Genomic DNA, 144179 nt, shown 5'->3' with positions numbered 1-144179 from the left:
AGGAAAAATGACAAAAAGTTTTGCTTGAGTAAAATTGCTTATCGCGTTTTTAGTGAAATCATCAACTCGAGTAGAACTGTTTAGTTCTAGAAAGAGAACATTGCGAATTCACAGGAGAGGGTCATCGCTGGGCAAGAGAGAACCTTGTTTGGGCAGAAAGACAAGCGAAGCTGCCCAATCGTCAAAACGATAAAATTACTATGAGTCAAAACTAATTACTTAAAACATCCAGAGTTATTTTAGTTACATTATTTACGTGAGTCTATGGTGTTGTCAACATGTGAGTTTTGAATTTAATTTCTTGAGTGTATTTTACACATTTATGTTGAGACAAGGCGGGGTTTAGGTTGATCCATCTGAAATGGAACGAAGGTCTACTGTGCAATAAAAACTAATGGTATAGTTGAGTTTCCAACCCTGTTTTTAACGGCGTTCTCGTGTTTAAGGTATTAAAAGCCCTAGCCATGGGGACGTTCTCCTTTTTAGAGTGGGGGTATTTTGGTAGTGTTCTTTAAGCTGTAACACGATTTTGTAGTCCCATATCCTAAGCGAACCGAATTGGCTCCGAGAAGATGAGGTACAGAAACACAAGATATAGTGTCCTTGACCGTTGCACCAGTGGTTTTGGGCCTACTCGTCTTAACTTCATATGTGACATAAGCGAACCACTGTAAATTAGTGTTTTTTTGGCACTCCTGGGTGTTTTACGACATCAAGACTACCGTATCGAATCCCCTTGACGCAGCTCTGGGTTACATGCCTATTCAAGGGTACCGGTGGTACGGTTCAACTGGAATATGTCCAGCTTCTGGTTGTACCGTGATAGTTTTTTAAGTAAAGTTGTAAAAATTTCTCGGTGCGCTTTTGGATACAAAGCATAGCTAAGCAAGTGTGGGGGCCAAAAGAAGATCAAAAAATGGGTAAAAGACAAAAAAAAAGAAACAAAAACAAAAAAAGTTAAGGAAAAAATTATAAAAAAAACTAAAAATGGACTGTGCATTTGATTTTCGGATCAAGTGGATCAGACCTTTACAATAATTGATAATTTACGTATGCTGTTATAAGAACGATCGTTTTGATCAAGATAGCAAGTATTTAACAGATTCCCGAATTCGGGGTGTTGAAAGGGTTTTCAGATAGTTTTGCAACCTTGGAGAAACACTGAAAGACTTCACTGGAAGAGGTGACCATTCGAATAGCAAATTGGTGTCGAGGACAGAGATCTGGGAATCAAGAGAGGAAGCTACTGGGATGAGACTACCAGTAGTGTGACCAGTGCAGTGTGACAACTAGATGGGATCATCAGAGTGGGCTGTTTGGCCAAGCGGGTATCGTTAAAATCCATTTTGAACTATAAAAGTTAGGTTTAAAAGTGAATTAACGGCACCGCACAGTTTTGAGCAAAAGTTTTTACTAGAGAAGAGCTTGGAAAGAGGATCTACGGGTTCTCTTGAGTGATTTCGCATCCATGTCGGTTAAAATGATTTTCGGCTGAAGTGGAGGGCTAGATAGGGGCGCGGTTAGACAGGGGGGTTGATTAAGATGAAGGGTTGTTGTTAGAAATTGTAAAGCGGGGGGCCTTATTACTGTTACCATACAATCGGCATCGTCGATTTGGTTACCTTATTTTAACCAGAGTCAAGACTGACCACAATAAAGCCTGAAAACAAGAGTTGGAACGCGAAGGTACTCAATAGTAAACTCGAGACAAGGTAGGTGGTCTGACTGGATCAGGTGGTGGGATTGGAAATAGATGGTTTTATTAGAAACCAATAAAGTAAATAGCCCAGATTAACGTTAGTGGGGGAATATTGCGTGACAAAAAGGTACCAGAAAATTTTTTTGAGCGACGGTTTCATTAAGTTCGAATCAAAAGAATTATGTATTTTTCTACGAGAATTTATAACGTATTTTCAGTTTTAACTGGAAGTTTTCAAAAAAATTGGCACTCTTTCGAGACAGTTAGACTAAATTTTATGCGATTTACAATCATAACCTGATGTAGGAAACCCAATCAGACTATTCAGTTGAAATTGATTGAGGGAAGGCAGGACATTTTAATGACACTCAGACAAACTTACAAAGGAATTTTGGAGGGTGAGAGCACTTTACACGAGTTCCTGAGACAGTCCTGTAAACTAAATCAACTTCCCAGCACTACTTGAGTCCTGGGAAGGAAAATCAACTGCCCAACTTTGGTTTGGTGGGGTATTGTTAAGCTGAATCAACTGCCCAACACTATATCTACTTGAGTCCTGAGAAAGCAAACTAAATGCTCAACGCTGGTTTTGCTGGAGTATTGAGAAGGCAAATCAACAGCCCAACACTTGAGTCCTGGGAATGCAAATCACCTGCCCAACACCAAAGTCCTGGGAAGGCAATCAACTGCTCAACACTTGAGTCCTGGGAAGGAAAATCAACTGCCCAACCTTGGTTTGGTGGGGTATTGTTAAGCTGAATCAACTGCCCAACACTATATCTACTTGAGTCCTGAGAAAGCAAACTAACTGCTCAACGCTGGTTTTGCTGGAGTATTGAGAAGGCAAATCAACAGCCCAACACTTGAGTCCTGGGAATGCAAATCACCTGCCCAACACCAAAGTCCTGGGAAGGCAAATCAACTGCTCAACACTTGAGTCCTGGGAAGGCAAATCAACTGCTCACCATCTAAGTCCTGGGAAGGCAAATCAACTGCCCGACACTTGAGTCCTGGGAAGGCAAATCAACTGCCCAACACCTAAGTCCTGCGAACGCAAGCCAACGGCCCAACACTTGAGTCCTAGGAAGGCAAATGAACTGCACAACACATGAGTTCTGGGAAGGCAAATCATTTGCCCAAAAATTTAGTCCTTCGAAGGCAAATCAACTGCCCAACACTTGAGTCCTGGAATGGCAAATCAACTGCCCAACACCTGAGTCCTGAGAACGCTAATCAACTGCCCAACACTTGAGTCCTGGGAAGGCAAATCAACTGCCCAACACCTAAGTCCTGCGAACGCAAGCCAACGGCCCAACACTTGAGTCCTGGGAAGGCAAATCAACTGCCCAACACCTAAGTCCTGCGAACGCAAGCCAACAGCCCAACACTTGAGTCCTAGGAAGGCAAATGAACTGCACAACACATGAGTTCTGGGAAGGCAAATCATTTGCCCAAAAATTTAGTCCTTCGATGGCAAATCAACTGCCCAGCACTTGAGTCCTGGGAAGGCAAATCAACTGCTCAAAAAATTAGTCCTGGGAAGGCAAATCAACTACCCAATTCCTAAGTCCTCGGAAGGCATTTTGACTTCCAACACAGGAGTCCTGGGAAGGCAAATCAACAGCTCAACACTTGAGTCCTGGGAAGGCAAATCAACTGCTCACCATCTAAGTCCTGGGAAGGCAAATCAACTGCCCGACACTTGAGTCCTGGGAAGGCAAATCAACTGCCCAACACCTAAGTCCTGCGAACGCAAGCCAACGGCCCAACACTTGAGTCCTAGGAAGGCAAATGAACTGCACAACACATGAGTTCTGGGAAGGCAAATCATTTGCCCAAAAATTTAGTCCTTCGAAGGCAAATCAACTGCCCAGCACTTGAGTCCTGGGAAGGCAAATCAACTGCTCAAAAAATTAGTCCTGGGAAGGCAAATCAACTGCGCAATACCTAAGTCCTCGGAAGGCAATTTAACTGTCCAAAGTTTGATTCCTGGGAAGCCAAATCAACTGCCCAACACCTAAGTCCTAGGAAGGCGAATCAACTGCCCAACATTTGGGTCCTGGGATGGCAAATCAACTGCCCAACACCTAATTCCTGGGAAGGCAAATCAACTGCTCACCATCTAACTCCTGGGAAGGCAAATCAATTGCCCAACACCTAAGTCCTAGGAAGGCAAATCAACTGCCCAACATTTGGGTCCTGGAATGGCAAATCAGCTGCCCAACAACTAAGTCCTGGGAAGGCAAATCAACTGCCCGACACTTGAGTCCTGAGAAGGCAATTCAATCACCCAACACCTAATTCATGGGAAGGCGAATCAACTGCACAACAGTGGTTTGCTGGAAAATTGGGAGGTAAATCAACTTCCCAACATTACATCTACTTGAGTCCTGGGAAGGAAAATCAACTGCCCAACACCTAAGTCCTGCGAACGCTAACCAACTGCCCAAAATTTGAGTCCTGGGAAGGTAAATCAACTGCCCAACACATTAGTTCTGGGAAGGCAAATCAATTGCCCAAAACTTTAGTCCTGCGAAGGCAAATCAACTGCCCAACATTTGAGTCCTGGGAAGGCAAATCAACTGCTCAAAAAATTAATCCTGGGAAGGCAAAACAAGTGCCCAATACCTAAGTCCTTGGAAGGCAATTCAACTGTCCAGCGTTTGAGTCCTGGGAAGACAAATCAACAGCCCAACACCTAGGTCCTAGGAAGGCAAATCAACTGCCCAAAATTTGGGTCCTGGGATGGCAAATCAACTGCCCAACACCTAAGTCCTGGAAAGGCCAATCAACTGCCCAACACTTGAGTCCTGGGAAGGCATATCAACTCTTCACCCTCTAACTCCTGGGAAGGCAAATCAACTGCCCGACACTACTTGAGTCCTGGGAAGGCAAATCAACTGCCCAACACTGGTTTGCTGGAGTATTGTCAAGCTGAATCAACTGCCCAACACTACATCTATTGGAGTCCTGAGGAGGCAAATTAACTGCCCAACACTGGTTTCGCTGGAGTAATGAGAAGGCAAACCAACAGCCTAACACTTGAGTCCTGGGAATGCAAATCAACTGCCCAACACCTAAGTCCTGGGAAGGCAAATCAACTGCTCACCATCTAACTCCTGGGAAGGCAAATCAATTGCCCAACACCTAAGTCCTAGGAAGGCAAATCAACTGCCCAACATTTGGGTCCTGGAATGGCAAATCAGCTGCCCAACAACTAAGTCCTGGGAAGGCAAATCAACTGCCCGACACTTGAGTCCTGAGAAGGCAATTCAATCGCTCAACACCTAATTCCTGGGAAAGCGAATCAACTGCCCAACAGTGGTTTGCTGGAAAATTGGGAGGTAAATCAACTTCCCAACATTACATCTACTTAAGTCCTGGGAAGGCAAATCAACTGCCCAACACCTAAGTCCTGCAAACGCTAACCAACTGCCCAAAATTTGAGTCCTGCGAAGGCAAATCAACTGCCCAACACTTGAGTTCTGGGAAGGCAAATCAACTGCTCAAAAAATTAATCCTGGAAAGGCAAAACAAGTGCCCAATACCTAAGTCCTCGGAAGGCAATTCAACTGTCCAACGTTTGAGTCCTGGGAAGACAAATCAACAGCCCAACACCTAAGTCCTAGGAAGGCAAATCAACTGCCCAAAATTTGGGTCCTCGGATGGCAAATCAACTGCCAAACACCTAAGTCCTGGAAAGGCCAGTCAACTGCCCAACACTTGAGTCTTGGGAAGGCAAAATAACTGCTCACCCTCTAACTCCTGGTAAGGCAAATCAACTGCCCGACACTACTTGAGTCCTGGGAAGGCAAATCAACTGCCCAACACTGGTTTGCTGGAGTATTGTCAAGCTGAATCAACTGCCCAACACTACATCTATTGGAGTCCTGAGGAGGCAAATTAACTGCCCAACACTGGTTTTGCTGGAATAATGAGAAGGCAAACCAACAGCCGAACACTTGAGTCCTGGGAATGCAAATCAACTGCCCAACACCTAAGTCCAGAGAAAGCAAATCAACTGCTCACCATCTAACTCCTGGGAAGGCAAATCAATTGCCCAACACCTAAGTCCTAGGAAGGCAAATCAACTGCCCAACATTTGGGTCCTGGAATGGCAAATCAGCTGCCCAACAACTAAGTCCTGGGAAGGCAAATCAACTGCCCGACACTTGAGTCCTGAGAAGGCAATTCAATCGCCCAACACCTAATTCCTGGGAAAGCGAATCAACTGCCCAACAGTGGTTTGCTTGAAAATTGGGAGGTAAATCAACTTCCCAACATTACATCTACTTAAGTCCTGGGAAGGCAAATCAACTGCCCAACACCTAAGTCCTGCGAACGCTAACCAACTGCCCAAAATTTGAGTCCTGGGAAGGTAAATCAACTGCCCAACACATGAGTTCTGGGAAGGCAAATCAATTGCCCAAAACTTTAGTTTTGCGAAGGCAAATCAACTGCCCAACACTTGAGTCCTCGGAAGGCAAATCAACTGCTCAAAAAATTAATCCTGGGAAGGCAAAACAAGTGCCCAATACCTAAGTCCTCGGAAGGCAATTCAACTGTCCAACGTTTGAGTCCTGGGAAGACAAATCAACAGCCCAACACCTAAGTCCTAGGAAGGCAAATCAACTGCCCAAAATTTGGGTCCTGGGATGGCAAATCAACTGCCAAACACCTAAGTCCTGGAAAGGCCAGTCAACTGCCCAACACTTGAGTCTTGGGAAGGCAAAACAACTGCTCACCCTCTAACTCCTGGGAAGGCAAATCAACTGCCCGACACTACTTGAGTCCTGGGAAGGCAAATCAACTGCCCAACACTGGTTTGCTGGAGTATTGTCAAGCTGAATCAACTGCCCAACACTACATCTATTGGAGTCCTGAGGAGGCAAATTAACTGCCCAACACTGGTTTTGCTGGAGTAATGAGAAGGCAAACCAACAGCCGAACACTTGAGTCCTGGGAATGCAAATCAACTGCCCAACACCTAGGTCCAGAGAAAGCAAATCAACTGCTCACCATCCAAGTCCTGGGAAGGCAAATCAACTGCCCGACACTTGAGTCCTGGGAAGGCAAATCAACAGCCCAACACATAAGTCCTAGGAAGGCAAATCAACTGCCCAAAATTTGGGTCCTGGGATGGCAAATCAACTGCCCAACACCTAAGTCCTGGAAAAGCCAATCAACTGCCGCACACTTGAGTCCTGGGAAGGCAAATCAACTGCTCACCCTCTAAGTCCTGGGAAGACAAATCAACTGCTCAACACCACTTGAGTCCTGGGAAGGCAAATCAACTGCCGAACACTGGTTTGCTGGAGTGTTGTCAAGCTGAATCAACTGCCCAACACTACATCTACTTGAGTCCTGAGAATGCAAATTAACTGCCCAACACTGGTTTGCTGGAGTATTGTCAAGCTGAATCAACTGCCCAACACTACATCTATTGGAGTCCTGAGGAGGCAAATTAACTGCCCAACACTGGTTTCGCTGGAGTAATGAGAAGGCAAACCAACAGCCTAACACTTGAGTCCTGGGAATGCAAATCAACTGCCCAACACCTAAGTCCTGGGAAGGCAAATCAACTGCTCGCCATCTAACTCCTGGGAAGGCAAATCAATTGCCCAACACCTAAGTCCTAGGAAGGCAAATCAACTGCCCAACATTTGGGTCCTGGAATGGCAAATCAGCTGCCCAACAACTAAGTCCTGGGAAGGCAAGTCAACTGCCCGACACTTGAGTCCTGAGAAGGCAATTCAATCGCTCAACACCTAATTCCTGGGAAAGCGAATCAACTGCCCAACAGTGGTTTGCTGGAAAATTGGGACGTAAATCAACTTCCCAACATTACATCTACTTAAGTCCTGGGAAGGCAAATCAACTGCCCAACACCTAAGTCCTGCGAACGCTAACCAACTGCCCAAAATTTGAGTCCTGCGAAGGCAAATCAACTGCCCAACACTTGAGTTCTGGGAAGGCAAATCAACTGCTCAAAAAATTAATCCTGGAAAGGCAAAACAAGTGCCCAATACCTAAGTCCTCGGAAGGCAATTCAACTGTCCAACGTTTGAGTCCTGGGAAGACAAATCAACAGCCCAACACCTAAGTCCTAGGAAGGCAAATCAACTGCCCAAAATTTGGGTCCTCGGATGGCAAATCAACTGCCAAACACCTAAATCCTGGAAAGGCCAGTCAACTGCCCAACACTTGAGTCTTGGGAAGGCAAAACAACTGCTCACCCTCTAACTCCTGGTAAGGCAAATCAACTGCCCGACACTACTTGAGTCCTGGGAAGGCAAATCAACTGCCCAACACTGGTTTGCTGGAGTATTGTCAAGCTGAATCAACTGCCCAACACTACATCTATTGGAGTCCTGAGGAGGCAAATTAACTGCCCAACACTGGTTTTGCTGGAATAATGAGAAGGCAAACCAACAGCCGAACACTTGAGTCCTGGGAATGCAAATCAACTGCCCAACACCTAAGTCCAGAGAAAGCAAATCAACTGCTCACCATCTAACTCCTGGGAAGGCAAATCAATTGCCCAACACCTAAGTCCTAGGAAGGCAAATCAACTGCCCAACATTTGGGTCCTGGAATGGCAAATCAGCTGCCCAACAACTAAGTCCTGGGAAGGCAAATCAACTGCCTGACACTTGAGTCCTGAGAAGGCAATTCAATCGCCCAACACCTAATTCCTGGGAAAGCGAATCAACTGCCCAACAGTGGTTTGCTGGAAAATTGGGAGGTAAATCAACTTCCCAACATTACATCTACTTAAGTCCTGGGAAGGCAAATCAACTGCCCAACACCTAAGTCCTGCGAACGCTAACCAACTGCCCAAAATTTGAGTCCTGGGAAGGTAAATCAACTGCCCAACACATGAGTTCTGGGAAGGCAAATCAATTGCCCAAAACTTTAGTTTTGCGAAGGCAAATCAACTGCCCAACACTTGAGTCCTCGGAAGGCAAATCAACTGCTCAAAAAATTAATCCTGGGAAGGCAAAACAAGTGCCCAATACCTAAGTCCTCGGAAGGCAATTCAACTGTCCAACGTTTGAGTCCTGGGAAGACAAATCAACAGCCCAACACCTAAGTCCTAGGAAGGCAAATCAACTGCCCAAAATTTGGGTCCTGGGATGGCAAATCAACTGCCAAACACCTAAGTCCTGGAAAGGCCAGTCAACTGCCCAACACTTGAGTCTTGGGAAGGCAAAACAACTGCTCACCCTCTAACTCCTGGGAAGGCAAATCAACTGCCCGACACTACTTGAGTCCTGGGAAGGCAAATCAACTGCCCAACACTGGTTTGCTGGAGTATTGTCAAGCTGAATCAACTGCCCAACACTACATCTATTGGAGTCCTGAGGAGGCAAATTAACTGCCCAACACTGGTTTTGCTGGAGTAATGAGAAGGCAAACCAACAGCCGAACACTTGAGTCCTGGGAATGCAAATCAACTGCCCAACACCTAGGTCCAGAGAAAGCAAATCAACTGCTCACCATCCAAGTCCTGGGAAGGCAAATCAACTGCCCGACACTTGAGTCCTGGGAAGGCAAATCAACAGCCCAACACATAAGTCCTAGGAAGGCAAATCAACTAGCCAAAATTTGGGTCCTGGGATGGCAAATCAACTGCCCAACACCTAAGTCCTGGAAAAGCCAATCAACTGCCGAACACTTGAGTCCTGGGAAGGCAAATCAACTGCTCACCCTCTAAGTCCTGGGAAGACAAATCAACTGCTCAACACCACTTGAGTCCTGGGAAGGCAAATCAACTGCCGAACACTGGTTTGCTGGAGTGTTGTCAAGCTGAATCAACTGCCCAACACTACATCTACTTGAGTCCTGAGAATGCAAATTAACTTGAGAAGGTAAACCAACAGCCTAACACTTGAATCCTGAGAAGGCAAATCAACTGCCCGACACTTGAGTCCAGAGAAGGCAAATCAACTGCTCACCATCTAAATCCTGGGAAAGCAAATCAACTGCCCGACACTTGAGTCCTGGGAAGGCAAATCAACTGCCCAAAACCTAAGTCCTGGGAAGGCAAATCAACTGCCCGACACTTGAGTCCTGGGAAGGCCAATCAATCACCCAACACATGAGTTCTGGGAAGGCAAATCATTTGCCCAAAATTTTAGTCCTGCGAAGGCAAATCAACTGCCCAGCATTTGAGTCCTGGGAAGGCAAATCAACTGCTCAACAAATTAGTCCTAGGAAGGCAAATCAACTGCCCAATACCTAAGTCCTCGGAAGGCAATTCAACTGTCCAAAGTTTGAGTCCTGGGAAGGCAAATCAACTGCCCAACACCTAAGTCCTAGGAAGACAAATCAACTGCCCAAAATTTGGGTCCTGGGATGACAAATCAACTGCTCAACACCTAAGTCCTGGGAAGGCCAATCAACTGCCCAACACTTGAGTCCTGGGAAGGCAAATCAACTGCCCAACACCTAAGTCCTAGGAAGGCAAATCAACTGCCCAACATTTGAGTCCTGGAATGGCAAATCAGCTGCCCAACAACTAAGTCCTGGGAAGGCAAATCAACTGCCCGACACTTGAGTCCTGGGAAGGCAACTCAATCACCCAACACCTAAGTCCTGGGAAGGCGAATCAACTGCCCAACAGTGGTTTGCTGGAAAATTGGGAGGTAAATCAACTGCCCATCATTACATCTACTTGAGTCCTGGGATTGCAAATCAAGTGCCCAACACCTAAGTCCTGCAAACGCTAACCAACTGCCCAAAACTTGAGTCCTGGGAAGGCAAATCAACTGCCCAATACATGAGTTCTGGGAAGGCAGATCAATTGCCCAAAACTTTAGTCCTGCGAAGGCAAATCAACTGCCCAACACTTGAGTCCTGGGAAGGCAAATCAACTGCTCAACAAATTAGTCCTGGGAAGGCAAATCAACTGCCCAATACCTATATCCTCGGAAGGCAATTCAACTGTTCAACGTTTAAGTCCTGGGAAGGTAAATCAACTGCCCAACATCTAAGTCCTAGGAATTCAAATCAACTGCCCAACATTTGTATCCTGGGATGGCAAATCAACTGGCCAACACCTAAGTCCTGGAAAAGCCAATCAACTGCCCAACACTTGAGTCCTGGGAAGGCAAATCAACTGCTCACCCTCTAACTCCTGGGAAGGCAAATCAACTGCCCAACACTACTGGAGTCCTGGGAAGGCAAATCAACTGCCCAACACTGGTTTGCTGGAGTATTATCAAGCTGAATCAACTGCCCAACACTACATCTACTTGAGTCCTGAGAAGGCAAACTAACTGCCCAACACTGGTTTTGCTGGAGTATTGAGAAGGCAAACCAACAGACTAACACTTATGTCCTGGGAATGCAAATCAACTGCCCAACACCTAAGTCCAGAGAAGGCAAATCAACTGCTAACCATCTAAGTCCTGGGAAGGCAATTCAACTGCCCGACACTTGAGTCCTGGTAAGGCAAATCAACTGGACAACACAAAAGTCCTGGGAAGGCAAATCAACTGCCCAAAACTTGAGACCTGGGAAGGCAAATCAAGTGCTCACCATCTAAGTCCTGGGAAGGTAAATCAACAGCCCAACACTACTTGAGTCCTGGGAAGGCAAATCAACTGCCCAACACTGGTTTGCTGGAGTATTGTCAAGCTGAATCACTTGCCCAACACTACATCTAATTGATTCCTGAGAATGCAAATTAACTGCCCAACACTGGTTTTGCTGAAGTATTGAGAAGGCAAACCAACAGCCTAACACTTGAGTCCTGGGAAGGCAAATCAACTGCCCGACACTTGAGTCCGGAGAAGGCAAATCAACTGCTCACCATCTAAGTCCTGGGAAGGCAAATCAACTGCTCGACACTTTAGTTCTGGGAAGGCAAATCAACTGCCCAACACCTAAGTCCTGGGAAGGCAAATGAACTGCCAAAACTTAAGTCCTGGGAAGGCAAATCAAGTGATCACCTCCTAAGTCCTGGGAAGGCAAATCAACTGCCCGACACTTGAGTCGTGGGAAGGCAAATCAATTGCCCAGCACTTTAGTCCTGCGGTGTCAAATCAACTGCCCAACATTTGAGTCCTGGGAAGGCAAATCAACTACTTAACAATTTAGTCTTGGGAAGGCAAATCAACTGCCCAACAGTGGTTTGATGGAAAATTGGGAGGTAAATCAACTGCCCAATATCACATCTATTTGAGTCCTGGGAGGGCAAATCAACTGCCCAACACCTAAGTCCTGCGAACGCAAACCAAATGCCGAAAACTTGAGTCGTGGGAAGGCAAATCAATTGCCAAACACTTTACTCCTGCGATGGCAAATCAACTGCCCAACATTTGAGTCCTGGGAAGGCAAATCAACAGCTCAACAATTTAGTCTTGGGATGGCAAATGAACTGCGCAACAGTGGTTTGCTGGAAAATTTGGAGGTAAATCAACTGCCCAATATCACATCTACTTGAGTCCTGGGAAGGCAAATCGACTGCCCAACACCTAAGTCCTGCGAACGCAAACCAAATGCCCAAAACTTGAGTCCTGGGAAGGCAAATCAATTGCCCAACACTTTAGTCCTGCGATGGAAAGTCAACTGCCCAACATTTGAGTCCTGAGAAGGCAAATCAACTGCTCAACAATTTAGTCCTGGGAAGGCAAATCAACTGCCCAATACATATGTCCTCGGAAGGGAATTCAACTGTCCATTACTTGATTCCTAGGAACGCTAATCAACTGCCCAACACTTGAGAACTGGGAAGGCAAACCAACTGCCCAACTCTTGAAACCTGGGAAGGCAAATCAACTGCTCATCACCTAAGTACTGGGAAGGTCAATCAACTGCCCAACACGTGAGTTTTGCGAAGGCCAATCATCTGCTTAACACTTTAGTCCTGTGAATGCAAATCAACTGCCCAACACTTGAATGCTGGGAAGGCAAATCAACTGCCCAGCACCTTAGTCCTGGGAAGGCAAATCATCTGCCCAACACTTGAGTCCTGGGAAGGCAAATCAACTGCTCACCAACTAAGTCCTGGGAAGGCAAATCAACTGCCCGACACTTGAGTCCTGGGAATGCAAATCAACTGCCTAACACCTAAGACCTGGGAAGGCAAATCAACTGCCCAACACTTGAGTCCTGAGAAGGCAAATCAACTGCTCACCATCTAAGTCCTGGGAAGGCAAATCAACTGCCCGACACTTGAGTCCTGGAAAGGCAAATCAGCTGGCCAACCTTGGTTTGCTGGACATTTGGGAGGTAAATCAACTGCCCAACATTGCTTCTACTTGAGTCCTGGGAAGGAAAATCAGTTGCCGAACACCTAAGTCCTGCGAACGCAAACCAACTGCCCCACACATGAGTTCTGGGAAGGCAAATCAATTGCCCAACACTTTAGTCCTGCGATGGCAAATCAACTGCCCAACATTTGAGTCCTGGGAAGGCAAATCAACTGCTCAACAATTTAATCCTGGGAAAGCAAATCAACTGCCCAATACATTTGTCCTCGGAAGGGAATTCAACTGTCCATTACTTGAGTCCTGGGAAGGCAAATCAACTGCCCAACACCTAAGTCCTGGGGAGGCGAATCAACTGCCCAACATCTGAGTCCTAGGAACGCTAATCAACTGCCCAACACTTGAGCACTGGGACGGCAAACCAACTGCCCAGCACCTAGAGCCTGGGAAGGCAAATCAACTGCCCAACTTTTGAATCCTGGGAAGGCAAACCAACTGCCCCACATATGAGTTCTGGGAAGGCAAATCAATTGCTCAACACTTTAGTCCTGCGATGGCAAATCACTTGCCCAACATTTGAGTCCTGGGAAGGCAAATCAACTGCTCAACAATTTAATCCTGGAAGGCAAATCAACTGCCCAATACATATGTCCTCGGAATCGAATTCAACTGTCCATTACTTGAGTCCTGGGAAGGCAAATCAACTGCCCAACACCTAAGTCCTGGGAGGCGAATCAACTGCCCATTATCTGAGTCCTAGGAACGCTAATCAACTGCCCAACACTTGAGCACTGGGACGGCAAACCAACTGCCCAGCACCTAGAGCCTGGGAAGGCAAATCAACTACCCCACTTTTGAATCCTGGGAAGGCAAATCAACTGCTCATCACCTAAGTACTGGGAAGGCCAATCAACTGCCCAACACGTGAGTTTTGCGAAGGCCAATCATCTGCTTAACACTTTAGTCCTGTGAATGCAAATCGACTGCCCAACACTTGAGTCCTGAGAAGGAAAATCAACTGCCGAACACCTAAGTCCTGCGAACGCAAACCAACTGCCCCACACATGAGTTCTGGGAAGGCAAATCAATTGCCCAACACTTTAGTCCTGCGATGGCAAATCAACTGCCCAACATTTGAGTCCTGGGAAGGCAAATCAACTGCTCAACAATTTAATCCTGGGAAAGCAAATCAACTGCCCAATACATTTGTCCTCGGAAGGGAATTCAACTGTCCATTACTTGAGTCCTGGGAAGGCAAATCAACTGCCCAACACCTAAGTCCTGGGGAGGCGAATCAACTGCCCAACATCTGAGTCCTAGGAACGCTAATCAACTGCCCAACACTTGAGCACTGGGACGGCAAACCAACTGCCCAGCACCTAGAGCCTGGGAAGGCAAATCAACTGCCCAACTTTTGAATCCTGGGAAGGCAAACCAACTGCCCCACATATGAGTTCTGGGAAGGCAAATCAATTGCTCAACACTTTAGTCCTGCGATGGCAAATCACTTGCCCAACATTTGAGTCCTGGGAAGGCAAATCAACTGCTCAACAATTTAATCCTGGAAGGCAAATCAACTGCCCAATACATATGTCCTCGGAATCAAATTCAACTGTCCATTACTTGAGTCCTGGGAAGGCAAATCAACTGCCCAACACCTAAGTCCTGGGAGGCGAATCAACTGCCCATTATCTGAGTCCTAGGAACGCTAATCAACTGCCCAACACTTGAGCACTGGGACGGCAAACCAACTGCCCAGCACCTAGATCCTGGGAAGGCAAATCAACTGCCCCACTTTTGAATCCTGGGAAGGCAAATCAACTGCTCATCACCTAAGTACTGGGAAGGCCAATCATCTGCTTAACACTTTAGTCCTGTGAATGCAAATCGACTGCCCAACACTTGAGTCCTGAGAAGGAAAATCAACTGCCGAACACCTAAGTCCTGCGAACGCAAACCAACTGCCCCACACATGAGTTCTAGGAAGGCAAATCAATTGCCCAACACTTAAGTCCTGCGATGGCAAATCAACTGCCCAACATTTGAGTCCTGGGAAGGCAAATCAACTGCTCAACAATTTAATATTGGGAAAGCAAATCAACTGCCCAATACATTTGTCCTCGGAAGCGAATTCAACTGTCCATTACTTGAGTCCTGGGAAGGCAAATCAACTGCCCAACACCTAAGTATTGGGGAGGCGAATCAACTGCCCAACATCTGAGTCCTAGGAACGCTAATCAACTGCCCAACACTTGAGCACTGGGACGGCAAACCAACTGCCCCACTTTTGAATCCTGGGAAGGCAAATCAACTGCCCAGCACCTTAGTCCTGGGAAGGCAAATCAACTGCCCAACACTTGAGTCCTGAGAAGGAAAATCAACTGCCGAACACCTAAGTCCTGCGAACGCAAACCAACTGCCCCACACATGAGTTCTGGGAAGGCAAATCAACTGCCCCACTTTTGAATCCTGGGAAGGCAAATCAACTGCCCAGCACCTTAGTCCTGGGAAGGCAAATCAACTGCCCAACACTTGAGTCCTGAGAAGGAAAATCAACTGCCGAACACCTAAGTCCTGCGAACGCAAACCAACTGCCCCACACATGAGTTCTGGGAAGGCAAATCAATTGCCCAACACTTTAGTCCTGCGATGGAAAATCAACTGCCCAACATTTGAGTCCTGGGAAGGCAAATCAACTGCTCAACAATTTAATCCTGGGAAAGCAAATCAACTGCCCAATACATTTGTCCTCGGAAGCGAATTCAACTGTCCATTACTTGAGTCCTGGGAAGGCAAATCAACTGCCCAACACCTAAGTCCTGGGGAGGCGAATCAACTGCCCAACATCTGAGTCCTAGGAACGCTTATCAACTGCCCAACACTTGAGCACTGGGACGGCAAACCAACTGCCCAGCACCTAGAGCCTGGGAAGGCAAATCAACTGCCCAACTTTTAAATCCTGGGAAGGCAAACCAACTGCCCCACATATGAGTTCTGGGAAGGCAAATCAACTGCCCCACTTTTGAATCCTGGGAAGGCAAATCAACTGCCCAGCACCTTAGTCCTGGGAAGGCAAATCAACTGCCCAACACTTGAGTCCTGAGAAGGAAAATCAACTGCCGAACACCTAAGTCCTGCGAACGCAAACCAACTGCCCCACACATGAGTTCTGGGAAGGCAAATCAATTGCCCAACACTTTAGTCCTGCGATGGCAAATCAACTGCCCCACATTTGAGTCCTGGGAAGGCAAATCAACTGCTCAACAATTTAATCCTGGGAAAGCAAATCAACAGCCCAATACATTTGTCCTCGGAAGCGAATTCAACTGTCCATTACTTGAGTCCTGGGAAGGCAAATCAACTGGTCAACACCTAAGTCCTGGGGAGGCGAATCAACTGCCCAACATCTGAGTCCTAGGAACGCTAATCAACTGCCCAACACTTGAGCACTGGGACGGCAAACCAACTGCCCAGCACCTAGAGCCTGGGAAGGCAAATCAACTGCCCAACTTTTGAATCCTGGGAAGGCAAACCAACTGCCCCACATATGAGTTCTGGGAAGGCAAATCAATTGCTCAACACTTTAGTCCTGCGATGGCAAATCACTTGCCCAACATTTGAGTCCTGGGAAGGCAAATCAACTGCTCAACAATTTAACCCTGGGAAGGCAAATCAACTGCCCAATACATATGACCTCGGAAGTGAATTCAACTGTCCATTACTTGAGTCCTGGGAAGGCAAATCAACTGCCCAACACCTAAGTCCTGGGAGGCGAATCAACTGCCCATTATCTGAGTCCTAGGAACGCTAATCAACTGCCCAACACTTGAGCACTGGGACGGCAGACCAACTGCCCAGCACCTAGAGCCTGGGAAGGCAAATCAACTGCCCCACTTTTGAATCCTGGGAAGGCAAATCAACTGCTCATCACCTAAGTACTGGGAAGGCCAATCAACTGCCCAACACGTGAGTTTTGCGAAGGCCAATCATCTGCTTAACACTTTAGTCCTGTGAATGCAAATCGACTGCCCAACACTTGAGTCCTGGGAAGGCAAATCAACTGCCCAGCACCTTAGTCCTGGGAAGGCAAATCAACTGCCCAACACTTGAGTCCTGGGAAGGCAAATCAACTGCTCACCAACTAAGTCCTGGGAAGGCAAATCAACTGCCCGACACTTGAGTCCTGGGAATGCAAATCAACTGCCCAACACCTAAGACCTGGGAAGGCAAATCAACTGCCCAACACTTGAGTCCTGAGAAGGCAAATCAACTGCTCACCATCTAAGTCCTGGGAAGGCAAATCAACTGCCCGACACTTGAGTCCTGGGAAGGCAAATCAACTGGCCAACCTTGGTTTGCTGGACATTTGGGAGGTAAATCAACTGCCCAACATTGCTTCTACTTGAGTCCTGGGAAGGAAAATCAACTGCCGAACACCTAAGTCCTGCGAACGCAAACAAACTGCCCCACACATGAGTTCTGGGAAGGCAAATCAATTGCCCAACACTTTAGTCCTGCGATGGCAAATCAACTGCCCAACATTTGAGTCCTGGAATAGCAAATCAACTGCCCAACACCTAAGACCTGGGAAGGCAAATCAACTGCCCAACACTTGAGTCCTGAGAAGGCAAATCAACTGCTCACCATCTAAGTCCTGGGAAGGCAAATCAACTGCCCGACACTTGAGTCCTGGGAAGGCAAATCAACTGGCCAACCTTGGTTTGCTTGACATTTGGGAGGTAAATCAACTGCCCAACATTGCTTCTACTTGAGTCTTGGGAAGGAAAATCAACTGCCGAACACCTAAGTCCTGCGAAGGCAAACCAACTGCCCCACACATGAGTTCTGGGAAGGCAAATCAATTACCTAACACTTTAATCCTGCGATGGCAAATCAACTGCCCAACATTTGAGTCCTGGGAAGGCAAATCAACTGCTAAACAATTTAATCCTGGGAAGGCAGGAAGGAAAATCAACTGCCCAATACAATTGTCCTCGGAAGGGAATTCAACTGTCCATTACTTGAGTCCTGGGAAGGCAAATCAACTGCCCAACACCTAAGTCCTGGGGAGGCGAATCAACTGCCCAACATCTGAGTCCTAGGAACGCTAATCAACTGCCCACCACCTAGAGCCTGGGAAGGCAAATCAAAAGCCTAACTTTTGAATCCTGGGAAGGCAAACCAACTGCCCCACATATGAGTTCTGGGAAGGAAAATCAATTGCCCAACACTTTAGTCCTGCGATGGCTAATCAACTGCCCAACACTTGAGCACTGGGGCGGCAAACCAACTGCCCAGCACCTAGAGCCTGGGAAGGCAAATCAAAAGCCCAACTTTTGAATCCTGGGAAGGCAAACCAACTGCCCCACATATGAGTTCTGGGAAGGCCAATCAACTGCCCAACACGTGAGTTTTGCGAAGGCCAATCATCTGCTTAACACTTTAGTCCTGTGAATGCAAATCAACTGCCCAACACTTGAATGCTGGGAAGGCAAATCAACTGCCCAGCACCTTAGTCCTGGGAAGGCAAATCAACTGCCCAACACTTGAGTCCTGGGAAGGCAAATCAACTGCTCACCAACTAAGTCCTGGGAAGGCAAATCAACTGCCCGACACTTGAGTCCTGGGAATGCAAATCAACTGCCCAATACATATGTCCTCGGAAGTGAATTCAACTGTCCATTACTTGAGTCCTGGGAAGGCAAATCAACTGCCAGACACCTAAGTCCTGAGGAGGCAAATCAACTGCCCATTATCTGAGTCCTAGGAACGCTAATCAACTGCCCAACACTTGAGCACTGGGACGGCAAACCAACTGCCCAGCACCTAGAGCCTGGGAAGGCAAATCAACTGCCCAACTTTTGAATCCAGGGAAGGCAAATCAACTGCTCGTCACCTAAGTACTGGGAAGGCCAATCAACTGCCCAACACGTGAGTTTTGCGAAGGCCAATCATCTGCTTAACACTTTAGTCCTGGGAATGCAAATCAACTGCCCAACACCTAAGTCCTCGGAAGGCAACTCAACTTTCCAACACTTGAGTGCTGGGAAGGCAAATCAACCGCCCAGCACCTTAGTCCTGGGAAGGCAAATCAACTGCTCAACACTTTAGTCCTGGGAAGTCAAATCAACTGCCCAATACCTAAGTCCTCGGGAGGCAATTCAATTGCCCAAAACTTTAGTCCTGGGAAGGCAAATCAACTGCCCAACACCTAAGTCCTCGGAATGCAACTCAACTGACCAACACTTGAGTCCTGGGAAGGCAAATCAACTGGCCAGCGCTTAAGTCCTGGGAAGGCAAATCAACTGCCCAACACTTGAGTCCTGGGAAGGGAAATCAACTGCTCAACACTTTAGTCCTGGGAAGGCAAATCAACTACCCAATTCCTAAGTCCTCGGAAGGCATTTTGACTTCCAACACAGGAGTCCTGGGGAGGCAAACCAACTGCCCAACACTTGAGTCCTGGAATGGCAAATCAACTGCCCAACACCTGAGTCCTGAGAACGCTAATCAACTGCCCAACACTTGAGTCCTGGGAAGGCAAACCAACTGCCCAGCACCTAAAGCCTGAGAAGGCAAATCAACTGCCCAACTCTTGAATCCTGGAAAGGCAAATCAACTGCTCATCACCTAAGTACTGAGAAGGCCAATCAACTGTCCAACACGTGAGTTTTGCGAAGGCCAATCAATTGCTTGACACTTTAGTCCTGGGAAGGCAAATCAACTGCCCGGCACCTAAGTCCTCGGAAAGCAACTCAACTGTCCAACACTTGAATGCTGGCAAGGCAAATCATCTGCTCAGCACCTTAGTCCTGGGAAGGCAAATCAACTGCTCAACACTTTAGTCTGGGAAGGTAAATCAACTGCCCAATACCTAAGTCCTCGGAAGGCAATTCAACTGCCCGAAACTTTAGTCCTGGGAAGGCAAATCAACTGCCCAACACCTAAGTCTTCGGATTGCAACTCAACTGACCAACACTTGAGTCCTGGCAAGGGAAATCAACTGCTCAACACTTTAGTCCTGGGAAGGCGAAACAACTACCCAATACCTAAGTCCTGGGAAGGCAAATCAACTGCCCAACACATGAGTCCTGGGATGGCAAATCAACTGCCCAACACGTAAGTCCTGAGAAGGCAAATCAACTGCCCAACACCTAAGTCCTGGGAACGTAAATGAACTGCCCAACACTTGAGTCCTAGGAAGGCGAATCAACTGCCCAACACTTTAGTTTGGGATGGCAAATCAACTGCCCAACACCTAAGTCCTGGGAAGGGAAATCAACTGCCCAATACCTAAGTCCTGGGAACGTAAATCAACTGCCCAACACTTGAGTCCTGGGAAGGCGAATCAACTGCCCAACACTTAAGTCCTGGGAAGGCAAATCAAGTGCCCAACATTTTAGTCCTGGGAAGGCAAATCAACTGCCCAACACCTAAGTCCTCGGAAGGCGACTCAACTGTCCAACAATCATGTCCTGGGAAAGTAAATCAACTGCCCAACACTTGAGTCCTGGGAAGGGAAATCAACTGCAAAACAATTGAGTCCTGGGAAGGCAAGTCAACTGCCCAAGACTTAAGACCTGGGAAGGCAAATCAACTTCCCAACACATGAGTTCTGGGAAGGCAAATCAAGTGCCCAACATTTTAGTCCTGGGAAGGCAAATCAACTGCCCAACACCTAAGTCCTCGGAAGTCGACTCAACTGTCCAACAATCATGTCCTGGGAAAGTAAATCAACTGCCCAACACTTGAGTCCTGGGAAGGGAAAGCAACTGCCCAAGACTTGAGACCTGGGAAGGCAAATCAACTGCCCAACACATGAGTTCTGGGAAGGCAAATCAATTGCCCAACACTTGAGTCCTGGGAAGCAAATCAACTGCTCAACAGTTTAGTCCTGGGAAGGCAAATCAACTGCCCAATAGCTAAGTCCTCGGAAGGCGATTCAATTGTCCAACACTTGAGTCCCGGGAAGGCAAATCAACTGACCAACACCTAAATCCTGGGAAGGCAAATCAACTGCCCAACACTTGAGTCCTGGGATGACAATTCAACTGCTCAATACCTAAGTCCTCGGAATGCAACTCAACTGACCAACACTTGAGTCCTGGGAAGGCAAATCAACTGGCCAGCGCTTAAGTCCTGGGAAGGCAAATCAACTGCCCAACATTTGAGTCCTGGAAAGGGAAATCAGCTGCTTAACACTTTAGTCCTGGGAAGGCAAATCAACTACCCAATACTTAAGTCCTCGGAAGACATTGCGACTTCCAACACAGGAGTCCTGGGGAAGAAAAACCAACTGCCCAACACTTGAATCCTGGAATGGCAAATCAACTGCCCAACACGTGAGTCCTGTGAACGCTAATCAGCTGCCCAACACTTGACTCCTGGGAAGTCAAACCAACTGCCCAGCACCTAAAGCCTGAGAGGGCGAATCAATTGCCCAACTCTTGAATCCTGGAAAGGCAAACCAACTGCTCATCACCTAAGCACTGAGAGGGCCAATCAACTGCCCAACACGTGAATTTTGCGAAGGCCAATCAACTGCTTAACACTTTAGTCCTGGGAAGGCAAATCAACTGCCCAACACCTAAATCCTCGGAAGGCAACTCAACTGTCCAACACTTGATTGCTGGGAAGGCAAATCAACTGCTCAGCACCTTAGTCCTGGGAAGGCAAATCAACTGCTCAACACCTTAGTCCTGGAAAGGCAAATCAACTGCCCAATACCTAAGTCCTCGGAAGGCAATTCAACTGCCCGAAACTTTAGTCCTGGGATTGCAAATCAACTGCCCAACACCTAGTTCCTCGGATTGCAACTCAACTGATCAACACTTGAGTCCTGGCAAGGGAAATCAACTGCTCAACACTTTAGTCCTGGGAAGGCAAAACACCTACCCAATACCTAAGTCCTGGGAAGGCAAATCAACTGCCCAACACTTGAGTCCTGGGATGGCAAATCAACTGCCCAACACCTAAATCCTGGGAAGGCAAATCAACTGCCCAACACCTAAGTCCTGGGAAGGCAAATCAACTGCTCACCCTCTAACTCCTGGGAAGGCAAATCAACTGCCCGACACTACTTGAGTCCTGAGAAGGCGAATCAACTGCCCAACACTTAAGTCCTGGGAAGGCCACTCAACTGCCCAACATTTTAGTCCTGGGAAGGCAAATCAACTGCCCAACACCTAAGTCCTCGGAAGGCAACTCAACTGTCCAACAATCAAGTCCTAGGAAAGCAAATCAACTGCCCAACACTTGAGTCTTGGGAAGGGAAATCAACTGCTCAGCACTTGAGTCCTGGGGAAGAAAAACCAACTGCCCAACACTTGAATCCTGGAATGGCAAATCAACTGCCCAACACGTGAGTCCTGTGAACGCTAATCAGCTGCCCAACACTTGACTCCTGGGAAGTCAAACCAACTGCCCAGCACCTAAAGCCTGAGAGGGCGAATCAATTGCCCAACTCTTGAATCCTGGAAAAGCAAATCAACTGCTCAACACCTGAGCACTGAGAGGGCCAATCAACTGCCCAACACGTGAATTTTGCGAAGGCCAATCAACTGCTTAACACTTTAGTCCTGGGAAGGCAAATCAACTGCCCAACACCTAAGTCCTCGGAAGGCAACTCAACTGTCCAACACTTGATTGCTGGGAAGGCAAATCAACTGCTCAGCACCTTAGTCCTGGAAAGGCAAATCAACTGCCCAATACCTAAGTCCTCGGAAGGCAATTCAACTGCCCGAAACTTTAGTCCTGGGATTGCAAATCAACTGCCCAACACCTAGTTCCTCGGATTGCAACTCAACTGATCAACACTTGAGTCCTGGCAAGGGAAATCAACTGCTCAACACTTTAGTCCTGGGAAGGCAAAACACCTACCCAATACCTAAGTCCTGGGAAGGCAAATCAACTGCCCAACACTTGAGTCCTGGGATGGCAAATCAACTGCCCAACACCTAAATCCTGGGAAGGCAAATCAACTGCCCAACACCTAAGTCCTGGGAAGGCAAATCAACTGCTCACCCTCTAACTCCTGGGAAGGCAAATCAACTGCCCGACACTACTTGAGTCCTGAGAAGGCGAATCAACTGCCCAACACTTAAGTCCTGGGAAGGCCACTCAACTGCCCAACATTTTAGTCCTGGGAAGGCAAATCAACTGCCCAACACCTAAGTCCTCGGAAGGCAACTCAACTGTCCAACAATCAAGTCCTAGGAAAGCAAATCAACTGCCCAACACTTGAGTCCTGGGAAGGGAAATCAACTGCTCAGCACTTGAGTCCTGGGGAAGAAAAACCAACTGCCCAACACTTGAATCCTGGAATGGCATATCAACTGCCCAACATGTGAGTCCTGTGAACGCTAATCAGCTGCCCAACACTTGACTCCTGGGAAGTCAAACCAACTGCCCAGCACCTAAAGCCTGAGAGGGCGAATCAATTGCCCAACTCTTGAATCCTGGAAAAGCAAATCAACTGCTCAACACCTGAGCACTGAGAGGGCCAATCAACTGCCCAACACGTGAATTTTGCGAAGGCCAATCAACTGCTTAACACTTTAGTCCTGGGAAGGCAAATCAACTGCCCAACACCTAAGTCCTCGGAAGGCAACTCAACTGTCCAACACTTGATTGCTGGGAAGGCAAATCAACTGCTCAGCACCTTAGTCCTGGAAAGGCAAATCAACTGCCCAATACCTAAGTCCTCGGAAGGCAATTCAACTGCCCGAAACTTTAGTCCTGGGATTGCAAATCAACTGCCCAACACCTAATTCCTCGGATTGCAACTCAACTGATCAACACTTGAGTCCTGGCAAGGGAAATCAACTGCTCAACACTTTAGTCCTGGGAAGGCAAAACACCTACCCAATACCTAAGTCCTGGGAAGGCAAATCAACTGCCCAACACTTGAGTCCTGGGATGGCAATTCAACTGCCCAACACCTAAGTCCTGGGAAGGCAAATCAACTGCCCAACACCTAAGTCCTGGCAAGGCAAATCAACTGCTCACCCTCTAACTCCTGGGAAGGCAAATCAACTGCCCGACACTACTTGAGTCCTGAGAAGGCGAATCAACTGCCCAACACTTAAGTCCTGGGAAGGCAACTCAACTGCCCAACATTTTAGTCCTGGGAAGGCAAATCAACTGCCCAACACCTAAGTCCTCGGAAGGCAACTTAACTGTCCAACAATCAAGTCCTAGGAAAGCAAATCAACTGCCCAACACTTGAGTCCTGGGAAGGGAAATCAACTGCTCAACACTTGAGTCTTGGGAAGGCAAATCAACTGCCCAACACGTGAGTCCTGCGAACGCAAAGCAACTGCCAACTGCCCAAGACTTGAGTCCTGGGAAGGCAAATCAATTGCCCAACTCTTGAATCCTGGAAAGGCAAATCAACTGCTCATCACCTAAGCACTGAGAGGGCCAATCAACTGCCCAACACGTGAGTTTTGCGAAGGCCAATCAACTGCCCAACACCTAAGTCCTCGGAAGGCAACTCAACTGTCCAACACTTGATTGCTGGGAAGGCAAATCAACTGCTCAGCACCTTAGTCCTGGGAAGGCAAATCAACTGCTCAACACTTTAGTCCTGGAAAGGCAAATCAACTGCCCAATACCTAAGTCCTCGGAAAGCAATTCAACTGCCCGAAACTTTAGTCCTGGGATTGCAAATCAACTGCCCAACACCTAATTCCTCGGATTGCAACTCAACTGATCAACACTTGAGTCCTGGCAAGGGAAATCAACTGCTCAACACTTTAGTCCTGGGAAGGCAAAACACCTACCCAATACCTAAGTCCTGGGAAGGCAAATCAACTGCCCAACACTTGAGTCCTGGGATGGCAATTCAACTGCCCAACACCTAAGCCCTGGGAAGGCAAATCAACTGCCCAACACCTAAGTCCTGGGAAGGCAAATCAACTGCTCACCCTCTAACTCCTGGGAAGGCAAATCAACTGCCCGACACTACTTGAGTCCTGAGAAGGCGAATCAACTGCCCAACACTTAAGTCCTGGGAAGGCAACTCAACTGCCCAACATTTTAGTCCTGGGAAGGCAAATCAACTGCCCAACACCTAAGTCCTCGGAAGGCAACTCAACTGTCCAACAATCAAGTCCTAGGAAAGCAAATCAACTGCCCAACACTTGAGTCCTGGGAAGGGAAATCAACTGCTCAACACTTGAGTCTTGAGAAGGCAAATCAACTGCCCAACACGTGAGTCCTGCGAACGCAAAGCAACTGCCAACTGCCCAAGACTTGAGTCCTGGGAAGGCAAATCAATTGCCCAACTCTTGAATCCTGGAAAGGCAAATCAACTGCTCATCACCTAAGCACTGAGAGGGCCAATCAACTGCCCAACACGTGAGTTTTGCGAAGGCCAATCAACTGCCCAACACCTAAGTCCTCGGAAGGCAACTCAACTGTCCAACACTTGATTGCTGGGAAGGCAAATCAACTGCTCAGCACCTTAGTCCTGGGAAGGCAAATCAACTGCTCAACACTTTAGTCCTGGAAAGGCAAATCAACTGCCCAATACCTAAGTCCTCGGAAAGCAATTCAACTGCCCGAAACTTTAGTCCTGGGATTGCAAATCAACTGCCCAACACCTAATTCCTCGGATTGCAACTCAACTGATCAACACTTGAGTCCTGGCAAGGGAAATCAACTGCTCAACACTTTAGTCCTGGGAAGGCAAAACACCTACACAATACCTAAGTCCTGGGAAGGCAAATCAACTGCCCAACACTTGAGTCCTGGGATGGCAATTCAACTGCCCAACACCTAAGCCCTGGGAAGGCAAATCAACTGCCCAACACCTAAGTCCTGGGAAGGCAAATCAACTGCTCACCCTCTAACTCCTGGGAAAGCAAATCAACTGCCCGACACTACTTGAGTCCTGAGAAGGCGAATCAACTGCCCAACACTTAAGTCCTGGGAAGGCAACTCAACTGCCCAACATTTTAGTCCTGGGAAGGCAAATCAACTGCCCAACACCTAAGTCCTCGGAAGGCAACTCAACTGTCCAACAATCAAGTCCTAGGAAAGCAAATCAACTGCCCAACACTTGAGTCCTGGGAAGGGAAATCAACTGCTCAGCACTTGAGTCCTGGGGAAGAAAAACCAACTGCTCAACACTTGAATCCTGGAATGGCAAATCAACTGCCCAACACGTTAGTCCTGTGAACGCTAATCAGCTGCCCAACACTTGACTCCTGGGAAGTCAAACCAACTGCCCAGCACCTAAAGCCTGAGAGGGCGAATCAATTGCCCAACTCTTGAATCTCGGAAAGGCAAATCAACTGCTCATCATCTAAGCACTGAGAGGGCCAATCAACTGCCCAACACGTGAATTTTGCGAAGGCCAATCAACTGCTTAACACTTTAGTCCTGGGAAGGCAAATCAACTGCCCAACACCTAAGTCCTCGTAAGGCAACTCAACTGTCCAACACTTGATTGCTGGGAAGGCAAATCAACTGCTCAGCACCTTAGTCCTGGGAAGGCAAATCAACTGCTCAACACTTTAGTCCTGGAAAGGCAAATCAACTGCCCAATACCTAAGTCCTCGGAAGGCAATTCAACTGCCCGAAACTTTAGTCCTGGGATTGCAAATCAACTGCCCAACACCTAATTCCTCGGATTGCAACTCAACTGATCAACACTTGAGTCCTGGCAAGGGAAATCAACTGCTCAACACTTTAGTCCTGGGAAGGCAAAACACCTACCCAATACCTAAGTCCTGGGAAGGCAAATCAACTGCCCAACATTTGAGTCCTGGGATGGCAAATCAACTGCCCAACATTTAAGTCCTGGGAAGGCAAATCAACTGCCCAACACCTAAGTCCTGGGAAGGCAAATTAACTGCTCACCCGCTAACTCCTGGGAAGGCAAATCAACTGCCCGACACTACTTGAGTCCTGAGAAGGCGAATCAACTGCCCAACACTTAAGTCCTGGGAAGGCAACTCAACTGCCCAACATTTTAGTCTTGGGAAGGCAAATCAACTGCCCAACACCTAAGTCCTCGGAAGGCAACTCAACTGTCCAACAATCAAGTCCTAGGAAAGCAAATCAACTGCCCAACACTTGAGTCCTTGGAAGGGAAATCAACTGCTCAACACTTGAGTCTTGGGAAGGCAAATCAACTGCCCAACACGTGAGTCCTGCGAACGCAAAGCAACTGCCCAAGACTTGATTCCTGGGAAGGCAAATCAACTGCTTAACACATGAGTTCTGGGAAGGCAAATCAATTGCCCAACACTTTAGTCCTGCGAAGGCAAATCAACTGCCCAACACTTGAGTCCTGGGAAGCAAATCAACTGCTCAACAGTTTAGTCCTGGAATGGCAAATCAACTGCCCAACACGTTAGTCCTGTGAACGCTAATCAGCTGCCCAACACTTGACTCCTGGGAAGTCAAACCAACTGCCCAGCACCTAAAGCCTGAGAGGGCGAATCAATTGCCCAACTCTTGAATCCCGGAAAGGCAAATCAACTGCTCATCATCTAAGCACTGAGAGGGCCAATCAACTGCCCAACACGTGAATTTTGCGAAGGCCAATCAACTGCTTAACACTTTAGTCCTGGGAAGGCAAATCAACTGCCCAACACCTAAGTCCTCGTAAGGCAACTCAACTGTCCAACACTTGATTGCTGGGAAGGCAAATCAACTGCTCAGCACCTTAGTCCTGGGAAGGCAAATCAACTGCTCAACACTTTAGTCCTGGAAAGGCAAATCAACTGCCCAATACCTAAGTCCTCGGAAGGCAATTCAACTGCCCGAAACTTTAGTCCTGGGATTGCAAATCAACTGCCCAACACCTAATTCCTCGGATTGCAACTCAACTGATCAACACTTGAGTCCTGGCAAGGGAAATCAACTGCTCAACACTTTAGTCCTGGGAAGGCAAAACACCTACCCAATACCTAAGTCCTGGGAAGGCAAATCAACTGCCCAACATTTGAGTCCTGGGATGGCAAATCAACTGCCCAACATTTAAGTCCTGGGAAGGCAAATCAACTGCCCAACACCTAAGTCCTGGGAAGGCAAATTAACTGCTCACCCGCTAACTCCTGGGAAGGCAAATCAACTGCCCGACACTACTTGAGTCCTGAGAAGGCGAATCAACTGCCCAACACTTAAGTCCTGGGAAGGCAACTCAACTGCCCAACATTTTAGTCTTGGGAAGGCAAATCAACTGCCCAACACCTAAGTCCTCGGAAGGCAACTCAACTGTCCAACAATCAAGTCCTAGGAAAGTAAATCAACTGCCCAACACTTGAGTCCTTGGAAGGGAAATCAACTGCTCAACACTTGAGTCTTGGGAAGGCAAATCAACTGCCCAACACGTGAGTCCTGCGAACGCAAAGCAACTGCCCAAGACTTGAGTCCTGGGAAGGCAAATCAACTGCTTAACACATGAGTTCTGGGAAGGCAAATCAATTGCCCAACACTTTAGTCCTGCGAAGGCAAATCAACTGCCCAACACTTGAGTCCTGGGAAGCAAATCAACTGCTCAACAGTTTAGTCCTGGAATGGCAAATCAACTGCCCAACACGTTAGTCCTGTGAACGCTAATCAGCTGCCCAACACTTGACTCCTGGGAAGTCAAACCAACTGCCCAGCACCTAAAGCCTGAGAGGGCGAATCAATTGCCCAACTCTTGAATCCCGGAAAGGCAAATCAACTGCTCATCATCTAAGCACTGAGAGGGCCAATCAACTGCCCAACACGTTAATTTTGCGAAGGCCAATCAACTGCTTAACACTTTAGTCCTGGGAAGGCAAATCAACTGCCCAACACCTAAGTCCTCGTAAGGCAACTCAACTGTCCAACACTTGATTGCTGGGAAGGCAAATCAACTGCTCAGCACCTTAGTCCTGGGAAGGCAAATCAACTGCTCAACACTTTAGTCCTGGAAAGGCAAATCAACTGCCCAATACCTAAGTCCTCGGAAGGCAATTCAACTGCCCGAAACTTTAGTCCTGGGATTGCAAATCAACTGCCCAACACCTAATTCCTCGGATTGCAACTCAACTGATCAACACTTGAGTCCTGGCAAGGGAAATCAACTGCTCAACACTTTAGTCCTGGGAAGGCAAAACACCTACCCAATACCTAAGTCCTGGGAAGGCAAATCAACTGCCCAACATTTGAGTCCTGGGATGGCAAATCAACTGCCCAACATTTAAGTCCTGGGAAGGCAAATCAACTGCCCAACACCTAAGTCCTGGGAAGGCAAATTAACTGCTCACCCGCTAACTCCTGGGAAGGGAAATCAACTGCCCGACACTACTTGAGTCCTGAGAAGGCGAATCAACTGCCCAACAATTAAGTCCTGGGAAGGCAACTCAACTGCCCAACATTTTAGTCTTGGGAAGGCAAATCAACTGCCCAACACCTAATCCTCGGAAGGCAACTCAACTGTCCAACAATCAAGTCCTAGGAAAGCAAATCAACTGCCCAACACTTGAGTCCTTGGAAGGGAAATCAACTGCTCAACACTTGAGTCTTGGGAAGGCAAATCAACTGCCCAACACGTGAGTCCTGCGAACGCAAAGCAACTGCCCAAGACTTGAGTCCTGGGAAGGCAAATCAACTGCTTAACACATGAGTTCTGGGAAGGCAAATCAATTGCCCAACACTTTAGTCCTGCGAAGGCAAAACACCTACCCAATACCTAAGTCCTGGGAAGGCAAATCAACTGCCCAACATTTGAGTCCTGGGATGGCAAATCAACTGCCCAACATTTAAGTCCTGGGAAGGCAAATCAACTGCCCAACACCTAAGTCCTGGGAAGGCAAATTAACTGCTCACCCGCTAACTCCTGGGAAGGGAAATCAACTGCCCGACACTACTTGAGTCCTGAGAAGGCGAATCAACTGCCCAACAATTAAGTCCTGGGAAGGCAACTCAACTGCCCAACATTTTAGTCTTGGGAAGGCAAATCAACTGCCCAACACCTAATCCTCGGAAGGCAACTCAACTGTCCAACAATCAAGTCCTAGGAAAGCAAATCAACTGCCCAACACTTGAGTCCTTGGAAGGGAAATCAACTGCTCAACACTTGAGTCTTGGGAAGGCAAATCAACTGCCCAACACGTGAGTCCTGCGAACGCAAAGCAACTGCCCAAGACTTGAGTCCTGGGAAGGCAAATCAACTGCTTAACACATGAGTTCTGGGAAGGCAAATCAATTGCCCAACACTTTAGTCCTGCGAAGGCAAATCAACTGCCCAACACTTGAGTCCTGGGAAGCAAATCAACTGCTCAACAGTTTAGTCCTGGGAAGGCAAATCAACTGCCCAATACCTAAGTCCTCGGAAGGCAATTCAACTGTCCAACGCTTGAGTCCTGGGAAGGCAAATCAACTGCCCAACACCTAAATCCTGGGAAGGCAAATCAACTGCCCAACACTTGAGTCCTTGGATGGCAATTCAACTGCTCAATACCTAAGTCCTCGGAATGCAACTCAACTGACCAACACTTGAGTCCTGGGATGGCAAATCAATTGGCCAGCGCTTAAGTCTTGGGAAGGCAAATCAACTGCCCAACACTTGAGTCCTGGGAAGGGAAATCAGCTGCTTAACCCTTTATTCCAGGGAAGGCAAATCAACTACCCAATACCTAAGTCCTCGGAAGGCATTGCGACTTCCAACACAGGAGTCCTGGGGAGGCAAACCAACTGCCCAACGCTTGAGTCCTGGAATGGCAAATCAACTGCCCAACACCTGAGCCCTGTAACGCTAATCAACTGCCCAACACTTGAGTCCTGGGAAGTCAAACCAACTGCCCAGCACCTAAATCCTGAGAAGGCAAATCAACTGCCCAAATCTTGAATCCTGGAAAGACAAATCAACTGCTCATCACCTAAGCACTGAGAGGGCCAATCAACTGCCCAACACGTGAGTTTTGCAAAGGCCAATTAATTGCTTAACACTTTAGTCCTGGGATGGCAAATCAACTGCCCAACACCTAAGTCCTGGGAACGTGAATCAACTGCCCAACACTTGACTCCTGGGAAGGGAAATCAACGGGCCAGCACTTTAGTTTGGGATGGCAATTCAACTGCCCAACACCTAAGTCCTGGGAAGGCAAATCAACTGCCCAACCCCTAAGTCCTCGGAAGGCAACTCAACTGTCCAACAATCAAGTCCTGGGAAAGCAAATCAACTGCCCAACACTTGAGTCCTGGGAAGGGAAATCAACTGCTCAACACTTGAGTCTTGGGATGGCAAATCAACTGCCCAACACGTGAGTCCTGCGAACGCAAAGCAACTGCCCAAGACTTGAGTCCTGGGAAGGCAAATCAACTGCTCAACAAATGAGTTCTGGGAAGGCAAATCAATTGCCCAACACTTTAGTCCTGCGAAGGCAAATCAACTGCCCAACACTTGAGTCCTGGGAAGCAAATCAACTGCTCAACAGTTTAGTCCTGGAAAGGCAAATCAACTGCCCAATACCTAAGTTCTCGGAAGGCAATTCAACTGCCCGAAACTTTATTCTTGGGAATGCAAATCAACTGCCCAACACCTAATTCCTCGGATTGCAACTCAACTGATCAACACTTGAGTCCTGGCAAGGGAAATCAACTGCTCAACACTTTAGTCCTGGGAAGGCAAAACAACTACCCAATACCTAAGTCCTGGGAAGGCAAATCAACTGCCCAACACTTGAACCCTGGGAAGGCAAATCAACTTCCCAACACCTAAGTCCTGGGAAGGCAAATCAACTGCCCAACACCTAAGTCCTGGGAAGGCAAATCAACTGCTCACCCTCTAACTCCTGGGAAGGCAAATCAACTGCCCGACACTACTTGAGTCCTGAGAAGGCGAATCAACTGCCCACCACTTAAGTCCTGGGAAGGCAACTCAACTGCCCATCATTTTAGTCCTGGGAAGGCAAACCAACTGCCCAACACCTAAGTCCTCGGAAGGCAACTCAACTGTCCAACAATCAAGTCCTGGGAAAATAAATCAACTGCCCAACACTTGAGTCCTGGGAAGGGAAATCAACTGCTCAACACTTGAGTCTTGGGAAGGCAAATCAACTGCCCAACACGTGAGTCCTGCGAACGCAAAGCAACTGCCCAAGACTTGAGTCCTGGGAAGGCAAATCAACTGCTCAACACATGAGTTCTGGGAAGGCAAATCAATTGCCCAACACTTTAGTCCTGCGAAGGCAAATCAACTGCCCAACACTTGAGTCCTGGGAAGCAAATCAACTGCTCAACAGTTTAGTCCTGGAAAGGCAAATCAACTGCCCAATACCTAAGTTCTCGGAAGGCAATTCAACTGCCCGAAACTTTATTCTTGGGAATGCAAATCAACTGCCCAACACCTAATTCCTCGGATTGCAACTCAACTGATCAACACTTGAGTCCTGGCAAGGGAAATCAACTGCTCAACACTTTAGTCCTGGGAAGGCAAAACAACTACCCAATACCTAAGTCCTGGGAAGGCAAATCAACTGCCCAACACTTGAGTCCTGGGAAGGCAAATCAACTTCCCAACACCTAAGTCCTGGGAAGGCAAATCAACTGCCCAACACCTAAGTCCTGGGAAGGCAAATCAACTGCTCACCCTCTAACTCCTGGGAAGGCAAATCAACTGCCCGACACTACTTGAGTCCTGAGAAGGCGAATCAACTGCCCACCACTTAAGTCCTGGGAAGGCAACTCAACTGCCCATCATTTTAGTCCTGGGAAGGCAAACCAACTGCCCAACACCTAAGTTTCGGAAGGCAACTCAACTGTCCAACAATCAAGTCCTGGGAAAACAAATCAACTGCCCAACACTTGAGTCCTGGGAAGGGAAATCAACTGCTCAACACTTGAGTCTTGGGAAGGCAAATCAACTGCCCAACACGTGAGTCCTGCGAACGCAAAGCAACTGCCCAAGACTTGAGTCCTGGGAAGGCAAATCAACTGCTCAACACATGAGTTCTGGGAAGGCAAATCAATTGCCCAACACTTTAGTCCTGCAAAGGCAAATCAACTGCCAACACTTGAGTCCTGGGAAGGCAAATCAACCGCCAAAAACCTAAGTCCTCGGAAGGCAATTCAACTGTCCAACACTTGAGTCCTGGGAAGCAAATCAACTGCTCAACAGTTTAGTCCTGGAAAGGAAAATCAACTGCCCAATACCTAAGTTCTCGGAAGGCAATTCAACTGCCCGAAACTTTAGTCCTGGGAATGCAAATCAACTGCCCAACACCTAATTCCTCGGATTGCAACTCAACTGATCAACACTTGAGTCCTGGCAAGGGAAATCAACTGCTCAACACTTTAGTCCTGGGAAGGCAAAACAACTACCCAATACCTAAGTCCTGGGAAGGCAAATCAACTGCCCAACACTTGAGTCCTGGGAAGGCAAATCAACTGCCCAACACCTATGTCCTGGGAAGGCAAATCAACTGCCCAACACCTAAGTCCTGGGAAGGCAAATCAACTGCTCACCCTCTAACTCCTGGGAAGGCAAATCAATTGCCCGACACTACTTGAGTCCTGAGAAGGCTAATCAACTGCCCAACACTTAAGTCCTGGGAAGGCAACTCAACTGCCCATCATTTTAGTCCTGGGAAGGCAAACCAACTGCCCAACACCTAAGTCCTCGGAAGGCAACTCAACTGTCCAACAATCAAGTCCTGGGAAAGCAAATCAACTGCCCAACACTTGAGTCCTGGGAAGGGAAATCAACTGCTCAACACTTGAGTCTTGGGAAGGCAAATCAACTGCCCAACACGTGAGTCCTGCGAACGCAAAGCAACTGCCCAAGACTTGAGTCCTGGGAAGGCAAATCAACTGCTCAACACATGAGTTCTGGGAAGGCAAATCAATTGCCCAACACTTTAGTCCTGCAAAGGCAAATCAACTGCCAACACTTGAGTCCTGGGAAGGCAAATCAACTGCCCAATACCTAAGTCCTCGGAAGGCAATTCAACTGTCCAACACTTGAGTCCTGGGAAGGCAAATCAACTGCCCAACAACTAAATCCTGGGAAGGCAAATCAACTGCCCAACACTTGAGTCCTGGGATGGCAATTCAACTGCTCAATACCTAAGTCCTCGGAATGCAACTCAACTGACCAACACTTGAGTCCTGGGATGGCAAATCAAATGGCTAGCGCTTAAGTCTTGGGAAGGCAAATCAACTGCCCAACACTTGAGTCCTGGGAAGGGAAATCAGCTGCTTAACACTTTAGTCCTGGGAAGGCAAATCAACTACCCAATACCTAAGTCCTCGGAAGGCATTGCGACTTCCAACACAGGAGTCCTGGGGAGGCAAACCAACTGCCCAACACTTGAGTTCTGGGAAGGCAAATCAACTGCTCAACACATGAGTTCTGGGAAGGCAAATCAATTGCCCAACACTTTAGTCCTGCAAAGGCAAATCAACTGCCAACACTTGAGTCCTGGGAAGGCAAATCAACCGCCAAAAACCTAAGTCCTCGGAAGGCAATTCAACTGTCCAACACTTGAGTCCTGGGAAGCAAATCAACTGCTCAACAGTTTAGTCCTGGAAAGGAAAATCAACTGCCCAATACCTAAGTTCTCGGAAGGCAATTCAACTGCCCGAAACTTTAGTCCTGGGAATGCAAATCAACTGCCCAACACCTAATTCCTCGGATTGCAACTCAACTGATCAACACTTGAGTCCTGGCAAGGGAAATCAACTGCTCAACACTTTAGTCCTGGGAAGGCAAAACAACTACCCAATACCTAAGTCCTGGGAAGGCAAATCAACTGCCCAACACTTGAGTCCTGGGAAGGCAAATCAACTGCCCAACACCTATGTCCTGGGAAGGCAAATCAACTGCCCAACACCTAAGTCCTGGGAAGGCAAATCAACTGCTCACCCTCTAACTCCTGGGAAGGCAAATCAATTGCCCGACACTACTTGAGTCCTGAGAAGGCTAATCAACTGCCCAACACTTAAGTCCTGGGAAGGCAACTCAACTGCCCATCATTTTAGTCCTGGGAAGGCAAACCAACTGCCCAACACCTAAGTCCTCGGAAGGCAACTCAACTGTCCAACAATCAAGTCCTGGGAAAGCAAATCAACTGCCCAACACTTGAGTCCTGGGAAGGGAAATCAACTGCTCAACACTTGAGTCTTGGGAAGGCAAATCAACTGCCCAACACGTGAGTCCTGCGAACGCAAAGCAACTGCCCAAGACTTGAGTCCTGGGAAGGCAAATCAACTGCTCAACACATGAGTTCTGGGAAGGCAAATCAATTGCCCAACACTTTAGTCCTGCAAAGGCAAATCAACTGCCAACACTTGAGTCCTGGGAAGGCAAATCAACTGCCCAATACCTAAGTCCTCGGAAGGCAATTCAACTGTCCAACACTTGAGTCCTGGGAAGGCAAATCAACTGCCCAACACCTAAATCCTGGGAAGGCAAATCAACTGCCCAACACTTGAGTCCTGGGATGGCAATTCAACTGCTCAATACCTAAGTCCTCGGAATGCAACTCAACTGACCAACACTTGAGTCCTGGGATGGCAAATCAAATGGCTAGCGCTTAAGTCTTGGGAAGGCAAATCAACTGCCCAACACTTGAGTCCTGGGAAGGGAAATCAGCTGCTTAACACTTTAGTCCTGGGAAGGCAAATCAACTACCCAATACCTAAGTCCTCGGAAGGCATTGCGACTTCCAACACAGGAGTCCTGGGGAGGCAAACCAACTGCCCAACACTTGAGTCCTGGGAAGGCAAATCAACTGCTCACCCTCTAACTCCTGGGAAGGCAAATCAACTGCCCGACACTACTTGAGTCCTGAGAAGGCTAATCAACTGCCCAACACTTAAGTCCTGGGAAGGCAACTCAACTGCCCATCATTTTAGTCCTGGGAAGGCAAACCAACTGCCCAACACCTAAGTCCTCGGAAGGCAACTCAACTGTCCAACAATCAAGTCCTGGGAAAGCAAATCAACTGCCCAACACTTGAGTCCTGGGAAGGGAAATCAACTGCTCAACACTTGAGTCTTGGGAAGGCAAATCAACTGCCCAACACGTGAGTCCTGCGAACGCAAAGCAACTGCCCAAGACTTGAGTCCTGGGAAGGCAAATCAACTGCTCAACACATGAGTTCTGGGAAGGCAAATCAATTGCCCAACACTTTAGTCCTGCAAAGGCAAATCAACTGCCAACACTTGAGTCCTGGGAAGGAAAATCAACTGCCCAATACCTAAGTCCTCGGAAGGCAATTCAACTGTCCAACACTTGAGTCCTGTGAAGGCAAATCAACTGCCCAACACCTAAATCCTGGGAAGGCAAATCAACTGCCCAACACTTGAGTCCTGGGATGGCAATTCAACTGCTCAATACCTAAGTCCTCGGAATGCAACTCAACTGACCAACACTTGAGTCCTGGGATGGCAAATCAAATGGCTAGCGCTTAAGTCTTGGGAAGGCAAATCAACTGCCCAACACTTGAGTCCTGGGAAGGCAAATCAACTGCTCACCCTCTAACTCCTGGGAAGGCAAATCAACTGCCCGACACTACTTGAGTCCTGAGAAGGCTAATCAACTGCCCAACACTTAAGTCCTGGGAAGGCAACTCAACTGCCCATCATTTTAGTCCTGGGAAGGCAAACCAACTGCCCAACACCTAAGTCCTCGGAAGGCAACTCAACTGTCCAACAATCAAGTCCTGGGAAAGCAAATCAACTGCCCAACACTTGAGTCCTGGGAAGGGAAATCAACTGCTCAACACTTGAGTCTTGGGAAGGCAAATCAACTGCCCAACACGTGAGTCCTGCGAACGCAAAGCAACTGCCCAAGACTTGAGTCCTGGGAAGGCAAATCAACTGCTCAACACATGAGTTCTGGGAAGGCAAATCAATTGCCCAACACTTTAGTCCTGCAAAGGCAAATCAACTGCCAACACTTGAGTCCTGGGAAGGAAAATCAACTGCCCAATACCTAAGTCCTCGGAAGGCAATTCAACTGTCCAACACTTGAGTCCTGTGAAGGCAAATCAACTGCCCAACACCTAAATCCTGGGAAGGCAAATCAACTGCCCAACACTTGAGTCCTGGGATGGCAATTCAACTGCTCAATACCTAAGTCCTCGGAATGCAACTCAACTGACCAACACTTGAGTCCTGGGATGGCAAATCAAATGGCTAGCGCTTAAGTCTTGGGAAGGCAAATCAACTGCCCAACACTTGAGTCCTGGGAAGGGAAATCAGCTGCTTAACACTTTAGTCCTGGGAAGGCAAATCAACTACCCAATACCTAAGTCCTCGGAAGGCATTGCGACTTCCAACACAGGAGTCCTGGGGAGGCAAACCAACTGCCCAACACTTGAGTCCTGGAATGGCAAATCAACTGCCCAACACCTGAGCCCTGTAACGCTAATCAACTGCCCAACACTTGAGTCCTGGTAAGTCAAACCAACTGCCCAGCACCTAAATCCTGGAAAGGCAAATCAACTGCTCATCACCTAAGCACTGAGAGGGCCAATCAACTGCCCAACACGTGAGTTTTGCGAAGGCCAATCAATTGCTAACACTTTAGTCCTGGGATGGCAAATCAACTGCCCAACACCTAAGTCCTGGGAACGTGAATCAACTGCCCAACACTTGACTCCTGCGAACGCAAAGCAACTGCCCAAGACTTGAGTCCTGGGAAGGCAAATCAACTGCTCAACACATGAGTTGTGGGAAGGCAAATCAATTGCACAACACTTTAGTCCTGCAAAGGCAAATCAACTGCCAACACTTGAGTCCTGGGAAGGCAAATCAACTGCCCAATACCTAAGTCCTCGGAAGGCAATTCAACTGTCCAACACTTGAGTCCTGGGAAGGCAAATCAACTGCCCAACACCTAAATCCTGGGAAGGCAAATCAACTGCCCAACACTTGAGTCCTGGGATGGCAATTCAACTGCTCAATACCTAAGTCCTCGGAATGCAACTCAACTGACCAACACTTGAGTCCTGGGATGGCAAATCAAATGGCTAGCGCTTAAGTCTTGGGAAGGCAAATCAACTGCCCAACACTTGAGTCCTGGGAAGGGAAATCAGCTGCTTAACACTTTAGTCCTGGGAAGGCAAATCAACTACCCAATACCTAAGTCCTCGGAAGGCATTGCGACTTCCAACACAGGAGTCCTGGGGAGGCAAACCAACTGCCCAACACTTGAGTCCTGGAATGGCAAATCAACTGCCCAACACCTGAGCCCTGTAACGCTAATCAACTGCCCAACACTTGAGTCCTGGTAAGTCAAACCAACTGCCCAGCACCTAAATCCTGGAAAGGCAAATCAACTGCTCATCACCTAAGCACTGAGAGGGCCAATCAACTGACCAACACGTGAGTTTTGCGAAGGCCAATCAATTGCTAACACTTTAGTCCTGGGATGGCAAATCAACTGCCAAACACCTAAGTCCTGGGAACGTGAATCAACTGCCCAACACTTGACTCCTGGGAAGGGAAATCAACTGCCCAACACTTTAGTTTGGGATGGCAATTCAACTGCCCAACACCTAAGTCCTGGGAAGGCAAATCAACTGCCCAACACCTAAGTCCTCGGAAGGCAACTCAACTGTCCAACAATCAAGTCCTGGGAAAGCAAATCAACTGCCCAACACTTGAGTCCTGGGAAGGGAAATCAACTGCTCAACACTTGAGTCTTGGGAAGGCAAATCAACTGCCCAACACGTGAGTCCTGCGAACGCAAAGCAACTGCCCAAGACTTGAGTCCTGGGAAGGCAAATCAACTGCTCAACAATGAGTTCTGGGAAGGCAAATCAATTGCCCAACACTTTAATCCTGCGAAGGCAAATCAACTGCCCAACACTTGAGTCCTGGGAAGCAAATCAACTGCTCAACAGTTTAGTCCTGGGAAGGCAAATCGACTGCCCAATACCTAAGTCCTCGGAAGGCAATTCAACTGTCCAACACTTGAGTCCTGGGAAGGCAAATCAACTGCCCAACACCTAAATCCTGGGAAAACAAATCAACTGCCCAACACTTGAGTCCTGGGATGGCAATTCAACTGCTCAATACCTAAGTCCTCGGAATGCAACTCAACTGACCAACACTTGAGTCCTGGGATGGCAAATCAACTGGCCAGCGCTTAAGTCTTGGGAAGGCAAATCAACTGCCCAACACTTGAGTCCAGGGAAGGGAAATCAGCTGCTTAACACTTTAGTCCTGGGAAGGCAAATCAACTACCCAAAACCTAAGTCCTCGGAAGGCATTGCGACTTCCAATACAGGAGTCCTGGGGAGGCAAACCAACTGCCCAACACTTGTGTCCTGGGAAGTCAAACCAACTGCCCAGCACCTAAATCCTGGAAAGGCAAATCAACTGCTCATCACCTAAGCACTGAGAGGAACAATCAACTGCCCAACACGTGAGTTTTGCGAAGGCCAATCAATTGCTTAAAACTTTACTCCTGGGATGGAAAATCAACTGCCCAACACCTAAGTCCTGGGAACGTCAATCAACTGCCCAACACTTGACTCCTGGGAAGGGAAATCAACTGCCCAACACTTTAGTTTGGGATGGCAATTCAACTGCCCAACACCTAAGTCCTGGGAAGGCAAATCAACTGCCCAACACCTAAGTCCTGGGAAAGCAAATCAACTGCCCAACACTTGAGTCCTGGGAAGGGAAATCAACTGATCAACACTTGAGTCTTGGGAAGGCAAATCAACTGCCCAACACGTGAGTCCTGCGAACGCAAAGCAACTGCCCAAGACTTGAGTCCTGGGAAGGCAAATCAACTGCTCAACACATGAGTTCTGGGAAGGCAAATCAATTGCCCAACACTTTAATCCTGCGAAGGCAAATCAACTGCCCAACACTTGAGTCCTGGGAAGCAAATCAACTGCTCAACAGTTTAGTCCTGGGAAGGCAAATCAACTGCCCAATACCTAAGTCCTCGGAAGGCAATTCAACTGTCCAACACTTGAGTCCTGGGAAGGCAAATCAACTGCCCAACACCTAAATCCTGGGAAAACAAATCAACTGCCCAAAACTTGAGTCCTGGGATGGCAATTCAACTGCTCAATACCTAAGTCCTCGGAATGCAACTCAACTGACCAACACTTGAGTCCTGGGATGGCAAATCAACTGGCCAGCGCTTAAGTCTTGGGAAGGCAAATCAACTGCCCAACACTTGAGTCCTGGGAAGGGAACTCAGCTGCTTAACACTTTAGTCCTGGGAAGGCAAATCAACTACCCAATACCTAAGTCCTCGGAAGGCATTGCGACTTCCAACACAGGAGTCCTGGGGAGGCAAACCAACTGCCCAACACTTGAGTCCTGGAATGGCAAATCAACTGCCCAACACCTGATTCCTGTAACGCTAATCAACTGCCCAACACTTGAGTCCTGGGAAGTCAAACCAACTGCCTAGCACCTAAATCCTGAGAAGGCAAATCAACTTCCCAACTCTTGAATCCTGGAAAGGCAAATCAACTGCTCATCACCTAAGCACTGAGAGGGCCAATCAACTGCCCAACACGTGAGTTTTGCGAAGGCCAATCAATTCCTTAACACTTTAGTCCTGGGATGGCAAATCAACTGCCCAACACCTAAGTCCTCGGAAGGCAACTCAACTGTCCAGCACTTGATTGCTGGGAAGGCAAATCAACTGCTCAGCACCTTAGTCCTGGGAAGGCAAATCAACTGCTCAACACTTTAGTCCTGGGAAGGCAAATCAACTGCCTAACACCTAAGTCCTGGGAACATAAATCAACTGCCCAACACTTGAGTCCTGGGAAGGCAAATCAACTGCCTAACACTTTAGTCTTGGGAAGGCAAATCAACTGCCCAACATTTTAGTCCTGGGAAGGCAAATCAACTGGCCAACACCTAAGTCCTCGGAAGGCAACTCAACTGTCCAACAATCAAGTCCTGGGAAAGCAAATCAACTGCCCAACACCTAAGTCCAGGGAACGTAAATCAACTGCCCAACACTTGAGTCCTGGGAAGGCGAATCAACTGCCTAACACTTTAGTATTGGGAAGGCAAATCAACTGCCCAACAATTAAGTCCTGGGAAGGCAAATCAACTGTCCAACACCTAAGTCCTGGGAACGTAAATCAACTGCCCAACACTTGAGTCCTGGGAAGGCGAATCAACTGCCTAACACTTTAGTCTTGGGAAGGCAAATCAACTGCCCAACATTTTAGTCCTGGGAAGGCAAATCAACTGCCCAACACCTAAGTCCACGGAAGGCAACTCAACTGTCCAACAATCAAGTCCTGGGAAAGCAAATCAACTGCCCAACACTTGAGTCCTGGGAAGGGAAATCAACTGCTCAACACTTGAGTCCTGGGAGGGCAAATCAACTGCCTAACACCTAAGTCCTGCGAACGCAAAGCTCCTGCCTAAGACTTGAGTCCTGGGAAGGCATATCAACTGCCCAACACATGAGTTCTGGGAAGGCAAATCAATTGCCAACACATTAGTCCTGCGAAGGCAAATCAACTGCCCAACACTTGAGTCCTGGGAAGCAAATCAACTGCTCAACAGTTTAGTCCTGGGAAGGCAAATCAACTGCCCAATACCTAAGTCCTCGGAAGGCAATTCAACTGTCCAACTCTTGAGGCCTGGAAAGACAAATCAACTGCCCAACACCTAAGTCCTGGGAAGGCAAATCAACTGCCCAACACTTGAGTCCTGGGATGGCAATTCAACTGTTCAACACCTAATCCCTGAGAAGGCCAATCAACTGCCCAACACTTGAGTCCTGGGAAGGCAAATGACCTGCTCACTATCTAAGTCCTGGGAAGGCAACTCAAATGCCCAACACTGGTTTGCTGGAATTTTGTCAAAGTAAATCAACTGCCCAACATTACATCTAATTGAGTCCTGAGAAGGCAAATTAACTGCCATCACTGGTTTTCCTGGAGTATTGAGAAGCCATATCAACAACCTAAAACATGAGTCCTGGGAATGCAAATCAACTGCCCAACATCTAAGTTCTGGGAAGGCAAGTCAACTGCCCAACACTTGAGTCCTGGGAAGGCAAACCAACTGCTCACCAACTAAGTCCTGGGAAGGCAAATCAACGGCCCGACACTTGAGCCCTGGGAAGGCAAATCCACTGCCCAACACCTAACTCCTGGGAAGGCAAATCAACTGCCCAACACTTGAGTCCTGGGAAGGCAAATCAACTGCTCACCACCTAATTCCTGGGAAGGCAAACTAACTGCCCGGCACTTGAGTCCTGGGAAGGCAAATCAACTGCCCAACAGTGGTTTGCTGGGAAATTGGGAGGTAAATCAACTGCCCAACATTACTTCTACTTGAGTCCTGGGAAGGCAAATCAACTGCCCAACACCTAAGTCCTGCGAACGCAAACCAACTGCCCAACACTTGAGTCCTGGGAAGGCATACCAACTGCCCAGAACATGAGTTCTGGGAAGGCAAATCAATTGCCCAACACTTTAGTCCTGCGAAGGCAAATCAACTGCCCAACACTTGAGTCCTGGGAAGGCAAATCAACTGCTCAACAATTTAGTCCGGGGAAGGCAAATCAACTGCCCAACACTACTTGAGTCCTGGGAAGGCAAATCAACTGCCCAACACTGGTTTGCTGGAGTATTGTCAAGCTGAATCAACTGCCCAACACTACATCTACTTGAGTCCTGAGAAGGCAAATTAACTGCCCATCACTGGTTTTGCTGGAGTATTGAGAAGGCAAATAAACAGCCTAACAATTGAGTCCTGGGAATGCAAATCAACTGCCCAACACCTATGTCCTCGGAGGGCAAATCAATTGCCCAACACGTGAGTCCTGGGAAGCCAAATCAACTGCCCGACACTTGAGTCCTGGGAAGGCAAATCAACTGCCCAACACCTAAGTGCTGGGAAGGCAAATCAACTGCCAAACACTTGTGTCCTGGGAAGGCAAATCAACTGCTCACCATCTAAGTCCTGGGAAGGCAAATCAACTGCCCGACACTTGAGTCCTGGGAAGGCAAATCAACTGCCTAACACTGGTTTGCTGGAGTATTGTCAAGCTAAATCAATTGCCCAACACCACATCTACTTGAGTATTGAGAAGGCAAATTAACTGCCCATCACTGGTTTTGCTGGATTATTGAGAAGCCAAATCAACAGCCTAACACTTGAGTCCTGGGAAGGCAAATCAACTGCCCAACACCTAATTGCTGGGAAGGCAAATCAACTGCCAAACACTTGTGTCCTGGGAAGGCAAATCAACTGCTCACCATCTAAGTCCTGGGAAGGCAAATCAACTGCCCGACACTTGAGTCCTGGGAAGGCAAATCAACTGCCTAACACTGGTTTGCTGGAGTATTGTCAAGCTAAATCAATTGCCCAACACCACATCTACTTGAGTCCTGGGAAGGCAAATCAACTGCCCAACACTGGTTTGCTGGAAAATTGTCAAGCTGAATCAACTGACCAAGAGGTTGAGACAGGAAATAGACAAACAGCGAAGAGATGAGACACTTTCAGCAGCAAGAACCGAACCTGAGATAAGCGACAATATGAAGATCAGAGGCAACTGCAATGCCTTGAAAATGGAGGCTGGAAAACCTTTCGGGATCACGAGGATAGGAGTGAGAATAATGTCGATAATCACTGTAGGTGGTCACGAGGTAATGAGGAATCTGAGCGAACGAAGTGACCAAACACTGATGAACATAGACCTATATGCGGACTATTTGTGAACCATCAGTCTGCAAACTCCTTTTAGAGCGATGAAAGCATTACTGACGGCGAAAATTCGATAAGAATAGACAGCAGATACACCGAGGCGTATGGTCCACACGAAATCATGCTATATATAGATGGAATCAACATTTATACAACAAAGAGGGCGTTAATGACCCGGCCGGCCAAGTCTTCGTGGGTCGAGAGGAACTCAAAGTTAGATCGACTAGACATTGCGCATTGCTTGAGGAAGACGCCATTCATTTGGGAACAGAAGCAGTTGTCTCCGCACAAGTACTGGATATAAATGGTAAAAAGACGCCTTTAAAGGGACTACCAGACACGTGAGCTGTCTTGGGCGCGATACCGATAGAAACTTGGAGACGTATGGGATGTGACAAAGATGACATAATAGATTCCAGAATCCGACTGTCAGCGGCAAACAAAAGGGCGCTAAAACACCAATAATAGCATTAAATTTGGAGGAACGCAATCTGTGGATGAGCTTCCTTGTAGTAAAAAATCTAGATGAGTCGGATCAATTCATTTTAGGCGAGGATTTTATCAGGAACTTCGATCTAACGATTGATCTGCACAATGGGACGATCAGAACTCCGGAAAGGCAGTATGTAATAAAACCGGTAAACTTGATAAGGACAGAGGAGTGCTAACCTCCAAATTTATTGAAAAGGAGGGTGAGGTTGAAAGCTAATGAGGCTGCAGTTATAAGCTTGAGAATGAAGAAATACAGTGAACTCAGTGATATTGAACAGGTAAGTGTAGTACCAAATCCATATAGCCAAAATGCTGCTATTTTGGGAAGATCATTCTCGATCACAAAGAGTGGCCTCCGTGTCAGTGTCTTGTTGAATAATCTTGATATACCAATCACAATCCAGATACTGGGATACGCGTTGCCGGTGAAAACTAGAGATGAAATGACTGAAAATGTTAGAAAACATGAATTTCTTGATTGTCCAAATCATATGGACAAAATTTGTGTCTTAAGTAGATTGAAGCGAATAAATATTTCAACGGGTGTCATCAGTTCACTTAAGTCAGAGACAGACGATGGACTGTCGAGCTGTTCGAATTTTCCAGAAACACCCACAACAGAGAAATTGGAAATGGATAAACCGGTATTACCAGAAAATATCGGACAAGCAATCAAAAAGCAACAAGAGTTGAATGAAATATGTAGACGTAACACAGCTCAAGCACAAATGAGACAACGCAAAACACGATAAAAAATTTCACAAGCAAAACCGTACACTGTGGAGCACTATGTCTGGATGTTTCATAATATCATGACTCCAAATGGAGCGAAGAAATTATTGACGAAATGGAGAGGACCGTCATGATAACAGAGGAATACCAGCAGGGTCCGTTCTACCGCCTGAAACACTATGTCCCATCACCGGAGAATTGGTGCGTGAATCAAAACATGGAAGGGCTGGAGTATCTGATAGTAGAACGATGGCAACGAGAACACAAGCCTGGGTGAAAATGAAAAGATAGAAGTCCACTCGGATGAAGGTTCTTTTGCATAAGAGGATTGGAAAGAACAGAATGAGATGTCAGGGTGAGTAGAACAAGACAAGCCTTTGACAATAGTTATAAAAAGAGGCGGGCACAAAAAGACCAGTATGAGATACAACAGATGTGGTGATGACTTCTTGATTTACAAGATAAAACCGGATGAGGTAGGGGCAGACTTGGTGATCATGGTTGACTTACTCCTGGACAAGGAGTGGCAGATCTATGATGGTGATGAATATTTCTGGCAGGAGGACCACAGTATATCAGAACGACAGATGGGCCTGGAGCAGAGTGAAGCAGAAAAGAGGGAGCAGAAAAACGCGAGGATCCTAGAGTGGATATATGACCTGCCATCGGGCGAAAATGACGGGCAAAGCAAGCAACAAGCAAAACAGTACCCTGAAAATTGCTACGCAAAGGTGGCAGCAGACGCTTTGTGCAAAGTATCGAGAGTAAGTGCAAGCCCCTGGATAGTGAGAGGAGTTCGTCAACTCATGCTGATGGTGCAAGCAGGTTAAGAAATTTAATCAGCGTTCAAATGGCTTTTCAAGAAGAAAACTAGAGTCATGTTCACAACCTTTGAAGTCAGCATTTTATTATTCACAAGTCAAGAATAAGTTATAAACTGTCATGTAGTGAATTCAGTTCCACCTATGTCGGACAAATTGTTCGACGTTTGACCACAAGAATTGAGGAACATAAGATAGCAGCAGACTCATCCGTAGGCCTTCACCTTCAGCAATGAAGTATTGAGGGAAAAAGGGCAGATCTCAATTGGGGACTTATAGATAGGTCAAACAACCAAACAACACTAGAGGCACTAAATAACAGGAAAGAGAAACCGGACTTGAACACGGGCGATAAGTTTAGGACCAGAGAGTTAACACTGAACATTTAGTCTTAAAACATTTTTGGTTCCTTATTTAAAACGTACATAACTTAATCGAAATTATAAAAAAGTGACAACTGTGACACATGGTTACACAGTGATTGTGTTGGAGTGAGCAAAAAAGCAGCCCCCAACATCGATTTTATATGTGATAACTGCAAAACTGAACTCAACCGAAGCCGCAGACAAATATGCCCTGACTGCAACCGACTCGTCACGGTAAAGGCAAACAAGCAGTTTTACACACATGGTCCCATAAACAACCGGATAGAACACTACTCGCGATACAGACAAACGACATGAGTTAGATTTTGAAAAATTTCAAACAACTGATTTTAACTAAGTTTCAACGTCCTACTGATAAATTTGTCCCTAAATTCGCACGTGTCAACTTTGCCTCCACGTTTGCTGAATGCATCAAAGAGGTGGTTACTAACCCGGAAAGCAAGGGAGCATGGGGTCGCTATCTGATCATGCCCTCTTTCTACCTCCGCAAACCTACACGCGCAGGTAAGAAGGTCAGAACCTCCCTTGGAAGCACCATACAGCAACAGATAAATGCTTTCAAAAATGCTAGCAACAGATAAATGATTGATGGCTTTTGAAAGCCATCAATGAACACGCCCCGGAGATCCTCAGCTTTGTGAAACTCTGCTACGAAGACAGCAGTTTCTTGATATATGGTGCCTCCACCATCAAATCAACAGAAGGGTTTCAGCAAGGCTATCCCTTGGCTACCTTTGGCTTTTGTCTTGTCCTACACTTGGCCTTCTCCAGTCTCGCAGAAACCAGCAAGCTCTGGGAACAACGACAACTCCAAACTGATTGCTGCCAAACTTGACGAAGGAGTTATCAAGGGAGCTGTCAGGTTGGCAGCCAGCGACGATACTTTCTTGCCACCGACTCTTGAGAACAAAACACTGCTCGACGCGAAACACCCTCCTGCACCCGCAGACAAAGCTACACCCCCATCTAACGACTGTGTTCAACTTCAAGTTAGTCAGTCTGAAGTCAGGAGAGCGGTCATGTCTTTTAACGCAGGTAGTGCTGGTGGACCGACGGGCCTCAGACCACAACACGTGAAAGACGCACTTTCACCATCTGCTAACGAAGCTGGCAACAACCTGCTCTCGCATCTGACAGACTACACAAATTTATTGTTGACAGGCAACAACCCTGCGTTCATCAAGCCTGTCGTCTCCAGTGCTACACTCATCACTTTGGCCAAAAAATGTGGAGGAATACGCCCGATCGCAATTGGAGACACTTTGCGAAGACTCACTTCCAAATGCTTTTCACGGCGCATGCTGGAAAAATTCAAAGATTATTTTTGGCCTTTTCAGCTAGGAGCTGGTTTTAAACACGGGAGTGAGGCGGCGGCCCATGTAGCGCGCGATTTCATTGAATGCGCAGAACGTGATCGAGCCTTTGTCAAAATTGACTTTGCCAACTCCTTCAACAGTGTAAGACGTGATGTCATTTTGAAAGCCATCAATGAACACGCCCCGGAGATCCTCAGCTTTAAGAAACTCTGCTACGAAGACAGCAGTTTCTTGATTTATGGTGCCTCCACCATCAAATCAACAGAAGGGTTTCAGCAAGGCTATCCCTTGGCTACCTTTGGCTTTTGTCTTGTCCTACATCCTGCTTTGCAGAACCACTTGAGCAAGCTGAAAACTGGATAGCTGGATGACGTTGCTTTTGCTGATGAATGGCGCACCACTCTCCATGATCTTCTGAGTATCAAACAAGCATGTCAGAAACTTGGTCTTCTTTTGAATGAGAAGAAGTGCGAAATGACAGCTTTTGGGAGCAGTAAAAAGGAGATAGAAAGAGCTTTTTGTGAGACATTTCCCACTATTGAATGCGTTGATGCCGAAGACAGCACACTTCTTGGGGCTGGCTTACGCACTAGGTCGATTCGAGCAGAGTTAGTGGACAAACTTGCGAAATTCAAGACACTCCTGCAGCGAACAGCTTCTTTACCATGTCAAACCGCTTTCTTTCTCATTAAAAATTGTTTCTTTGTCCCTAAACTTATGTATGTCCTCCGCGCTAGTCCTGCCTTTATACACACAGATTTACTCGACGAAATCGACACACTTGTATTCCTTGAATTCGAGAGAATCTTCAACTGCATCATTTCCGATGTCTCTTTCAGTCAAATTTGCTTGCCCACGAAACAAAGAGGGTTTGGTCTTTCAAAAACCAGCACTCTCAGCTCATCAGCATTTATTGCTTCTTTTGTTTCCACTGAAAATTTACGGCACCGCCTTGCTCCTGAGATAAGCAATCCTGGTCTTTTTAACGAAGCCGTCGACCACTGGGAGTCTCTCAGCAACCACCGATTTGAAGACTTAACCCCCCAGTGCGCTCAAAAATTTTGGACAAAACCTATCTACGAACAACAATCCGCAAACATTTTGAGCAATTGTACCGACAAAAACTCACTTGCTCGTTATCACGGCTGTCGCGCGGTAGGTTCAGGCGCTTGGCTGGACGTCCTTCCTTTTCGTCCGCTGGGTCTGACGTTGTCCGATGATGAGTTCCGTATTTCAGCTGGTCTGCGTCTAGGAGCCCCAGTAACCGCACAACACACCTGCAAATGTGGCTATGTCGCAGCAACAGATGGAAGACACGCATTTGTCTGCCCGAAGATCAAGCACAGGTTCATCAGACACTCGAATGGCAACATGATCATTAAAGATTCTATAAAATCACTCGGCATCAGTTCCACACTAGAACCTATCGGGCTGCTACGCAAAGATGGACGCAGACCAGATGGACACACACTAACGCCATGGCAGCGAGGACGGACCTTGGCATGGGATTTCACATGTATAAGTCGTTTGGCAAACTCTAATCTGCGAATGGGAGTTCTTCCGGGTGCCAATGCAGCTTGCGAGGCCCAAGTCCGCAAAAGAAATCACTATTCAGACCTCACTTCTACTGTAATTTTCAAACCCGTTGCCATGGAAACACTGGGTGGCGCTGGTAGGTCTACTGCAGTTTTCTTGAAAGAACTTGCAAGGCGAATAACAGTCTTAACGGGTGAGAAACTAGCTTTTAAATTTCTCAAACAAAAGCTAGACCTAGCGATTCAGCGCGGGAACGCTGGATGCATCCTTGAGGCAACTAGTTGACAAACAACCTTCGCTTTACTACTTCAACTGTAAACTGTGCGGTATATACGCTCTTTTTATTTCTTGTTCAGTTTAATTGAATTCTTTGAAAAGATTTTAGAGGTTAAAAGTTTTTTTAATCTAAATTGTAATTTTAGGAGTCAACTGTGGTTGTCTAATTTTTCAACATGATGGTTCAGAACCAAAATTTAATCGAATTATTGTAAATAAAATTTGTAAATTGATGCTCTATCTTGATTCATATAAGTTTAGTGTAAAAATCCTGATGATGCACATAGTTGCGAAAACGTTTGAAATTCACTTTTTATCAACACTTGTTTAATTAATTTTAGAGGTTAAAAGTATTTTAATCTAAATAGTAATTTTAGAAGTCAACTGTGGTTGTCTAATTTTTCAACATGTGTAACAGTCGCCTACTTCGGTCACATATGAGGCTTAAGAAAAATAGGCCCTATAACCATTGGCTCAAGAGTCAGGGACACTATCTCTTGTGTTTTCTACCTCAAGAACGGTCGGAGCCAATTCGGTTCGCTTGCGACATGAGACTAGAACCCGTTACAGCTTAAAGGCTACTACCAAAATATCCCCCCACTCTAGAAAATAAGAACGTCCCCATACTTAGGTCTCAAAATACCCAAAATACGCGAACGCCGTTAAAAAAAGGGTCGGAACAATCCGTTAAGTTACTCTTTATTGGACAGTGGAACTTTGATCCATTTCAGATGGATCAACCTAAAACTCGCCTTATTTCAACATAACAATCATAAAACTCACTCGAGAAATTTAAATTGGGGACTCACATGTTGATGTACTCGAGTACAGGGAGTAATTAAATTGGTAAGCAACTCCAGAATTAGGTAATATAACTAAAAAAGTTCAATGTTTGTCAGTTTGAATAGTAAAGGTAAGTTTGAACTCTAGAATGTAGTTTTATTGTGAACCCTTGGGACACTCAAGCTGTCCACCTTTCCATCGAAGGTTCACTCTAGTCCAGTTCGAATAATCGTCCAGTCGAACAATAGTCCAGTTCTCGGGAATACTCTGTCTCCTATTTCAGATAGGACAGCTCTACTCTAGTTTATTATGACGGAAATTGCGAGTAGCAATTTCCTACTGTTTTATCTGGCAACTTTTCTCGCGATTGTTACTCGATCGTTCTGATTTTTCACTTTGTGTTTTCAGTTGGTACGAGAAAACTGAGCATGACAGGCTCCATTCGAAATTTTGAAAATTAAAATTTCACGAAAATTACGTATTTTCGTGTCTCTCAAGGTCAAACTTCCAGACATGACCGACTGGCACAATGATTGTTAAGAAACAAAATTTATTTGAATTATTGTCAGTTAAATTTGTAAATCGATGTTCTAACGTGATTCAGATAATTTTTTTTTTTCAAATGCAATAATAAATAAGTTATTCCAATGGAACTATGTACAAATTGCATATATAATTATTTACAGGAAAAACATAAAAACATTAAATCATCATGGTAGTACCACGACCCTTAAGAACCACTGTAAGAAGGCCGGATATGGACAACATAGACGATAGTGAAATGAACAGAAAGCGAGGTATGTACAAAATGTGAGTTTATGTACAAAATATAAACAGATATTTAAAGGTAAACTGGCCTATTTGAGAAATAATAAACTTCTGAGAGCGCGTCGCTATCTCCCAATGTCCCTAAGACAGACGCCGCGTTTCCAACTTGAATCGCAATGGAGATGGTTTGTTTCATGTAAAATGACGACTTTGGTTCTTGAGTAGTTTCGTTGAGTTTTCTACCCAGGGTCTTGAGAAATTTGAGCTTTTGTGGACCGCATCCGCCTTGGATCTCGAAAGCAACTGGGGCGAAAATGTATCCTCGATTTATTAAGTCAGCGTATTTCGAGGTTTTATGGTTTTCGGATTCAGAGGCAGCAGAGAATTGAGATGCAGTGCCAGAGGACAGACGGCTTGGTGCCAGGGCGTCGACAACAGTGGCATCCCATATGAGTGACTGACCTCTCTCCCAAGGCACCAACGTGAGTCCATTCAGATAAGTTAATTGTAAAAATCCTGAAGATGCACATAGTTGCGAAAACGTTTTAAATTCACTTTTCATCAAAAGTTTCTTCAGTAATGACTTTGTCGACCCGATGTTAATGGACCACACATTGAACTGGCTCTGGGTGAGACGATTAAAAGCATGTGAAGCTGTGTTCAGACGCTAGCCAGTCGTTTCAGAACCTAGCTTTATTTTCCGTCGGTATGTACTTGCGGGCGAACGTTACATCTATTCGCGACAATCGTGTCTGGTTTTCCGGTTATCAGTTTTCGCGAATTTCAAGGTCGTCACGTGTTTTTATTTTTTAATGAATATTTTAAAAACAGTCATGACAGTTCAAACTGACCCTTACTAAATCCGTTCTTTTTAGCAAAAAAGAACGTGAATCATCAAAATCAGCAGATCGTACCATTGAACTTCTTTGAAATAAAATTCGATTTGTCGTGTGTTTTTATGGTTAATGTGGTGGAATGGCACATCAAGATGTTGCTGTATTTTTTTTGACCTGCTCTTGTCTCTTCTGATAACCGGTGGTTGATATTTTTTTTGTTACTTTCAGATCAATGATGTGACTGCTACTTGAATTATTATTATGTGATTGATATCTGGCTATGCTAGAAACGATTCTTACACGGTAGTATAAAAGTGGTAATTAAAAGTGATGCTTTGATAATGCAGTTCTCAATCCCTAAATGGGAGAATGTATCGTCCTATAATTCGACGACGGGACACCAAGTGTTTCACATCCACTTGAATGGATTCCTGCATTCTAAGACAAGATTTAGCAATCTGCATGACCTTCACACCAAGTTGAAAACATACTACCCGGAAATTCTCGATGAAATGGGAATCAAATTTCCTCCGAGACATCTGATGGTTCTAAATTCAAGTGAACTTGAACTCAGAAGAGACAAATTGGAAACATATTTACAAACACTCTCTCAATGCGTAGATATAACAACGGGACCAGAATTTACGGCATTCCTTATCAAACAACAAGTTTATACCTTTCCTTTCTCTAAGGATAAACAGAAGCAGCCTTTTCCGCTTACTCTTCCAGATTTTTCTACTATGATGTTAGATGTCGAGCCATCGGCTTCTTCGGTCAGCGTTTTACTAAATGCATCCGAAGTTCTGTTACTCCCCAAGCAGTTTCTTTTTGCTTTTAAACTTGTACTGGTGGAGCTGCAAGACAAAGTGCTTATCTATCACAAGTTACTCTTAGCGTGTGAGTGCCCAGCACTAGTTCTTGTAGGTGCCAAACAGGAAATGCCTTCATCGAAATTTGCGATTTTGCTTCGAAAAATGCTGTCTTCCAATGAAATTGAGGAGCAGTTGCTCCGCAACCCAGTTGTGGCTAAATTAGTTGCGGATGAAATCAGGCAGGACTTGAAGTTCAGTTTCTGTCTACCTAAAGATACTAAGAACAACCCGAAAACAAAACTGATAGAAAAATCAAATGAAGATTTGCTGAACAGTTTAAGCAAAATGCGATATTGCAGTTATATAAGGTTTCAGCTCTGCGTCGCAAATTTTCCTGAAGAAAAGACTTATGTTGTACCACGATTCGGTAAATATGAAGTTTGCTTAGAATATAATCAGAGCGAAGGATCTAGAGTCTGCGCTAAGCTGAAGGTTTGTCGAATCAAATGCTGGAGTGTTGGCGAGCTAACAGAACCCAATATTTATAAGCAGTTTAATTATAAATATGAGCTTTGTTTCGAGTACTACCTCGCTCACGACAAAGCCTGTGTAGTTAAAATTTTAACCAATGAGGCAGTAATGATGAGTTTGTGTATCCAGCAAATGATCGATGAAATGTCGCTGATTAATGCCCAGAAAGGCATCGAAACCATCATGCTACCCGATGATTACGAAATACAGATCGATCAAATTAAATCGGACGAGACTTCGTCCCTCACAACCTTATCGTCGCTTGAAAACGAGCCCTCTGTCTTAGATTCAAACTGCATCGAATGTCGCAATATGACCTCAACAAGTTCTGCGTCAGTGGATCGAACAGCCCATACAGCTGAGAGCCCTTCGCCGCTACATTCCAATGTGCAATACACTGCAAATGAGGGCGCTTGGCTAGAGAAACACAGATCTAAGTACCCAATGTTGTCTAGGTTGAAAGAATCATACTTCAGCAAGCAGAATATAACATTTACAGACGCTAATACGGACTTCGACCTCTAATTCGTTATTTGCAATTTTTAGATTTAATCACTCATTTTTATGGTCACGAATTTCATTTTTAGGATCTCTTTGACTATTTCCCCACTTTTGCAAGGGGGGGATTCGTTAATATGTCAAAATTCTCATATGCGTAAGCGCTGATTTATTTCTTTATAGGGGTGGTTCGTTTCTAGGTACTCTAGGGGGCATAGTTAAAGAGATCCTATTTGTGTTTGCCATGGTTTATCATTGGTTTGGAAATACGCTTAATCGTGTTGTTAGTTTTAGTAGATTAAGAAACCTATTTTTAGATTATTTATTTCGTAGTTTGTAAATAGTAGATGTACATAGTACTGTACTGGACATCAAGTTTAGTTGTGTTTGCTTTGTGCACTTCATGTAGAAGATTGAATTTTAATTCAGTCTTCAATTCAATCTGAGTTTCTTTGAAAACTAATTCCACCATTTCTATTGCTCTTTATGCAAGTTGAATGGATCATTCGATCTTTTTACCAAATTGGTGAATTTAGGTTTCGTATTCTTTCAGATATACTAGTTGTCAAATTAGCCAAAGCCGCTGTTCACACGAACGAGCAACTTTTCCACTCACGTGGAACTGAATATTGTATCAAATTTTTTTCAACTCCAAAAGCCCTCAGTGCATAAAATGTCGGGGGCAAGTGATGTCCTAGCATCAACGACAGCAGCATCCAGCTCCCCCCGGTTTATTGAAGAGCCATTGAACGATGAGCAACCGACGAGGAGTCGGTTGTCGAACGGGACCACCTCCAGAGGTGCACTTAGTAGTAGTCCTGCTACTTTAAGGCGCAATCAGTCAATCCAGAGGTTCAACACCCTGAATCCGAACGCTTATTGGATGAACAGCAAAGGTGAACCGATCACAGAATTCCTTTAAGTGTCTTCCAAAAGGTTTTGATTGGAAAAATATTGACACCTGCGTCTTTCTTTCGGAGTATTATACACGAACTCTTCAACAGTCGTTTCAGCTTCATCTGTTTGTATAGGTGCTTGGGTGACATACGTGTGCCTGATAATCATGGTGCACTTGAGTCTGCTAGCGATGCCCTGGTTCGGAACAGACATGGCCTGGACTCTGACCAATGTGATCCATGGGGTGGCCATGTATGTATACTTCCACCATGTCAAGGGACTCCCGTTCGATTCCACCAACTTCGACCCCGACTGCTCATTTAGACTGACTCTCTGGGAACAGCTGGATGACGGCAAACAGTACACAGACACGCGCAAGTTCCTCATATGCGTACCCATTGTCCTCTTCATTGGTCAGTCTCAGTTCTAATGTCTGCTCAAATTTTGTGGGCTTAACTGCCACATCACAGGTTTTGCGTGTTATTTAAGCAACCAACTCTCATTTTTCCTGCAACTGCAAAAAAATGAAGTTTAGACTTTTCTCAAAATATTTTTTTAAGCGTATTTTTTTTGAAAAAAAAAACACTCGCTTCTTTTTTCTTTGCAGTGTCTTGACACGTTTTTATTTCCTCTTTCTAAATTTTTTTGTCGGCTCAACTGGTGTCTGCTTAAAGATTGTTAGCTTAGTTGCCACATCACGGGTTTTTCTTGTGCGGTAAGCAATTTTGATTAAGAGTAATGAACGTAGTTAAGACTATTATATAGGTCTGGTTGATTTTATAGGTCTGGTTGAGTAGTCTTGAAATGCTCTAATAACTACAGATGTGCATTCATACATATTTATCCATTTATGAATTCACTTAGGTACATATGCACTTGAGTTCAATTGAAATTCATCTGCTGAAAGTGACGTAAATAGCACTCTCCAAATACGGACGTGGAAATGGCGCGAACGTGAAAGATTTCTAGGTTCAAAAGTTGAATTTAATTTTAAGATTTCCAGCGGAATAAAAAATTTACCTATTGATTCAGTTTTCTTCAGTTGGGTTAATGTTATCAAAAAAAGCGCCATTCATAAATTGTTCTAGCAATTCAAAGAGCTTAAAGGGCATCTATTTTTTCAGTTGAGATTTTTTCAACAAAATCAGCGTTTTTTAATGTTTACTTGCGTTCATTACTTTTTCCAATCTTCGATTGGCTATGTATATAGTTACTAGTACAAGTGTCGTTGATTGTGGTTTCAAAGGGACAGAAATTTTCCTAAAAAATATAAACATATTATTTGTTTCGCTTCAACCTGTCAGCTCAAAGATTGTCGACTTTATTTCCTCTTTCTAAGTTTTGTTTCGTTGTTAGTTTATCATTCAAATGTCTGTCAAGTTTGTCTAGAATGAAAATCTACCGAGACATACAAAAAATTATTTTGAGCTGTACCTAGTCGTTTCAACACATTTCATTTGTTCTCGACTTATGTTTTTTATGCGTTTAGTGTTGTATCGCAAGTGATGCGAAGCTCCGCTTCGCCTCTGTATCAATATCTTGTAATGCTATGTTTTAATTATATTGCAATTGAATTTAGATTGCGCAGTCACCAGGGCGAATTGTTTTAAATGCTTCTGCCTGTTTCAGGAAGGATAGGTCGTAAATTATTTACTTGAAAACTTTCTTAGCTTGAATATTTTTTATGTCTACCGTTTCGTTTTGGGCTTAACGAGGGTCGACCTGCATGTTTTCGCCTTAGTTGTCGCTCAGTCATTGATTCTCATTGATTGCTAAGGCTGTTTTTGATCATCGTCATAAACAAAGGAATGAAGTTTTTGTAGATCGTTTTTTAGACTGTTCTCAAAGTATTTTTTAAGTTTTTTTTAAAGAAAAAACACTTGCTCCTTTATTTTCTTTCCCATGTCTTGACACGTTATGTTTTAATTGTTTCGGAAGTGTTGCGAAACATTTTTTCAAGAGAAATTTCTGAAAAAAAATCTTGTTATCTCAAATTAAGTATCCCAGTCATTGATCGCTGTTTTTCTATTTCAGACTCTGTCTACAGTGCTTTTTTTGATGTGAAGCTTTTAAATAGAAATGACAATTTACAAGTTTAAAAGTTGCTGTTTGATAAAAATAGGTATAATGAAAATGTATGGGATTGATCATTTTTGTTATTATTTTTCGAGACGCTTTGGTAAAGTTTTTCATTTGTTTAAATAAAAATTTAGTTTTTCTCGAAAACTACTCTACCGCTTTCCTAAAAATTGTTACCAATGGGAGTTCCGCTGACTCCTCTGTGTGCCTGCATAATCTCCCATTCTCTTTTTACCTTACCCCACTTTCTACAGCCTTCGAAAAAATGTGTGGGGGATGACTTTTGACCCAATTTTTTTAAAAACATTTTCTTGAAAACTACCCGCCCAAATCTGAGATTTGGGGTTCAACGGATAGAACGGGTTGGGGAAGCTGCCCTGCGTAAGTGTCTATGCCCATTTTTTATATAAAAAATAATGACTCTCGGAAAAGTAAATTTTTCGATTTTTGAAGGCTTTTTGAAACTTTTTGACTTTTCTCGAAAGCTACCCTCCTAAATCTGAGATTTTGGTTTTAATGAGTAGAATTGGTTGTAGGAAATTCTCCTGAATAAGCTTCGGTCCATATTTTTTGTTACAACAAGTTCTGACCCTCGAAAAGACAAGTTTTTGATTTTGACAGTTTTTTTGAATTTTTTTGACTTTTATCAAAAACTACTCTTCCAAATCTGAGGTTTTGGCTTCAATGGTTAGAACGAGTTGAAAAAGACCTGCATAAGCGGTCACATGGTTGACGCTCCATTACTTTTCAATTGTATTGTGCTGGCTTGACGGGGTGAAAAATTTAATGTATTCGTTAATGTTACTCATCTTATTAATTCTTTGCATTGTTTCGTTTTGGCTTGGGACTGTTTTCCGTTGCCACCTGTCTTTTAACGGCAAGTTTTTTTGATGAGTTTCAATTTCTAAATTCAGAAAATTAGTCCAAAAAAATCGAAGAAAAAAAGTAATTTATACCATCTTTTCCCAAATTTTTCCCTGACAATTTTTTTGTGGTCGAAAATTGCCCTTTTTTGAAATTTATTGATTTTTCGGAGGTTATCTTGCCAAATCGAACTCAAAAAAATAACTCTTAGTTATTTTATAAGAAAACGAACTAAGGCTTTGGGTGACGCCCAGTTTTTGAAATAACCCTTTTCCTTCCGGATCAGTACTAAAAATTCAAAAATTTTCAAACAGGTATTTCCAGCTTTAGCTGGCCTCTTATTTGACTTGAAAAAGTATCTGGGAAAGTACGCTTTCTGATTAGGGTCCAATTAAATTTTTTTCAATCAACTGTTGGTGTCCTTCACAAAAACTAATTGAACTCAGGTCGTTTTTTTTAGTTGTGAGCTTCTACACGAAACACGAGATGGCATTCTTCCTGGTAAATTTTATCGTGCTTATGTTCAATCTGATTCCCAAACTGCCCTATTTGCACAAGAAGCGTCTCTTTGGAATCAACAAGTACTGATCGGTCCAAGTCACCCAACAATCTTCCCTCAGTCCCACAAATGATGTGGATTTACACGGAGCCATCTTGCCCAAAACCTATCCTAACCCATTAACTCAATTACCGCGCAATTTCTTATCACATCGCAGTTAGCCAATCACGTGTAGTTGATGTCTAAAGCGACGGATGGCTTGCAATCTACTGCGTTGTTCGGATATAGTCCTGCTGTTGTTGCCGTTGATGATGATATTGAATGTGAAATTACAGTAGGATGGTGGTCATTAGATGTTGTAGTAAATAGTACTTCGGTTGTTCTCTTTTAGAACTGTTCATGTTACGTAGGTCATGTATATTTTTCTGTAAAGATACGGTAGTGTACTACATCAGATTGAAATTCAGTGTAGCTTAATTTTGAATTCAATTTATCATATCTTAAAGCTTTTATGAGCAGGCAATCATAAATGTTCTGAGTCCCAAAACATTATCGAAGTGAAAATCAGTCTCAAAACCAGAGAAGCAAGACCAAAATTGATGTGTTAGATGTGACTTCAGTGGCAACGCGAATTTGAATTGCTTAACTAACAGGTTGCAATATACATGGTACAGTGCTGATTTAAATTAACCGGACAAAACGAGCTAAACTTGGAATTTAAAACGCGTTTTTCTCAAATTGGGTTGGGTTTAGCTGAAAACTTATGAAGACAAAACTTGCTTAAAATTTTAGCAGAATTAATATAGTGCAATTTGTTTTGCGAATTTCGGGCCCAAAATTTTACCCCAAAAATGGGTCATTTTGGCTTTTCTTAGTTAAACAAAAATTACGCCAAAAATACCCTGTCGATCACAGACTTAATTATATCAAAGTGAGCTCCTTACGTAGCCCAACAAACTTTAATAAGGGTATATTCTCCAAAACATTGTATAAGTTAATTTATTTTGTTTGATAGACAAAAAAGGTCGTTTTTACTATATAAAATACCAACTTTTTATTTAAAAACAATTTTTAAACGGTTTGCAATTTTTTTTGGAGAATATACCCTTTATAAAGTTTGTTGGGCTACGTAAGGGGCTTACTTTTATATAAATAAGTCTGTGATCGACTGGATATTTTTGGCGTAATTTTTGTTTAACTAAGAAAAGCCAAAATGACCCATTTTTGGGGTAAAATTTTGGGCCCGAAATTCGCAAAACAAATTACTCCATATTAATTCTGCTAAAATTTTGAGCAAGTTTTGTCTTCATGAGTTTTCAGCTAAACTCAACGCAATTTGAGAAAAACGGATTTTAAATTTCAAGTTAAACGGGTTTTGTCCGGTTAATTTAAATCAGCACTGTATAAATGAGCCAATACTTCGGTCAGCTATTGTCCATTTCATTGATTGTGACAAGATCAAACAGTTTAAGGTCACGTACAAATTAAAGTCGTAAGTAAGATCACGCTATCAATTATATGCTATTATCATATATCTTCTGATGGTAATTTACACAATTTCTGTCGATAGTTTGAGCCACTATTTCGAAAGATAACGAGATAAAAAAAAATTATAGCTGTATCATTAACCTGAAGAACTTAAGCACTGTCAGTTCGTAGCGGATGTCATTAACTGATGAACTTATGTAGCGTTCCGAGCGGGTCGCCCCTTCAATTGTGGCTGAAAGTTTTTTTGCAAAAGGTAATATTTAATGATCTCCATTTCTGACCGGCAAATCCTTAAATGCTGATTTTAAGGGAGAGAGAACCTCCCAAAAATGCTCAAAACGGAATATTCGGCTTTGATATGAATCATTTTTATGAAGTTCCTTAGTTGGAAAAAAATGGAAATCGGTTGTTTTCAGTTTCTTTGAGGTCATGGGGCGGATAAGTGAAAGGCTTAATTGCTCTCATCAGCTTACTTAAAAACTTGATTGAATTCAAATAAGTAACTAATTTCAAAAAAAGAAAAAGGATAGCCGGTTACTGTTCAAGTAGATCAGAACGTTCTGACCATAGTCCTAAAAACACAACAAAGGTTTCATCTAGAATTTACACATAATCGACAGTCTTAAAAAAAGGCAAATTGGAAAACAATTTTTCCAGAGAAATGAAAAAAAAAACGAAAAAAATTTTCGCAGAAAATTTTTGAATTAAAAAACTTTTCAATATTTTTGATTTCCAAAATGGCGCTAACAAACAAAAAATTGACTTAACTAAGTTTTGCTAAAGTTAAGTTTTCACGGCTTAAATTAAGCATAAAGAACCTATTTTAAGCCTGCTGTTTTCAAACTTTTTCCTCATTCAAATCACAACTGAAGGGGCTTTAGTTTATATCACACATCACTTACCGATGATTAATTGAGGTACCTGATTTTGCGAGGTCAACAAAAAGAACTAAAACACACCCGAATGCAAATTTTTTTTATGTGCGTGGGTGTTTTGAGGGCGAGGAGGAGTTTTATAAGTCTAACTTATGATGATTTTTTGGCTTAAAGGGTTTCTGCTAAGGTGTTTTCGGCTTTGTTACCGCTTGGTTACTTTTTTCGATGCTAATTCCACATTCTATTGTCTTGGACTTTTTTTTACAAGAAGCCTTCTTCTTTTTGATAGAGTTAGTTTTTTCGACATTTTTAATTTTCCAACGTAGCGTCTTTCTTGTTTTATATCGCAAGTGTTGCGAAGCTCAGCTTTGCCTCTGTGTTTAAATTGCAATTGAAAGTAGTATCAGTTATTAACGACGCGGGAAACGGTGGACAAAACCAGCACCATAATGACAATATTTACACTATAGCACCATAATGAGAATAGGGGATCACCCGACAAAATCAGTAGTCAAATAAGGTGCAATATGACTGACAACTGTTATTACTGACAACTGCAAAGTTTTTGAATCTGTTATTGCAAAAACGAAATTTCGTCAATTGGTATAAATTCCACATATGAATACCCAGAAACCAATTCTTTTTAGGGATTTAAAAGATCTTTTTTTTCTTTAGGCTGATATCTCTGCACAACCGAACAACGATTTTTGTTGTTGGTCTGTTGATATCATCTCAGCAATGGTCTGGTTTGGGCTCAATGGTTAAAATTACTCATCGATACCACATGTTTGAAAATAAGTCAAAACAACCACGCGTATACAAAACAAGACTGTTCTTAACAGGGTAAAGATCCTAATGCTCTGAATGCCTCCTAACTTGTCTCCAATTTTTTTCTTTTCTGCACACCAGAAAATGGTCATCCTATTTTGTATAAATTGAGTTTAATTGAGAATTATTAAAACCAATTAGCTTGCCTGCTGTTCTTTCAACTTCAATCAAAGTGAAATCGATGTTGCTACCTCTAAAAGTATCTGGATATACACATAAATCAAAAAGTAATGTTTGTGTGTCACTTCGAAGGTATTACGAAAATATCTGAATATTCCGGTTCGATTTTTAGGATTCGACGTTCTTCTCGACTATCTTCAGGATTCGAAACTCATTTTCAGTCGTGACTCATTTCCATTATTAAGTGTGGCAAAATTTTAAAGAATGTACAAACAAAAATTGTTGAGAAAATATTTTAAAATTCAAATAAGCTTAGTTTGTACGATAATAATCATAAAACGATTTGAATCGTAACATTTCGGAACGATTGATTATAAATTAACATCAGTTTGTTAGTTATCCATTATATAATTTATTCAAAGCAGAGGAAACAACGAATGTGAATTATCAGTAATAATTACACTTGCCAAAGCAATTGCGTAATTGTGAACAAGATTTTTTTAAAACAATTTACGAATTTTCAACTTACTTTTTTATTGATTCTCAACAATTCAGTTTACTTCGCACTTGAACTACAGGTAACGTAGTGATTTTTGCACCCTAAGGTCTGGGGTTCAAATCCGGCCGGAACCTTTTGTAGTATGTCTGCAATTTAAAAATTTTTCCGGTAAAAATTGAATTTTTTTTTGGTTAAAATTAATTTTTCAGGCCTTGGTTCATTTGCTCAAGTTTTGTCGGCCTTTTATAAAATCGTATTTTTTTGGCTCAACTGATGGATGTAAATGGTTTTCGACTTGATTGCCGCTTCGTAAGTTTTGGTTCCGTTGATAATTCAAAGATTAAATGTCTTGCTGGGCATGTTTGCCATGAATTTATGTTTGAGAAAAGCAGATATTATGAAAAAAAGAGCATTGGGTTTAATTTAATTTTTTTGAGAGGCTTTGGAAATTTTTTTCACTTTTTCAAAAAGTTTTCTGTTTTTCTCAAAAAATATCCCGATTTTAAAAAAAAAGGGTATCAAGGTAGGACCGCATATTCCCTTCTGTGCCTGCTTCTCTTCTAGTCTCTTTTACTCAACCCCTCTGTCTACAGCTTTCGAAATATCTGAGAGTTTTCAGGTTCAATTGAAATAACAGGTTGCGTTTTTTTCTTTTGCGCCAAAAGCTACCCTTAATTTTTTGCACCAAAAGCTATGATTTCGGAAATATCAAACTTTTGATTTGTTGACCATTTTTGGGACTTTTCTCGAAAACTATCAGGCCAAATCTAATATCATAGGTTTAATCAAAGAGCAGGTTTGTGAAATCCTATCTTTGCCCTTGGGTCTGCCCATGTTTTGCTTAAAAAAAGTTATGGCCATCAAGCAAGTCAATGTTTTGAAACTTGGACTGTTTTTTGGAAATTTCTTACTTTACTTGAAAACTACCGTGCCAATTCTCAGGTTTAGTATTCAATCGAGAAACTGGGTTATGAGTAACTTTTCTGTTCTAGCGATCACGACATGCTTTTGCAGATGAACTAATGAATTTCGGAAAAACAAGTTTTTTTTACTTTTGACCGTTTTTTTAGAAACTGAGTTTTAAAAACTTCAGTATCAAGTCGTTGGAAAGTACCTCCATCTTAAGCTGGGCGCCTAGTCCACAGTCCACTGACTTTTATCGAGACATACGAAAATTTCATTTAGCCAAATTTTCGTAAACATTTTAAATTTTTTCTAATGTTTTTTTTATGATTGTCTTGTATCGCAAGTAGTGCTTCGCTTCTCTGCCTGAACTTGACTTTTTCACTAATTACAAAAAATTCCATTTTGCTTAGTTGCTTCCAACTTATTTTTGTTCGCTTGCTGTGTCTCCTAAGTGATGAAAAGCGCCGCTGTGCCTCTAAGTTATTTTGCTTCATGATTTTGCCGAATATCTGAATACAAAGTTCTCACCAACTGTCAGTGGTGTGAACAATTGTTAGGAAAAATTAATTTTCTTTCTTTTTCAATTTGTAAGAAAACTTGTGACAAAAGAAAGACTCGAAAACAAAGTTCTTCTCTTTCAGGGGTCGGAACAAAAAGCGTTTGAATGTAATTGTGGAGTGATTAATAGCAATACTTGAGCAAGGCATAAACGAAAGGTTCATGACTGCTAGTATCTTCAGATATCGAAATTCATGTGAGATTCAGTCAAACTGACGCTTGAAGTATGCCATTTTGATCAAACTTTTCTGCAAAAAATCCGAATTTAGATTGGTACAAAGCATAACATTTTGAATGTGTAATGTACATTTGCGTTATAATGGTTAATCATTTCCGCTCTCGGTACTAATTATCTCATTTTCGAAATGTAAATATCCCCGAAATCTAGTCGAATTTAGGTTGATTGTTGGAGTGTTAGTGCGTGAAGGATGAACAATTTTATCTTAAGCTTCAAAATTATGAGTTGAAGAAATTGAATTACTTGTTTTTGTATGTAGTTATTACACTTGCGAAAGCAAGTGTTTTGTAATCGGGGCTAGACTTTTCCGTAAACAACTTTTCTTAGCATTTTCAACTTTCTTTTTTTTTGAGTCTTAGCAATTTGCAGGTTCCTGGCACATGATCTAGAGGTAACGCCGACGCCAAGGTTTTTAAGTTCTGGGTTCTGAACTTCGTTTTTTTTCATTATCTATGCAATAGAAAAAAAATTTTCTGGTAAATTTGATTTGTCGGATTTTCGTGTCTGCTCAAGTTTTGTCCGCTTAGTTGCCGCATCACGGAATTTTCTTGTGCTGTCATCAAATATCAGGGTAGCTTCCATTGTTTTTCCTTGTAGTTTTAGGGTGGACTTGAAACTTTCTATTTTTCGGGGTAAACTAACAACCTTACAAACTAAGCGATGGTTGTATCTATACATTGACGTTATTTGTTGCTACCATTGCTACCCTAAATAATCTTCGAAATGGATCGAGTGATATTTCATTTTAAAGCCATTTCAGTCAAGATTTGAACGACATTTAAATATTTGTAAAAAGTTTTCCCTGTCTCGCCTAAAACTGGTTTAAACTTTTTGAGTTATAGTCTAATTTCGGACAAATAAAGGAAGAAATTACGTCTTGTAACAAGCTTAATAGTCTAATTCTTATGCTGAAAGTTAAGCCTTGATAACTTAATTGGGCCATAATCAAATTAGTAGTCGAAGTTGCTTTTAGCGCCTTCAAAAGATATTTTTTTTCTAAAATTAAAATTGTCTTATATTCTAGATTTACTTTTAACTTTTTGTTCATATTTCGAGTTTAACTGTTGTCGAGTATCCCTAATTTTTTATTATTATCATTTCTATATGAGTTCCAGGCTTTAATTCTGATGTTTTCATTGCACCTTGAGCAAAAACCACGACACAAACCAGTTGGGCGGGATATGTTGATTTTTTTGAAGCTCAATCGCTCAAAAGCTCTATTTCTCGGGTTCGAGTCCCGAGGGTATCGTTTTTCAGTATGTATGAAATTGATGTTTTTTTTTATAAAATCAAGTTGTCGGATTTTTTTGTCTTCTTTTTTGCCGACTTAGTGTACAAAAGATGGATTTTTTTCGATAAAAACTATCCTTACTATAATTGACAATCGTTTTTTTTTAATTCGCAAGTTTATCAATTCCAATTTCGACATAAAAAAACTCGATTGTTTTTTGAATGTAGCGTGACTTCAATTTCTTTGGCTTAGACTACTTATTTCATGTTGTTTGAATAAATCAGGACGGTTGTGTTAAAAAGTCTCAAAATTACACCGCTCAATTTTTTTTTTCGTTGTAGAATTTTTTGTTTGCTACTTGGCAGGCGTCTACACAAGTATTGTCTGCCATGTAGTCGCTCGGTAATTGCACGTTTTTTTTGCTGATGGTGTTTTTTGCACTTGCAATACCATGAGTAATGCAATCGGGTACTAGCCTTTCCCCCGTAACTAACTTTATTCACAGAATGTTCCAAATTAGAAATGCTAAATTTAGGTTCAGCTAATAATTTATTTGAGTTTCGTTGCGTCTCTGGCACACTTTATCTGGGGATAACGAATACGCCTGGGACGTCAAAGGACCTGGCTTTGAATCTGACAGAACATATATTTTTCAAACGGGAAATATAACGTTTCAAAAAATTTTGTCGGCTTATTACCCTTGCGATAAGCAAGGGTGTTGCAATCGGTACTAGACTTTTTTTCCCGTAAATAACTCTGTTCACAGAATAGTCAGTTTTAGTAGGACTCGCAAATTTTTACGACTGCCGATATGCTCAATTTCTTGAAAATTTAAATATGACCATCATGTAGGTAGTAATTAGGGGAAGTTCGTTTCAGGCATTTTTTTTTCATAATCGTGGTTTTCGTCCTAATTTCCGTCGGCTCATTTTCTTTTTTTTTCAAATGCGTTTGTTTTATCTGGTACGTTTTTTGGGGCTGACTTACCAAGGCATAGGTTTTTTTATTGATTTAAACAGATTTTACTATTATTGAAAGTTCTGTAATTTGTAATTTTTTCTTGTTTTTTTTTCGATTAAACGGTTTTGGCTTATGTTATTTCAGCTAGGTCAAATTTGTTGCGTAGTTTTTTGTTTATTTTTTTTGGTTGTTTGTTTTTCGTAGTTTTGAGGATAAATTGTATTTTTTATGCTTAAATATTTTTCATAAATTGGTTTAAAACTTCATAGCTGAATTTTTTTATGACACGAGTTTTTTTCTCAAATTTTTATTTGCCTTACTCTGTTCTTTTACCAACTTTTTCTATTATATTGAACCCTAACATCTATTGCATCTAACGCCCTTGCAGCCTTTGGGATGGGATTCGCGTCTGGCCAGACCTTGGTTTTTTCAGCTTGTATGCAATTGAAAACAAAATTCTGTTGAAATTGAATTATCGAACTTAAGTTTGTCTGCTCGAGTTTTGTCGGCAAGTTTTTCACATCACGGAATTAGTTTTTGCTGTAAGCAACTTTCATTGCAGATGCAAGTGCAAATATTGCTTATTCTAGTATCACGGGGAACTTAAAAAGTTTTAATTTTTTTTCATAAAATTTTTTTTCCGGCTCAACTGGTGTCTGCTCAAATGTTGTTGACTTAGTTGCCTCATTACTGCTTATTTTTCTTGTGCTGTAACTAACTTTCCTTCTAGTTGCAATTGCAAGTGTTGTTCATTGCAGTTTCGGGTGGGACTTGAAGCTTAAAGGTTTTTTCTATATAGTCATATTTTGTTTCGGATCAACTTGCATCTGCTCAAAGATTGTTGCCTCTTCGTAAGTTTTGTTCCGTTGCTAATTTGATGTTTAATTTTCCAGAAATTTTGCCTGGAATGAAAACTATCAGTACACCAAAAATTTTCCTACGTTTCTAAAATGTATGTGTTGCATCGAAAGTGGTGCGAAGCTCCGCATCGCCTCTGTTTGACTGCTTAGGTTTTGTCGGCCTAGTCGCCACACCTTAGAATTGGTTTGTTTTTGCTGAGCACATTGTATTTGCTTTCTTGTGTTTTGATTTACTTTTGCTGTTTGTAATTTTACCACCCTTGGCTTGGTATATTTTCTCTTTTGTTTGTTTGTGTTTCGCTTAAATCTTTATTCTGCCCAAATGATTTCGGCAGATATTTTATCGGCTTAGTGGCCTTACCTTAGATCGTTTCAAGCAAAACATTTTGAATGCTCCCCTCCTGATCGCACAATTTGCTAAAAGTTGCACAAATTGCTTAGAATTGAGTTTACATTTTTTCATTTCATTTATTTTTTTTCGGCTGAAATGGTTTCTGCTCACGTACTTTTGGCTTTTTTATTGCTCATACTTTTGGCTTTCTGTCTCATTCCGCCGCATCATAGCTTGTAATGATGCACTTGCGTTGTATCGCAACTGCTGCGAAGCTTAATTTCGCTTCTGTTTTTATTTCGTAGTTGCTTCCTCGATCGTTTTACCAATGTCGTCTTTTAAACGGAAATCTTGCCTTCTTTTTCACATGAGCTGATTTACGGCTCGTTCCAGTTGGTTTCGTTATTTGCTATTGCTTGTGTTAGCGCATACCAGATATTTCGAAGTTCTTTTCAGTACCTTCAATCTTATATATTAAATGAAAGTCTTTATGCGCTATGGACGCAACGTTTTAACTTTTCTATCGAGCACAATGTTAAACAATCATTCAAAGCAACCATCAGAGAAAAATGAACTCGATCCAACTTCAAGGCTAGACAGTACTTGCCTATTTTTGTCAAAAATTTTGTGTTTACAGATTCATTTCAGTCTGACACGAATAAACTGAAAACAGCAACCTTCATGCTGAGAAATTTTTTTTTTCGAAAACCGAATCGGTCCATGAAATAAATGTAAATATTTCAGAGTTTTATAGCTTTATCATTCAAAGTTTTATAGCTATAAAGATTGCTTAGAAAAACTGAAACTTTTCGTGTACCGATTCGGTCCACGAAATAATTTGAGAAATTTCAAAATTTCATAGCTTGAATAGCTTGCTTAGAAAGCTTTAAGGTTTTCGCAAACTGATTCGGTTTATAGATAACTTGAATTATATAAAAATTTCTAGCTGAAAAAGCTTGCTTAGAAGAACTTAATTGTTTCACGAACTGATTTAGTCTATGAATTAAATTGAAATATTTCGAAGTTTCGTAGCTTTAAAAGCTTGCTTAGAAAAACTTAAAGTTTTCGCGAACCGATTTGGTCTACACAATAACTTGAAAAAGTTCAAAGTTTCATAGCTGTAATAGCTTGCTTAGAAAACTTTAACTTTTGGTAAAATGATTCGGTGTACGAAGCGCTTGGGTTTTTTTCGAAGTTCATGGCTTGATTAGTTCGCGCAGAAAAATTTACTTTCGCAAAACGTTTCCTAATAAATAACTTGTAAATATTTCATTTTTTTAATAGCTACAATAGCTTGATTCAGTGAATTTTGAATTTTTTTCGAACTGATTTGCTCTGTTAGCTCGCTCAATTAGCTCGCTTAAAAAAAAAATTTTCGCAAAATGTTTTGATCTAAACAACTCGAAATTTTTCAATTGTTTATTGCTTCATTAACTTGCTTCAGTAAAACGTAAGTGTTTTTGCCAACCAATTCGCTCCATGAAATTACTTGAAATATTGAAATTTATTAGCTTGAACAGCTTGCTTAGAAAAACTTTTTGCACTCCGATTCGCTTCACGAAATTAACTAAATTGTTTAAGGTTTCGTAGCTTGAATAGCTTGCTCAGATTAAGTTTCATTTTTTCGAGAACTGATTCGTTCTATGATACGCAAAGTTTTCAAACCGATTTACGATCTGGCTCAGCTTGAGATTTCGAAGTTTTATAGCTTAATCAGAACAGCAACTATTTTTTGCGAGCTGATTGATTACTGGAGAAAGGCTTGCTAGTGGTATTGGAATGACTCACGTTTGTTTCATCTTTGAAACTATTTAATCAAAACAAATTAGGCTAAGCATTGGGCAACAGTTAGCCGAATTATGGAGTGGATTACGATCTATTTTTCTGCCATCTTTAAAAGGTTTTTAGGTACTTCTCACCTAATTGTTCAATTTTTTTTTACAATACTCACGCACTACCCAAAAAGCGGCAAAATTACATGAAACATTGAAAAACAGTTTTTTTTTTAAAAAATGTTTTGATCTTTTGTTTGTTTAAAATGAGTTCTATGGTTGGGGCCTTCTGCTGTTGCGTTTGCGACCAGCAAGCGTAATTGGATCAGAAGTTGATGGCCAGAACTTTTTCCTGATTTTTGAGTTGTCCGACAAAATAGTGGAACATATGGCAACTGTAGTTCGTGTATCGATTAGTAATGCTTTTATTTTTTTACTCTTACGTGAGTGTGACTTGATTGTGACGAGAATATATTTTTTGAAAACTTAAGTTATGATTTTCTTATGTTATTGGACAAATTTTCGAAATTTACCGTTGGACTTTTTAATGAAATCCATACCAGATGATTGAGATTCTTGCTGTTCCGATTTTCGGAGAAAATGAGTAATATATACGCTTGGGGTGCTTTTGACTGTCTGTGCAAGCTGAAACGATTCTATCTAAACTGCTCATTAAATAGTTTGATGCTGAAAGTAACGCAAATTGTTTACGCATGATGAATTATCCCGCACTGCACAATCGTTTCAAATTGAATTAGTTTCATGTCCCACTCCTTTGATCTAAGAAAAATGAAAAGAAATCAATTATAATTATGATTTGTATTCTAAAATTTCAACAATATAGTGGATTCCCATGTTGCCCTCAGTCAACAGAATTTATTAATAAATGATTTTAAAATAAGGCTCTTTTCCAGTTTCTCGCCCCCTCGTAAATTACAAAAAAAAGTTGAGAAAGTGTTCATACGGCAATTTGAATGAAAAGAATGTTGTAACAATAACTTAACTTTTTCTCACTCTTGTTTTTTTTTACAGTTTAGAACCTCCAAAAATTTTTCATACAGATTTTTTGTCAAATGATTTTCTGCTAAGCTCAAAGTGAAGGGGAACCGCTGTTCGGCTTACTCGAATCCAAACATATATATTTTTTTCAAGTTGACAAAATTTTTCATTACAAACCAAAAGTAAAAAATTGAAAAAAAATTTTCTCGAATTTTTTCTTGGTTTTTTCTATTTTTTTTTGTTTTTGAAGACCATTGTACTATTTTATGTCTATTTTTATAAGTTTCTACATTTCGTACAGCTGTATTAAAAAAACTGACTTGAAAAAAAATGAAAAAAAGTAGTCGGAACATTCTGAAATTGTGGTCGGAACATTTTGTGCTACTTACATAGCAACCGGCTCTCCTTGTTTTCATTTTGTTTGTTTTTCAGAATTAGCCGGCATTTGAAAATTTTTTGATTCTTGCAGGTAAACAAATTTTTCTTAATAGGTTTGCTAGTGTCGCAATGGTCGTATTTTCTTAGTTTGACATGAGTCTTTGCATTTCTTCAATTTCTGTCATCTTCTGCTCGAAGACCTTGTTGCTTTCTTCTTGAGCTATTTTTTAAATTGACTTTTTTCTGATGTTAAAGAGCAATTTTTACTCAAGATTTCCGATAAATGGCCGAAAGTAATCTCATAGCTGAATGCAGTGATCTAATTATTACACTTGCAAAAGAAAGTGTTTTATATTTGGGTACTTGGTTTTTCCGGTTAACATAGTTTTGTTCGCAGTCCTTCTGCATTGGGTATCCTAAGTATCTACAATCGCTGAATGTTCATTATTTATATTTTCTGTTTTTAATTGATTTTTTTTTGCTTAAATGATTACTTTAATTTGTTTTTTCTTCATTGTAGACATTATTTTCTAAGTAACTGTGCTGAGAATTGTTTGTTGATTCCATTTAAAAATTTTAAATAGTTGATCACAGACTGGCATTAGTTGATTTTTTGTTTCGCGGCAGTTCCCATTTGAAGGTTCATTATAATTTTCAAATTTCAAATATATATTGCTAGTGGTTCGAAGCTCCGCTTTGTTTTTTTTTCTATTCATTTTGGATCAAATCAATAAGAAAGACTGGGTTTTGGATGTATTCGTTTGAAAATATAAGGGGTAGTAATAGTTTATTAAATGCAAATTAGAGTCCTATAATTTTAATTTACTGTTAGTAAATGAAGCACTTTCCACTCTTCGAACCATCAACCAAAGCAATCAGTCCGTCGGATGTAACGGCCACTGAATTTAACTCATCGTCCACTCTGAAATCATGCATGACATTCAAGTCTTTGTTGTAAATTTTCACTCGTCTGCTTTCGCTGAAGAGAACGACGACGTTGTTTTCTCGATCTAGATCTACACATGTAGGTCGTAATGCAGAGTAGGTTCCATAAATGGAACTGATGTTCTGAATGTGTTCGCCGTCCTTGGTCAGGTACTGGATGCGGTTGTTGTTGCAGTCACACACCACCAGTTTGCCCTCTGTTGTCATCTTCATCCCGGCAGGCCACAGGAACTCCCCGTCGGCTGACCCGGGACCGCCGAGGGTGCGCAGGTGCTTCCCTTGCATGTCAAACACCTGAAAACAAATCCAAAACTTGTTGTGAAGCATAGTAAGTTACTGAATATAGTGTGCAATTTGAATAAAACAAAAAGAACATACCAGAAAATGATGGCACTATCAGAGAATTTTCGTTATTTAACTAAATTATATAGTTTGTTGTAGCATGCAAGACAAAATTAGATAGTGCTGGAGCTTCCTGAAGTGTTTTTTTTTTGTGTAAAAGTCAGGTGTACTATGTGATTTTTTTCTGTATTTTAGATTTTGGTTCAGACAATTTATCCAGCATGAAAAGGGCCAAAATACGAGCTGCTTAGCTTAGAATGGCGAACTGCTGTTGTGCCCCTTATTAAGAATAGCATGCATTTTGTGGTTTCTTTTCTACGCTGCCTAACCCTCACATGCAACAAACGTGATCATGGTTGCGTCGAACTGCTTGCGTTTCGACTGAGAGCCGGAAACCTTGCCCCAGGACAACGTTAAGAGCTTAAGTTCGCGATATTAGACCATTCATTCAGCGAACTCATACGACTAAGCTTACCTGTATGCAGCTGGCACCCGAGTCAGTGACGAATATCTCGACATCATCGGTACAGACATCTTTGGGTCTCTGGAACAGGTCCTTGCCTATCTCCCGGATAAAGGAACCTGCAAATACATTGATAACTTCCGAAATTAAATTCCTTGAAAGAGTGGCTGCGAAAATATATGTCTCAAGCATTGTTTAACTTTGTCTGTGATAGCTCACATGATTGACAAGACTTAACATCAAACAGATATTGATGATGATAATATGTACATGAAACATTGGACAAATGTAATTTACCTTTCCTGTCGAACACGCGCACGTATTTGTTCTTGCTGTCCACTAAGAGGAATATCTTGTCGGAGGTGGCCGCTATGCCCGAGATGAAGGGCACGTCCTCCTCCCCCAGTCGGAAGGAGAAGTGAGCTGACAAGTGGTAGTTGGAGTTGAATGCCCGTATTTGGTACTCGTTGTTGTCGGCAACCACAAACCCACTAGACCGGTATCTTGCAACCACATCTAGCACGTGACCTAATCAAACGAGAAAGTAGCGTCATATGAATTGAAATCAATGACGTCATATGAATTGAAATACCAAAAAATGAAGTGGCTGTCGAATTGCTGACGAAACCTTTTTCGAAATTACAATTTTATTTATAATGGTTTGCTATTAAGAAATCAAGAACCCTATCAACAGAACACGAGCAGACAAAAATAGATGCATCACAAAACTAGCTATCGTCATAATATCCGTTTTTTATGTTTTGGGTGGCATTTTGGGCAGCGTATTTAGCTTTGGTCTTGATCATTCATACTTTTGCGTACCTTTTGATGGGCTGTCTCTGTAAATGAGGCTGCTGACTGGGCCCCTGATTGCCTCGTACTTGTCCCTCAAAGTGGCATAGTTCTGCACTGGGGGAGTGTTGTGCTGCTCTATCAGAGAACCACCCCCTGAGACACTGTTCTTGCGACTGACATCACTGAAATCGACCACTCAAATCAAACATAATTACACTTGCGATGCTGATTGTATCGCTGATTGAGGAAATTAGGTTACACTGGAATGATCATTCCATCTTAACACAGTGTATATTCATTGACCTGAAAAAAGCTTTTGAGACAGTTGTCCATGGTATTTTGCTGGGAAAACGCGAGACTTAGAGGGCTCGCATGGACTTAGAGAGTATTTTTTAATTTATTGAAATCGTATTTAGCAAACAAAACAATTTGTGTATATCTCGAGAAAAAAAATCAAAAAATGAAGGAATTAATTTTGGTGTCCCACAGGGATCATTATTGGGCACACTCTTATTCATCCTATATATAAATGATACAGAAAAAAAAACAAAAGTCCTGAACAAGGTAGTAAGATATTACTATATGCTGAGGATACAGTCATAAAAACAACTTCTTCATTAAATAGTCTAAAAGCAGATCACCAAGAAGTTTTAAAGGAAATCAATTTTTGGACAGCAAGCAATTAACTAACACTTAGCTCACAAAAAACTAAAACTATGGTTTTTGGCAAAAATCAGCTGCTAAACTCTCTACAGGTACAACAATAAATAGCCAAATAATAGAAAAACTCAAAAGTTTCAATTATCTTGGATTAGTTATAGATGAGAAATTAACGTTCGAAAACTACATAATTTTCTCAGAAAAAGTAGTAAGCCAGTATTGTGGCCTCTTTTATAGACTGAGAAAAGTTCTTATCAAAAAACAGCTTCCTTTGGCATACAAAACTTTTGTTCAGCCAATTTTGCAATAATGAGTCCTCGTTTACACATCAACTGATAAAACCAAATTTAGAACACCTAAAAATGGTGCTGAAGCGTCTTTTAAAAACCATATGTCACAAAAAGAAATTTGAATCAACCAAAGACATAAGACAACAGTATGAAATTTCAACTCGTGTTCTCTTCGAAAGTTTGATTTTTGGTTTCTTTATTTTACAGGAATGATAAAAAATTTTATAACCGGGAACTAAACAGTTTCAACCATCAATTTTTAGATGGCTATATTCAAACTTATAGTGACCTGATAAATAAGCTGTTTTGTAGTTCAACTATAATTAATCTGAATTTGCCTCCTTCATTGTTTTTCGACAACGTTTTTTTCCTAATTTTTTTGGTTCTGATAAACCGCTTATCTCTATTCCTACCAAACGGTAAGACTTATCCCCTTTTAGTTTTTGTGAGCACGTTAGGCTCTCATTTTAAGATTTTCCTTCCGCTATCTACAAGAGTATCAATAAACTGTTTCCAATTCTTGCTCTGAGATGCCTGAAAACAGGCTTAGCCTAGTCTTATGGCGCTCACTCTCTCAAGTGACTTTTTTGTATAAGATTTCTAAATTTGTAATTTCGTTCTTGCTATGACTTTTTTTGGAAACAATTTATTATGATTATTAAGTGTATTTGTACGAACTTTTTTTTCTAACTAATTCGCAAATATTTATGCCACTTTTGTGGCATCTTTACAGCTTATTGATAGCATGTGCTTTGACATTCGAATAGTAATAAGCTCATACAGTGCATGTATTTTAAATTCATCAAATGAACTGAAAAAAGCTATACGTCATTTGTTAAAGCAGCTTTTTGATCGTATTCTCGCAAGTTTTTCGCTGGTTTACACAGAGCTTCGCCTCTGTGTAAACCTGTAAGAATCAATCTGAGCCGAAATGCCTTACACATACAACAGCCAATATTTTTGAGATAGCAGCCAAGCCTCTTTTAGAAGCCTCTGGGTTTTTAATTGAGCTCAATGGTGGATGTGCATAGAGACATGGCTGATTTTACTCTCGATTTATCTCTCACTATTTTTGATGAGTGCATAACCTATGTCAACCTAATGGGAAAAGATGATTTCTTACCTCATTCCATCATCACTGAAAGTGTCCAGTCGACCTAGAGATGAAGCCCTCAAGATCTTATCATTTCCACTCTGTTGTTTGACCAACTTGTTTCTCACTTTGCTTTTCACTCCTCCTCCTGACGACTTGGAGGCACTCGAGCCCCCTCCCCCACTTCCTGCTCCGTACGAGGAACTGCTGCCGATGTAGCTTTTGGCTCTCCCCGGAGAAGTGGCAGGTAGGAAAACAGAGGCGGATCTCTGGGCGTAGCGATCCAGTGGTCGACCCAATGCAGCGTCGTCTTTATCCGATACAGAGTCGTCCGAATCACCTGATGCATAGAGAAGTTTTTTACCCCATGTTTGGTACCGATCAATTTACGGGCAAATTTTTCTGTTTTGACTTGCATTAACTTTTTCTACACCCTTCAATTTTTACCCGTGTTGTGTCTGAAAGGGACGGGATTATGTGTAAAAGACATCTTGGACTGTGATTTTTCCTTTTTTTTCCGTTGCTTCTAATAAATTAGGAGAAAACATCGCAAAGAATACATGAGAGCCAATTTAGGTGATATATTTTTGGCCGGCAATGAAGTTAAGTTAACTGTTGACCTCTGTCAGTAGTTGTTGTGGTTCCTCTGCGTCTGTTAGAGCCACCTTTAGCGTTGCGTCTGCCATTGACTATGCTGTCATCCTCCTCCCCTTCACTGAGTCCGTCCTCTAGAGAGGCACTGTTGGACAGGATACCACTCAAAGAGTCCACTCTACTCCCAGCCCCAACTCCATCGCCACCGTCCGAGATCTCGTCGTCTTCAGGGTCCCATTGTTCCGGCTTCGGCTGTCTGCAAATGGGCTTGAGTCTCAATTGTGAATTTTAAAAAAACTATATTTGTCATATATGAATCTTATAGAATCTTTAATTGTACTGATTTTTGTTGGTTCTTTGTGCTTAAATTGATTTCAGTTTGTGTTGACATCAAAGGATACTAGCCTTGTTTGCACTTTGATAGATCCGAATTTCTGTAGAGCAGTTCTGATAGTGGCAAGTTTCTCCCCGTGGGCGAAGTTGAAGGAGCAGTGGCGCATCTTGACGCTCTTCGTGGCGAAGCGAAGGTTTCGAGAGCTCACCAACAGGTCCATCGCTTGCTCGCATAAAAGTGCGATCTCGTTGCCTGCAGAAACAATCAAAAATGTTTTTTTTTTGAACACAGAATTGAAGTGACGTAAGACCAGCTAGAGCTAATGATATTAGATGCTTGAATTTTGAGTGCCGTATTGTCTGTTTTACTTCGCTTCTATATCAGGTTGTATAGTTGTTTGCAGCCAGTATGGCAAATGTTCAATGTTGACGTACCTGTGATGTCTTTGATGTTTTTGTCCATGATCTCTGGTAGTTCGCAGGATCCCGCCTTCTCCAGTGCGTCAGTGAGAGTCTCGCAGTGGTTCTGCAGGCGCTGCTTCTCCTTAGAGAACTTCTGGTTCAGACTGTCAACCAGTCGAGACTTCGCCTCCGAAACCTGATCGAGAGACACTTGAAGGTTAATTGATTTAAATATAACCTGTTTTTTTTTTGTCAGATTTGAGCCTCTCAATCGTATTCAGTATTTGGTGGTGTCACGTGTCATTTTGCAACTTAAATTGTACAAATCTGTAGTATCACGCAAAGAATTGCATGTAGTAGGGGTCTATATATCGGCTATAGACTTCGTACTGATCTGACGGTTCAGTAATCTCCGTATGAATAAATTATCCAAGTTTACCTCGTGTTGTATGATAGTGAAGTTGTCGTCTATGTCGTTTTCAGTTTCGGCACAGTTGTCGTCCAGAGTGGAGATCATCCGCTGTACAGCCTCTATCTTCTTCACCATCAGACGCTTCTGTTCTACAATGCAATTGAGAACGTTTTTTTTTTATTTCAGTGAATCGCAGAGGATCGAGGATTATCAAAGGCTGATTGCCCTATCTAAAATAAGGCGGTTAAGGAAAGTTTGGTATTGAGGTGTTTCCGAATAACGTGGTGGTCACTTTGTCACCAGGCATTACGCATTAAATTACATTGTAGGCACATAGCCGTGGCTTCTTTATTAGCCCTATAAATATTAGTTTATATTTTCCGTGAAAACTGAATTAATAGAGCTCGATTGGTGGTTTACCTTGGAGTGTGTTGTTCTGTTTCTCCAAGTCCTTGACCACGCCCTCTGTGTGTTGAGAGCGGCAGTCCTCACACACTGCACTGGCGCAATGGAAGCAGTAGCTCAGTCTGTCAGTCGTCTTCTTGCACTCACTGCACACGTTGCCTCCCTTCGAGTTGTCCTTGTTCAAACTCTTAGCTCTACAAAAATTCGATAAGCAAGTGCTAGTAAGTAGGGTGCTAGACTTTTTCCAGTAAAAAAAATTGTCTAGAAAAGCACTCGTTTCACTTTTTTCTGAAACTTGATTTCTAATTTTTGTTTCTGACATTTCATTTTTTGATGTGAAAGAATGATTGTTTTTATCAAAGGCTTAACATATCCAATTTTTGGGTTCAACAGGTGTCTGCTCAAATTCCGGGAGTATTGTGTTATGCTACGAGTTCGTTTTATTCCTAGCCAAGTTGCATAAAATTAATTTATTTCGGTGGCACCTCCGCTGCTTGGTAATGGCAGTTTCATAGCATGTATTATCGCTTTATCACGGGCTAGTTTTCCGTTCTCTAAGCGTGAGCAGCCCACTTATGTAGCACTGGCGTTTTGGATAATTGAGGTCTGTTTCAATTCCGTGGAGGGCCTTTTTTTTCAAAACTCATTTTGATGTTTTTTTCTCTTTTAACCCTTTTAAGCTTTTCCAGGCGTTTTTATCGGTAAATGTAAATGGTTTTGAGGTAAATTTAACGCTTTTAATTTTATTGTCACATAGTTTTTATCACTTTTAATGGCTAGCTTATAAATTTATTTCGGTGGAAGTTTTCGTTTGTCTATTCTCTAATTGCTAAGTGTCGGTGAACGTATTGAAGACTGATTTTTTTTCAGAAAAATTCTTAAAATTTAAAAGTTGTGATCATTGATCCACGCCTAATTTGATTTTTTGCTGAATCAAAATTGTTCAAATTGAAATGAAAATCATTTGCTGGAAGGAAGGCGAGTTACGCCCTGCAATTACGGAAGAGGATTAATACGAAAAACATCAATGACCATCGTTTCATACTGGGTTTTCATTTTTAGCTTTCCGAGCGGAATAAAAGTTTCACTTATTGATGCAACTGTGTAAATTGCGTTAATTTTGTCAAACAAGTCAATGTGAATCAAAAGCTGTTCTTTTTTCTGAAACTCGAAACTGGAAGTTTTGTCAGGAAACAAATCAGTCACTTTTTTCGATTTCCTTGCGTTCATAGACACGTTTCCAACTGTCAGTTGGCTATTTTGATTCCGTATCATAAACCATGCTGAAAACCGCTTCGCAAACATTTGAAATAGAAAGCTTTAATTGCCGAAGATGAAAATTATCCAATCTTATAACTACTAACTTATATTCTCTCGATTAAATTGCCCAAGTAATACGACAGGTGTACGGATAAGCTGCTCTGCTGCAAGTCTACCCAATCTATAATCAAGATAGATGAAAATCCATCAATGCATTAATTCTTTCTCTCTGTCTCTCTCTTGTGTGTATGTATGTGGTGGGTTTTCTGTGTAGGTAATAGTTTGTTATAAAACTTCTGGTGAACGAGTGGACAAAATAGCAAAGTGCTTGGACCTAATAACATTGCCACAATCCATTTTTATTTTATTGGTAAACAAGTCATTAAATACCTAAGCAAGCTAATACGCATTTCACTGAGTAATGCGCAATATCTGGAAAATGGGAAGAGTCATACCCCTAGCTAAACCCGGAAAGAAACCCGAAAGACCAAAAGCCACTGACCAATTACATTGTTCTCTCAAGTAAAACTCGTAGAACGTTTATTACTACCAGAGTTTAATTTAACAACAAAATTCAAGAACATCAGCAGGGCTTCATAAAAAAGAAAGATCGTCAAGATTTTGCATGTCATTGCACGTAAAAGCTCGACTTGACTGCAGCCTTTGATACTGTTGGTCACCATCAACTACTCAACGATATCGTGAATTCAAACCTAACTATTAACGCCAAAAAGTGGATTGCTGCCTACCTTCGTGGAAGGCACACCTTTGTGGAAGATAACAAATCAAATTGCAGTAAGATGAAACAAGGTGCTGAGCTCTACCCAGTCTTATTTAACCTCTATTTGTCAAAATTGTTCAAACCCACCAACGCTTACATTAAAATGACTAAACATGCAGACGATATAACCCTCACAATACCTGAATAGCAATAATTAAACTGAAGTGATGAATCCATATCTGGACAGCCCCAACAACTGGCTTAAAATCAGAAATCTTTCTATCAAAACACAAATCAGCAACGTCTATCATTTTAACATGGACTAATGAGTCTTCTTTGAATCAACTGTTATGTTCAATAATACCAAACTATGTGCTTCTATTTTTCATGAGCATTGTAATAAGACAGGCGACAAACTCCAAAAAAGAAACAATGCTATCAAATATTTTGCAGTTTTAATTTGGGGTTGCCCCAAATAAACCTTCAATGTAATGTATAAGGCTGTTAGGCGGCGTGCCTTGAACTATGCAGCTATCATTTGGACCACTGCACTAAGTTACATAATCTGACAGCGACTTGTGTGAAGAAGAAGAACAGTGCTCTTAGTAAAACAACAGGGTGCTTAAGAATGACATCGCACATCTACAACACGAAACGAAAATCCTTCCGGTCCGAACTCAGTGAAGTGCTCTCAAAGTTGTTCCGTCTTGGCTGCTACCAAGATCGTAGAACCACCGAGGGTTCAATGGGAACATCAGGCAGGCCCACCCTCGTACATAAGTTCAAGAACGACCTTGAACACCTGCTTACCAAAAACTAGGAGAGCGTCTCTACGCATGATTATGTCTGTGAAGTTCAACAACTTCTCAAAACAAAAATTCAATTGTTTCTTAATGAATAATCGGAGCTACTTGGCAGAATACACTAATATGAGTCAGCGAAAGTAAACTTGACCGGAAAACCAGATGTACACTCTCACAACTTCGCCCGAGCACCCGACATTTGGCCAAGTTTCGTATCTAAATGTTGTTAAGTAAGACCACACACCGCCGATCATCTAGTCATCTGCTGGTTTCACCCTTCCTCCTTTACCATCAAGAGCTTGTGGGAGAATCCCGAAGAAGCTGTCAAACATCTGCAACTTTTCACGTAGCCTCACATAACGGGAGTTTTTCTCGGTTCTCCCCACTGACTACAAACTGCCCACTCAAACCGGGCATTGAGTTTCACTCAGTTTTCCGCACGCCGAAAAACTCTGCCTAGATCGGACATATTTTGATCACATACAAACCTCATTCTTGAGCGTGCTTTGCACAGAGTAGGAGTTAACGCAGAAAGACGCTATCACTGGACCGCCACGTGGTTTCCCCTTTGCGTCGATTTTGCAGCTAGATGCCCTAGATATCCGTGGGGAACTGAGTGATAGATTTGACGAGACGACCCAACAAAAAAAAACCGACATAAATAAATTTCCCCTAACTCTCTCTCTCTCTATCTCTCAAACATAATCTTTCTCTCCAATTTAATCAGAAATTCTAGACAGAGTTCGATTTAGGCACAATAACAGCAACCATATAGTCCAAGTTTTTGTATGATTATGAAAACAAACAGTGATATTACTACTCACAACACCTTATTAAAACCATTGATTTTGTCTCAAAGTAAGGAAATAAGGCGCAAATTAACTGTAGTAATATCTTAATAGCTAGATACCCTAGATATCCGTGGGGCAACTGCAGTGATAGATTTGACGAGACGACCCAACAAACAAATCGATATAATTAAACTTCCCCTAACTCTCTCTCTCTCTCTCTCTCTCTCTATCTCTCAAACATAATCGTTCTCTCCAATTTAATCAGAAGTTCTAGGCAGAGATCGATTTAGGCACAATAACAGCAACCATATAGTCCAAGTTTTTGTATGATTATGAAAACAAACAGTGATATTACTACTCACAACACCTTATTAAAACCATTGATTTTGTCTCAAAGTAAGGAAATAAGGCGCAAATTAACTGTAGTAATATCTTAATAGCTAGATACCCTAGATATCCGTGGGGCAACTGCAGTGATAGATTTGACGAGACGACCCAACAAACAAATCGATATAATTAAACTTCCCCTAACTCTCTCTCTCTCTCTCTCTCTCTCTATCTCTCAAACATAATCGTTCTCTCCAATTTAATCAGAAGTTCTAGGCAGAGATCGATGTAGGTACAATATCAGCAACCATATATACCCAAGCTTTTGTATGATTAAGAAAACAAACAGTGATATTACTACTCTCAACACCTTATTAGAATCATTGATTTTGTCTCGAAATAAGGGGCAAATTAAATGCAGTAATATCTTGTTATTTTTGCACTTTGTTTTTTAGTTTGCTTTTAATCGTAGTCATTCATTTTTGTATAGCAAGTGGTGCGAAGTGTTTAAAAATTTTAAAAAAATAATTTTATCAATTAATTTTTTTAGTTGTTTGATTGTTTTTCATGTGATTTAAGCAGCGGAATGTTTCCAGATTGTCGGATATTCAGTTTTGTGGAAAAAATGTTGACTCCTTAACCGGTTGTTTTTTTCATGCATATGTGTCAATAAACGCTTCGATTTATTAATTTAAAAGATAGTAGACACGTGTTTATGCGTCAGTTTAATGTATTATGCTCGTTCCCACCTTCCCAGTTTGGGAGACTTGCATGTAACGTCTGAGTTGCTGCTGCACCTGCTAGCATTGGAATCCCCTCCTCCTCCATTGGCCTGCAGAGTACTCACTCGGTCCTTCTTCTGACTCTCCAACAGAGTTATGGCCAAGTAGTTGATTGGGAAACCACCCTCGTTAATCAGTCTAAACAGGACATATTGAAGAAAACGGAGTTAAGATGATTATTCTATGCAGCTCATATTTTCTTTATGTTGATTTGATGTCTTAGTTTGGGAATGGAACGAAGAAAATTGCCACAATGAGAGAAAGCGACAAGTTCTCGCAGTGCGGGTGAATGAATTTCGATTTCAGTCCCTCGACTGCTGAGTCAGACATCCGGTTGCTGTGAACTGCTAAGTCAAAATTTTGACCTCAATGTTATAATGCCAAACATAGCTATGTGCAATATTCGCCAGAACTGAACTACTCTCCTATCACAGTAACCGCTTTGGAACAGAATTAACCTGGACTGTGGTGATGATTATACAAATTTCTGTATGAAATAAAGTGATGTTTTAAAAGTAAAAAGGTTATCGTTGTGCTTTCCTACCTGGATGGACATTTTTTGCGACATATGGGACACATCATGACCGGCTGTTGGGCTAGTCTGTTTATACACGTGTAGCACACTGTGTGGCCACATGGTATGATCATGCGTGGCTGGTACTCCCCCTCCTGACTGTAGCTCTCGTAGCACAGAGGACACTCGGTCGGCGACCGGCAGCTGATGTCCACGTCCCCCATCCCAACAACACAAATACTTAGTCAGGTTTTTGTGGTCGACTTTTCGTTAGTGTGTTTTTCTTGTCTCGAAATGCGACTAAAATACCGAAAAGTTATTCGTGACACTTGAGGGCAGGTTTGACCGCATAATCTTTGGCGATGGCGTAAAAAATAACTAATTTTTGCACAAATTTTGTTTTCCTAACTGAATTATATATCGGCTATTATTTGATATAATAGCTCCCCATATTGTATTTCTTTCTTTTCCATATAAGTGCATTCTAATCAAATATTGATGCATGAAGTGAAAACACATTCGGGTTGTTTTTTTGTTTTGTTTTTTTCGTTTTTCTTTCAGAAAACGTCTTGAAATTTGATCACGCTCAAATGTGATCGCGGTTTGATGTTTTTCAAACTCAATTCAAGTCATATGCCAGAATGAAGGCAAAATACGCTCTGCATTCGTGAAAGTAACAATGGCGCGAAGCAACGTGCATGACTTTGTTTTGAAAGTGGACTTTTTTTTTAAATTTTCTGAATGTTCGAATTGAAAATTTACCTATTGATCCAGTCTTCTGTAATTGTGTTAATTTAATGAAAAACTACTCATCATAAAAAAGTTTTCGAAAGCTCTGACTTTTTGTATTTTTTTCAACAAATTTCAAAATTCGAAAATTTTTCCGACAAAATTAGTTTTTTCAGTTTTTTGTTGATTGGCAATTTTCTAACTTTCTGTTGGCTATGATTAATTAAATTGAATCTAAATCGAAGTTGTGCTCTAGATAGGTCTGTGTGAGTGCTGCACTAGATAGGTCTGTGTTTTATCAGCTGTGAGGACACTTTTCAAAATGTTTTTGAACGTACTTAAATTTTGTTCACGCTCAATTTGAATATCTTTTTTGCGGTTTGGCCCATAAATTATTTTAAAATTTAGCTCATTTTTTAAAATTGAAGTCAAACTCCGATGTCAAGTATAAGAAGTGTAAAAGGCCACGAAAAACGTAATCTACTTCAACTTAGGAAAATAATTCTATTTTTCAGATTTCAGATGCGGAATAAAAAAAAATACCTATTGATCCAGTTTTCTCAAGTCAGGTTAATTTTATCATAAAGTTCTATTGAAAACAGCTCTAAGGGCTGATGTTTTTGCTTTGATTTTTTTTGTTTAGCATTTTTTGTTTCAGTAAAAAAAGTCATTTTTTCTGTCCTTGCGTTGTTGACCATTTTCCAACTGTATATTGAAAAATGCCATAGGAGTGTAATGTTGCCTATGCTTGCCAGATTTTTTCAATATGATTGCTCTGGTATCAGATATTGACGTGGATTTAGGTTTTGCTATTGAGAAGCTGGTAAAAACCTCATTTTAGGCAGCTCAGATTTTTTTCTTAAGAGTAATGAACGTAGTGAAGACTCTTAAATTGGTCTAGGTGATTTTTTTTGTTTTTTTTTCAGGAAAAAGTCTTAAAATATTGATGCATTAAGGTATAATGCACTTTTTGAGTTTAATTGAAATTCATTTGCTGAAAGTGACGTAAATAGCACTCTCCAAATACGAACGGGGAAATGGCGCAAAAAAATGTGAACGATTTCTAGTTTCGAAAGTGGAATTTATTTTTAAGATTTCCCAGTGGAATAAAAACTTTACCCATTGATCCAGTTTTCTCATGTTATGGTCATAAATTGTTCTAGAAATTGAAAGAGCCTAAAGGGCATCTATTTTTTTCTTTGAAATTCGGAAGTTGGGTTTTTTCAAGAAAGTCTGTGTTTTTTTATAATGTTTTCTTGCGTTCATTACTCTTTTTCAATCGTCGATTGGCGATGTTTTAATTTTTTCCCATCGTTTGTTAGGTTTTACTGTTTCAATTAAGCAGCCTATAGTTGGTTTGAGAATCGTTCTATACTTTGCTCGTCTGAACAATGTTGATATCAGTCTAAGTTAAAACGCAGGTTCAGTGTTTCATGTAGGGGCTATGCGGAAGAGCTATTGCTTTTTGCTTGTCATCAATGTGCTTTCATGAAAACCGTCTCATAGATTTTCGTTTTTACTGTAATTTTTATTGCTTATTTGTAAATTTCTTAATGGACAACGAATGTTTTTGGCTAGAAATGGAAATATAAATTGAATTAAATATTCAAATAGATTGTTGCAACCGGGTACTAGTTCACAGAATTCGCACGTTAAATGTGTTCTACTCTCTTTATTGTAAATTCAAGTTCAAGGTGCAGTCTGAACATATGGCGCAGTGGTAACGCCACTCTTGAGACGACAAAGCCTGGAAGTTCGTTTACAATTGGGCCCTGTTTTTTTTGCAAGCTGTCTGCCTATTTTTGTCGGCTTAGATCCCTCAGAAGTATATATTTTTTTACTTTTCAGCTTCTTTCTAGCGCTCCGAAAGCTGCTTGTTAAGTTTCTAATGCTGCACGTATTTTTTGTTTCAGGATTTTTTTACACAGCGAAGCGAAGTGTATTATTACGAACCTACTTTTTTTCCAACCTAAGTCGCAAATAAAGTGCTCATTAGTGGCACTTTTGGTATATTTCAATTTCATCATATTTAAGCGTATTTAAGCATAGGTAATTTGATAGCATATGGGCTGGTTTTATTTTGGCTAGTGTTAGTTCCTGTTTGAAAACAACAGGTGTTATGAAAATGTATGGGATTTGTTAATTTTTTTTTTTGCGACCGACTACTGAACCAATTTGCGAAACTATATTGTCATTGGAAAAATTGGCTGCTATTCTATGTGCCTGCATTTTTTGCTAGTCTCTTTTCAGTTCACACCACGTTCTACGGCTTTCGAAAGTAAGGGGATTTTTGACTTATTTGATTTTGAATTTGTTCATTTTCTCAAATATTAAATGCATAAATCTGAGATGAACGTTTAAACTAAAGAACTTATCATTGGGATCCCTCCTTCTCAAGCGGCAATTCCCTAATTTTGGAAAAAAAAGTTATGGCCTCAAACAAGCCCATTTTTTGACGTTTTGGTTAATTTTCAAAGTTTTTTGACTTTTCTCAAAAACTACCCTGCCAATTCGGAGAATAAGAGTTCAACCGGAAGAAAAAACGTGGTATGCGAATCTTCCCAGCTCAAGCGACTATGCCCTGCGTTTTGAAAAAATATGGCCTTAGAAAATGTACAATTTATGAAACTTTGCCCGTTTTTTGGAAACTTCTTTTTCTCTTCAAAAACTAACATGCTGATTCTAAGGTTGATAATTCATTCAAACCAACATCGTGCTGAGATTTTTCCTGTTTAATCTGTTTCGCCTTATTTGTTTTGTAGAAAAGCCGATATGGACATCGGAAAAATCCATTTTTTGAAGTTTTTACCGTTTTTTTTAAAGAAATTTCATCACTGTTCTCGAAAGCTACTAGCTAAAGCCGATTTTAAGGGTTCAGTCTAAAAATCAGGGTTTGGAAATCTTCCTGCATACGAGACAATTCTCATGCTTTAGTAGAGAACGTTTTGTGAAATTGCGAAAAGCCAACTTTTTCGATTTTTGATTGTTTTGTGGAGTCTTTTTCAATTTTTTTTTTCGAAAACTACCCAGCCAAATCTGAGATGAAGAATTCAGTTGAAAGATCAATTAGTAGTTTTTTTATTTAAATATGCAGCTCATCCACTAAGTAAGCAGAAAAATCACTAGGTTTTTGCATTAAGTCCATTTTTGAAACTTTCAAAATTACGCAATTCGGTCTCAGTTCAAAATATGATCCAAATATTAAAACATGTGAATCTAGCATAAGCTGGGCAACTAGTTTTTCTTCCAAGCGTCCGTGGCGCGATTGCCAGGAAGTGGAAATCCTAATCAACCGGCAGGAGATCCAAATCCAGAGTTTTTGTGGTCGAGTTTTTCCTGCATCGCATTGGCATTTTGATAGAAACTGCAGCTGCTTTATTGGTGGCTAGTGTTAGTAAAATTACAAGCGGTCATAAAGCAGATGTGAGAACGTCTTACTCCCAAGCCTTGCAAAAAAGTTGCTCTAGGTGTCTTTTTAACCTTTTCCTGATTTCACTTTGTTTTGCCTGCTTAGAGATTTTTTTGCATTTTCCTCGCTTGTGTTTGCGAAGTGCAGCTTCGCCTCTGTGTGTCATATTTGCAATTTTTGAATTTTCTATAAGCTTATTTTGACAAAAATTAAAACACATTGTTTTGAAGTTTTTTTTTCAATTTATGATTTGTCTTTTCATTTGCTTTTAATCATCGCTATTCATTTCGATCTCGCAAGTGGCGCGAAGTTTTGCTCCGCCTTTGTGTTAAAAAGTTCGTGCTTCCTTTTCGCCATATTTATACTTTTAGCTATCGTTCTTTGCTCCGAGTTCTCATAGAAGTGTCATGACTGGTGAATCGTCTCACTGATATCAGCAGAATAAGACCAGTAGTAGTATCTCGTTACAAGATCGCAGGTTCAAGAATTAAGTTGCTTTGTTAACACAAATTTTTTGAAATTAAAGATACTTTTAATATCTATTGTATGGGTGTGTTGTATGGCAAGTGTGCGCAGCTCCCCTTCTCCTCTGCGTGATTAAAGAATTTCCTGATATTTTGTGATGCAAGTTTTGTAGTTGAAACATTATTTTTATCAAGATATATTTTTCAGGTTGTGCATTGCGTTGATCTTCTAACAGCAAGTGTGCTCGAGTGGTGTAGTCCTTTACGGTGTGGTCCGCAGTAATCGGATCTACCCCGGTGCATCCTGGGGAGTTGGTCTGAGCTTTTGGGTTGTCGGGTAGGTATTTGTATTACCTATCTGCCCGCGCGATATACTGGAGCCGACAGTATGTCACCGATGGTTTATCAAACGAGGCCTTTTCTGCAAACGTCACACGTCCCATTGACCAGTGCTTAGAGACGTAGGTGCGAACCTTGGGAAGCGATGCTTCGGCAAATGTGAGCTTTGGGGGATACCCGACATCTTTGTATTGCGTGTGCCCCTCCTGGCCATTGGTCTAACCAGTGGCAGGTTTCCCGTATGTCTATTGACACTTTGTACGGCTTCGTGTTCGGCGAAGGTCTATGCTTGCATAGTCTTGTGAAATTTCTTCTGTTTAAAGGAGTTTTAGGGACACTCTTCCCTCAAAGCGGTAGCTATGTTCTATAGTTACCGGCGATTATTAAAGTGTCTTAAGTTGCCGGTGAGTATGGACCCGAAGCTGTCAGTTAATTATCGGGTTCTCCAACTGTCAGTTAGTAGGGGAAAGAAAGCTGGCGATACGAGATTGCTGCCCAAGTAGTGCATGAGCTATGCTCATCGGTCTAAGCCAGAGACCTTTTAAAGTTATCCCTGTGGGTTATCTATGATGATCAAGGGCCAACGAGTGGGGTTGAAAAGGAGCTGTGCCCCTATAGGATCCAAGCTGGTCACGTAAGGTGGGATGTCGTATGCACTACACGCTCCCTTTAAGTGATCAGGTAGCAAGAGTGTCCAGCTCAACCTCGGCATGACTAGGATAGCTACGGGACGCACTGTTTGCGTCGGGGTTCGCTGAGATATATACAAGCGGTCATACAGCAGTTGTGAGAACGTGTTACTCCCAAGCTTCGCAAAAAAGTTTCTCTAGGTGTCTTTTTAACCTTTTCACGTTGTTTGCCTGCTTAGAGATCTTTTTTGCATTTTCCTTGCTTGTGTTTGCGAAGCACAGCTTCGCCTCTCTGTGTCATATTTGCAATTTTTGAATTTTCTATAAACCTTTTTTGACAAAAATTAAAACACATTGTTTTGATGTTTTTTTTTCAATTTATGATTTGTCTTTTCATTTGCTTTTAATCATCGCTATTCATTTCGATCTCGCAAGTGGCGCGAAGTTTTGCTCCGCCTTTGTGTTAAAAAGTTCGTGCTTCCTTTTCGCCATATTTATGCTTTTAGCTATCGTTCTTTGCTCCTAGTTCTCATAGAAGTGTCATGACTGGTGAATCGTCTAACTGATATCAGCAGAATAAGACCAGTAGTAGTATCTCGTTACAAGATCGCAGGTTCAAGAATTAAGTTGCTTTGTTAACAAAAATTTTTTTGAAACTTAAGATACTTTCGTTATCTGTTGTATGGGTGTGTTGTATGGCAAGTGTGCGCAGCTCCCCTTCGCCTCTGCGTGAATAAAAAATTTCCTGATAATTTGTGATGCAAGTTTTGTAGTTGAAACATTATTTCTATCAAGATAATTTTTTCAAGTTGCGCATTGCGTTGATCTGCTAACAGCAAATGATGCGAACTTTGAGTCGCTTTAACGATGCAATCTTAGCTTTTTTTGCGTATAGGTTTTGGTGCGTATATTGTTTTGGCTCGCATCTCCGCCAGCTTCGATTTGTGTAATTTCATTTTTTTTCGGCGCAAAGGCAGATTCGGCTTAAAACTCGTTTTTTTTGGCTTAGTCGCATCATAATGCGTCGTTTGAAGGGTTATAAACTTTAATTATGCTTGTTTTTTTGGAGGAGACCTATCACTTGAAGTTTCAAAAATATTCCAAATTTGTTATAGCTTAAGTTTCTTGTGACAACATTTTTTTTCGGACAGCACAGGCGTTTACCCAAGTATTGCTGTGTCCGATTGTTGTGCGAGGTTTTTCAAGTTTTCAAACGCTCTATTTTGATGCAGATATGCTGTAGCGTGATCATTTAATAAGAGCTCTAGCTTTTGTCCTAATTCGATTTTAGATCAAACTTCTCAATCGGGCAGCGGTTTTTAAATGTTTATGTACAGTTCTAGTTATCATCATCATTGCTTTTAAGCTAGAATCGAGCATAAAGGGTGTGTCTAGATTACTCATCAAATTGTTTTCGATTCCAAATTTTCTCAAAACTCTGAATATTTTTCATACTTTGTCTGACAAAGAAATTATGATTTCAACTGATACTATCAAATTTTAATCTTTCATGAGTTTGTTTTTGATAGTAATATTCCAATTTCGAGCGAAAACTCTGTTTCGAAAACAGTTTTTCCAAATTTTTTCTGTTTATTAATTCCATATCTTTCACAGGTTTTGTCTGATAGTTGTTTACATGATCCATTGCAATCTACCATAAGCTAATTTTCCCTACACTATGTCCTACGATGTTCGAATCTACCCTATATTTAAAAAAATCTGAAATAGAATTCTTCCGAGCATATCAAAGGACCATTTTTTTAATCAATCCAAGATTTAGCAGTTCGCTAGCCTTTCGTTTCGGCTGAATCTCAAGTGATTTTTAGAAACTTGCAAAAAAAAAAGAAGAAAAAATTTATTTGTTTTCAATTTTTTTTTGCTCGTTTTGGTTTTATGTTTCGATCAAATTTGATACCACTTAAATTTTTCTCAGCAGTTTTGATGTGTTTCGAATTTTTTCTGTACCCCAGAAATGTTATTCAGAAAGTTGTTTTTTTTGTTCCCACTTCCGAAGTAAATGAGGAATATTTATGCTCGGGGTGATTTTTTATTCATCATTTTCCGAAAGGTTTTTGGGCACTCGGAGTATCGATCACTGTTATATGTATATGTATTTGTATATGTATATTATGTATGTCGTTTTAATATATGCATTATCTTCTTTAAAAAATCGCTTCTGATGAATTGTCGAGTATGTTCTTATTGTTTTTTCAGTTCTTACGGTACGTTATCGGTTTTTTAAGTCTTAGTCTTTCTTCTCAACTATTTCATTTTTTTTCCGCACAAAAGCCTCTGTGTTGATCTTGATAACTTGAACCTGAATGCGAAGCACGTAGCCAAATTGAAGCGCGTATGTTTTCTCTTTCTATTTTTTCTTGTATTTGCTCACGGTTCTGTTGAAACATTTGATCTTTTTTGATCGTCTGAGATCTTTTCAACTATCCCCCTTCCCCCTATTTCAGAACGGGGAAAGTCGTTTTAATGTACCAAATTTACATGTTGGTTCTTTAATAGGATGGACATACCATTATATTTACCAAAAGGGGATAGTTAACAAGATCCGTCATCTTAATTAAAAGCGGCTGCTGAATGCCTCAAAAAATTCAAGGGGCTCAATTTAGTGATCAAATGGTCTCACCTGGATTTATAAATAGTTTCAGTGTTCAGTGTGTAATGGAGTAAAAGCCGAATTTGGAAATGTGAAGCGCACTATAAAGCAAACCAACTTGGGCTTAAACTAAGGCTTCACATATTCTTTTCCATGCGTTTCAAATACTAGTTGCCTTATTTTGCATGCTAATTCTTCCGGGTATTTCAGACTCGGATTTCTGGACTTTTATAGACGAACTTAGTGAGCAAAGATAGCTTTGCCACAAATAAATTGTTCTAGTTTTAAAACCCTTATACCATGCTCAAGAGAACTAAAACAAAGCGTGTTCTACCTGATTGAGCAGATTGCAATGAAACTAGACGGGTCCAATGATAATAAAAATATGAAAGGAGCGTCAGTTGGTATATATGACGAGCTACGCAAAAGCGGAAGATAAGTATAGATTTATGTTATGTTTCACACTCGAAATTACTAGATTGTTATTACAGTACACCAATAATTAAATGTATCTGAAAAAGCGTAAATAATTAACAAAGAGGTTTCGAGGAAAACTGGATACCGCAGTTATTCTGATCTTAGTCCGTTCGGTAGAAAGCCCGTCGTTCTCAGTCTCAGAACCGTGTTTGTGTCCAACTATTGGCGAACTAGTGACGCATATTGTGTTGGCACTTGCTCCTGCTAGAGCTCAGGACCCCGCTTGATGGTACGAATGGTTAAACGACGCTGAACTAATTATTATGTTTTGCTATAAAGTAGGAGTTTTATTGTAGTTCTTCTATTCCATAACTTCGGCTGACAGTATTGAGTCGAAAGTACTGTGAGCAGAAAATTTTAGCTTCAATTAGAGATTTTGTTTGAATCGTTTTTTAAGTAGTGTGTAAATGCTTGAAGAGTTTTTTGAAACAAAGTTATTAAGAACAAATTCTCATTCATTTGGGCAAAGTTCGTTAAATATCTTCTAATTACTTTGATCTGTTTAGAATTTTGGTCTTCAAAATATTTATTTTAAATCATAGTTTGGAGTTTGGATACTTTTCATTTAAAAGCAACACAAGTGGAAACATTTGAGGCTGAGTGATTTGGATTTTCTGCGTACTACCAGCGACATAATAGCGAACAGAGTTTTTGTTCTTCCTTGGCATTTTATAATAATAACATTTTTGCGCCTTGAGTTTTCGAAGTCCCACCAAAGTACAAATTACCCTTCTGCTTAGTCACTGCTTTCTTCAATTTTGGCATTGAGATTTTGCTTCCTTTGCCTATTTCTTGCTTCTACTTCCAGGAAGCGCAAAAATTGAAGTAAGTTCTCAATAATAGTTTGAGATAAGAGAAGAAATTGCAGTGGTTCGTCTCCAAATAAGTGGACGGTATTGGCGAAGTTATTCTCTGACTCCAGATACTGTTTCAGTGGGTTATTTACCAAAGTGGAATTGAATGTTGGAATAAACATTGTACCGAGCAGATTTCTTTGAAGTAGTGTCACACATTCCAGCCTTTTGGACTCCCAAGTTTTGGTTCCTCGGGATTCAGTTTGAGTTTTATACCCAGATATTTTCTGTGGCGCGGTGAAAGCATAAACATACTGTTAAAGAACATACAACATGCTGTGGAATATAGGAAAGTCATAACATTTTTGGTCTGTGTTTTCTGGAAATGGAAAGTGAATCAGAATTGGTATTGGCGACTCCCTAATTTGTTAGACTATTTTACCTGGGTCGTATGATACCCAGACAAGGATCAGATTTGCATTGAAGTGGGCTCAATTAGAATTTTTATGCCTGCCAATTACCATAAAGTTTATCTCCGTCGAACATTTCAATAAAAGATAATTGCTACATTTGTATAGAAGGTTCATTTACCTGGTTATAACTTCATTTTTTTTTTCAGATGCGGCAATGACTATGATCTATCAATTCGATTGATACTCGTTCTGCGACCAATTGAATGGCAAAACTTACAAAACCTAATTCAAAGCAGAAACGATTGTTCAAAATTCACGTGAAGATCTTCGATGCTAATTCAATTTGTTTTTCTTAAATCCATGAACTCAATTGAATGGGTTGAAGTTAATTTTTAAAAATCTTCAAAGAATATTTTAAGTTTTTTTTTCAAACGAGCACGAAAATGTCAGGAAGTGGTAAAGATTTCTACTCCATTCTGGGTGTGAGCAAAGATGCTTCCCAAGAGGAGATTAAAAAACAGTACAAGAAGTTGGCGCTCAAATGGCACCCGGATAAGAACAAAGACAACCCAGAGGCTGAGCAGAAGTTCAAGGACATAGCCGAAGCATATGCGGTGCTAGGAGACGAGGCCAAACGAAGGAACTACGACCAGTTCGGAGATGCAGAACCGCCTATGGGTGGCAACTTTCCAGGTAAATTTCATAAATATTAATTCTCCAGCGTTATACTTAAAAACTCACATAAAAATTGAGAAAATATGTGTTCACATGATCAAATATGTGTTCAAATGTTTGCAAGTAGCTTGATGAAGTTGTCGGAAAAAGTCTCCTGTCACATTAAACTCATGGTACAGACTTTTTCCACTTATTTCCACAAAAAATGTTTCTCAAGGTTTCCCAGGAGCAAGTGGCGGCAGAACTTTCTATTTCCACACTGGAGATGGCAGTTCAGACTTCGTTGACCCCTTTAAACTTTTCCGCTCATTCTTTGGAGCAGACTTTGGGTCTCCGGGCTTCAGAGGTTTTGATGATCTCGACGAAGGGGGAGGAGGAAGAGCGGGAACCTCGGGGGCTGGAAGTGGACACCCGTTTGATCACATCTTTAGGCAATCATTTGCACAAATGACGTCATCGGCTAGAAACGAAACATATGAAGTTTGTAACTAAGGTTTATTTAAGAGAAAAATTAAAGAAAAACATTTTGATGAATTTTTTTTAATTGTCAAAGAGCTTGAGTTTGACATTAGTGTTACTGAATCTTTGACCTTTCCTGTTGGTAGCAGACAAATGTAAAAAACAAAATGTTTTAATAAAACTAAATCTTACCTACAGAGCTAAATTTTGCTCTTAGGTCCAGGCTACACTAGAAGAAGTACACTCTGGTTTCGAAAAGACAGTATCCTTTGAGAGGCAAATATTTAATTACAGTAGCGAGCGAGTCACTGAAACGCAAAGCTTGCCAGTCAAGTTCAACCCGGGCTCAAAAAATGGAGCTAAAGTTGTGCTTGAACGTGCAGGCAGCCAACCCACACCGGAGCAGCCAGCTCGAGACGTTGCAGTTGTTTTATCTATCATCCCTCATCCGGTTTTCGAAAGAGGCAAAGAATCCGAGAGTTATGATTTATTCATTAAGGATTCTGTTCATCTGAGCTTGAAACAGGCCCTATGTGGTTGCAGTGTCGAGGTACCGTCTATAAATGGAGATGGAATAACTGTTGTTCTGCATGATGTTACAAAACCAGGTCGAACTAAAAGGCTGGTTGGTCATGGACTCGCAATTGAGCAACTGAACGGTGCAGAAAGAGGCGATCTGATCGTGAAGTTCGATGTGGATTTCCCAGATAATCTGGACTTAAAAACTAAAGAAACCCTTGAAAGCGTTTTAACTTAAAATTTATTGGATCATTTTGCTTTTAAAGTATACTGATTGTAAAAACATTGTTAAAAAAGTAGGCTCTGTTTTTTATCACATTGTCAGCATCTGTGGATAATTAGATATCAGAAGTCTGTGTTTTAATTCAACGCACATTGCCAGATAAGGAGTTGAATAATTTAACAGTAGTTTGTTTTGGCGTTTGACTTTGGGTTTAGTGTTCTAAAAGGGTAAAACTTGCACTTCTTCAATTCTTTTAAGTTGTTTTCAATCTCTCTAATAGAACGTGCACTAAAAAACTAGCTCTAGTGTTTCGGAAAATCCTAATCAAAAGGATACCTTTAACAAATTTTTGGTTCCAAGAGGTTGACAGAACGTTTTGTTTTATAGCATAAACCATTTTTCCTTGAGAATTTTTTCGAGTGGAAATTTGAGTTACTACCTGCCTCCTAGAGTTTTTCACACATCTAATAGAATAAAAACCTAACGCTCTAATAAAACAGATGAAACACATGCTGAAATTGCGGGTCAAACTGATTTTGAATTAAGCTCTTAAAAAAGACGAGTTATTTGTGCGAGTTAGATTGGAAAAAGGGATCTCGTTTTATATTACTTGTTATAAAACGAGATCCCTTTTTCCAATCTAACTCGCACAAATAACTGGTCTTTTTAAGTGCTTAATTTAAAATCTGTTTGACCCGCAATTGCAGCATGTGTTTTTATCAGTTCTATTAGAGCGTTAGGTTTTTACTCTTTTAGATGTGTGAACTCTAGGAGGCAGGTAGCACAGTCAACTATTCAGTAAGACGCATGAGTTAAAAAAATCAGATTTGGCTAATTCTATAATTTTTCAAAAGCTTTTTCTTACATATATATTTTTTGGTAAGGTGAAAGCACCCATTTGTCTTGAAAGCTCCCGTTTGCTTGCGATTGCGAATTTCAGCTGCTTAATTGTCAAATGCATGTTTTTAACTAATCATCTCATCAAACTATGTTTTTGTTTGGTTCGTAGTTCAGACTCTCATAAAGGCCATGGGTATATTGGGTATATCACCTTGCATTCACTACATATAAAGCACTCGTGGTGTTTATGTCAGCAGTACTTTTTGGTTAGTGTTAAGCTTACTGGCTGTCTGTTTTATTTTTGTCGGTTTTTCTACCCAATATTTTTGTTTCGTTCAAATTTCCAATAATATTTTAAGATCGAAAACACTCTGGCTCGATAGTTTTGAATGCTCAAACTCAACCCCCTAACGACCTCTTGAAAAAAGATAAGTAATAAAAGAAACGTTTTTCTTCATTTTGTTTCCAGTGTCTTCAAGTTTTTCTTTACATTTTTGTTATTTTTTCGCTAATTCTTCGAGTCCTACTTGTTGTATCGTAAGTGGTGCGAATCGAAGCTTCGCTTTTGTTTAATAAAATTAGAATCGTTATTGGTTTTTACCCAAGCAAAGCTTGTGTGATAGTATGAATTCTCTCTTTTTAACCTAAGTCGCAAATATTAGGGTTCATTTTGAAAGTGTTCTTTTATTGCAGTATGTGCATAAGATCAATAACCAGCTATTAAATACAGTCAATGCTAAGGATATTAACAATGACTATTATATTACAAATAACACTTCACCTTCAAGGTATCATAGATCTGTAGCGTACACGTAGGGAAGGAGACCCGCAACCAAATAAGAGGGTTCGAACCTGCGGATGTTTTTAATGAACTTTTTCATATATCAGTTAAAGTGCGTCCGCTGTATAAGTTGAGGAATGTTAGTTGGTATTTTTTTTCAATTAGACTGGAACTGCTAATGAGTCATAATTGGCTTGCTTCACCTAACAATTATGTATACTCATAATTGGCGTGCTTCACTTCAGAAATTATGTAGACTCAAAGTTAAACTCATTCAGATTTTTCCAGTAGCGTTATCGGTCATATTTTTGTTTGTGTATGCGAAGTGCAACTTCGCCTCTGTGTGAATGGTTGCGACTACGGGGGGAAGCTTAAAAAACTTTTCAATTGAAAATTTTTACGAAGCAAAGTTTCAAAGTCTCATCATTTTTTGTCTAACGAGCGTTTAGCTAGCTCGTTTCAACCTTTTAATTGATTTTTCTATCACGGTTGGTGTGTTACTGCAACAGTGACTCTGAATAACATGTTTGATTTTATTGAAAAAAAAATTTCCCGTAAAAAAATTTCACATTACTCATCTGGACACCTGTTGGTACCTTGTTTCATAATGAATTCAAGTGTTTTAGTGTCTCCTGTCTTTAGCCTATAGGTGACAAGTCAGCTTGAGACGGCAAAGGCCCTGGGTTCGAATCCTACCAGGACCTGGTTTTTGTTCTATTGGAAAATTTCTGTGTAAATAAAACTGTCGGCCTTATACTTGTCTACTTATGCTTCGTCGGCGTAGTTGCCACATCTATGAACAGTTTTTTTTGCTTCATATAATTTTCAGTGTAGTTGCTCTCAGTCTTTTCTAGCATTTTAAAATAGGTCGAATCGAAGTTTAATTTTCATATTGGTTATAATCTTACTAACTCGGTTTGTTAAATTGTCGTTATTTCTTATTTTTTTTCGGCCTTATTTTTTTTTTCTAACTGTTTTAGTTGCCTCTTTTTGTGTCGTTTGAGGACCGAATTCTTTTCTGTTTGTTTGTGTTTGTAGGTGAAAAAGGACCTAGTTTTTTTATAAGTTTGAGATTTTTTGGTCTTGAAGGGTGTTGCCTTTGTATTTTCGGCTTTGTTGCCGCTTGGTAATGTCAAATTCAATCAAACATCCGTTAGTTGTGGCACAACTGCTTGAGATGGCAAAGACTGTTGATTTGAATCCGGCCAGGACCTGTTTTTTTTTAACTAGAGTTTGTGCTTAATCTGACTATCGACCGTCTGTTTATTTTTTTTGTCGACTTAGTTCCCGCAGCCCTTATTTTTTCAGCTTTCTTCCAATTTGCTGTAAACCCCGTGATTGCAACCGCAAAGCTCGGGAGTTCGATTCCAGTCGATACTGTTTTTTATCCTGCAAACTGAAAGTTTTCGACTAATTTAGATTAATGTCTGTCTGCTTATTTTTGTCGGTTTAGTTCCGCTGAAAGGAATTTTTTTTAAATATTCAGCTTCTTTCTATCATTCACATAGCTCCTTGTATTGTTTTCAGTCGTGCAGGTGTTTTTTTGGATAATTTGAGCTTTCGTTGCAATTTTTAAGGACAAAAACGATTTTTTGAAGTTTTTTTTTAAATTTATTTTTCGTTTGATTTTAATCATAGTCATTTATTTTTGTATCGCGATTGCTGTGAAGCTCAGCTTCGCTTCTGTGTTGATTATTTTGTTCCTTTTATCTAGTATGTTTGTTCGGCTTACATCACTTTGTATTCAGAAATATTTTTAATTGGTCCTCCAATGAAAGATAGTTGTTCTTCCTTGTTTTGGAACTAGTCTAGGAAAAGGCTGTTTATTTAGGTTTAGGTAAAATTGTGAAACATTATTAAGAAATGATCTCAGAATATTTGGTCTCAAAAAATTTTATGAGTTTAATTTTCCTTTTTGTCGAACTCTTTTGGATGTTCTAGCATAGAGCGATTCAATCTGTTCATGTTTGGTCTCAAGAAATCAATGAAGAGATCCTTAGAAGTTTTATTTTATTGGCGTGTATAAACTTCATCTGATTACAAACTGAATTTTGTGCTACTCTTAGCAACCAACTTTGATTTGCTATAATTGTCAACTTCAGTCTTTTTTTTCAAAGCTTTTTTGTTGTTTTTGGTTCAGAAAATAGCACTGAATTAGCGCTGATATGTTCTCAATCAGAAAATTTTCAATGATGTAAAATAACCTTTTTTGACCATTTTGAATGCGATTTTTTTACAAAAGCGCTCAACTCTGCATGAACTTGGATTCCAGAATTCAGCTAGAAATGCTGTGGCTATTATTTTGTTAAGCATTTTAAACCATTTGATGCATTAATTGTTTAATTTTGAAAATTTTGATGTGAATTTGTGAACTAGCGATTGATTATGACTGATAGTAACAAGGGAGGGTTTGATTAATTTGACAATTGATTTAATTAAATAGCTTTGTTTAAATTACAATTGAAAGTTATCTTAGTTATCAACGACGCGGAAAGCGTTAGACAAAACCAGCACCAGATTGACAATAGGGGATCATCCGACAAAATCAGTAGTCAAATGAGGTGCAATGTTACTGACAACGGTGAGTTTAAACTAGGTTTTTGGATCTCTTAGACTCCAAACCCCCCTCCCCTCTCCCTGCATTGCAAAAGAGGGAAAACTCGTGAATAGGTATGAAGTCCATTATGATTACCCATCGAACTAATTCTTTGTAGGGGTTTAAGACATCCCATTTTTTCATTAAGCTGATATCTATGATTAAAATTACTCATCTCTACCGCATATTTGAAAATAAATCAAAACATTCACTCGGATACAAAACACGACTGATCGTAACAGGGCAAAGATTTGAATGTTCCGGATGCCTTTTAAATTGTTCAGAATATTTTTGTTTTCTGCACCCTAGACAATTGCATTACTATTTGGTGTAATTTGAATTTCGTTGAGAAATAAAGAAATCAACTAGCTTGCCTGCATTCAATTTTGGTTAATTTTGAACTGTTCACTCAACTTTAATTCTAAAAAATATCTGGATATAAACATGAATCAACAAGGATAGCCGGTTGCTTTGCAAGTACCACAGAATGCTCCGACCATATTCTCAGAATTTTTTTTCAAGTTAGGGTTTTTTCTTTCATACATAAGCAACGTTACTCGATCGCTGTAATCGCTCGAAAATAGACGAAAAATCAAAAATTTCAAACCGGTTTCTCTCAACACTGGGATTTTTTTTGCAAATTTTTAATGTCGTTCGAATCATGACTGAAAAAGCTTTGATATGATATATCGCTGAACCCAGTCCGATGACTATTTGTGGTACCTGATTTTGCGTGGAAAACAAAAAAAAAGAAAAACAAACTAAAATACACCTGTATACAAAGTTCCTCCCCATTTTCAATGGTCGGAACAAAAACTATATTTTAAGTGTCACGTCCAAGGTATTACGAAGAAAATGCCTGAATAATCCGATTCGATTTTTAGGATTCGACGTTTTTCTCGACAATTTTTAGGACTCGACGAATATAAAAGTCCGTTTCAGTCGCGACTCATTTTCATAATTCAGTATGGCATTCTTTTTAAGGAATTTACAAACAAAAATTGACGAGAAACCTAAATAAGCATAGTATAGTTTGCACGATAATGTTCAAAAAACGATTTGAATCGCAACATTTTGGAACGATTGATAACAAATGAACATCAGTTTGTTAGTTACCATATACATGATTTTTTGAAATTAGGGAAACAACTATTATGAATTATCAGTATTAATTACACTTGCGAAAGCTAGTGTCTTGTAATCGTGAACTAGATTTTTTTCCCGTAAACAACTTATCTTGCAAATTTTCAAGTTGCTTTATTGAATCTTAACATTTCTCAGTTTTCTTCGCTTTTGGCCCAGAGGTAACGCCAATGCCTTTTTTTCCTAAAATTTGGGGATCGAATCCCGCCACACCTTGTTTTTTTTTCAGTATGTGTGCATTGAAAAACCTTTTCTGGGAAAAATTGATGTTTCTGGTTCAAATTTTGTCGGCATAGTTGCCAGATTACGGATTTTTCTTGAGCTGTAGTTGCAAGTGTTGTTCATTTTTATTTCAGGGTGACAGTTTTTGAAATCATATTTTTTTTTGACTCAACAGGTGTCTGCTCAATGATTATCGGCTTCGTTTCCGTTTCGTAAGTTTTCTTCCGTTGCTAATTTCATTTTCAAATCTTTTGCTTGATTGTTTGTCTAGATTTCCTGTTTGATGAAAACGTATTATGAAACTGTATGGGATTGGTTATTAATATTTTTTGAGACGATACGCAAAAAATTATCGTTTTTCTCAAAAACCAATTTTTTGATTTTTAAGAGAGGTGCATTAATCGAAAGGCTGCCTTTTCCCTTGTGTGACTGCATACTCCTTTAGTCTCTTTTTACGTTACCCCTCTGTTTGCAGCCTTCGAAAAAGGCTGTTGGGGGAGTATTTGACCCATCTTTTTGATGTTTTCATCGTTTTGTGAAAAAAATACCCTCGCAAATCTGAGATTTTGTCTTCATTGAAAAAAATTGGATTTTAAAAGCTCACCTGCATAAATCTGATACGCTCAATTTTTTAAAACTTGAAGTGATGGTCCTCGGAAAAGGCAAATTTGAATTGATATTTTCGTTTTCAAACCTAGATTTTAACGAAAACTAGCATATAATCAAATGCGTGTGATACGAATGTCGCCATGTTTAAGATATCTTTACCATCGTTAAAAGCAATAGTTTATGATGCATTTTAAGCTGTTTGTTTTATCGCAAAGATCAATTAGAGGATCCATCCATCTAGCCAACCATCTATTTATCCAACCATCCATCCATCAAGCTATTAGACATCCATCCAACCAACCATACATCCAGCAAGACATCAGCCATCCAACCGTCCGTTCCAAGATTCATCGGTCTAGCCACCCATACAGTAATTCCTACGTCAAGTCAGCTAGCCAGCCTTCATTCTTACAACCAGCCACCCAGCAAGCCATTTATCTATCAAGCACCTATCGATTGCGCCAACAATCCGTACATTCAGCCGTTCATTCATCAAGGCACCCATACATCAAGCCACCCAACCTTAAAGCCAGCCATCCACCCAGTCACACATCCATCTCGACAGTTAACTGCGCATCTAGCTATTCGTCGCATCAACCATCCATCTACCAATCCATCCAAGCAGCCATCGACCCAGCCATCCATTCATCTTTTCAGCCCTCCATCCATTCAAACAGCCATCTATTCGTCTAGTCATCCATTCTTCCGTGCAGTCATTCATCCATCAAGACATCCAACCAGCCATTCTTACCACCTGCCTTACCACCAATAAGCCATCCATCCATCTCCCCAACCAGTCTTTCATCCATCAAGTCATCCATCTTTCCAACCAGTCGGCCATCCATTTATCTTGCAGTCCATTCTTTCATTAATCCATCTAGTTTTTCATCCAGCCATTCATACATTAAGTCGTCAACCATCCATCTTCAAAGAACCAGCCATCCAGTCAGCTATCAATGCGTCTTTCTTTTCAACAAGCAGCCGCCCTTCTTGCCATGTATACATTTATTTTTTCAGTCAACAATGCGTCCATTTATCTAGCGATCTACTCAGCAATCCTTGCAGCCAGCTGTTCATCCATCTCACTTTTTTTTCATTCGCCAGCCATCCACACATTTAGCCATCCATCCATCAAGTCATCGATCCATCAAGCCAACCATCCATGTAGGCAGCCATCCACCAAGCCAAGCATCCATCTTGATAGCAATCTACACATAGCCTTTCAAGCAGCCTTTCGACCGTCTATTCAAGCATTCATCCATCCAACCTTCCATCTATCGAGCCACCCAACCAGTCCATCCAACCAGTCGTTCATCCATCAAGTCATCTATTCATCCAACCAGTCAGCCATCCATTCATTCATCCTGCCATCTAGCTTTCCATCCATCCATTCATACATCAAGTCATCCATGCATCTTTCTTCTATATAATCAGCCATCCATTCGGCCATCAATCTATCTTGCTATCCAAAAAACAGCCACCCTTTTAGCCATACATCCATCCATTCATCCACCTAACAATCCTTCCGTATATCTAGCAATCTACCCAGATATCTTTGCAACCAGCCGTTGATCCATCCAACTGTTTTCATTAAAGATTATTGTTTTCAGTTTCAGGAGCGGTTTTAGCTGCAGAGGACGCCATGAAGACTCGAAACTTTGACATAAAGCGCAGATTGAATTTCCCCTTTTGACTTTATTTTTGAAATCAAATTTAAAAATGGTCCCTATTCTAGAAATTTTAAATTGAGTCATGTTCTGATGTCTCTCCTGGTTATCTGTTGGTTCCGACCACTGAAAATGGAGAGGAACTTTGTATTCGGGTTTGTGTTAGCTTTTTTTTGCTTTCCACGCAAAATCAGGTACCACAAATAATTTCCCCAGTGTCAAGAAAAAATTTCCCCAGTGTCAAGAAAAATAGGTTTAAATTTTTTCATTTTTCGTCTTATTTTGAGCGAATAAAGCCAGCCAGCAGGCTAACAGCAGCTTTATTTCGCCTAAATTGATGCCTAAAAACTTAGTTTAAGCAAGTAAAATTAGACTGCAGTTTTTTAATTCCATTTTCAGAAGCAAAAGTTTCAATTGAATTTTTTTTGTGTAGTTTTTGTACAAAATTTGGTGTCCAACTGGCCTATTTTACAATGACGGTCGAAGATGCCGTAATTATAGTTTTACATCCTTTTATCACACCTCTCAGAAAAAAAAACAACACTAATTTGAAAATATTTTTTTTTGTAATTTTTAAGTTATAAAGTCTGGTCGGAACATTCTGTGCTACTTGCACAGTAACCGGCTCTCCTTGTTGATCTTCAGCCTTGGTTGAAATATGTAAGATGTGGAAAAAAATTTGATAAGAAATTGAAAGTATGTTTTGAAGCATAATTTAGTATTTCTCTTCCGGCTAGTGTTTTTTTGAGCAACAAACGTTCAATAACTATGAAAACTTGAAACGTTGGTGTCATGATTTCGAAGTTTTGTTATGATGATATTTTTATGCAGCGTTTTCTAACTTTCGTATTGAACATTAACTTTTCGTTATAAGCTAGCACTTCAACATAAGCTGTCAAGCCCTGAAAGTTTTGTTCGAGTCAACAAATGAAATTTTTTTCCTGTTTTTCGGAACGTATATCATGATTTTACATCACCGTTTTGTCATGATCCTGATTGCTACCTTCAACGTAATCGTTTATGTCTTGAAGCATTGGCTGGTATCTCAAGGTTTTTTCTGCGATTTTTCAGCAAAAGCCATCATGACAGAAAACGTTCCATTGATTCATGCAACCACACTTCTTTTTTGATTTTGTCTTGGACTTCATTTTCAACCACAGCACTCATTTATTGGATATTTGTTTTCAAGACTTCATTTTAATATTTTTTTAGGGAAAACTGTGAAACTTTGTTCACTTTTGGTTTGACGGGCCTGCTAGTAACCTATCATGCTATTATGTCACGCAGGTGTTTCATCGCATCAGGTCTATTTCGACTAGGAGCTGTTTGTGTTTATTATTGTTAGATAGGTGATTGTCTCACCGTTCAGTTTAGTTTATCAATCCGATCTTAGCTCATGAATCCGGTCTTAGTTTATGAATCCGAATAGTTGTAATTGTACGACGACTCGCTTTTTTGCCTCTGTTCATGCCGACGCTGTCAACTTTGTTATGTTATTGTTTTCATATTTTTCTTTGAGACAAAACCACTGGTGCAAATGTGAATTAGACACACAAGTTGTTAATATAACCCCAAAAGTCTAACTAGAAAAGCTTCTTAACCGGATTTTTTTTTCAAGATCAACATTTAAATATCAACAGCTCTGGAAAAAAATCAGTGGAAAACTCATACCTTTGAATGCAGCATTTTGATTCATTTCACGGAATTTGAAATTATCCACGTTGACAGGCTAGTTAATTATCATTAGAAAAGTATACCAGTCTAACTGAAAATGGAATCTTCTGTGACCAAGACTGAATTTATTTTTGTCACTCCCATCGAGGTCCACGTTTTAAAAGCAGACCTTCGCAATCAAATTGAGTCATCGCCATTTAACATCGCTTTTCGCCATCGTTCTTTCAAATCGCTAATTACACTTGCGATCAGCATAGTGTGTTATTACGAACCGTCTTTTTTTCTAACCTAACTCACAATTAAAAGTGTTCATTAAAAGTGTTCACTTATTTGGAAATTTCACTGTAGCATTGGAAATTGCATAGCATCTTTTCTCTGCTTTATTTGTTGTGGCTAGTGATGGTGTCTATTATTTTTCGCGTCTGATTGGTTAGTATGTGAGAATCTTAATATCTTGGTCGCAGGTTCGAATCTCAACGATAGTCGAATTTTTGCTAATTCGAGGCTTATTTCTAATTTTAATCATTGCACTTTATAGAGCACTTTATATACTTTTTTGTCGTGTTCTCGCGAGTGTTTGCGAAGCGAAGCTTGGCCTCTGTGTCTATGTTGTTCCGCTCATTCGCTTAATAGCTTCATTATAGAAGTTTCCTCACAATGGAAAAAGAACAGCGCAATTTATATGCCTGGGGTTTTTTTTGTTCAAACCACTTTGAGCGATCGAAGTAGTTTTAAAAATTTGAAGATACATAAAAATTTGTATGTTCAATTAAATATATCGATGCCTTGAACTAAAATAAAAAATAAATTACCTGCGATCTTTTTTTGGGAAATTTCTGAGGATTCGCAAAATTCAAACCGATTTTCCGCTTTTGTTATTGCTTCGGAAAATTTGCGATCGATTTTGCTTTTACTCCTTGATCGGTATCTTTTCTTGCCGCTTGAAGCCGCCTAATACTTTGTTTGCAATCGAAATCCGTGTTTTGTTTCAGTTTTTGCGTTCTTAAAGTGGCACTAACTGGCATATAAGCCGACAAAATTATTCGACCGTCGGAAAAAATTGTCCTCTTGCTGCAAGGTTGCTATCGGCGCAATCAATATTTGCAGTCCAGAACGACTAATTTTGATTTTCGATTCTTTGAAATCATTCTAAGAACTTTCGAACTCTGCATCCCGACCCGATCTTAAGCTGTCAGACCTACTAAGGCTGACTTTGGTACTTTTGTGATGAACGAGTCCCTAAAAATAACCAGGTCGCGTAAAGAAAATACGTCTACACTTCGCAGATTCAGAAATGCTCCAGTATTTTTCTAACAAATTTTGTATTTCCTCAGCGAACCAATCGTGAAAGCCTCCCCCCCCCCCCCCCTGACCATCTGAAAGTAAATTTTTCAGCTATTTTGAACTTTGAGTATTAATAATTTATTCCAATTGATGGTTTTGAAATAATAAAATATGTTGAAACAAATCATTTGTTTCATAAAAACAGTGTAATAATGACAATTTCATGTTTCTCAAGATATTTTTAAATGCTTAGATTTACGATTTAGATCTCAAAATATTACATGCTAAATCAAAGAGTAATTGCCTACGCAGGACCTGTCTATCATTTTAATGCGACATGTAGTCATTTTACCTACTGTAGTCATCAAGTTCTTGAATGAGTTTATTTCGCAATGTTTTCGTTGTTCTTATGGCAATTTTCGGTGGCTCATGTTTTTTTATTGTGAAATAATTTAGGGTGGATAGAAATTAGAACGTAGAGTTGGATTACTCTACGTGATTTCAACTTCATCAAAAAACTTTAGACCGGTATTAAGTGTGATATTGTATCAAGCTGTGTTTCTTGATTCAGGCTCTAAAATTTTTGTCAAGAAAAATTGGTCTGAATTTTATCGTTCTTCAGACTTAAAATCAGACTGAATGTTTAGACTGAAATTGAAAAATCAAGTAGCCTTAGCTCCCAATTGAAGCCTGATTTTTTTCGATCCTTATATTATTTAAGCTATTATTGTTCCGTTTTCTAAAGAAAGAAGACGACATTTTTATGCTTGGGGGGTAATTTTTTTTCAGTCAGATATCGACTTCATAACGATTTTTTTAAACCATCTAAAGATATTGTTTTTTTGAGCTCATTAAAAAACCTGTGATCCATTCCTTATAAACTTATGATGGTTTGAAATTCGCTTATTTGGTGGCCACTATGGGATTCTGAAAGCGGAAATTTTGCCTTTTTATAATATGTGTAAGTGGAAAATAAAACATTCCAAATTGAATTGCGGTCAGAAATTTGGTCTTATTGCTACGATACGAGACGTTCAGTACATGTTTTTGTGTTTAACATAGTGTGTTGGGGAAAACGAAAAAACAAATAGGAAAAAAATCATTCCTTTATTGTTCGTATTGTTTTTTCAATTGTTTCATCTTTTTTAAGCAAAAACTTCAATCTTATTTTAAAGGGTAGTCGATATATTAGGAGGTTTCATGCATGAAGTTTTTCCTTAATTCCATCACTCGTAAAAAGAGCAATAACAACAATTTTAAGAAAAGAGTTTTCCAACTTTTTCTCTTCTTTTGAAATTCTTTGCATAAAGCGCTGTGGTTTGATAATTCTATACTAATTGTGCAGCAACTGGCTATCACTAAATATTTTTGTTTTCTACTTGGATTTGTTTTTATCTATTTTTGTATCGGAATTTTTGTGAAGCTAAGCTTCGCCTCTGTATTAAAATTGCGTCTAAGCAATTCAAGGCTTTTTTTAACGTAGATATTGACAACTGCAAAAGTAAGACATGCACGGATGTGGTTTTTTTAAAAGTATTTCGGAATATTGCGTGTTTCGTTTTTGTTTTTTTTATTTGGCAGTTTCTCGTTAATGAGGTTCTCAATCCTTTTAGTTTCGATTTTCAGTATGCTTGAACATCCTCAGAAAATAATGAGGACTGTTTTTTTTTTCAATTTTTAACGATATATCGTGTCGCATGTAAAATAACCTTTTTGAATATAGAAAAATGACTCACATGGCTTCTAATTTTTGGCATATAGCTTTTTAATGAAGACTTGAAGGTGGCTGGCTTAGATTAAACAAAATTAGGCTTACGCGCTATTCACTTAGCAAGGTTTGGAAGTTTTCTGAAAATTTCGTAACGTTCAAAAATGTTTTCGAAACACTTTCGGTTATCAATTATTTTTCAGCCAATCAGAAACGAGTTATTTGCACAAACTAAAACGCGAGTGTTTCGGGAAATAATCAAAATTTTCGTTCAGCCGAAATAAATTTGTTTCTGCTTATCGGTAATTTTACATTTTTATAGATGACTTTTTCTTCAACATGGCAAATTGATGATTTAATTTGTGAGTTAATATTATTCTAAATAGCCAAGTTCGAATTAGAGTTTTGGGGTAGAGATCTTTGACATGGGCCTGCTTTCGTTTAGTTACCTTTTACAGAGCATTGTATAAGGTTGCGAATTTAGACTGAAATTTAGGCTCCATTTTATTTGCTTATGTATCCTGATTTTGAAAATTCAGAATTGTGATTCAGTTGACGTATTCTGGGCACTTGCTGGAGATTTGTGCATGTAATTACTCAATATATAATTTGTTATAGCACTGGTTTTTGGTTGAAGTTTTTTTTGGATCAAGTTAACTTCCTCTCCCCTGAATAGACCAAGTTAAGATCTTTCTCCGAAACATTTAATTTGGAATAAAATGGCTCAAAGTTGCGTTTAGAAAGCTTGATTTTGATTGGCTAAAAAATCCAGCTTAGAACCAAGTTAACATTCTCCTCACTAAATTAATTTGGTGGGATGTTATCCTAGTCGGATTTTTCTAATTGTGTGCCCAGATCACTGGTATCCTAGTCTTGGTAGAAAAAGGACCGTCAATCATTTTTTTAACATCCAACTTTTTCAGGAGAAAAAGGACCGTCAATAATTTTTTTCGATCATTCAATTTTTCAGAAAAAAACTGTTGGCTCAAATGTTTCTAATATTTATGGGAATAATCATTGGAGGTGTGAAATGGTTTCGTGGCGAAAAGATAAGGCCGCTTACAATAATCAATTTATCATGGTCATGCTCCCATTAATTTCCCTTTAAATAGGTATTTTGGACCAAGCGAATAGTCAATTAGGGATGGCCGTGATATTCTACTATGAGTTTAACAACCCTTCATGCATGAAATTCATTCTCAAGCTTCGTTCCAATGACTTTCAAAAAATGCGGGATACTTTCTGGCCGTGATCGATCATGGTACCAATATGACGACCTATTCTGCATCTAGCTAGAATTTTTTTGACTTAGACAGGCCCGAGAACTAAATCCAAAAAGCCGAGCTGCAATGCTAGATGACAAAGGGTTGATTTCATGTCGAGTTTTATTATAATCAGCTCTGTGAGCTCATACTGTTTTGTTTAAACCGGGCTTTTCCCTTTATTTTGTAAAACCTGTACCAATTTGTGTCGCTTATTCAGCATTCAGTGCATATTTGGATTGGTGTATCGTGGATAAATAGAAAAATGATGAAGGTTGAAGGTATATGCGTACCGAATAGCTCCTTTACATTTCCCTTGATTTGCATTGTAATTAGGAAATACTGTTCATATAATAGCGAGTCGAGTCGTAAAATCACGAGAAGCTACATTAGGCATTTGAACATCGGATGGTATTGTAATTTAGTCTCGTTATTTAGTTCTTAAGTTCTTCAGTTCTTTCCGAGACGGAGTGTTCGTTCGGTTTTTTGTCTCGGCTTCAATCTTTGACATTTATGTGTTGTTTAGAGGACGCGGAATCTATATTCAGAATATGGTTCGTTCCGAAGTGCACTGAAATGTTTGAACAAAATCATTTACCATGGAATGACGTACGCTTATATTTAACTGTTCAGTGGCATTTAAATCTCTTCATTTAAGTAAAATGGCAGAGGTCACTTTATTGCTTTTATTTAGCCCACGGTATTGCTCTCTTAATGATCAATTCGACGAGGCGATTGTTTTGACTAAAATGCGCAGTCTAGATTTTGCAGGGGATGATATTTTCAGAGAGTGGAATTTTCAGGAGGTCAAAAATTGGGTTTTCCTTTGATATTTTTGTTCAGATTTTTTCTAACAAGAATGCAAATTTGATGTGCTTTTTCCGCGTTTTAAAAACTCAAAACAGGGTTATATTTGTATTCAAAAACAGTTTGAAAAATTATCTCATGGGGAAAATTTCTAGCCATTCTTCAGATTCACCTACTCAAATTAACTGAAATGAAAACCGGGGTATCGAATAAAAATTTTATTAAAATTTTCTGAGCGCAGAGTTGATCTAATTCGAATGATTATTGAATAAAAGCTTGATAAAAAGAATGGGAATACAAAATAATTGGAAGTTGAAAGTTTTTGTTTTCAAATTGATGAACTTAATATAAACTAGGGGTGGGTCTTTTTTTTGCGAAAAATGAAGTGCGGTTTTTCAAAAAATCTCAAGAAATTTTGTTTAGTTATTTTGTGTAGGTCGAGCAAATTGATTTTCTGAGCTCTCATAAAATATCAACAAGACTGCTGGCATATCAGGGCGAAGCCCTGAATGTTCCGACTGCCCCTTAACTGGCCTCGAATAGTTTTTGTTCAACTATAATAAACGTACTGCCAATATCAAATGCAAAAGTATTATTCGAGCTGTGATGCCATCCACTTTTTACTCTAGTGCAAGCATACTCGCTTGGCAATCCGGTTCGATACCCATACGCACGATGTCCAATTTTGTAAAATCGGTCAAAACAAAAAACACCCCAGTTATTTTTCTTTTTCAAATATCAAAAAGTTTTATTTTCTCTCAAGAATATACCCAACTTTCACTTTTCAGAATTTATTGCTGAAATTGATGTTATTGAGCGTTTTGGATTTTTTTTTTGCCGAAAAGCTTTGATAAGTTGCAGGGTCGTTAAATAAAAAAGTAGGTCTCATATTGACAAATTTTGGAAGCGAGTGACGTCGAAATTTTTATGAGGAAGATTCTAACGATCAAGACTATAGCAGCAAACACTGATTTATTATTATCACACTGCTCGTAACGCATATATGCACAGTCAAGCTTAAATTGTTGTTCCAACTTTCGATGAAAACGGAATATTTATTCTTGGTGTAGTTTTTTTTATTCAGTCAATTTTCGCCGATCGAAATAATAGTTTTCAACAAAATTTTTTTATAGCCCATTGAAGATATCGACTTCCTGAGTTGAAATTTAGAAAGATATTTCACCTCAAATTCTTTTTTTTGTAAAAATCTGAGGGTTTGAAAATTGCCAAATTGGCCATGTTCTGGACTAAATTATGCGCGTTTCGAAGAATTTTTTCATATTGCTGAGAGCGTAACGCGAATTATCAAAATGGCGCACAACAAAATCGTTCCAAATTTAATTGAGGCTAGCTAGTCGGTCGTATTAATTTCGTACGACTCAGAGTGTCCAAAATTTATTGTTTTTCAATATTTTCTTTTCCCAAAAACTAATCGATATGAATTAAGGGACAGTCGGAACATTCAAGGCTTTGCCCTGATAAACGAGCCGTCTTGTTAATGATAATTCTAGTCGTTTGAGTTGCGCGTTTTTTTTATACACCTGCGAGAACAAGTGTCTTGTTATCGGGGGAACTAGACGTTTTTCACATAAAAATCTTTTCTTTTTAAATCGGTAACAATTCAACTTGTTTTAAATTTGAACCTTTCAGGCGTCTTCCTAATTGGTCTTGAGGTAATTTGGTTGCTTTTGCACCTTAATGTCTTGTATATTTCCAACGCATGGAGTTGTTTGATTACAAGAGATATTACTAAAATTGACAGTCTTCCTGATAATCCGTCAATTTACCAATTCGAATTGTGAATAAACTGTTTTGTTATTTTTTCTTTAATTGTAATGGTTTTGGCTTTTGTTTAATAGACTTAGTCAATTTATTTCATGCAGTTTGACGACAAAATTACTTTTTAAAGGACTTAATCGGACGGTTGGGCGGTTGTGCTGTAAAGTTTTTCCGAGTTAAACTTAATTGCTCAATTTTTTTTTGTGATATTTGTGGACATTTTGTGATATTGTGGACATTTTTCCGTTTCGGCTCAGTGAGTGCCTACATAAGTTTTGTCGACTTAGTGGTTGCTCAGTAATTGATTTCGAAAGCTTATTGAATGCTGGCTGTTTTGTCTTGACTGTTTTTCTGAAATTGAGTTTTAAAAGGAAGTTCTTTTTCAACAATGGTTTCCACCTCATTTTCTATTCGCTATCTTGTAATGCTAGACTGTGATTATTGTGTAAAAAAAGGATAAACAAAACTGATTTTTCCATAAACTAACATGCCGGTCGTCGCAACTGCCAGACCCTTAATCCTGCTCTTAAAGAACAAAAATGAAATCAGAAAACCGAAAACAAGTTAATGTTTACCATGAGTTTAACATGAAATAGGGTTTCATCATTAGTTAATTTCACCACTAGATATGTCAGATCAGTCCAGTTTTTTCGACTAAAAAATATTCTGCGGCTTAAGATTTTTCAAGAAATGTATTTTTCTAAGCTTTTTTTGTTTGGATCAAAACTTGCTAGATAAAGAAATTGTCTGATCCAAGCCGAAATGAGTTTTTTAATTTAAATTTAAAAATTGTGACAGACATCGACAGAGTAGAATCAAATCGGTGATGCTTGAATTGCTATTTAAATATGTTCGGACATCTCCTAAAAACAACTGGCGTGATCGGCGCTAAGCACCGTCGCTCGCGAAGAGCAGCCAATGAGAGAACGCTCCAAAATGTCGTATGATCCCAGATATCACTTAATATAATTTGCGACTTGCTCTCAGTTCTTGCAGTGCCGAAACTAACATAGAGGCAATGAACTTATAAAAAGACAGTAACAGATGAATTGCAAGAAAGCGACGACCCTATGTTTTTATTTTTTTCCAACCCACTATGGTTTCATGATTTTTTCATAGCCAATTTTGACTACTACAATTTTAAAAAAATAAGTATTGGACCAAAAAAGGAATATTGAAAGTTGAAAACAAATTTCGTTTTTTTTTCGGTTTTTATCTTTCCCAAAGCAGTGTGGTCGGAATATTCTGTGCTACTTCGATAGCAACCGGCTATGCAAGTAGTAGATCCTTGTTAGTAGATGACGTTGGTCTATTTTGAATTTTTTTACGTGAAGTTAAGTTATAAACATGAATTTTCTTCTGGCTCTGCTGACGCTGAAAGCCGGAAACATTAGATCGATATTATCTTACTTATTGTTGTCATGCTATTACGACGCTTTTTTCCATGGCTAATTTTTTTTCTTTTCACCAATTTGCGGTTTTTGTATCTGTGTTTTTCTTTTCACCAATTTGCAGTTTTTGTATCGGTGTATATAAAATGTAACGTGTGTGCGCAATGACTCTAGCCATGCTATATTTGGTTTGATAAGTACTACATTTCATTTTTTTCCATGTAGACGTCATCTTTTCTATTATTTTCGGGTGTTAAGTCGTAGTCGTTTCGAACTAATATCTCAAGTCGTGCTAGCAAAACGAACAAATCTCATGCTTGGCCACGCCGTCGGCTAACATTTTGATCTCTATTCTGAAAATTTTGCTCAAATTGGACTGCTTGTACAAAGTAATACCACTGCGCCTGATAATTTATACCATCAACTTCTCTTCAGTAAAAGCACGCGAGATTATATTATAGCTCTACTCGTGGACCACATTTAACATGTACCATTTATTTCCTGTAGATTGTAAGTGAATTCTTTAGCTGTCGTATTATACCATCGCCTTTAACTTAACCACTTTAGGCGAGTTTCACCATTGAAATAAAACATTCATACGGTGCAGTTGCTGTTATTCTGACTTTCTCAAGCAAACCATTGCGTAATAATTACAGCGGCCCTTCTGAACTTAATTTGTTGTTTGCCCAAAATTCAACTGACCGCTGCTCCTTAAATTGCTCAACCTTCAAAGTAAAATCATAGTTAAAATCGAAGTTTCATCAAACAGTCGATCGCAATCTCACAAAGTCGCTGTCAAAATCTGAAATTTCTTCATGTTGTTCAACTGACCTCTGATTTCTTGTAACTATTAATTCACAGTTTTACGTCTTTTCCAAGCAAAGATCGCGTTCTTTTCACGTCTTGAGCTTTGTGATTCTCAAATATTGAAGCAAAAATGAGCTCAAGTTAATTAATTTCCCGCCGCCGCTTAGATTTATCCGGCTGAATTATTTTCACAAGAACCGCCAATTAACTTTCAAGTTCAACTCACCTTCCTGGAATCGATTCGAGACCAAGAATCCGCATAAACGCTATCATAGCTATCCGGGATTTCCTGTAGAACTGGGTCTGAATCGATATTTTTCTTGCTTTGAAAATATTTGCCAATACTCATATTTTGTCCAAGATTTTGTGAAAGCTCGAATTGAAGTCATTATTTGTATGTTCAATTTTATCGACTTTCAATTAACTAGAATTGTTACAACAAAGTTTATCATAACTAATGATTCCACAGTTTGGCAATTTACTTAAAACCAAATCACCCATCAAACTTCTTCTGAGTTACTGTTATTACTACTATCACTGTTTTAATGTCGGAGAACATTGCCATGTCATGCGTTGAAATGTCCCCCAACCAACACCGTCTCAATTCGTTACCCAAAACTCCTAATTTCAATGTCGATTCATCCAATATTATAGCATCGCAATCGAACAACATTGATGTCACCTCCCGAAAAGCCCCTCAAAGCAGTCCGAAGTCACTCTTCTTCCCCCTCACCGTGCCCAAGCCTCCGAAAAGAAGGCCAAGCGAAGGGGGTTTCAATTTGAGTAAAGGATCAGTTACATCACCCTTACGTTTCAAGAAACAACCAGCAACGAATGGAAGTCACGTGATAATGGGATCTACTGGAAATAGTAGCCCAGTAAGCTTGAAGGCGCCCTCGGTGGCCAACCACATTCCCTCGGACCCGAATCAGATCTGTCGGGTTTGCGACGGCCGTGCCTCTGGTCTGCATTTTGGCGAGTACACGTGTGAGTCATGCAAACTGTTCTTCCTTCGGCAGACGAAGCAGGACAATCAGAGGTCGGTTTGTCCTCTGTCGTGGAATTGCGATATCAGTCATCACGTTAGTACAGCATTACTTTTTGTTATACTCCATTCGGCAAAATTGAGCTCAGTCTTAATTTTAATTCATAACACGTCTGTGAAGTAGAAAACAAGTACATAATCAGCTCTACTGCATTTAACAGTATCATTTTTGAAACCCCCTGTTTCTCTTTTTTTAAATCATTTTAAACGAAATTTGGCTCAGAAAAAAAGTTGCTATCAATTTTGAGCTTCTACTTGAAAATTATTGACTCTTTGAAACTTGTTCTATGCTAACTCGATAATTTTTCCTCAAATTGAATAATTGAATTTCCTTTGAGGCAAATCGTGATGTGAAATTTCTGTTGAGAAATCTAATTTTAGTAATTTCAACTTTTTTTTTTTTTAAATTTCGTGGCTTTCGTCTTTTTTTTGTCAACTTAGTTTGTCATCCCATGTTTGCGATGTATCACAAGTGATTCGAAGCTCCGCCTGGCCTCTGCATGAATTATTTCAACTGTCTACTAGTTATTTTATTGTTCAGACTTTCGAAGAAATATATATGCTCGGAATGGTTTTTTATTCAGACCAATTTAAAAAGCTCTTTGCTTCCTCGGGGAATCGATCTCTTAATCTGCATGGGCCCAACTGAGTATGACTAATTTGTTCGCTTTATACTTTACAAGTAGTGAGTTATCCCGCACTAAGAAATCGTTCCAAATTGAATTGAGGCAGCTTATTGCTCCCGACTGTCGAAGAAAGTGACGGAATATTTGTGCTCGGCGTGGTTTTTTCGAGACAATTTTTGACTTTTTAACTAGCAATTTTTGACGGAATTTTTAATTTTAATTCGTAAGTTTATGGTGTCTTGAGCTCAATTTTAAAAAGATGCTTCACCTTTGATTATTTTCCGTAAAAATTGGGGGTTTAAAGATAACCACTTCGGCCAAATTGAGACAAAAAACGCGCAATAGTTTTCGTGCTAATAACTCGTAGGCGGAGATTTAATCCCTAAGAAATTGTTCCAAACTGGATTGAGGCATGCTCCTTGGTCTGTTCAATATTTGCTATATGCAAATATGTCACTTTGTACTTTACGTAGCGTTTGGTGGGATGATTTTCAAAAAAGATCCAAAAATTTTTTAAAATATTTTTTAGTTTTTTTTTAAATTTCAATAGCTATTTTTATTTTACTTTTTTCCAAAGAATTTAAAACGCAATCGGAACATTAAGGACTTCGCACTGATACGAGCACTTTTGTTAATTTTCTGGGCTGGGCGACATTGAAAACGCATTATCAATAATTTTGCTAATTCTTTTGTTGAAATTAATTGGTTGCAGAAACTGTAAAAGCTAAACAACCCACGCTTTTGAAGTAAAGCTGATCACATTCAGCTACTAATTTACGTTTGATCATATTTTAAACTGTAAGCTTGAAAGAAAATTATACCTAAAATTAGCCTAGACCCAGTTTTGATCTTAAGAGAGAAGGTATGTTGGCTCTTTTTCCTTTTCCCCTACCTGCAAAATTTTCCAAGCAATTTTTTTTTCACATTGTTCGATTGTTATGAACTTACATACGGACTAATTGGGCCATGACAGACATATTTGGTCTGCATAATTAACCTTGTAAAAGCGCTCGCTACACTATAAAACTGATGCTCGTGTGAGGTTGGGGAAAAGGAAAAAGAGCCGGTGTGTTTATGGCGTATATTTCACCTTTGTATAGTTCTTTGACCTTAAAAAGCGAGTTTGGCTCTGTTCCACTCCCCTCATTGGTGAAATTTTCCCTCATCCACTCCCCTCATTTACTTTTATTGTTGTTTTACGTGTTATTATGGCGTGTTATTATTTACATGCTGTTTTATTAAACGCTTAATGATAAGTTGTAAGGTTTGAAGAACAATTCTGTTCCGAAGTGTTGGTGTGTTCATCTATAGCTTTTAAAGCGTTTAACAAATTTATATATCACAGAGCAGGCAAATGGAGTTTGCAAATTGTCAAAAAAGTTCAACTTAAACCATTTTTGTCTCATCGAAAGTTGGCTGTTACGTTTTCAATGTCGACCAATATATAAGCAAGTGAAATATATTTTTGCTGGTCTGTCTAACTAGCTCTAAGTTGAACCAATGTTTTACGTTTGTAATTAATTTAGGTGAAATCAAAATGCAGAGCGTGCAGGTTCAAAAAATGCTGTGAAGTGGGAATGTCAAAAGACAGAGTAGTGTACGGACGAAATGCAAGAGCCAAACCCTCAACGACCGCAATTAATAACACGCTGCACACTCTTGCATCCCGAAAAATACCCACGGAGCTGTCTGCTGTCGGCGCAATAAGCGACCCCTGTAGGAGGGTTGTTACTTCTCTGAGTCACCAATTGACGTCAGGCATGAACACCACAGCGGTGCTGGAGGGATCTCGTCCTCATGACAGCATGGACGATTTCATTAGTAAATATACAATAACTAAAAACAACGTTTCTACTTTTTATGGTGATGTCCTTTCACGGCTTTTCTCATCAGGTATTAGTGTGATAATACTATAATTGAGTCATAATGAGATGGTAAAGGTAGCCACTGGGCAAGTAGAACAGTGTAATGAGTGGAATGAAACTGCTGGGTTCGATTGTTTCATTTTTGACTCGTTTGTTTGTTCTAAACATCCAATTAGGGCCAATGAGGGCCTACTCGCACAACGGTCACCCTTTTGATCCGACTACTTCTCGAAAAGACTGGAAGGAACAGTGGCTTAGGGTGCGTTTTTTGTCCGAATTTATACAACTCAACGCAGGAGATCAATTGTGAAATTCTTTCGAAGCCCTATTAATCGTTATTAAGTAAAAGGACAAAGTGATTTTGATTATATATTTTTAAGCTTGCGATTAGCCAGCGTTATCAAATCGGAATATAGACTTTTTTCGAGTTAAACAAAATCAGTTGAATCAGTTGGCATGTCTGTCCTGATGGAATTCCCGGAAACTGATTTTTTGGACGTTTCATTTGATTTTTTTTTGTTGCTTTCAAAACAACTCTTATTTTTTTCTTTTTTTGTTGATTGTTTTCGTTTTTTTTTTTCATTTTTGTTTTCTTTGGCTCCAATGGTTTCGGCTGATGATATATGTTAATATATGATACTCACTCACTATCATTGTCATGGTAGGGGATCGATTACATGATCTGACGATCTCAAAGTGAAGGCCTTACCACTATGCTACGTGCCTCCTTTTATACTTTACTAACTGTCTGTTGGCCATTTTATATGTTGAACTCTGGCCCTTTTCCACTTACTAACCCCTATATTTCGAAAATTCTTGGCTAAATGCGAGATGTTACGAAGCAAAGTAGGAAGAACAAATCTGTTCACAATAGTTAATTGTTTACCTTTGCTTTGCACAATGACAGATTTAAAATATTTTTTCAAAATAGAGTTTCAAATGTGGGTGAAAAGTGGAAAAGAGCCGAACATATTGTCCTTTTTATAGCAGCAACAAGCTCTTTTCCAGTTTCGATTTCCCTTCGTATTTTATTAACAAACTTGCTTAAGTCTTTTTATTCGGTAATTTTTATGTATGAAAAGTTGTAAACATTTGTTCACATGTTCACGCTTACACGTTTTTATGCAAATTTTATATAAGCTTTCTCAAATCAAGTTTCAGGAAAAATCAAAAGCGTGGGGACTGAAAAAGAGCCCATAAACAGTTGAATTTTTGCTGCAGGAAAATTTCATTGCAAGCAGGTTAGGTTAAATGGCTGCAGGTTTGAAAAATGAAAAATTCAAAATATATTAATGATTTTTGATCTGATTTTTTGCAAGCAAAAATCTAGCCGGAACATTATGTGTGATACTTGGACCAGCCATTCTCGTTTTGTTAATGAATGAATAAAAAATAAGAGTTAGGCTAATTTTACTTACTCCAATTTCAACTCGACAAAATTCAATTTATTTCCTTTCATTAAAAATTAGTACATGGGATCATCTTTGTCGTTGCGACTTCCTGTATACTCAATTACCTGTCCCCGGGAAAAAATTCTACTTTTCTATATTTTTTTCAAGCAAAACGGTAGTCATTCTATTTTACGTTCATTTAGACTTTGGTCGTTTTGTCTTTCTTAAATTTTTTTATTAGCCGTGTTATTTTTGGTAATATGAATTATAAATTGGCTTTTCCTGTAGCATACAATTTGATAATATTTTTTAGGATGCAATAACGGTTTATTGAGAAAAGAAGTTAAGGTGGAAGTAAGAAAATATGGGATGCTCGGGCACGTTTAAGAGGCCAACACTGGTGCACTTTTTCCCAATTTTGTTCTTGTTACAGTTGGTGATCCAGTTTTGGTCTTTAATTTGTATTAATTCTCCCAGTATGAGCTTCTGAGATCAAATTTCAAGGCAAGTTACCGTGAATGCTAAATGCCACCCACTCCACCTACGCAAAATAGTTTCCTTCCTATCCATATAACTTTGCTGTGATTGGCTGGCTATTTTGGTTAAAAAGCAACACCCATTATTTTCCTCCTCTTTGACATTAAACCGGCTGCAGGAAGAATTTTAAGAATTTCACTTGAACAATTTCTCAATACAATCATGCTACCAGGTGAGATTTTGATAGTTTTTGAGCTTGAAGGATAACGTTTGCAAAAAGCGACGTTCTTCATTGGAAGGGCTCCGGTAAAACCTGCTTTTAAGAGGTCCATCTCGCAAAACGTGTTTGATATTGAGTTTGAACGTATATTTTGTTTGATGCCTTGCGCGGGAAAGTTTTGCCTCTCATGTCAGGACAAAAAACCTCTCATGTTCCAACAAAAAAACTGATATTGTAACCAGAAGTTTAGCAATCTTTGTATGGAGACCATGCATTTTGGCTTGTGTTGTTAGTTCACAATCACAAGCCAAATTAAATTAAAACTTGATAAAATCAAAAAAAAATAAGAAATTATTTAGCTACAATAAAATAACAAGTAAAAAATTTCGTTAATAGCCTGTTCCAGTTTGGCAGTTGATTCAAAAAGTTTTGCTGGTGAATTCATCGGTGAGTTGAAGTTTTTTTGAATTTATGGGGTAGGGCGACACTTAGTAACAGGCGAAAATTCGTAACAGGTGACAATTCGTAACAAGAGACTGGCAAGTAGAAAACGCTTGCTCGGCTGCGCTTACGTGCGGCACGAAACGAATACTGCGCTTGAGTCATTGTTCCTTGCTTAATCTGCTGATACGAATTGTCGCCTCACGGGTTATGAGATCATTTAACTTGATTTTAAAGTACGTGAAAATTTTTTGACTTTTAGAGCTCTGGTGAGGAGAGCCGTCTGAAGGTTTAATTTACTATTTAAAAGTTTTAATATACAAGATTTCATCGAAACAGACTTTACCAAAGACGAAAAATGTTTAAGTATTGTGCGAACTTTGAAGTCGCACAAGCAGAATGAAACGGAGCAGAAAATGTCTGGCAAGCTATCACTGAGCGAGTTTACTTTATTTACGTCCCAATATTCGTAAAATATCTACGCGGTGTTGCCCAAATACCTTATATTGATAGATGAGGATGCCCTTGAATGAGTTTTTAAGAGTCGATGAACATAGGGAAGACTCTTATATAGGTCGCGATGATTTTTTTTTTGTTTTTTTTCGTACATATTGGTGCATTTATGAATTCACATAGGTATATATGCTATTTTTGAGTTCAATTGAAATTCATCTTCTGAAAATGACGTCAATGGCACTCTCCACATACGAACGTGAAAATGGTGCAAAAAAAACGTGAGCGATTTCTAGTTTCAAAAGTGGAATTTAATTTTTAGATTTCCAGCGGAATAAAAACTTCAGCTATTGTTCCAGCTTTCTCTAATTGGGTTAATGTTATCAAAAAAGCACCGATCAAAAATTGTTCTAGAATTTCAGAGAGCTTAAAGGGCATCTATCTTTTTCTTTGAAATTTGAAAGTTGAGATTTTTTCATGAAAGTCAGTGTTTTTTTATGTTTACTTGCGTTCATTACTCTTTTTTAATTACTCTTTTGCGATTGGCTATGTTTTTTTAAATCGCTTAAAGTTTTTTTTCTGCCCGAACGATATTGGACTTCATCGGCTTAGTGTCCTCATTTTGAGATGTTTCCATGGAAACCTAATTTCTATGCGCCTGCAGAGACTAGTCAGCGTTTTGGCCTATTTCTTTATTCTGTATTTTCAAAGTTAAGTTCTGTTTAATTTGTCGAAGTGTACTGAAAAAATAGGTAAATATTAAATGCTGACAAGAGCAGTTTAAAAATGCTTCCTAAAATTGCCTGCTAAAACTCCTCTTAAATTTAACGAGACTATCCCCTGAAATGGTGCGTTGTCAGAAACTCAAAATGACGTAAATGAGACTTTGAAAATACTTATGACAAGATTTTCGTGCTTGTGGATCAATCAGGCTAACCGCGATAACATATTCTTTACTAATGTCTTTCTTCACTTTCTTATTTTTTTGCAGTTCGGGCTTTCTAAGTCTTTACGGATTGTCTTAAACTGCGCGAGTGACGAAGTAGTGTTCATTTAGCATCAAGTAAACATCATCATTCCAGATTATTTGCAATATTATATTATTTACGCACCCTATATATTTTTTTGCAAAATCAGTTTCTGTTCAATCATGTTTTGATAGTTCAATCAGCTTAAAATATCTGATTAATTCTAATCGTATTTTTGCTCAAGTAACTAAAAAAAATAACATTTAAACTGCATGTAACAAATCGTGCGTAAAATTTGAGTAGATACATGTAAACCAGCTGCAAATACAAGTCAATAAATGGTTGACAGAAGGTTTGTGTGGATTTTTGAAGTTATTTCGTTAGCCCTAAGCAGTTTCTCTCCGGAATCCAACTTCCTCGCTGACTTGTTGATTATCATGCGCCGCAGGATTTTTCTTTTGAGAAAATTGGTCCTTTAAAGCTGCTTCAGTCGATATGTCTGTGAGCTGAATTATGTGTTCTGATATGAATCAGACAGTTCATTTTGCGTTTTGAAACTGATCGCATATAGTACGACTTTGGTCGGTCTACGTGACGCCTATTAATGATCGACTTTTTGTTCTGAGCTTAATTTTTGGCTTTCAAATTATTCATTTTTATATTACTCTATCTAGTTAAATCAGTTTGAACTTAGGCGACTTCTGATTTCTTATTGAGATTTTTTATTTACGAGAACTTTAGTGAAAATTATTTATCTTCTCTGCATGCTTACATTTTTCTCAAGTACCTTTATTTTTCGATACTTTTATTTTTGATAGAACATCGATATAATGTTCTAACATATTATGTTTCATTTATGCAGCTAATTTGAGTTAACCTCGAAAATGAACGTCTGGTCAAATTTTTCTCACTATTTTGCACTTTCAAATAAAATTGATTTGAAAGTTTTTGGTTTTTTTAAATTGTGTTTTAAAGTGAAATTATTTCTTTCTTGAAATTAAAAAAAAACTCTTGAAACAGTGAATATTTGGTTTGGTGAATACGAATTAGACTGAAAGCGAATATAAATATATATAGGAATACTAATCAGACATAAACGGACATCTGAATTAGGAAGAACAGGTTATTTTTGAATTGTATTTCCTTAAAAGTAGAAATGTATCAACGATCAAGTTTCCATTTCCTCTCAGAACTTATAACGTAATCTAAAAAGAAGACGAAAACTTGTGATTACTAAATTGGTTACGCTACTCGTCTCAAAATCAGTAAGTTTGTTTTGTATTTTTTAAAATATTCGTGATGAGCAAAATGAGTTTTCACTTTAGGTCGTGTAGTTTATCCAGGAAAAATCAAACTTTTTTATCGTTCGTTTTTTTCTGTGATTGGTTTATTTTTTAATAACTTCCTAAATTCACTTTTCGAATTCAGAATTCTTTTCGAATTTTTGATTTTGTTTAAAAGTAATGAACGTAGTGAGGACTCTTATATAGGTCTTGCTGGTTTTTTTTCTTTTTTTTTCAGGAAAATTTGTTCATGCTCAATATTGATTTTTTGCGGTTTGACTTGTGATTTCTTTTTAAGTTCAGTTTTTTTCTATTGTTGAAAGGAGGGCAAACTCCACTTTTGAACAGCAAAATTGTAAAGGTCATGAAAAACGTGATTGACTTCTAATTTTAAAAATAGAAATTAATTATCAGGTTTCCCAGCGAAATAAACGTTTTACCTATGATCCAGTTTTCTCAATTTGTGTTAATTTTAACAAAAAAGTGTCCATCATAAATTGTTCTACGAGTTAAATGAATTTAAAGACTTATTTTTTCTTCGGAACTCAAAAATTGAAGATTTTGAAAAAACAAGTCGGTTTTTTTTCGGTTTCCTTGCGTTCATAACTTTTTTCCAACTGTCAGTTGGATATGTTGATAAATTTGATTACAATCTTGGCTTTTCATATCAAATTTTTTTAAATATGCTAAAAAGCCATATTTCAACATTCTAAGAATCTGGGTTAATACTGGCTTTAATTAACTTACGGAATGTTTGCGTTTCAGTTTTTTCAGTATTTTTCTAAAAAAAAAATCTAACGTAAATTCAGCTCAACAGATTTCTACGCATCAGAGTCGATACCAGGGCTTGGGATTAATTGATTCGCTGGGGAACAATCAATGTTTTACAGAGAATTTATCAGTTGTCAGAGCTTGTTACAGCCAATCAATTAATTGAGAACCTGCTAAATTAATTGCCCAAAAAATAGTTTCAAATACTTGAATTCAAAAGTATTTTTAGCTGCTTTTCTAAGCTGTGGAAACGCTAAATTTTCCGTTACTTAATTCTCTTGTTTTACGCCGCATTTGCCTTAATATCAGTACACACAAATGAGAATTAGCACAACAACCTTTTCCCTAGCAAAGTAACCCATTTCTACTTTTTTTCCAAGAAAAGGGATGATTTTTTTGTATTTTTTTTTGTTTTTAGCTAATTAGGCTTTTTTGTGGTTTTCATGAAAAGCAAGAAATGTGAAAAACATCTGACTCCAATATTGTCTGTATAAAACTGTACAAATTGTGTTTATAATTCGTAGATGTTGTGTACCAAATTTTGCACTAAAAATAGTTTTTGGCTATTATTGAGTTTAAGACGCAATCGCTTTTGAATGATTTGATAGTCAATAAAAAACCATTAATTAGTGCTTTAAACTATAAAATTTGCTTACTATTTTGCAGAACCATATTTAACTTGATATAATCTAACATAATCCTAGCTTTGCCAATGCAGGTACTGCTTTGATTTAAAAGTTGGCCAACTGGCTTGAAGTCAGGTCGGGTGAAATCAAGTGGGTAGTATTTGGTGCAAAGAACGAAAAAGTGCAAAAAAAGATATAAATTATCTCTTTTTTTTCTTCAAAGATGGCTATTGAGTTGAACCCAGGGCAGTGATAAAATTTTGTTTGTCGTCTTATCGCTATTTTTTCTAATTGTTCACTTTTTAGTTTTTGTTATCGTTGTCTTTTCTCCGTTTTTTCGTGCGTCATCGGTTAAATTGAACCAATTTATAAAATATACGATAGAGTGCAATAAGTTAACGCCATTTTCTTGCTTATTTGAATAAAACTAGGTTAAAGTGACACTTTCTGATTGCTGCAGTTGGAGTTTAACCTACAATAAACTTATCTCTATTTGGAGTGGCAGTTATTCTATTTTGAGTCGAGATTTATAAACAGAACCAGTTGATGCTCGTGAGTTTTGTTTTGCTGAATTATCATTTTTCTTTAGTTTTCAAGATAACCAAGTTCGCGGTGCAAGTATGATACTTGACCGCGAGGTACTGGTCATATTTTTGAAGGGAACCAACTATCATACTTAAACTACGCTCGCTAATGTTAATTCTATACTAAGTTTGGATCTACTTAACAATCTTCCCACTTTGCTATCTACTGAAAAATATCCACCCCTAACTGGAATCAAAGCTTTTGTGGGTATATTCTTGAAAATGGTTTTGCAAAATGCAGGGCATACTCGTTGGTTTTTTGAGATTGAGTGAAAACGACGAAAAAAATAGCTTAGTTATTAATTAAGAAGAAAAAATCTGCTTAACAATTACCCTTTCAAGACAGGGGACTAATTGTTAAGTAGATTAACGTTAGTCGAATTTTTGACCAATCGGAATGCAGCAAAATTCAAAATATAAAAGGAACGCTCTAGGGCTTATTTACTGTTGTTATTCATACGGTTGGCAATTCTTAACTAGACACCGTAGGGTGGGGTTGTTAAGTAGATCCCGAAGACGGTAGCTAATTGAGTAGTTTTAACAGAGATGCATTAAAATTCAAACGTTCTGCTGCAATTAATTTTTCAGCGACTGCGCAAAACTCACCCATGCGAGTGCAATCAACAACGAAATCCCTGAGTCTCAAAAGAGACCATCAACATATGGGTGACTCACTGGGACCACCGAAACAGAATTTGAATCAAGGAGCCTCAAACGACATCTCGCCCGCACCCCACATTGCTGCTCCTGTTGCCAACAATTTCATATTCGATAGTGACGAGACAGACGATCCAGGTTAGAAACTTGTTTTATATTGATAATGAATGCTAAGATGATGAATTTTTGATCAACAAATGCTTCAAACTTATTCCTACTAATTACTATATTTTCAATTTTGGCAACATTTTTGCGCAAACTAAGCAATAGTCAAACTGATCTTCATTGCGACCACTGAAAGTGGGAAGAACTTTGTATTGAATGTGTTTCAATATTTTTCTTATTTTTTCACGCAAAATCAGGTGCAACAATTAATCGTCAAGATGGGGTCGAGTAAAAAATCGTTTTATAGCTGTTGCAGTCGTGATTCCAACCCTAATAATTAATTGAGAGTCATGAATATAGTGAATAATTTTATATAGGTTTTAGTGATTTTTTGTTTTTTTTTTTGCAGGAAAGTCTTAAAATTTATACGCTCAAATATGATTTTTCGCGGTTTGTTTTTTGGTTTCTTTTCTAGTTCATTTCATTTATTTTGTTGCAAGGAAGGAAAACTCCACTATCGAACAACGAAAGTGTAAAAGTCACGGAAAATGTGATTGACATCTAGTTTCGAAAGTGGATTTAAACTTAATGGAATAAAAAGTTTACCTAATGATCCAGTTATCTCAAATAGGGTTTTTTATCCAAAAGTTATCAATAATAAAATGATCTTGAAATTCAAAGAGCGTTGTTGCCATTTATTTTTTCTTTGAAATTCGAAATTTGAAGTTTTTCTAAAAGAAGTCAGCCATTTTTTCTATTTCCTTGTGTTCATTACTCTTTCCAATTGTCTGTTAGGTTTTTTATAGCATTCTGGATTTTTTGTAGCAAGGGTTTTTTATAGCATTCCGAAAAGGTTTTCTATAGCACTCCGAAAGATCCTTGTAAAATGTGCAGGCTTTTCTAGCATTCCGAAAGTTCCTTGTAAAAAAAGTGCAGGCATTTTTGTTCCAGTATTTTCAGCTTTTTTGCAGTTTTTAATTTTTTTTGACAAAAAATAACGATTTGTTTGAAAGTTTCAGTTGCTTTTAATCGTAGTCATTCATTTTGTATCGTGAGTTTTGTATCGTGAGTGGGTTGATAGTTTTAAGGCTCAGCTTCGCCTCTGTAGCAAAATATTGTCGACCATATTAGTTTCTTGGAGATGAAAGAGCTTCAAGGTCTAACTGTCCTTTGGCTGTGATCAAAGGAGTGAATATTAGCTCATATTCGCAGAATTTCTTTTTTTTTATCGCTTTAGAGCGCATTTTTTCCTTTGACAAATTCTTGTTCATCGAAATGAAAGGACGGGAAAATCTTCAATTCACAGAAGTGCTGTTTTTCTTAGAAAATTTTCCTGTATGTGATCAATTAGTTATGAGCTTCTAATGGAGCAAAACCTTGATTTAAAAAAAGGTTTTTTTTAATGGATGAGCAATTAAGTAAGAGTCTCATTTTAAAATCTAATATTCAAAGTGAAGAAAATTTGAGGTTTGAACGGCTGGCTGTTGTCAATATAGTAAACGTTTTTAACCGACAATAAATTCAGCTTCGTCTGCTGAAATATTTTCCTTGCTATATTATTGATAGTTTTATTTTTCCGTTCAGATCTGTTTGGAGCTCCTGGAAGTAAATCAAATCAATCGGCAGTCCCTTTAAAAATGGAGTCTGACTTTCCTGGTCAGAATCCTCCGCAGTTTTGCAAACTTGCCGCCGAACGGCAAAGCAACTCTTCTCAATCATCGCCTAACTACCATCAGAACCAGCTATCCCCAATTGAAACTTCGCAATCGCCAACAAACCGCAGTTCAAATCATGCACCAAACTGTATTTCACCTCAAGGTAGTTTTCAAAGTAACTCATCAAGCAACGGATGCACCGATGAGTTACAAGAGCAGTTTGGACCCCCCAGCAAAATTTTAAAATCGAACAGAGCAAAGCAGAGTGACGGAGACAGAGACAGTTCGGGTAGTGAAAGCAATGATCAAATCGAATGTTGGAGTGTGATAGCTCCGAGAAGCGAGTCATCGAGGTCAACGACCTCAGGAAGAATCATTGATCTCCACATAGACCACTATGGAGGAATGTCTTCCAGCCATCATCATATCAGCCAGAGCAGTTACATAAATAACCAACTATTAGTACAGCGTGCGGTAATGAGCTCGTTGGGCCAACACTTTTCGCCAGCTCAATCGCAAAATTTTCCATCCAACGGAACAGGAGCACCTTCAAATTTGGTGCACGGCAGTTTTATTATGAGGTCAAACTCGTCAGGAACTGAAAACAACTCGTGCATCTCGGGAAACTCCTCGGGTTCAGAATCGTCCGATGACCGAAGTATTGAGTTCACGGGGCCGGAGGGCTACATGCGGAACAACCTGATTAACCCTCGTCTACCTTTTTCCACTCACTCGGCCAGTCAAAATAACGTCTCGGAACTGTGGCTAGAACTGCCTAATCTGGAGTTCGTGTGCAAGTATTGCTTCTTATCGCCTTGCTACTGTTTCGGTGAACGCAAGTCTTAGAAAAACTCAAATGAAAACCGCTATTCATAACTTGATCAAATGCAAACACAAACTGAACCGGCCTTTGTACTTAAAGAGAAACAAAGGCGCTAAGTGGTGACAAACTTTTAAATATTTCGATGTTATTAAAGTGCAAAAATTTAAATTAAAAAAATTGCTGCTGACGATAAAATCTTTTCAGATGATTTTACAGATTATAATCTATTGAGTTAATATAATTTGATTCAGTATATAAATTGTAATATATTAGAGATCAATTATCCATGTTGATGTTATAGTTTATGATGTCAGTTTATGATTGTATTCCACCATTTTTCACTAAGGAGGAGGTGATGAATTCTATCACAAAGTTGCAAATAAGCGTTTTCTAAAGTGCGAGCGAAATTCGTCATAGTAGAATTTTTTTAAGGTAAATTGATCTGATTTTTTAAAGAGTTGATGAACGTAGGTTCAGACCTTTCTAGAGGTAGCGATTTTTTTTCCTTTTTTTTCAGGAAAAGTCTTAAAAATATGTTCAGGCTCAAATAACTTTTTCGCGGTTTGACTTTTGATTGCTTTGTAAGTTCAGTTCATTTGCTTTATTAAATGGAAGGCAAACTCCGCTATCGAACAGCGAAAGTGCAAAGGTCAAGAAAAACGTGATTGACTTCTAATTTCGAAAATGCAAGTTAATTATCAGAATTTCCAGCGAATTCAAAGTTCTACCTATTGATCCAGTTTTCTCGAATTGGATTAATTTTATCAGAAAAGTGTCAATCATAATGTGTTCAAGAAATTCAAAGAGTTTTAAGGCCATCTATTTTTGCTAGTTAAATTGAAAATTGAGATTATTTTTCGAAAGAACTAGTCACATTTTTTTGTTTGCTTGCGTTCATTGACTCGTTTCCAATTGTCTGTTGGCTAAGTTTTTTCGTTGAAAAAATTCAATGTAAATTTGTCGCATGTTCTCTTTTAAAAATGTAATGATATTCATCGGATAGAAATTTTCTTCAGGTTTGTATTTATTTTTTAGATTTCTAGGAATTGTAGTTTGGTTTATGAACGAGTTAAAGTTATCCCCAAAACTCTGCCCCAAAACAGTTTAGTTTTGAGGGGAGGAGGAGGGGATGATGTTGTTAATTTGTTTGAAATTTGGAGTTTTCAGCCAATCAGAATCGAGCATTTACTTGCAGTGCTCAACAAATTTAATGATACTTAAATGCTGGGCGGAAGATCTTATTGGTCTATCTCGGGGAGGGGGAAGGGGGGGGGGTGAACCCAACCAAATCAGCGTACCGTACAGACTTCTCATTTGACAGATAGAAAAATAAACCAAGTGATTTTGTTTTTCAACGTATTTTTTTCCAAGGAAAACACGAACTCCTTGCGCTGTTTTCGAGAACGTAAAAACTTTGAAGATTAATCTAATGAGTTATTTGGCCAGCGTTCATAGTTGGCTGGCCAAATAACGCCTCTAATTACTTTTTTGCAAGTTTTCATCCAACCAAGTCCTTTCAAAATAGTTTGATCGGCCTGCTTCAAATTTTTTAATCTCGTGTCATAGGTATTTGTAGAGAAAGCGGCAAAAAAACGTTCATTTTCTCGTGAAAACAAAAAAGTTGCGTTTTTTGGCCCAAACTGTAGTACAAAATCATTGAAAACTATAAAACTAAACAGGAATAAAATAGTAAAACATCTCATCTATCATGTTTCGAGAATCAGCAGAATTGACGGTTTGTGAAATTATGTGGCTTCTTTTTCAAAGCGGAACACATACAATGGGCTAGCATTAAGTTCTTGTGACAGTTTTGCTAATGTCTAGATTCATTGGTAGCTGGACGACCCTAAAGGTGGAAAATTTAGTTTTTGTTTGATAAAGCAAGATAAAGATGTACCCTTTCCATGGTAATTATTAAAACTTGTCTGAATAACTGTTGGCAATTTTGGATTCCGGTTTCTGATCCTATGGTTTGAGCTGTGTCTGCGGTTGATATCGAAGACTAGCATGAATAATTAACTGCGCATTCATTGCAAAAAATTTGAAATTCACAAAGTGGGGCTTTGGTACTTTGCATCTCATTGGTTTAGCATAAGCAATATTTCAATCAGAACTGTGCCGCTTATCATGCTCTCAGTATATTGAAAATAATTTTGTTACAATGATGAATGTATTTTTTATCATCAAAATAGCGTTCAATGCCCGACATAGTATTTGACTGGATCAGTGTTTGTTGATATCGTAGAGAACGCTAATTCTGTAAAATTTAGTTCATATAGGTTCCGTTGATCACATTGAGTCGGTTTAGTTAACATGCATAGCCAAACTCGTAACTAGGTACAATTTAGCCTGAATTGCAGCGTGGGTTTATTCATGTCTGTCGCATTAAGTACTTGACGAAATCTGTTAGGAGCAGGATATGGCTCATGGGCTAGCGTTTTCCAAATAATTAACCCCAGGTTACTTCAGGTAAACTGCTCACGACTCACATTTGATTTTTAGTTCTTGAAACTTTAGTTAGTACCTTCCACAAACACCGCAAAATTCTGATGGATATGAAAATGAAATCGGAAACTTAATTTTGATTGATGTCAAGGTTTTTGCAAAGATTGTTAAGTCTACATTTCCTGCTTCTAGACAATAACACCAGCAACTGATTATTGTTGTTGTGACTATTTTCGAAAAAAGACAGTTTTGTGCTCGGAGTGGTTTTTTTCTCCTGACCAATTTTGACTTTTTAACTAGCCATTTTTGAATCCCATCTGAAAGGTATTGTGGTCCTGAGCTCAAGGTAAACAGATATTTAACCTGTATTCAAATTTTATAGTGTTACGGGGGTTTAAAGATTGCCAAATTGGAACAATTAACTCGCGATATATTTCATGCTGTTAATGAGTAAGCGGCGATTTAGTCAGTCTTGGAAATCGTTCCAAATTGAAATTGAGGCATGCTATCAATTCTAATTTATAAGTTATTATTTGTTAAATTAAGTGTGCGCTCTCGTGGGGCGGGCGGAGATTTTTTCTAAACAAATCAAAATTTAGTTGTTCGTACAATTTTTGAGGAAAATGGAATATTTGTTCTCGGGGCGGTTTTTTTCTCCACAAATGGTGTCTTCCTCGACTTTTTAACTAACAATGTTTGACACATTTTTAAAACCTCAATCGAAATGTATGTTTTTCCTGAGCTCAAACTTAAAAAGATTGTTCACTTATGATCAGTCTTCGTAAAAATATGGAGATTTAAATATAACTACTTTGGTCAAATTGAGACAAGAAACGCGCTGTATATTTCGTGCTATTATTGCGTAAGCGGATATTAATAACTAAATTTCCACTTGATTTAAGATAAACCAACAATAGTATTTACTCGTTTACACCGTTTGAAACAAATAGCAGGAGATTATCAGGTCCTATCAAACACTCAAGAGATTCGTTCAATCATTGTTAACAGATAAAAAATTTTAAACCCTGATTGGATTGCATAAGAAAATGTTTTAATCCTGATAAATTCATTAAAGTGAAAAAAAAAAGAAAAAAAAGAAAAGAAAGAGTAGAAAAACACAAAAAAGATTTAATCCGTCTCAGAAACCAATCCAAATTAAATTGAAGCATGCTTTTTGGTCTACTTAATACTTTCCTAAATGCAAAAGGTATGACGCTGTACTTTACGTAGCAAAAAACAGGTGGGATGATGATTTTCAAAAAAAATCTTGGAAAGTTTTTCATTCTTTTGAAAATAAAAAAAAACATGGAATTTTTTTTTCCGAAATTTAAATCAATTAGTCTCATTTGAACTACTCCATAGAAACTAAATTGCAGTCGGAACATTGATAACTTCGTCTTGATACGAGCTATCTTGTATTATTATATTTTTCTTTTTCTTTTTGAAAATTTCATCGTTTTCTTCAAATTGAAAAATGCTTTTATACGTTGAAGGGCATTCGGAACATTCATTGTTATTGTTAGCCTTAAAAATAACTTGTTTTTTTTTCAGGGCTTTGCAAGATGCTACGATCTAAGTTAAGGTTTAATGTTAAAATCCTCCACCCAGCTAGTTAATATAGATGGAAATTGCTTAGCACTGCGTGTTAAAGTTTTCTTTCTATAGATAAAACAACTGCTTCTCAAATCATCATCTAAGCCAAATGGTCAAATCAGCTCTATCAACTCCCTTCACCCCTTTCTCGCTATTCTACTCCCGCTAGATTACTTAGGATCTCGCAATGTTACTCTTGCAATTTCTCTAAGTTTTCATTACTCTTCCAAATTACTCTTCCAATCCTCTCCTCTTCTCCTCTCTTGTGACTTTACAGACTCGAATCTAACATCTCAGAATTGTTCTGATAGTCGAAGTTTGGGCTCATTTCCTCCTTCACATATTCAATTGGCATCTCCCAGCAGGCTGCTATCAAGACTTGGTCTAATAAGCCATCGACCAATCTCGCATGTCCTGTATCCATCATATCCAACAAATTTCTCCCGCTCATTGCTTGGTCAGACAGTCTGCCAACGTTAGTTCAGTCCCTGTGGTACTGCACATGCAATAACCTTGAGTTGTTATATCTATATGAATATAAAATGCTATTGTAATTTTATTTTGATTTTACCCAGATCAAAAAGACCGATATTTTCATAAAGCACAGTTCAGCGACTCAGGGTGTTGAGGCTAGAGCTAGAACTCAGCTTAGAACAATGTTCATAAAAACAGTTCAACGACATAATTTTCCATTTAAACGTTACATTATTTTATGCTCACGTGCCCAGTCCCTTATAGTACTACATGGCGCAGCTAGCTGGATTTCTAATGCAGGAGAGCCGGACGGCATGGGATACAAATATTCTTCTGGTCGACCGCCAGAAGCCAGAGAGAGAGAGAGAGAGAGAGAGAGAGAGACGGGGAAAATACAGCTGGATTAGCAGGAATGAAGTTTAAAAATATAATGGAATTGAATTAAGATCAGCAAGAAACCGAAAACACAAGGCATGACGATCAAAAGTGGGTCAGAACATTAGTATCAAGAGTCCGTCCTGAGAGCCTGCTCTTGTTGACTCCGAATTTGTTCCATATCTTCTCTCAATCGTTGCTTCTTACGTTCAGCTTCGGGAGTCGTTCATGGCATACTCCTGACCTTGTAGTCATCCGTTTTTCCTTCATGCTTTTCTCATTCTGGCTAGCTTCTTGCTTGTTGCGAAGCATGTATCTAGCAAATTCTCTCGTTCGATATGAACAGCTCGTTCTAGTTCACTCAACCTCACTGAAATCTGTTGCTCTTGCTCAACTATCTTGTCCTTGGTCCTCGGCAAGTCTTCATCCACAGATATCCCATCGTTGACAAAGGGTGTCAGGAATAGTGGCGTCACATTTTCGTGCCAAGCAATTTAAAGCTAGTCGAAACTCGTGCTGCATTTCTCTGTCTAGACAATTCGTCAATTTCCGCTTCGAAATCCCATTTTGTCATCCCCGGCCTAGTTGCTGAGGTGGTAGTCACCCCAGCATGGTTACCAGAACTGGCTGCTGCCAAGAACTCACTTGAATCCTTCATTCCATTTGCAGCCGTACTAATTGTTTTGACCGTGCCAAATTGATCTGACCAGCCATTTTCCTTGGTAACGTGATTCGAGCTGTTGAAGCTCTGCTGTGACCAATAGCCATCCGCTTCTTTGTTACTGTCGGCTCCATCTTGGGTATCGATCTCGTCACGAGCTCCTGCCCCCATCGTAAATAGGAAGAAATTTCCCGTAGTATTCTTCAGTTCTTCCGAGAAGGAAGGAGCTGTGACTACTTTTTTTGGTTCCCCTTGCATCATTCTGTAGTCAGTGGGCGAACCTTCAACCGCTGGTTTTTTAGTCGAAGTATCTGATAGTTCCGACATTTTTCCCGATCAAGATTTCCAGTCGAATTCGCAATTTCAATTCCCTGTTCTAATAGAATAAATTCACTCGTTAGTCGCCTCGTCTTGTTTCTTTTGGTTTCAAGTTCTTTTTAATCATCGTTCTGGACTGGGTTCCGATGCATCTGTATTTCTGTTGTTGCCCGTTTCTCTTTATCCTCAGAGAACTTCTGAATCATGGTTTCAATCATTTCTCCTGAAACATTATTTTCCCCCTTCTTTCCAGCCTCCTGGTTCCTCGTCACGAAGGGATCGAGTTCCATTCTTGTTTTGATATACACTTCCTAGAGCTGTGATCCATTCATGCTTTGGTGTACACTTCCTAGAGCTATCACCCAGATTATGTATCCTTAACTTGTCCAGACTCATCTTAACCTATCACTGGTTGTCGTTTTCTCACTCAGCTATCTTATTGAATGTCCTGTGCTTCATATTACGTAATAATAAATTAACACAATTCGGATATTGAAACTCAGACCCCTCCGGGTTAAGCAACACAATTCGGATATTGAACGGACACAAAAGGGTATGAAATTTTTAGTAACACGAATATCAGACCCCTCCGGGTGCGGTTAAGTCGATGTTTTTATGTTTTCCTAGACCCTTCCGGGTATGCTCCTATGCTCTTTCTGTTGAAAATCAACAAACAAGGAAGGGTTTGTTTCCAATGGAGACCCCTCCGGATCAAGTTAAGATACTTATTTTGTTTTCTGGTAACAGGGAGGGGTTTATTAGTAGGCTTTCTATGGATATAATTTTTCTATGGATAATTTTCTCAAAAAATGATTATTTCACGTAAAACCTCAATAAATTGTACTTAAATGATTTAATAGTACCAAAACGAAAGGGATCCGTTCAGTGCTTCTCGGGTTATAAAACGAAACGTCTTTCGTCTAAATTCAAAAAATTTCGATTCGTTCAACTTCAGCCTAATTTCTTGAAAAAATTTTGTCGTTAAGTGTTGACAACTATAGGTTCGAGTTCAAAAAGCCCGTGTTTTTCTCGTTAAGCTCAAAAAACCCATGAAAAAACCCAAAAAAAGGCCAAAAAAATTGGTAAAATCAACACAAATTAGACCCCTCCGGTGAAATCACTGCATCAAACTTGTTAAATCCGATTTCTCTGTGAACCGGAAGAATGCCGTTAAAAGGGTTCTAAAACCTGTTGATTCACTAGTGTATGATCTTTAACAATCTGGACTAATTTTAATCGGTTTCTATAGTTATATCAATTGAAAAACGAAGTAACTCACTAAACCAGAGCTTTTAACCGGTGTCAAAAATCGGGATATCTCAAAAACTTTTTTTCTGGGGGATCAAATTATTGAAAATTTGACTTAAAAATTAGTCTGTTAAGGGTCTGTTTGGTTGATTCGCGGAATAGGAGTGTTAATACAGGTAGTATAAGTTGTTTTACTTAGGTAGTATTACTAATAGTTTTATATCCCTTTGTGTCCGTTCAATTTCCGAAATAAGGTGTTTAACTGGGAAATTCGCAGAGGTCACTACTGTCCAGTCACTGTCGTAACCCCACAGATTGATATCGTACTTTCTGTACTGAGATGATACAAAATAATTTAACGATACCCAAAAAAGCTTTTTTTTGTTGTCCTTGTGAACCTTCCTGCTGCTCCTTGCACTGCTGGATTAGTCTTCTTCCAAAATCACCTGATTTTTCCGGATTGATTGAAAGTTAGCAATAACGATCGAAAATAAGCAATAATTGATTTGATATATGTTAATACAACTAAAAACAAAAAACAGGAAAATGTTTTGGATCGCATCTCGTCAGGGAAAATTTTTTCTTCTGAAATTATGTTTTTTGTACTGTTTTTGGACTTTTGCTTATTTTTTGTTTCATTTTTTTTCTTGACAATATACTTTTTTTGGCATCTTGCTTATCTTTAGTTGTTTTTGACTATATGTCGCATGAAGAACGAAAGAATCGCTAATCCCCTCACTGTTCACGATAGTTGGGTTTTTGCGTTAGCTAGGTGAAAAAGCTAAATCGGGAAATGAGGAAGTCTTTCGCGTTTCGGACCACTCATCCGGCTGTCGTTTCAGAGCCTTATTTTGTGCTTCCGCTCGTCTCTGAGGATTCAGTGAATGGGCGTACCGCTCATGCTGTTACAAAAAACAGCCAGGAGCGCCATGCCATAGAAATACAAACGTAAGTTTCACCTAGAAATATATACCGATGGGAAGTAACGCCAGATCCTAAAACGACTGGCTGAAATCTAAATTGAGCTCTACGTGCTTTCAACCGTATCTGCCATATAACTACTCAATGTGGTTATTGTAACATCAGTTCGACAAATTTGTTATTGCTTAACGACTATCAGCCGAGCCGCACAAATTGTTTCAATTTGCATGTGAAAAAACTAAGCTCATGGCTGTGTCAGTATCCTCAGACCACGAGGTCACTCCTAAAAACGGGGCTGGTACTTTATCTTTATTTCGCGATGGAGCAACTTTGTCCCTCAATTCCTAGCTTCTCATGATCTGAATTTTTTTTTGGATAGTTTAAATTTAAAATCAGGTGAAAGCGAGAAGGTAAAAAAACTTAAAAGAGAGTTTTGCAATCTAGCGAGAGACCCTTCTAATTTCCTGGTCTTCGTTGAAGAAGCTCCTTCATCACTACCAGGAAGGGTAAAAATTCGTCCTTTCGGCCTTTCTAATTCGTGAAATGCGTCCAGCAACGGTTGTAATTTTACAATCGTTGCAACTCGGAAAACTTCTTTTTGTCAATGTTTTCTCGATTGCTTTTAAACTCGTTTCGTCGTTTCTCATTATCTGCTGTCTTATTTTCACAGAAACGAAGATTGTTGTGATTTTTGCTCAGAATTTACAAAAAGACAGAAGATAGCAAAAGTCTATATTGATGACTGGCTGACATCACTTATTTGAATTCTATTAGTTTTTTTTACCGTCTCGACCTAAGCAGCTGGCTTTTGGTCTGTTTAAGGGGCCAACCATTTTGAAACAGCTTGTAGACATCCGCCAAACGAATTTACATAGCTTACGTTTTTATGTCAAATTCAACACATGCTGGTTCGTGGATCTCTAGACAACGTGATTACTACTAAAAACAGGGCTAAAAACCCAAAATATTTTACGGCGAAAATTGTTGTTTTGATTTTTGCGTAATTTCAGTTTTTTTTGCGAAAAGAATATTGATACGTGTCATGCTCGCTAAGATCAAAACTTCAATAAGAAATTCGTAGTCTCGAAATAACCAATCCTGTCTGTTCTGAACCGTCGTTCAGATTTTCGCTTTTTTCAGTTTTTGCAAAAAATGAAATCGTTCCTTATCATGAGCGACCAAATTGTAAGTTTAAAAATAGTTACTACGCTTCTAAGTAATCCTTCTTTTTTTGTTTTTCTTTGCTGATGACGTCCTTAATTGTCATGTTGATCGTATTCCACGATAAATTTCTTTCCAATAAAATTCAACAGCATTCTGGTCGAAAGTTCGGAGAAGCTACTGTGAAGGCTCAACGTCAAGTTTCTTCCTACGTCTTCTTTCAACATCTCCTCTTTCTTTCTGCCGTACAACCGATTGTTTGCAAGATTTTTTTCATTGCGGTAGTCACTGCATTCCGATGGGTCACAACAACTTGCTTGAAATCTTCTGATCCGATGTCCAACTGGAACGAACTATACATTCTGCTATGCTTCAACATATGCGTTTTAGCATTTTTGTAGAGCCAGGCAATCATGTTGGCTCTGAACTATAGAATAACTCGTTTTCTGGCGCATATATTTTTCACTTCCATCGGAACGTTCATGATCTTGCACTTCGTTTCGAAAAGATCCAAATTTGTCTCGAAAATGTCCAAAAGATCCATCGTCTCAAAAAGATCTAAAATTCCTCCAGCTGTTCTTTGGTCGGCGCTTCTTGTCTATGGTTTAACCTAGATGGCTTGAAGTCCAATAATATTCTTTCGCCACACTGGCTGAAGATTTATACTTTGAAAGTCGCTACAGTAAGAGTGCTTTCTTTCCTTTTAGTTTTATAACTGGCAGATCTTCGAGCTGCCATAATAAAAGGCGGTACCATCAATTTGTCTATACTTTTCCAGTTGCATTGCGATCCATCACAGCCACCTCACTTTGTCCTAGCTCTTCTGTATCTTTCACTCGCATTCTTTTTTCCAAGTTTGTTGTCTTGGCTGGAGTTTTGTTGTTCACTCTAATTTCCTTCCCATGACCTAACAGTCCAACTTCTAGAGTCCTTTGGGGGACCCAACAGGATAATCACGCTGGCAAAGTTTCCTGGGTTTATGAGTTCAAACTTTTCTAAATTACTGTGTTACGCTAGCGCCTCCAAACGTTGTCACTGCCATTATCCATGAAGACCTCAAACTTTGCAACACCTTTCACGTATTGTTTTGCTTGATCCCTGTCTTGGTTCGCTCGTCGTAGTTGATCTGGCGACTGTCACTCTTGTCACTGCTCTAGAGAATTCCAATCCGCCAGTGTCATCATTCTTTGCAGTGGTTGCTGTCATCCCGGAATCTTCCGCTTTCCTGCAAGCCACTAGTGACCCACCGTCTCGAGCAGTTGCCTCATCGACCTTTCTACATTGAGGTTCCCTATGATATCACTCGAGATGGGGCTAATCAGTTTTTCAGACCCTGACTTTACTTGCGTTTTCGCTGCCTGACTCAATTCGTGGTGTTAACAGTTCCATAGGTGTGTTCTTTTTAAGGACGACCCTCCGAGGTGCTAAGCGATCTGTCTGTTTTAAACGCTCAGATCGTTTTTTGTATTCCCGTCGCAGACGCTCTATTTTCTCTATCTTTTTTTTGCTACAAATTTCCATAATTTTTCTCCACATATCTCTATTTTCATGACTCCTGGTCAGTTCTCGTCTCACTCTATCTAGCTCGTTTACTTTCTCCATGATGTCGTCCATTGTATCATTCGTCTGTACTTTCTCTTCTACTCTGGCCCTTTTTCTGCCACAGCTACTCTTCATTGGGAGCCGGAAGAGGCAGCCTCGCTACTCATTTTCTGATAATTCTCTTCACGTCTTCTCATCAAAAGAGACCAAGGCCTGTTGGGGAGGCATCTGTCCTGGTTGGTTTGGTGGTATGTCCCTGATTTTTCCAGACCGGGCTCAAGCGCAGAGTCATTTCCTGATAGTGCCCCGTTTTTTCACATCTTTATACGCATGCTTGCGCGGTCTGGAACTCCTTGTTTGTTCAAGGCGGCCATCAATAAGACATCCATGGGGCGCTCCCCACGATAGTCATGCCCTAGGATGTTTGTGAAGGCGGCCGTCAGCTACCTTACCTCTGAGTCAATCAGAGCGAAGTCCCGTTCCACCAGTCGGCGATAGAGCGTATCTTTGACCGGGTCCAATGTAGGCATCAGCCAGGTCCTTGAAACATTTCACATCTAAATTTTTAATGATGGTTACAATTGTATTAAATTGATTTCGATCGTGTTCTTGTTTCTAGGTTAGTTTGAAATTAAATTGATCGATAGCATCACTAAAAGTAAGGCCGCAATTCAATCATCGTAGTTAGACAAAAACGTCGTCCGTTTGAATTAAGAAGGCCTTTAAAGCAGTCAGGTTAAAAAATGTTCTGCAGAGATGTATTAAAATTATGATTCAATCCAAGACCTTGAAAAGTGGTTGAAAAGTGGACAATCCACATTTTGGATCTTTTTTTGAAAATAAATGTAACGACCTTCGGTGTCACTAACCTACCTACATACGTATTCCTAATAACACAACACACGTACTCCATAGGACTCCCAGTAACTGATAGGTTCCCAGCTAAATCATAATAATCTCGTCTATTTCTCTCAACCTATACACAGGTCAGGTAATGTTTCTTATGTAAGTACATTTCGATGATGGTTTCTGAAAAAAATGTGTTAGCGCGTACAATTCCCGTTGGTGCAGTCATCCTCTGTTCTCGGAAGTCTATCAAGCCCCTCTTCACTAGTAAGTCTATCCTCATCTCGGAGATAAAACCAACTTTTCAGGGTAAACATGTTGGTTTTCCGTCGCTCTCGTCACCAGGAAGCAAAAGTCTTTTCTTGATATTGGTGTTGCCGCTGGTGGCAAGGCTCCTACAATCCCTATTCCTAGTCTCTTTCCATAAAAACTCTATATACTTGTACTCTCATCTGAAGACAGCTGCTAATGCTGTTCTAAAACTCATATCCGCGTTAATGGCTATTACACATGTCCTATCTGTCAGTACAAAATCATTGTCCATTAGCATTATGCTGCTCGAGTACTCACTCGGCAAACTAAAATATAACTCTACTACTCTTCCTTTGCCAGGTTTCTCAGGGCCTTCAACTGTTTCTGCCTCTAACTCACATGTTTTTTTGCATTGTTCAGTTTTTTAAACAATAGTTTATAGTTTCTCAGTGTGGGTTTTTCCTACCCCCACTCTTCTGGAAAAAAACATCCATAGACCTCCTTGTTGATTGCATATCTGATATCAGATTGCGGTTGGATGCAGGAAGGAACAGTGGTCCTGCTGGGCCGCCCAGGAAGGATCATGTTTTCATTCTTGACGTATTTCTTGCTCTCGTGGTCTACATCCTGATTCTTGCTCCCGCTCATCATCGACCTCCACTTATAATTTTGACCTCCACCTCTGACTTCTAGACCAATCATTGTCCTGATCGTCCGCAGTATCTACTTCCTTTGACGCGGCTACTTCCTCGAGACCCACTATTTCCTCCGCTATCTTCTCCTGGTCTGTCCTATCTACCACGAAGTCGTCTCTATAAAGGTAACACCTCCTCCCAGATCTTACTCTACTGCTATGTAGCGTCTGCATTGTGAAGGGTAAATCCCGTTCCATGTTCATGGGGATCTCGTTCTGCTTGGGGTCAACCATGACCTGACTCGTCCTTGTAGCATCACGGTTGTTTGAACACTCTTGTTACGTTTTTCACTGCACTCATTGATTCTTGATAGTCTTGTTAAAAACGTCTCTAGCGATCAATTCAGAGGTTCGAATGCTGTTTCTATCACCGCAGTGTCCTGAGCGTACCAGAAAGGTCCAGTTGTAACTGATTATTACCAAGCCATAATTCTCACTCACCGCGTCAGTGAGTGGTTTAAGCTTCAATAGTAAACCAGCTAGCATAAGTTTCAGTAATTTCATAAAGAGAAAATTGCTGGTAATCTCTTGGTAAAAAGTAATATCCTCTCTACTCTCTATTACAGTCTTCAATAGGAAATGTATGAGATTATCGTTAGGTTTTAATGCCTGACTTGTTGTTCAGATTTTCGAAGAAAATAAGGAATATATATGCGCATGTTGATGTTTTTTATTAGGCCGATTTTAGAAAACTTCAATGCGTAACATTTTAACTGAACAAACTGCAACACTTTGATATTATCAGCCTAAATTGCATAGTTTGTCAATATATCATTTACCAACAACAATGCCCGATTGTTTAATGTACAATCGGAACATTCAGAGCTTTGCCCTGATACGAGCAGTTTTATAATGCTTAGTCCGACTACATAACTTTTGCAAAACTGTTTTTGACTTAACAAACGTTAATTGACTAAATAAGAATGGCTTTTTTAGATTGTGGTATTGATTTCAAGCGTTGGTTGAGTTAAAGTTATTTTCGTAGGAAAACCGATCATGAAATTTTGAGTTGGGAAGAGTTTCACGACGAGGTAGTTTTTTCCGTGGAACGCGAATTGTGCAAAAGTGGGCAACAAAGTGAATTCCTATATTTTATATCAATTTTTCCTAGTCACATATGGCACGTTAAGCTAGCTCAAGCTCAAATTTGATTTTTGCGGTCTGACCTCTGGTTTCATAATAAGCTTATCTCGAGCTCAACGATAAAATGAAAACAAATTACGCTCTACAAGTCACAAATAGCGTGGAAAAACGCGAATACATTTTAGGCTCGAAGTGATTTTGAATTTTCAGTATTCAGTGTACAGATTTTTTTTTATTTATCCATTTAATAAATTCAGCCACGACCAGCTTTTTTCCAAACGGGAAAAGTCGGTTTCAAGATCAGTTTTCAGCTTTTTGTTCGTCTGGTTTTCTTTTATGGGGTAAGTCGCCTTATCACGGATTTTTTTTTCGTGTTTTAAGCAATTTTAATTACTATTGAAGCTGTTTTTGATTTGTTTATGTTATTTTCAATGTTATCCGGACTGTCTTTTTTTGTTATTACCTTGTTTCACTGAGAAAAATCATTTGGCTTCCATTTTTTTGGCTTATGCTTTCAGCTTAACGATTTTTGCTGGTTTTTCGCTCGACAAATAGATTTATTAAATATAACGCCGGAAGTTAATTTTGAAAATTTTTCCTGCATATATTTTTTGTCCAGCCTTTAAAACAAAACTTCGCTGTTCAGTGGTGTTTTTTTTGTCTTTTTTTTAGAATTTTTGTCAACTTATCATTTTTTTTCTTTTTCTATCTGTTAGCTGGCAATTGTGAGATGGTAATTTATCGCAATTATTGCGATGCTAAGTTTCGACGCTGTGTAATTTTGGCCTGCATTCAGAAACAGCTTGTTTTGCTATGTTTGAGATGTGTCGGAAGAAATGTGAAGCACCGAGTCGCCTCTGTGTATATTCAGTCTTCAAAATTCTATTTTGTGTGTTTTTGACTTCTTTGATACGCCTCCATTTGTTTTAAATTGTCATTTGAACTTCAAGAGCTTTTTTGTACCGTTTCTTGCAGCTTGTTTGCGAACCGCAGCTTTCATTTTTTAGATTTGTTGAGGAATTCAAATACTTTTCGACCCAATTTTTAAATTGGTTTACTTTATCAAATTATCAAACGTAACAGATTCTTCAACTATCACTCAAGCTAGTTTTTTTTTGTTTTAAAACTTTTCTATGATACTTCGGTCAATTATATGAATTTTTATTTCACAGTATGGCGAATAAGCGTCAAATAAGAGTGCTTGGTGTTACAAATAGCGAGCGTTGTGTATTAGTATGACACGAAGTTTTTCCAACCTAACTAGCAAATAAAAATAAGGTTGGGAACTTTTGCTGTAATCACGATCTGTAGCACTGGGAGTTTCAATGCATCTGTTTTCTGCTTCATTTGCGGCTAGTGCTTGCTGATCGTTAAGCGACCATGGGACAGATGGAAGAAACTGAGACTCTTAACCTACTGGTCGTAGGTGCAAAAACGCACTTAATGTTAGTTTTGTTTATATTTGGTGGCTTTTTGCCGCATAGCTTTGACAATTTATTAGTATGTATAGCTGAATCATTGGTGACTATTGTTAGTTCAGTTTCAAGGAGCCATAGCGAAGATGCGAGAACGCAAGAATATATAAATAAGTTTAAAGACATATGTTTTCATATCGCAAGTGTTGGACAGCTCCCCATCGCAGTTGTGTTTCACTAAACACATGTGAACTTCAAGTGGTACTATCTTTGTTGTAATGTGCACTAAACGTTGCAAAGTAGAATATGACAATTGCAATTGAAGTGGCAGTGCGTGCCGGTTTCAAGGGGAGGTGCATATACATTACACACGCACCCGCGCCCACTGCCACTTCACGTGCACTTGTCATAATTTTTTTTTCAACATTTGATACAAATAGCGACAAAAAACGCACCACTTGAAGCTCTTCATTTCTTCTACTAAGGCTGTGATAGGCCTGGAGCTAGAGGTCAAATGAGAGCTTGTCCTACACACACTATCGCCATTTCAGGGGAGTGAATACACGATCCGTTATACGGTCTCAAGTTGATATACTTTTAGGAAAACTATAAACCGCTTTTTTCTCAACAACTCGTCTTAGCCTTTTGCTCACTAAAAACTACAAGGAATGCGTTTTTTTATACGTATTTACTTTGCTGCCAGTCAATATTCGAATAACTCGAAATTTAATTGACTTTGATTCATTCCGCGTGTTGATTAAAACAGACTAAAACTTTTTGATGCACATAAAAATGGAAACAGATGAAAATTTTTCAATTTAATGCACTTTAACCTCATCATAGACTGTATTTATATTATGATACATTATATAGTACAATCAATTTGGCAACAAAAAATTAAATGCTTGAAAATCTCTACAAAAGATTAAATGTTCCAAAACTTCTTCAAATTGTGCCGACTATTATCCATCTAGTTGTTGATCTCCGCTTGAAGATTCGCCAAATTCGAATCAGTTTGAGCCGAGTGGCCCAAAATTGTCGGTTTGAACTGCGCGGACAGTTGCAGAATATCGGACACCAAACGTTCGAACTCGGGATTCGTGCATTTATTGTTGACGTTCTTTAACATTTCGTTGTCTTTTCCGTAGAACACACCTGCTCGGTTCACGTTTTCCGAGTCCCAATTCAGAATGGGTTTGGCCGCTTCGTTCACGTTCAGATTCGCAACGTCCGCCTGGTATTTGGATTCGAACTCGGTTTTCGAGTTGACGATGTCGCTGTTGGCTTCCTTTTCCTCCGACACGACTAGCTGCAAACACTGATTTGTCAAATTCACGACATCTGCAACATGACTTTTGCAATCTGATCCTTCATTTTCGGATAAAGAGTTCATTGGATTAGCTTTCTGAAGAATTTCTTGGCAAATATCTTGGATTTGGTCTAACGTTTTGTGCACCATTTGCTGTAGGTTATTCGCTGACGCTTCAATATTGCGCATAGCGTCTCCATCTCCATAAACGAAAGCCACCAAAAGTAAGAACGAAAAAGTGTTTTTCCAATATGAGACATAGTTTTAGAAGTCTTATAGTTTTTGTTGCTGTTTCGATCTATTTAATTTCTTTGTTTCAAAACAAACAATTGGTAAACTAGTGGACAAAATTAAGCGCAAATTCTGGATTTTACACTCTGAAATGCCCATTTTAATGTCCGTTTTGGATTTGGACAACATTTACTTCGAAAATCAGAAAGACTTCATATTTACCATGAGCAAATGATCAGAACTACTCTCTATGAAACTACCAATAGTTGTTTTTATTGACTTAGCAATGTAATATGTCTGAAAAAGCCAGTTTTCCTCATTTGCATTTTTTTCGGCTGAAAAAATAAGAAACGGCCAATTTTACTAAAGTTTTCACATTGATTGTTTCCACTTTCTCGCTGAGATTGTTTCATGTCGCATGAACATTTTTTACCCCGCTTATTCACGAAAGATTTGACTACGATGCGAAACTTGGTGCAAATGAGGAAAACTGACATTTTCAGAACCGGGTTACATTGGTAAGTCATTGAAAACAACTATTGATGGTTTCATGGAGGGTAGCTCTGATCATTTGCTCATGGTCTGTCTAGAAGTTTTGTTGAAAATCGAAGTAAATGTTGTCAAAATTTGCGCTTAATTTTGTCCACCACTGTTAGTCGGTTTCTCCTGAAGAATGAATTGCTGATATATTTGGCTTTTTTAAACTCGTTTCCCTTCTTGATTCCAATATAATCCGCAATCTGGGATGCCCCATTCAAACCGTTTACTAAAATAGATTTTGTGAATGCGCTGCAAGTCCCTGCTTGATATAGAGAAGTATTTAGAAAGTTCATTGAACTTTAAGGTTGCTAGAGGATAGCGATTGAAAAAGCACAAAAAAGCCGAAAACCGAAACTTAAATGGAGTAAAATCTAAACAAGTTATAGAGCCAGGGGCGAATCTAAGCTTATCACAAGGGGCAGTAACGTTTGAACTTTCAACAAAATTCACACTTTTTTTTCAAAATTGGGCAAAGTAAATTTGTAAGCTGTTACTAAAACATTTTTAAAATTATGTTGTCAAAGATTTGTGCCCGCAGGCGAATTTCTAGGTAATTTGAAAGATATTTTTAAAAGATATTCTGAAAGAAATTTTGCACGGAGAGAGCGAAACAAAAAAAACGGGAGCGATTTTTTTTCTCCAATTTTAACTCCAAATTTGTTCACTGCAAAATATCTTTTCCTTTATAGGGTTAAGAAATGGTTGACAAAATGTTTAAATTTTTTGAGCCGATCCAATCAGAACTCTTAGAAGACCTATCCTTAGGCAAATCCGCAGCAACAAAAATGGATTAATGTGATTATATTGGATTTTAAACAGTTAAAACGTGACCGCGTTGACGTCCATACAAAAATGCCTCTGATACAATATCATATATGGAGTCTATGGAAAAAATATTTATAACAAAATTTTTTTCATGATGCATTTTTCCAATCTCAAAGTTTTTTTCGAAAAATACAGGGTGTTTCAAATAAACTGTAATTTTATAAAACGCTATAACTTTTTTTTGAGAAGAGATAAATACACAATTTTTTCTGCACAAGATAGATAAGTGGCGGAGATTTGAATATCTGATAAAATTGTTTTATATAAGATGCTGAAAGTGTCCGCCG

At 39.9% G+C, this 144179-nt stretch overlaps 5 protein-coding genes across 5 annotated transcripts; 4 read left to right on the top strand and 1 right to left on the bottom strand.

The window, feature by feature from the left end:
• Positions 1-51024: 51024 nt before the first annotated feature.
• Positions 51025-53469, top strand: LOC134843782 (sorting nexin-17-like). Its single transcript, XM_063860059.1, has one exon. The coding sequence runs from the start codon at positions 51848-51850 to the stop codon at positions 53372-53374; it is 1527 nt and encodes a 508-aa protein (XP_063716129.1). The 5' UTR covers positions 51025-51847; the 3' UTR covers positions 53375-53469.
• Positions 53470-53889: 420 nt separating this feature from the next.
• On the top strand, positions 53890-58191 carry LOC134843747 (ORM1-like protein 2). Its single transcript, XM_063860002.1, has 3 exons — positions 53890-54243; positions 54379-54657; positions 57648-58191. Exons 1-3 carry the CDS (start codon positions 54021-54023, stop codon positions 57773-57775), a joined length of 630 nt encoding a protein of 209 aa, XP_063716072.1. The 5' UTR covers positions 53890-54020; the 3' UTR covers positions 57776-58191.
• Positions 58192-70507: 12316 nt separating this feature from the next.
• On the bottom strand, positions 70508-90198 carry LOC134844970 (RING finger protein nhl-1-like). Its single transcript, XM_063861797.1, has 13 exons — positions 89870-90198; positions 81692-81961; positions 81115-81285; positions 76479-76657; positions 76086-76207; positions 75680-75842; positions 75317-75497; positions 74938-75167; positions 74348-74657; positions 72302-72456; positions 71777-72007; positions 71492-71598; positions 70508-70968 (listed from the first exon to the last, which is right to left on the bottom strand). Exons 2-13 carry the CDS (start codon positions 81883-81885, stop codon positions 70558-70560), a joined length of 2454 nt encoding a protein of 817 aa, XP_063717867.1. The 5' UTR covers positions 81886-81961; positions 89870-90198; the 3' UTR covers positions 70508-70557.
• A 1535-nt stretch (positions 90199-91733) lies between these two features.
• On the top strand, positions 91734-93519 carry LOC134844110 (dnaJ homolog subfamily B member 4-like). The gene is made up of 3 exons (XM_063860595.1): positions 91734-92216; positions 92416-92678; positions 92875-93519. The coding sequence occupies exons 1-3, from the start codon at positions 91967-91969 to the stop codon at positions 93412-93414; spliced, it is 1053 nt and encodes a 350-aa protein (XP_063716665.1). The 5' UTR covers positions 91734-91966; the 3' UTR covers positions 93415-93519.
• Positions 93520-111588: 18069 nt separating this feature from the next.
• Positions 111589-126240, top strand: LOC134845313 (uncharacterized). Its single transcript, XM_063862288.1, has 4 exons — positions 111589-113051; positions 115167-115461; positions 123308-123514; positions 125066-126240. Exons 1-4 carry the CDS (start codon positions 112515-112517, stop codon positions 125980-125982), a joined length of 1956 nt encoding a protein of 651 aa, XP_063718358.1. The 5' UTR covers positions 111589-112514; the 3' UTR covers positions 125983-126240.
• Positions 126241-144179: the final 17939 nt, after the last annotated feature.

The sequence above is a fragment of the Symsagittifera roscoffensis genome, chromosome 4, assembly GCF_963678635.1.
Source record: "Symsagittifera roscoffensis chromosome 4, txSymRosc1.1, whole genome shotgun sequence".
In the NCBI taxonomy this organism is placed as follows: Eukaryota; Metazoa; Xenacoelomorpha; order Acoela; family Convolutidae; genus Symsagittifera; species Symsagittifera roscoffensis.
The sequence above is the reverse complement of the archived record's forward strand: the minus strand, read 5'-3'. Positions and strand labels throughout refer to the sequence as shown.

What these genes read in the sequence shown, in the direction of transcription:
- LOC134843782 (XM_063860059.1), top strand. Translation starts at nt 51,848, where the DNA reads ATGCAGTTCTCAATCCCTAAATGGGAGAATGTATCGTCCTATAATTCG.
- LOC134843747 (XM_063860002.1), top strand. Translation starts at nt 54,021, where the DNA reads ATGTCGGGGGCAAGTGATGTCCTAGCATCAACGACAGCAGCATCCAGC. An exon ending in TTATTGGATGAACAGCAAAG is followed by an intron (nt 54,244 to 54,378) that starts GTGAACCGATCA and finishes CTGTTTGTATAG; the next exon opens with GTGCTTGGGTGACATACGTG. An exon ending in ACCCATTGTCCTCTTCATTG is followed by an intron (nt 54,658 to 57,647) that starts GTCAGTCTCAGT and finishes CGTTTTTTTTAG; the next exon opens with TTGTGAGCTTCTACACGAAA.
- LOC134844970 (XM_063861797.1), bottom strand. Translation starts at nt 81,885, where the DNA reads ATGGGGGACGTGGACATCAGCTGCCGGTCGCCGACCGAGTGTCCTCTG. An exon ending in CGCAAAAAATGTCCATCCAG is followed by an intron (nt 81,286 to 81,691) that starts GTAGGAAAGCAC and finishes TGTCCTGTTTAG; the next exon opens with ACTGATTAACGAGGGTGGTT. An exon ending in TCTATCAAAGTGCAAACAAG is followed by an intron (nt 75,168 to 75,316) that starts GCTAGTATCCTT and finishes GCCCATTTGCAG; the next exon opens with ACAGCCGAAGCCGGAACAAT.
- LOC134844110 (XM_063860595.1), top strand. Translation starts at nt 91,967, where the DNA reads ATGTCAGGAAGTGGTAAAGATTTCTACTCCATTCTGGGTGTGAGCAAA. An exon ending in TATGGGTGGCAACTTTCCAG is followed by an intron (nt 92,217 to 92,415) that starts GTAAATTTCATA and finishes ATGTTTCTCAAG; the next exon opens with GTTTCCCAGGAGCAAGTGGC. An exon ending in CTAGAAACGAAACATATGAA is followed by an intron (nt 92,679 to 92,874) that starts GTTTGTAACTAA and finishes TTTTGCTCTTAG; the next exon opens with GTCCAGGCTACACTAGAAGA.
- LOC134845313 (XM_063862288.1), top strand. Translation starts at nt 112,515, where the DNA reads ATGTCGGAGAACATTGCCATGTCATGCGTTGAAATGTCCCCCAACCAA. An exon ending in ATTGCGATATCAGTCATCAC is followed by an intron (nt 113,052 to 115,166) that starts GTTAGTACAGCA and finishes TAATTAATTTAG; the next exon opens with GTGAAATCAAAATGCAGAGC. An exon ending in TGACGAGACAGACGATCCAG is followed by an intron (nt 123,515 to 125,065) that starts GTTAGAAACTTG and finishes TTTTCCGTTCAG; the next exon opens with ATCTGTTTGGAGCTCCTGGA.